Source organism: Struthio camelus, chromosome 3, assembly GCF_040807025.1.
Source record: "Struthio camelus isolate bStrCam1 chromosome 3, bStrCam1.hap1, whole genome shotgun sequence".
In the NCBI taxonomy this organism is placed as follows: Eukaryota; Metazoa; Chordata; class Aves; order Struthioniformes; family Struthionidae; genus Struthio; species Struthio camelus.
In genome coordinates this window covers 48,493,763-48,634,354 of record NC_090944.1, presented here as the reverse complement: position 1 = coordinate 48,634,354, position 140,592 = coordinate 48,493,763, and the positions used below count along the sequence as shown (strand labels likewise).

Below are 140,592 nucleotides of genomic sequence, written 5' to 3'. Positions count from 1 at the left end.
GCAGGGCCTGGAGCAGAGCCCACCTGCCCCCTTCCTGCACTCCAGACAAATGTGGTGCTGTTAGAAATGTAGGTGCAGCCCCGCACATCCATTCGCATGTCCTTTGCAGCCCCACTGCAGATGGGGCCCTAGCCTTTCTCTCTCGCCTAACCCTAACCCTAACCCTAACCCTAACCCTAACCCCAACCCTAACCGGAACCCTAACCCTCACCCTAACCCTAACCCCAGTTTCTGTCAGGGCCTGGAGCAGAGCCCACCTGCCCCCTTCCTGCACTCCAGACAAAAGTGGTGCTGCGAGAAATGTAGGTGCAGCCCCGCACATCCATTCGCATGTCCTTTGCAGCCCCACTGCAGATGGGGCCCTAGCCTTTCTCTCTCGCCTAACCCGAACCCTAACCCGAACCCGAACCCTAACCCTAACCCTAACCCTAACTCCAACCCTAACCCTAACCCTAACCCGAACCCGAACCCTAAGCCGAACCCCAGTTTCTGGCAGGGCCTGGAGCAGAGCCCACCTGCCCCCTTCCTGCACTCCAGACAAAACTGGTGCTGCGAGAAATGTAGGTGCAGCCCCGCACATCCATTCGCATGTCCTTTGCAGCCCCATTGCAGATGGGGCCCTAGGCTTTCTCTCTCGCCTAACCCTAACCCTAACCCGAACCCTAACCCCAGTTTCTGGCAGGGCCTGGAGCAGAGCCCACCTGCCCCCTTCCTGCACTCCAGACAAAACTGGTGCTGCGAGAAATGTAGGTGCAGCCCCGCACATCCTTTCGCATGTCCTTTGCAGCCCCACTGCAGATGGGGCCCTAGCCTTTCTCTCTCGCCTAACCCTAACCCTAACCCTAACCCTAACCCTAACCCCAACCCTAACCCTAACCCTAACCCGAACCCGAACCCTAAGCCGAACCCCAGTTTCTGGCAGGGCCTGGAGCAGAGCCCACCTGCCCCCTTCCTGCACTCCAGACAAAACTGGTGCTGCGAGAAATGTAGGTGCAGCCCCGCACATCCATTCGCATGTCCTTTGCAGCCCCACTGCAGATGGGGCCCTAGCCTTTCTCTCTCGCCTAACCCAAACCCTAACCCGAACCCTAACCCTAACCCCAGTTTCTGGCAGGGCCTGGAGCAGAGCCCACATGCCCCCTTCCTGCACTCCAGACAAAAGTGGTGCTGCGAGAAATGTAGGTGCAGCCCCGCACATCCATTCGCATGTCCTTTGCAGCCCCACTGCAGATGGGGCCCTAGGCTTTCTCTCTCTCCTAACCCGAACCCTAAACCCTAACCCTAACCCTAACCCTAACCCTAACCCTAACCCTAACCCGAACCCTAACCCGAACCCTAACCCTAACCCTAACCCCAGTTTCTGGCAGGGCCTGGAGCAGAGCCCACCTGCCCCCTTCCTGCACTCCAGACAAAACTGGTGCTGCGAGAAATGTAGGTGCAGCCCCGCACATCCATTCGCATGTCCTTTGCAGCCCCACTGCAGATGGGGCCCTAGCCTTTCTCTCTCGCCTAACCCGAACCCTAACCCGAACCCTAACCCCAGTTTCTGGCAGGGCCTGGAGCAGAGCCCACCTGCCCCCTTCCTGCACTCCAGACAAAAGTGGTGCTGCGAGAAATGTAGGTGCAGCCCCGCACATCCATTCGCATGTCCTTTGCAGCCCCACTGCAGATGGGGCCCTAGCCTTTCTCTCTCGCCTAACCCTAACCCTAACCCTAACCCTAACCCGAACCCTAACCCGAACCGTAACCCTAACCCTAACCCCAGTTTCTGGCAGGGCCTGAGCAGAGCCCACCTGCCCCCTTCCTGCACTCCAGACAAAACTGGTGCTGCGAGAAATGTAGGTGCAGCCCCGCACATCTATTCGCATGTCCTTTGCAGCCCCACTGCAGATGGGGCCCTAGCCTTTCTCTCTCACCTAACCCTAACCCTAACCCTAACCCTAACCCTAACCCCAACCCTAACCCTAACCCTAACCCGAACCCTAAGCCGAACCCCAGTTTCTGGCAGGGCCTGGAGCAGAGCCCACCTGCCCCCTTCCTGCACTCCAGACAAAACTGGTGCTGCGAGAAATGTAGGTGCAGCCCCGCACATCCATTCGCATGTCCTTTGCAGCCCCACTGCAGATGGGGCCCTAGCCTTTCTCTCTCTCCTAACCCGAACCCGAACCCGAACCCTAACCCTAACCCTAACTGCAGTTTCTGGCAGGGCCTGGAGCAGAGCCCACCTGCCCCCTTCCTGCACTCCAGACAAAACTGGTGCTGCGAGAAATGTAGGTGCAGCCCCGCACATCCATTCGCATGTCCTTTGCAGCCCCATTGCAGATGGGGCCCTAGGCTTTCTCTCTCGCCTAACCCGAACCCTAACCCGAACCATAACCCCAGTTTCTGGCAGGGCCTGGAGCAGAGCCCACCTGCCCCCTTCCTGCACTCCAGACAAAAGTGGTGCTGCGAGAAATGTAGGTGCAGCCCCGCACATCCATTCGCATGTCCTTTGCAGCCCCACTGCAGATGGGGCCCTAGCCTTTCTCTCTCGCCTAACCCGAACCCTAACCCGAACCCGAACCCTAACCCGAACCCGAACCCTAACCCGAACCCTAACCCTAACCCTAACCCCAGTTTCTGGCAGGGCCTGAGCAGAGCCCACCTGCCCCCTTCCTGCACTCCAGACAAAACTGGTGCTGCGAGAAATGTAGGTGCAGCCCCGCACATCCATTCGCATGTCCTTTGCAGCCCCACTGCAGATGGGGCCCTAGCCTTTCTCTCTCGCCTAACCCTAACCCTAACCCTAACCCTAACCCTAACCCCAACCCTAACCCTAACCCTAACCCGAACCCTAACCCTAACCCTAACCCCAGTTTCTGGCAGGGCCTGGAGCAGAGACCACCTGCCCCCTTCCTGCACTCCAGACAAAACTGGTGCTGCGAGAAATGTAGGTGCAGCCCCGCACATCCATTCGCATGTCCTTTGCAGCCCCACTGCAGATGGGGCCCTAGGCTCTGTCTCTCTACTAACCCGCACCCGAACCACAACCCTAACCCTAACCCTAACCCTAACCCCAGTTTCTGGCAGGGCCTGGAGCAGAGCCCACCTGCCCCCTTCCTGCACTCCAGACAAAAGTGGTGCTGCGAGAAATGTAGGTGCAGCCCCGCACATCCATTCGCATGTCCTTTGCAGCCCCACTGCAGATGGGGCCCTAGCCTTTCTCTCTCGCCTAACCCTAACCCTACCCCTAACGCTAACCCTAACCCCAGTTTCTGGCAGGGCCTGGAGCAGAGCCCACCTGCCCCCTTCCTGCACTCCAGACAAAACTGGTGCTGCGAGAAATGTAGGTGCAGCCCCGCACATCCATTCGCATGTCCTTTGCAGCCCCACTGCAGATGGGGCCCTAGCCTTTCTCTCTCTCCTAACCCGAACCCTAACCCTAACCCTAACCCTAACCCCAACCCTAACCCCAGTTTCTGGCAGGGCCTGGAGCAGAGACCACCTGCCCCCTTCCTGCACTCCAGACAAAACTGGTGCTGCGAGAAATGTAGGTGCAGCCCCGCACATCCATTCGCATGTCCTTTGCAGCCCCACTGCAGATGGGGCCCTAGCCTTTCTATCTCGCCTAACCCTAACCCTAACCCTAACCCTAACCCGAACCCCAGTTTCTGGCAGGGCCTGGAGCAGAGCCCACATGCCCCCTTCCTGCACTCCAGACAAAACTGGTGCTGCGAGAAATGTAGGTGCAGCCCCGCACATCCATTCGCATGTCCTTTGCAGCCCCACTGCAGATGGGGCCCTAGCCTTTCTCTCTCTCCTAACCCGAACCCTAACCCTAACCCGAACCCTAACCCTAACCCTAACCCTAACCCTAACCCTAACTGCAGTTTCTGGCAGGGCCTGGAGCAGAGACCACCTGCCCCCTTCCTGCACTCCAGACAAAACTGGTGCTGCGAGAAATGTAGGTGCAGCCCCGCACATCCATTCGCATGTCCTTTGCAGCCCCACTGCAGATGGGGCCCTAGCCTTTCTCTCTCTCCTAACCCGAACCCTAACCCTAACCCTAACCCTAACCCTAACCCTAACCCTAACCCGAACCCGAACCCTAACCCTAAACCTAACCCTAACCCCAGTTTGTGGCAGCGCCTGGAGCAGAGCCCACCTGCCCCCTTCCTGCACTCCAGACAAAACTGGTGCTGCGAGAAATGTAGGTGCAGCCCCGCACATCCATTCGCATGTCCTTTGCAGCCCCACTGCAGATGGGGCCCTAGCCTTTCTCTCTCGCCTAACCCGAACCCTAACCCGAACCCGAACCCTAACCCTAACCCCAACCCTAACCCTAACCCTAACCCGAACCCGAACCCTAAGCCGAACCCCAGTTTCTGGCAGGGCCTGGAGCAGAGACCACCTGCCCCCTTCCTGCACTCCAGACAAAACTGGTGCTGCGAGAAATGTAGGTGCAGCCCCGCACATCCATTCGCATGTCCTTGCAGCCCCACTGCAGATGGGGCCCTAGCCTTTCTCTCTCTTGCCTAACCCGAACCCGAACCCGAACCCGAACGCTAACCCCAGTTTCTGGCAGGGCCTGGAGCAGAGACCACCTGACCCCTTCCTGCACTCCAGACAAAACTGGTGCTGCGAGAAATGTAGGTGCAGCCCCGCACATCCATTCGCATGTCCTTTGCAGCCCCACTGCAGATGGGGCCCTAGCCTTTCTCTCTCTCCTAACCCGAACCCGAACCCGAACCCGAACCCTAACCCTAACCCGAACCCTAACCCCAGTTTCTGGCAGGGCCTGGAGCAGAGCCCACCTGACCCCTTCCTGCACTCCAGACAAAACTGGTGCTGCGAGAAATATAAGTGCAGCCCCACACATCCATTCGCATGTCCTTTGCAGCCCCACCGTGGATGGGGCCCTAGGCTTTCTCTCTCGCCTAACCCGAACCCTAAACCCTAACCCTAACCCTAACCCTAACCCTAACCCCAGTTTCTGGCAGGGCCTGGAGCAGAGACCACCTGCCCCCTTCCTGCACTCCAGACAAAACTGGTGCTGCGAGAAATGTAGGTGCAGCCCCGCACATCCATTCGCATGTCCTTTGCAGCCCCACTGCAGATGGGGTCCTAGGCTTTCTCTCTCTCCTAACCCGAACCCTAAACCCTAACCCTAACCCTAACCCGAACCCTAACCCCAGTTTCTGGCAGGGCCTGGAGCAGAGCCCACCTGCCCCCTTCCTGCACTCCAGACAAAAGTGGTGCTGCGAGAAATGTAGGTGCAGCCCCGCACATCCTTTCGCATGTCCTTTGCAGCCCCACTGCAGATGGGGCCCTAGCCTTTCTCTCTCGCATAACCCTAACCCTAACCCTAACCCTAACCCTAACCCCAGTTTCTGGCAGGGCCTGGAGCAGAGCCCACCTGCCCCCTTCCTGCACTCCAGACAAAACTGGTGCTGCGAGAAATGTAGGTGCAGCCCCGCACATCCATTCGCATGTCCTTTGCAGCCCCACCGTGGATGGGGCCCTAGGCTTTCTCTCTCTCCTAACCCTAACCCTAACCCTAACCCTAACCCTAACCCTAACCCTAACCCTAACCCTAACCCTAACCCTAACCCCAGTTTCTGGCAGGGCCTGGAGCAGAGCCCACCTGCCCCCTTCCTGCACTCCAGACAAAACTGGTGCTGCGAGAAATGTAGGTGCAGCCCCGCACATCCATTCGCATGTCCTTTGCAGCCCCACTGCAGATGGGGCCCTAGGCTTTCTCTCTCGCCTAACCCGAACCCTAACCCGAACCCGAACCCTAACCCTAACCCCAACCCTAACCCTAACCCTAACCCGAACCCGAACCCTAAGCCGAACCCCAGTTTCTGGCAGGGCCTGGAGCAGAGCCCACCTGCCCCCTTCCTGCACTCCAGACAAAAGTGGTGCTGCGAGAAATGTAGGTGCAGCCCCGCACATCCATTCGCATGTCCTTTGCAGCCCCACTGCAGATGGGGCCCTAGCCTTTCTCTCTCGCCTAACCCGAACCCTAACCCGAACCCGAACCCTAACCCTAACCCTAACCCTAACCCCAACCCTAACCCTAACCCTAACCCGAACCCGAACCCTAAGCCGAACCCCAGTTTCTGGCAGGGCCTGGAGCAGAGCCCACCTGACCCCTTCCTGCACTCCAGACAAAACTGGTGCTGCGAGAAATGTAGGTGCAGCCCCGCACATCCATTCGCATGTCCTTTGCAGCCCCACCGTGGATGGGGCCCTAGGCTTTCTCTCTCTCCTAACCCTAACCCTAACCCTAACCCGAACCCTAACCCTAACCCCAGTTTCTGGCAGGGCCTGGAGCAGAGCCCACCTGCCCCCTTCCTGCACTCCAGACAAAAGTGGTGCTGCGAGAAATGTAGGTGCAGCCCCGCACATCCATTCGCATGTCCTTTGCAGCCCCATTGCAGATGGGGCCCTAGGCTTTCTCTCTCGCCTAACCCTAACCCTAACCCGAACCCTAACCCCAGTTTCTGGCAGGGCCTGGAGCAGAGCCCACCTGCCCCCTTCCTGCACTCCAGACAAAAGTGGTGCTGCGAGAAATGTAGGTGCAGCCCCGCACATCCTTTCGCATGTCCTTTGCAGCCCCACTGCAGATGGGGCCCTAGCCTTTCTCTCTCGCCTAACCCTAACCCTAACCCTAACCCTAACCCTAACCCCAACCCTAACCCTAACCCTAACCCGAACCCGAACCCTAAGCCGAACCCCAGTTTCTGGCAGGGCCTGGAGCAGAGCCCACCTGCCCCCTTCCTGCACTCCAGACAAAACTGGTGCTGCGAGAAATGTAGGTGCAGCCCCGCACATCCATTCGCATGTCCTTTGCAGCCCCACTGCAGATGGGGCCCTAGGCTTTCTCTCTCTCCTAACCCTAACCCTATCCCTAACCCTAACCCTAACCCTAACCCCAGTTTCTGGCAGGGCCTGGAGCAGAGCCCACCTGCCCCCTTCCTGCACTCCAGACAAAACTGGTGCTGCGAGAAATGTAGGTGCAGCCCCGCACATCCATTCGCATGTCCTTTGCAGCCCCACTGCAGATGGGGCCCTAGCCTTTCTCTCTCGCCTAACCCAAACCCTAACCCGAACCCTAACCCTAACCCCAGTTTCTGGCAGGGCCTGGAGCAGAGCCCACATGCCCCCTTCCTGCACTCCAGACAAAAGTGGTGCTGCGAGAAATGTAGGTGCAGCCCCGCACATCCATTCGCATGTCCTTTGCAGCCCCACTGCAGATGGGGCCCTAGGCTTTCTCTCTCTCCTAACCCGAACCCTAAACCCTAACCCTAACCCTAACCCTAACCCTAACCCTAACCCTAACCCCAGTTTCTGGCAGGGCCTGGAGCAGAGCCCACCTGCCCCCTTCCTGCACTCCAGACAAAAGTGGTGCTGCGAGAAATGTAGGTGCAGCCCCGCACATCCATTCGCATGTCCTTTGCAGCCCCATTGCAGATGGGGCCCTAGGCTTTCTCTCACGCCTAACCCGAACCCTAACCCGAACCCTAACCCCAGTTTCTGGCAGGGCCTGGAGCAGAGCCCACCTGCCCCCTTCCTGCACTCCAGACAAAAGTGGTGCTGCGAGAAATGTAGGTGCAGCCCCGCACATCCATTCGCATGTCCTTTGCAGCCCCACTGCAGATGGGGCCCTAGCCTTTCTCTCTCGCCTAACCCTAACCCTAACCCTAACCCTAACCCTAACCCGAACCCTAACCCGAACCCTAACCCTAACCCTAACCCCAGTTTCTGGCAGGGCCTGAGCAGAGCCCACCTGCCCCCTTCCTGCACTCCAGACAAAACTGGTGCTGCGAGAAATGTAGGTGCAGCCCCGCACATCTATTCGCATGTCCTTTGCAGCCCCACTGCAGATGGGGCCCTAGCCTTTCTCTCTCGCCTAACCCTAACCCTAACCCTAACCCTAACCCTAACCCCAACCCTAACCCTAACCCTAACCCGAACCCTAAGCCGAACCCCAGTTTCTGGCAGGGCCTGGAGCAGAGCCCACCTGCCCCCTTCCTGCACTCCAGACAAAACTGGTGCTGCGAGAAATGTAGGTGCAGCCCCGCACATCCATTCGCATGTCCTTTGCAGCCCCATTGCAGATGGGGCCCTAGGCTTTCTCTCTCGCCTAACCCGAACCCTAACCCGAACCATAACCCCAGTTTCTGGCAGGGCCTGGAGCAGAGCCCACCTGCCCCCTTCCTGCACTCCAGACAAAACTGGTGCTGCGAGAAATGTAGGTGCAGCCCCGCACATCCATTCGCATGTCCTTTGCAGCCCCACTGCAGATGGGGCCCTAGCCTTTCTCTCTCGCCTAACCCGAACCCTAACCCGAACCCGAACCCTAACCCGAACGCTAACCCCAGTTTCTGGCAGGGCCTGGAGCAGAGCCCACCTGCCCCCTTCCTGCACTCCAGACAAAACTGGTGCTGCGAGAAATGTAGGTGCAGCCCCGCACATCCATTCGCATGTCCTTTGCAGCCCCACTGCAGATGGGGCCCTAGCCTTTCTCTCTCTCCTAACCCGAACCCGAACCCGAACCCGAACCCTAACCCTAACCCGAACCCTAACCCCAGTTTCTGGCAGGGCCTGGAGCAGAGCCCACCTGACCCCTTCCTGCACTCCAGACAAAACTGGTGCTGCGAGAAATATAAGTGCAGCCCCACACATCCATTCGCATGTCCTTTGCAGCCCCACCGTGGATGGGGCCCTAGGCTTTCTCTCTCGCCTAACCCGAACCCTAAACCCTAACCCTAACCCTAACCCTAACCCTAACCCCAGTTTCTGGCAGGGCCTGGAGCAGAGACCACCTGCCCCCTTCCTGCACTCCAGACAAAAGTGGTGCTGCGAGAAATGTAGGTGCAGCCCCGCACATCCATTCGCATGTCCTTTGCAGCCCCACTGCAGATGGGGTCCTAGGCTTTCTCTCTCTCCTAACCCGAACCCTAAACCCTAACCCTAACCCTAACCCTAACCCTAACCCCAGTTTCTGGCAGGGCCTGGAGCAGAGCCCACCTGCCCCCTTCCTGCACTCCAGACAAAACTGGTGCTGCGAGAAATGTAGGTGCAGCCCCGCACATCCATTCGCATGTCCTTTGCAGCCCCACTGCAGATGGGGCCCTAGGCTTTCTCTCTCGCCTAACCCGAACCCTAACCCGAACCCGAACCCTAACCCTAACCCCAACCCTAACCCTAACCCTAACCCGAACCCGAACCCTAAGCCGAACCCCAGTTTCTGGCAGGGCCTGGAGCAGAGCCCACCTGCCCCCTTCCTGCACTCCAGACAAAAGTGGTGCTGCGAGAAATGTAGGTGCAGCCCCGCACATCCTTTCGCATGTCCTTTGCAGCCCCACTGCAGATGGGGCCCTAGGCTTTCTCTCTCGCCTAACCCGAACCCTAACCCGAACCCGAACCCGAACCCTAACCCTAACCCTAACCCCAACCCTAACCCTAACCCTAACCCGAACCCAAACCCTAAGCCGAACCCCAGTTTCTGGCAGGGCCTGGAGCAGAGCCCACCTGCCCCCTTCCTGCACTCCAGACAAAAGTGGTGCTGCGAGAAATGTAGGTGCAGCCCCGCACATCCATTCGCATGTCCTTTGCAGCCCCACCGTGGATGGGGCCCTAGCCTTTCTCTCTCTCCTAACCCTAACCCTAACCCTAACCCGAACCCTAACCCTAACCCCACTTTCTGGCAGGGCCTGGAGCAGAGCCCACCTGCCCCCTTCCTGCACTCCAGACAAAACTGGTGCTGCGAGAAATGTAGGTGCAGCCCCGCACATCCATTCGCATGTCCTTTGCAGCCCCATTGCAGATGGGGCCCTAGGCTTTCTCTCTCGCCTAACCCTAACCCTAACCCGAACCCTAACCCCAGTTTCTGGCAGGGCCTGGAGCAGAGCCCACCTGCCCCCTTCCTGCACTCCAGACAAAAGTGGTGCTGCGAGAAATGTAGGTGCAGCCCCGCACATCCTTTCGCATGTCCTTTGCAGCCCCACTGCAGATGGGGCCCTAGCCTTTCTCTCTCGCCTAACCCTAACCCTAACCCTAACCCTAACCCTAACCCCAACCCTAACCCTAACCCTAACCCGAACCCGAACCCTAAGCCGAACCCCAGTTTCTGGCAGGGCCTGGAGCAGAGCCCACCTGCCCCCTTCCTGCACTCCAGACAAAACTGGTGCTGCGAGAAATGTAGGTGCAGCCCCGCACATCCATTCGCATGTCCTTTGCAGCCCCACTGCAGATGGGGCCCTAGGCTTTCTCTCTCGCCTAACCCGAACCCTAACCCGAACCCGAACCCTAACCCTAACCCCAACCCTAACCCTAACCCTAACCCGAACCCGAACCCTAAGCCGAACCCCAGTTTCTGGCAGGGCCTGGAGCAGAGCCCACCTGCCCCCTTCCTGCACTCCAGACAAAAGTGGTGCTGCGAGAAATGTAGGTGCAGCCCCGCACATCCATTCGCATGTCCTTTGCAGCCCCACTGCAGATGGGGCCCTAGCCTTTCTCTCTCGCCTAACCCGAACCCTAACCCGAACCCGAACCCTAACCCTAACCCTAACCCTAACCCCAACCCTAACCCTAACCCTAACCCGAACCCGAACCCTAAGCCGAACCCCAGTTTCTGGCAGGGCCTGGAGCAGAGCCCACCTGACCCCTTCCTGCACTCCAGACAAAACTGGTGCTGCGAGAAATGTAGGTGCAGCCCCGCACATCCATTCGCATGTCCTTTGCAGCCCCACCGTGGATGGGGCCCTAGGCTTTCTCTCTCTCCTAACCCTAACCCTAACCCTAACCCGAACCCTAACCCTAACCCCAGTTTCTGGCAGGGCCTGGAGCAGAGCCCACCTGCCCCCTTCCTGCACTCCAGACAAAAGTGGTGCTGCGAGAAATGTAGGTGCAGCCCCGCACATCCATTCGCATGTCCTTTGCAGCCCCATTGCAGATGGGGCCCTAGGCTTTCTCTCTCGCCTAACCCTAACCCTAACCCGAACCCTAACCCCAGTTTCTGGCAGGGCCTGGAGCAGAGCCCACCTGCCCCCTTCCTGCACTCCAGACAAAAGTGGTGCTGCGAGAAATGTAGGTGCAGCCCCGCACATCCTTTCGCATGTCCTTTGCAGCCCCACTGCAGATGGGGCCCTAGCCTTTCTCTCTCGCCTAACCCTAACCCTAACCCTAACCCTAACCCTAACCCCAACCCTAACCCTAACCCTAACCCGAACCCGAACCCTAAGCCGAACCCCAGTTTCTGGCAGGGCCTGGAGCAGAGCCCACCTGCCCCCTTCCTGCACTCCAGACAAAACTGGTGCTGCGAGAAATGTAGGTGCAGCCCCGCACATCCATTCGCATGTCCTTTGCAGCCCCACTGCAGATGGGGCCCTAGCCTTTCTCTCTCGCATAACCCTAACCCTAACCCTAACCCTAACCCTAACCCCAGTTTCTGGCAGGGCCTGGAGCAGAGCCCACCTGCCCCCTTCCTGCACTCCAGACAAAACTGGTGCTGCGAGAAATGTAGGTGCAGCCCCGCACATCCATTCGCATGTCCTTTGCAGCCCCACCGTGGATGGGGCCCTAGGCTTTCTCTCTCTCCTAACCCTAACCCTAACCCTAACCCTAACCCTAACCCTAACCCTAACCCTAACCCTAACCCTAACCCCAGTTTCTGGCAGGGCCTGGAGCAGAGCCCACCTGCCCCCTTCCTGCACTCCAGACAAAACTGGTGCTGCGAGAAATGTAGGTGCAGCCCCGCACATCCATTCGCATGTCCTTTGCAGCCCCACTGCAGATGGGGCCCTAGGCTTTCTCTCTCGCCTAACCCGAACCCTAACCCGAACCCGAACCCTAACCCTAACCCCAACCCTAACCCTAACCCTAACCCGAACCCGAACCCTAAGCCGAACCCCAGTTTCTGGCAGGGCCTGGAGCAGAGCCCACCTGCCCCCTTCCTGCACTCCAGACAAAAGTGGTGCTGCGAGAAATGTAGGTGCAGCCCCGCACATCCATTCGCATGTCCTTTGCAGCCCCACTGCAGATGGGGCCCTAGCCTTTCTCTCTCGCCTAACCCGAACCCTAACCCGAACCCGAACCCTAACCCTAACCCTAACCCTAACCCCAACCCTAACCCTAACCCTAACCCGAACCCGAACCCTAAGCCGAACCCCAGTTTCTGGCAGGGCCTGGAGCAGAGCCCACCTGACCCCTTCCTGCACTCCAGACAAAACTGGTGCTGCGAGAAATGTAGGTGCAGCCCCGCACATCCATTCGCATGTCCTTTGCAGCCCCACCGTGGATGGGGCCCTAGGCTTTCTCTCTCTCCTAACCCTAACCCTAACCCTAACCCGAACCCTAACCCTAACCCCAGTTTCTGGCAGGGCCTGGAGCAGAGCCCACCTGCCCCCTTCCTGCACTCCAGACAAAAGTGGTGCTGCGAGAAATGTAGGTGCAGCCCCGCACATCCATTCGCATGTCCTTTGCAGCCCCATTGCAGATGGGGCCCTAGGCTTTCTCTCTCGCCTAACCCTAACCCTAACCCGAACCCTAACCCCAGTTTCTGGCAGGGCCTGGAGCAGAGCCCACCTGCCCCCTTCCTGCACTCCAGACAAAAGTGGTGCTGCGAGAAATGTAGGTGCAGCCCCGCACATCCTTTCGCATGTCCTTTGCAGCCCCACTGCAGATGGGGCCCTAGCCTTTCTCTCTCGCCTAACCCTAACCCTAACCCTAACCCTAACCCTAACCCCAACCCTAACCCTAACCCTAACCCGAACCCGAACCCTAAGCCGAACCCCAGTTTCTGGCAGGGCCTGGAGCAGAGCCCACCTGCCCCCTTCCTGCACTCCAGACAAAACTGGTGCTGCGAGAAATGTAGGTGCAGCCCCGCACATCCATTCGCATGTCCTTTGCAGCCCCACTGCAGATGGGGCCCTAGGCTTTCTCTCTCTCCTAACCCTAACCCTATCCCTAACCCTAACCCTAACCCTAACCCCAGTTTCTGGCAGGGCCTGGAGCAGAGCCCACCTGCCCCCTTCCTGCACTCCAGACAAAACTGGTGCTGCGAGAAATGTAGGTGCAGCCCCGCACATCCATTCGCATGTCCTTTGCAGCCCCACTGCAGATGGGGCCCTAGCCTTTCTCTCTCGCCTAACCCAAACCCTAACCCGAACCCTAACCCTAACCCCAGTTTCTGGCAGGGCCTGGAGCAGAGCCCACATGCCCCCTTCCTGCACTCCAGACAAAAGTGGTGCTGCGAGAAATGTAGGTGCAGCCCCGCACATCCATTCGCATGTCCTTTGCAGCCCCACTGCAGATGGGGCCCTAGGCTTTCTCTCTCTCCTAACCCGAACCCTAAACCCTAACCCTAACCCTAACCCTAACCCTAACCCTAACCCTAACCCCAGTTTCTGGCAGGGCCTGGAGCAGAGCCCACCTGCCCCCTTCCTGCACTCCAGACAAAAGTGGTGCTGCGAGAAATGTAGGTGCAGCCCCGCACATCCATTCGCATGTCCTTTGCAGCCCCATTGCAGATGGGGCCCTAGGCTTTCTCTCACGCCTAACCCGAACCCTAACCCGAACCCTAACCCCAGTTTCTGGCAGGGCCTGGAGCAGAGCCCACCTGCCCCCTTCCTGCACTCCAGACAAAAGTGGTGCTGCGAGAAATGTAGGTGCAGCCCCGCACATCCATTCGCATGTCCTTTGCAGCCCCACTGCAGATGGGGCCCTAGCCTTTCTCTCTCGCCTAACCCTAACCCTAACCCTAACCCTAACCCTAACCCGAACCCTAACCCGAACCCTAACCCTAACCCTAACCCCAGTTTCTGGCAGGGCCTGAGCAGAGCCCACCTGCCCCCTTCCTGCACTCCAGACAAAACTGGTGCTGCGAGAAATGTAGGTGCAGCCCCGCACATCTATTCGCATGTCCTTTGCAGCCCCACTGCAGATGGGGCCCTAGCCTTTCTCTCTCGCCTAACCCTAACCCTAACCCTAACCCTAACCCTAACCCCAACCCTAACCCTAACCCTAACCCGAACCCTAAGCCGAACCCCAGTTTCTGGCAGGGCCTGGAGCAGAGCCCACCTGCCCCCTTCCTGCACTCCAGACAAAACTGGTGCTGCGAGAAATGTAGGTGCAGCCCCGCACATCCATTCGCATGTCCTTTGCAGCCCCATTGCAGATGGGGCCCTAGGCTTTCTCTCTCGCCTAACCCGAACCCTAACCCGAACCATAACCCCAGTTTCTGGCAGGGCCTGGAGCAGAGCCCACCTGCCCCCTTCCTGCACTCCAGACAAAACTGGTGCTGCGAGAAATGTAGGTGCAGCCCCGCACATCCATTCGCATGTCCTTTGCAGCCCCACTGCAGATGGGGCCCTAGCCTTTCTCTCTCGCCTAACCCGAACCCTAACCCGAACCCGAACCCTAACCCGAACGCTAACCCCAGTTTCTGGCAGGGCCTGGAGCAGAGCCCACCTGCCCCCTTCCTGCACTCCAGACAAAACTGGTGCTGCGAGAAATGTAGGTGCAGCCCCGCACATCCATTCGCATGTCCTTTGCAGCCCCACTGCAGATGGGGCCCTAGCCTTTCTCTCTCTCCTAACCCGAACCCGAACCCGAACCCGAACCCTAACCCTAACCCGAACCCTAACCCCAGTTTCTGGCAGGGCCTGGAGCAGAGCCCACCTGACCCCTTCCTGCACTCCAGACAAAACTGGTGCTGCGAGAAATATAAGTGCAGCCCCACACATCCATTCGCATGTCCTTTGCAGCCCCACCGTGGATGGGGCCCTAGGCTTTCTCTCTCGCCTAACCCGAACCCTAAACCCTAACCCTAACCCTAACCCTAACCCTAACCCCAGTTTCTGGCAGGGCCTGGAGCAGAGACCACCTGCCCCCTTCCTGCACTCCAGACAAAAGTGGTGCTGCGAGAAATGTAGGTGCAGCCCCGCACATCCATTCGCATGTCCTTTGCAGCCCCACTGCAGATGGGGTCCTAGGCTTTCTCTCTCTCCTAACCCGAACCCTAAACCCTAACCCTAACCCTAACCCTAACCCTAACCCCAGTTTCTGGCAGGGCCTGGAGCAGAGCCCACCTGCCCCCTTCCTGCACTCCAGACAAAACTGGTGCTGCGAGAAATGTAGGTGCAGCCCCGCACATCCATTCGCATGTCCTTTGCAGCCCCACTGCAGATGGGGCCCTAGGCTTTCTCTCTCGCCTAACCCGAACCCTAACCCGAACCCGAACCCTAACCCTAACCCCAACCCTAACCCTAACCCTAACCCGAACCCGAACCCTAAGCCGAACCCCAGTTTCTGGCAGGGCCTGGAGCAGAGCCCACCTGCCCCCTTCCTGCACTCCAGACAAAAGTGGTGCTGCGAGAAATGTAGGTGCAGCCCCGCACATCCTTTCGCATGTCCTTTGCAGCCCCACTGCAGATGGGGCCCTAGGCTTTCTCTCTCGCCTAACCCGAACCCTAACCCGAACCCGAACCCGAACCCTAACCCTAACCCTAACCCCAACCCTAACCCTAACCCTAACCCGAACCCAAACCCTAAGCCGAACCCCAGTTTCTGGCAGGGCCTGGAGCAGAGCCCACCTGCCCCCTTCCTGCACTCCAGACAAAAGTGGTGCTGCGAGAAATGTAGGTGCAGCCCCGCACATCCATTCGCATGTCCTTTGCAGCCCCACCGTGGATGGGGCCCTAGCCTTTCTCTCTCTCCTAACCCTAACCCTAACCCTAACCCGAACCCTAACCCTAACCCCACTTTCTGGCAGGGCCTGGAGCAGAGCCCACCTGCCCCCTTCCTGCACTCCAGACAAAACTGGTGCTGCGAGAAATGTAGGTGCAGCCCCGCACATCCATTCGCATGTCCTTTGCAGCCCCATTGCAGATGGGGCCCTAGGCTTTCTCTCTCGCCTAACCCTAACCCTAACCCGAACCCTAACCCCAGTTTCTGGCAGGGCCTGGAGCAGAGCCCACCTGCCCCCTTCCTGCACTCCAGACAAAAGTGGTGCTGCGAGAAATGTAGGTGCAGCCCCGCACATCCTTTCGCATGTCCTTTGCAGCCCCACTGCAGATGGGGCCCTAGCCTTTCTCTCTCGCCTAACCCTAACCCTAACCCTAACCCTAACCCTAACCCCAACCCTAACCCTAACCCTAACCCGAACCCGAACCCTAAGCCGAACCCCAGTTTCTGGCAGGGCCTGGAGCAGAGCCCACCTGCCCCCTTCCTGCACTCCAGACAAAACTGGTGCTGCGAGAAATGTAGGTGCAGCCCCGCACATCCATTCGCATGTCCTTTGCAGCCCCACTGCAGATGGGGCCCTAGGCTTTCTCTCTCGCCTAACCCGAACCCTAACCCGAACCCGAACCCTAACCCTAACCCCAACCCTAACCCTAACCCTAACCCGAACCCGAACCCTAAGCCGAACCCCAGTTTCTGGCAGGGCCTGGAGCAGAGCCCACCTGCCCCCTTCCTGCACTCCAGACAAAACTGGTGCTGCGAGAAATGTAGGTGCAGCCCCGCACATCCATTCGCATGTCCTTTGCAGCCCCACTGCAGATGGGGCCCTAGCCTTTCTCTCTCGCCTAACCCGAACCCTAACCCGAACCCGAACCCTAACCCTAACCCTAACCCTAACCCCAACCCTAACCCTAACCCTAACCCGAACCCGAACCCTAAGCCGAACCCCAGTTTCTGGCAGGGCCTGGAGCAGAGCCCACCTGACCCCTTCCTGCACTCCAGACAAAACTGGTGCTGCGAGAAATGTAGGTGCAGCCCCGCACATCCATTCGCATGTCCTTTGCAGCCCCACCGTGGATGGGGCCCTAGGCTTTCTCTCTCTCCTAACCCTAACCCTAACCCTAACCCGAACCCTAACCCTAACCCCAGTTTCTGGCAGGGCCTGGAGCAGAGCCCACCTGCCCCCTTCCTGCACTCCAGACAAAAGTGGTGCTGCGAGAAATGTAGGTGCAGCCCCGCACATCCATTCGCATGTCCTTTGCAGCCCCATTGCAGATGGGGCCCTAGGCTTTCTCTCTCGCCTAACCCTAACCCTAACCCGAACCCTAACCCCAGTTTCTGGCAGGGCCTGGAGCAGAGCCCACCTGCCCCCTTCCTGCACTCCAGACAAAAGTGGTGCTGCGAGAAATGTAGGTGCAGCCCCGCACATCCTTTCGCATGTCCTTTGCAGCCCCACTGCAGATGGGGCCCTAGCCTTTCTCTCTCGCCTAACCCTAACCCTAACCCTAACCCTAACCCTAACCCCAACCCTAACCCTAACCCTAACCCGAACCCGAACCCTAAGCCGAACCCCAGTTTCTGGCAGGGCCTGGAGCAGAGCCCACCTGCCCCCTTCCTGCACTCCAGACAAAACTGGTGCTGCGAGAAATGTAGGTGCAGCCCCGCACATCCATTCGCATGTCCTTTGCAGCCCCACTGCAGATGGGGCCCTAGGCTTTCTCTCTCTCCTAACCCTAACCCTATCCCTAACCCTAACCCTAACCCTAACCCCAGTTTCTGGCAGGGCCTGGAGCAGAGCCCACCTGCCCCCTTCCTGCACTCCAGACAAAAGTGGTGCTGCGAGAAATGTAGGTGCAGCCCCGCACATCCATTCGCATGTCCTTTGCAGCCCCATTGCAGATGGGGCCCTAGGCTTTCTCTCTCGCCTAACCCGAACCCTAACCCGAACCATAACCCCAGTTTCTGGCAGGGCCTGGAGCAGAGCCCACCTGCCCCCTTCCTGCACTCCAGACAAAACTGGTGCTGCGAGAAATGTAGGTGCAGCCCCGCACATCCATTCGCATGTCCTTTGCAGCCCCACTGCAGATGGGGCCCTAGCCTTTCTCTCTCGCCTAACCCGAACCCTAACCCGAACCCGAACCCTAACCCGAACGCTAACCCCAGTTTCTGGCAGGGCCTGGAGCAGAGCCCACCTGCCCCCTTCCTGCACTCCAGACAAAACTGGTGCTGCGAGAAATGTAGGTGCAGCCCCGCACATCCATTCGCATGTCCTTTGCAGCCCCACTGCAGATGGGGCCCTAGCCTTTCTCTCTCTCCTAACCCGAACCCGAACCCGAACCCGAACCCTAACCCTAACCCGAACCCTAACCCCAGTTTCTGGCAGGGCCTGGAGCAGAGCCCACCTGACCCCTTCCTGCACTCCAGACAAAACTGGTGCTGCGAGAAATATAAGTGCAGCCCCACACATCCATTCGCATGTCCTTTGCAGCCCCACCGTGGATGGGGCCCTAGGCTTTCTCTCTCGCCTAACCCGAACCCTAAACCCTAACCCTAACCCTAACCCTAACCCTAACCCCAGTTTCTGGCAGGGCCTGGAGCAGAGACCACCTGCCCCCTTCCTGCACTCCAGACAAAACTGGTGCTGCGAGAAATGTAGGTGCAGCCCCGCACATCCATTCGCATGTCCTTTGCAGCCCCACTGCAGATGGGGTCCTAGGCTTTCTCTCTCTCCTAACCCGAACCCTAAACCCTAACCCTAACCCTAACCCTAACCCTAACCCCAGTTTCTGGCAGGGCCTGGAGCAGAGCCCACCTGCCCCCTTCCTGCACTCCAGACAAAACTGGTGCTGCGAGAAATGTAGGTGCAGCCCCGCACATCCATTCGCATGTCCTTTGCAGCCCCACCGTGGATGGGGCCCTAGGCTTTCTCTCTCTCCTAACCCTAACCCTAACCCTAACCCTAACCCTAACCCTAACCCTAACCCTAACCCCAGTTTCTGGCAGGGCCTGGAGCAGAGCCCACCTGCCCCCTTCCTGCACTCCAGACAAAACTGGTGCTGCGAGAAATGTAGGTGCAGCCCCGCACATCCATTCGCATGTCCTTTGCAGCCCCACTGCAGATGGGGCCCTAGGCTTTCTCTCTCGCCTAACCCGAACCCTAACCCGAACCCGAACCCTAACCCTAACCCCAACCCTAACCCTAACCCTAACCCGAACCCGAACCCTAAGCCGAACCCCAGTTTCTGGCAGGGCCTGGAGCAGAGCCCACCTGCCCCCTTCCTGCACTCCAGACAAAAGTGGTGCTGCGAGAAATGTAGGTGCAGCCCCGCACATCCTTTCGCATGTCCTTTGCAGCCCCACTGCAGATGGGGCCCTAGCCTTTCTCTCTCGCCTAACCCGAACCCTAACCCGAACCCGAACCCTAACCCTAACCCTAACCCTAACCCCAACCCTAACCCTAACCCTAACCCGAACCCAAACCCTAAGCCGAACCCCAGTTTCTGGCAGGGCCTGGAGCAGAGCCCACCTGCCCCCTTCCTGCACTCCAGACAAAAGTGGTGCTGCGAGAAATGTAGGTGCAGCCCCGCACATCCATTCGCATGTCCTTTGCAGCCCCACCGTGGATGGGGCCCTAGCCTTTCTCTCTCTCCTAACCCTAACCCTAACCCTAACCCGAACCCTAACCCTAACCCCAGTTTCTGGCAGGGCCTGGAGCAGAGCCCACCTGCCCCCTTCCTGCACTCCAGACAAAAGTGGTGCTGCGAGAAATGTAGGTGCAGCCCCGCACATCCATTCGCATGTCCTTTGCAGCCCCATTGCAGATGGGGCCCTAGGCTTTCTCTCTCGCCTAACCCTAACCCTAACCCGAACCCTAACCCCAGTTTCTGGCAGGGCCTGGAGCAGAGCCCACCTGCCCCCTTCCTGCACTCCAGACAAAAGTGGTGCTGCGAGAAATGTAGGTGCAGCCCCGCACATCCTTTCGCATGTCCTTTGCAGCCCCACTGCAGATGGGGCCCTAGCCTTTCTCTCTCGCCTAACCCTAACCCTAACCCTAACCCTAACCCTAACCCCAACCCTAACCCTAACCCTAACCCGAACCCGAACCCTAAGCCGAACCCCAGTTTCTGGCAGGGCCTGGAGCAGAGCCCACCTGCCCCCTTCCTGCACTCCAGACAAAACTGGTGCTGCGAGAAATGTAGGTGCAGCCCCGCACATCCATTCGCATGTCCTTTGCAGCCCCACTGCAGATGGGGCCCTAGCCTTTCTCTCTCGCCTAACCCAAACCCTAACCCGAACCCTAACCCTAACCCCAGTTTCTGGCAGGGCCTGGAGCAGAGCCCACATGCCCCCTTCCTGCACTCCAGACAAAAGTGGTGCTGCGAGAAATGTAGGTGCAGCCCCGCACATCCATTCGCATGTCCTTTGCAGCCCCATTGCAGATGGGGCCCTAGGCTTTCTCTCACGCCTAACCCGAACCCTAACCCGAACCCTAACCCCAGTTTCTGGCAGGGCCTGGAGCAGAGCCCACCTGCCCCCTTCCTGCACTCCAGACAAAAGTGGTGCTGCGAGAAATGTAGGTGCAGCCCCGCACATCCATTCGCATGTCCTTTGCAGCCCCATTGCAGATGGGGCCCTAGGCTTTCTCTCTCGCCTAACCCTAACCCTAACCCTAACCCTAACCCTAACCCGAACCCTAACCCGAACCCTAACCCTAACCCTAACCCCAGTTTCTGGCAGGGCCTGAGCAGAGCCCACCTGCCCCCTTCCTGCACTCCAGACAAAACTGGTGCTGCGAGAAATGTAGGTGCAGCCCCGCACATCTATTCGCATGTCCTTTGCAGCCCCACTGCAGATGGGGCCCTAGCCTTTCTCTCTCGCCTAACCCTAACCCTAACCCTAACCCTAACCCTAACCCCAACCCTAACCCTAACCCTAACCCGAACCCTAAGCCGAACCCCAGTTTCTGGCAGGGCCTGGAGCAGAGCCCACCTGCCCCCTTCCTGCACTCCAGACAAAACTGGTGCTGCGAGAAATGTAGGTGCAGCCCCGCACATCCATTCGCATGTCCTTTGCAGCCCCATTGCAGATGGGGCCCTAGGCTTTCTCTCTCGCCTAACCCGAACCCTAACCCGAACCATAACCCCAGTTTCTGGCAGGGCCTGGAGCAGAGCCCACCTGCCCCCTTCCTGCACTCCAGACAAAAGTGGTGCTGCGAGAAATGTAGGTGCAGCCCCGCACATCCATTCGCATGTCCTTTGCAGCCCCACTGCAGATGGGGCCCTAGCCTTTCTCTCTCGCTTAACCCTAACCCTAACCCTAACCCGAACCCTAACCCGAACCCGAACCCTAACCCTAACCCTAACCCCAGTTTCTGGCAGGGCCTGAGCAGAGCCCACCTGCCCCCTTCCTGCACTCCAGACAAAACTGGTGCTGCGAGAAATGTAGGTGCAGCCCCGCACATCCATTCGCATGTCCTTTGCAGCCCCACTGCAGATGGGGCCCTAGCCTTTCTCTCTCGCCTAACCCTAACCCTAACCCTAACCCTAACCCTAACCCTAACCCCAACCCTAACCCTAACCCTAACCCGAACCCTAACCCTAACCCTAACTGCAGTTTCTGGCAGGGCCTGGAGCAGAGCCCACCTGCCCCCTTCCTGCACTCCAGACAAAACTGGTGCTGCGAGAAATGTAGGTGCAGCCCCGCACATCCATTCGCATGTCCTTTGCAGCCCCACTGCAGATGGGGCCCTAGCCTTTCTCTCTCGCCTAACCCGAACCCTAACCCTAACCCTAACCCTAACCCGAACCCTAACCCCAGTTTCTGGCAGGGCCTGGAGCAGAGACCACCTGCCCCCTTCCTGCACTCCAGACAAAACTGGTGCTGCGAGAAATGTAGGTGCAGCCCCGCACATCTATTCGCATGTCCTTTGCAGCCCCACTGCAGATGGGGCCCTAGCCTTTCTCTCTCGCCTAACCCTAACCCTAACCCTAACCCTAACCCTAACCCCAACCCTAACCCTAACCCTAATCCGAACCCGAACCCTAAGCCGAACCCCAGTTTCTGGCAGGGCCTGGAGCAGAGACCACCTGCCCCCTTCCTGCACTCCAGACAAAAGTGGTGCTGCGAGAAATGTAGGTGCAGCCCCGCACATCCATTCGCATGTCCTTTGCAGCCCCACTGCCGATGGGGCCCTAGCCTTTCTCTCTCGCCTAACCCTAACCCTAACCCTAACCCTAACCCTAACCCCAACCCTAACCCTAACCCTAACCCTAACCCTAACCCGAACGCTAACCCTAACCCCAGTTTCTGGCAGGGCCTGGAGCAGAGCCCACCTGCCCCCTTCCTGCACTCCATACAAAAGTGGTGCTGCGAGAAATGTAGGTGCAGCCCCGCACATCCATTCGCATGTCCTTTGCAGCCCCACTGCAGATGGGGCCCTAGGCTCTCTCTCTCTCCTAACCTGAACCCGAACCCTAACCCGAACCATAACCCTAACCCCAGTTTCTGGCAGGGCCTGGAGCAGAGCCCACCTGCCCCCTTCCTGCACTCCAGACAAAACTGGTGCTGCGAGAAATGTAGGTGCAGCCCCGCACATCCATTCGCATGTCCTTTGCAGCCCCACTGCAGATGGGGCCCTAGCCTTTCTCTCTCGCATAACCCTAACCCTACCCCTAACGCTAACCCTAACCCCAGTTTCTGGCAGGGCCTGGAGCAGAGCCCACCTGCCCCCTTCCTGCACTCCAGACAAAACTGATGCTGCGAGAAATATAGGTGCAGCCCCGCACATCCATTCGCATGTCCTTTGCAGCCCCACTGCAGATGGGGCCCTAGCCTTTCTCTCTTGCCTAACCCTAACCCTAACCCTAACCCTAACCCTAACCCTAACCCTAACCCTAACCCCAGTTTCTGGCAGGGCCTGGAGCAGAGACCACCTGCCCCCTTCCTGCACTCCAGACAAAACTGGTGCTGCGAGAAATGTAGGTGCAGCCCCGCACATCCATTCGCATGTCCTTTGCAGCCCCACTGCAGATGGGGCCCTAGCCTTTCTCTCTCGCCTAACCGTATCCCTAACCCTAACCCGAACCCTAACCCCAGTTTCTGGCAGAGCCTGGAGCAGAGCCCACCTGCCCCCTTCCTGCACTCCAGACAAAACTGGTGCTGCGAGAAATGTAGGTGCAGCCCCGCACATCCATTCGCATGTCCTTTGCAGCCCCACTGCAGATGGGGCCCTAGCCTTTCTATCTCGCCTAACCCTAACCCTAACCCTAACCCTAACCCGAACCCCAGTTTCTGGCAGGGCCTGGAGCAGAGCCCACATGCCCCCTTCCTGCACTCCAGACAAAACTGGTGCTGCGAGAAATGTAGGTGCAGCCCCGCACATCCATTCGCATGTCCTTTGCAGCCCCACTGCAGATGGGGCCCTAGCCTTTCTCTCTCTCCTAACCCTAACCCTAACCCTAACCCGAACCCTAACCCTAACCCTAACCCTAACCCTAACCCTAACTGCAGTTTCTGGCAGGGCCTGGAGCAGAGACCACCTGCCCCCTTCCTGCACTCCAGACAAAAGTGGTGCTGCGAGAAATGTAGGTGCAGCCCCGCACATCCATTCGCATGTCCTTTGCAGCCCCACTGCAGATGGGGCCCTAGGCTTTCTCTCTCGCCTAACCCGAACCCTAACCCTAAACCTAACCCTAACCCTAACCCCAACCCTAACCCTAACCCTAACCCTAACCCGAACCCGAACGCTAACCCCAGTTTCTGGCAGGGCCTGGAGCAGAGCCCACCTGCCCCCTTCCTGCACTCCAGACAAAACTGGTGCTGCGAGAAATGTAGGTGCAGCCCCGCACATCCATTCGCATGTCCTTTGCAGCCCCACTGCAGATGGGGCCCTAGCCTTTCTCTCTCTCCTAACCCGAACCCTAACCCTAACCCTAACCCTAACCCTAACCCTAACCCTAACCCTAACCCTAACCCGAACCCTAACCCTAACCCTAAACCTAACCCTAACCCCAGTTTGTGGCAGCGCCTGGAGCAGAGCCCACCTGCCCCCTTCCTGCACTCCAGACAAAAGTGGTGCTGCGAGAAATGTAGGTGCAGCCCCGCACATCCATTCGCATGTCCTTTGCAGCCCCACTGCAGATGGGGCCCTTGCCTTTCTCTCTCGCATAACCCTAACCCTAACCCTAACCCCAACCCTAACCCTAACCCCAGTTTCTGGCAGGGCCTGGAGCAGAGCCCACCTGCCCCCTTCCTGCACTCCAGACAAAAGTGGTGCTGCGAGAAATGTAGGTGCAGCCCCGCACATCCACTCACATATCCTTTGCAGCCCCACTGCAGATGGGGCCCTAGGCTTTCTCTCTCTCCTAACCCGAACCCGAACTCGAACCCTAACCCTAACCCCAGTTTGTGGCAGGGCCTGGAGCAGAGCCCACCTGCCCCCTTCCTGCACTCCAGACAAAACTGGTGCTGCGAGAAATGTAGGTGCAGCCCCGCACATCCATTCGCATGTCCTTTGCAGCCCCACTGCAGATGGGGCCCTAGGCTCTGTCTCTATACTAACCCGCACCCGAACCACAACCCTAACCCTAACCCTAACCCTAACCCCAGTTTCTGGCAGGGCCTGGAGAAGAGCCCACCTGCCCCCTTCCTGCACTCCAGACAAAACTGGTGCTGCGAGAAATGTAGGTGCAGCCCCACACATCCATTCGCATGTCCTTTGCAGCCCCACTGCAGATGGGGCCCTAGGCTTTCTCTCTCGCCTAACCCTAACCCTAACCCTAACCCTAACCCCAACCCTAACCCTAACCCTACCCCTAACGCTAACCCTAACCCCAGTTTCTGGCAGGGCCTGGAGCAGAGCCCACCTGCCCCCTTCCTGCACTCCAGACAAAACTGGTGCTGCAAGAAATGTAGGTGCAGCCCCGCACATCCATTCGCATGTCCTTTGCAGCCCCACTGCAGATGGGGCCCTAGGCTTTCTCTTTCCTATAACGCTAACTCTAACCCGAACCCGAACCCGAACCCTAACCCTAGTTTCTGGCAGGGCCTGGAGCAGAGCCCACCTGCCCCCTTCCTGCACTCCAGACAAAACTGGTGCTGCGAGAAATGTAGGTGCAGCCCCGCACATCCATTCGCATGTCCTTTGCAGCCCCACTGCAGATGGGGCCCTAGCCTTTCTCTCTCTCCTAACCCGAACCCTAACCCTAACCCGAACCCTAACCCCAGTTTCTGGCAGGGCCTGGAGCAGAGCCCACATGCCCCCTTCCTGCACTCCAGACAAAACTGGTGCTGCGAGAAATGTAGGTGCAGCCCCAAACATCCACTCACATCTCCTTTGCAGCCCCACTGCAGATGGGGCCCTAGGCTTTCTCCTTCCTATAACCCTAACCCTAACCCGAACCCTAACCCTAACCCTAACCCGAACCCGAACCCTAACCCCAGTTTCTGGCAGGGCCTGGAGCAGAGCCCACCTGCCCCCTTCCTGCACTCCAGACAAAACTGGTGCTGCGAGAAATGTAGGTGCAGCCCCGCACATCCATTCGCATGTCCTTTGCAGCCCCACTGCAGATGGGGCCCTAGGCTTTCTCTCTCTCCTAACCCGAACCCTAACCCTAACCCTAACCCGAACACTAACCCTAACCCTAACCCGAACCCTAACCCTAACCCCAGTTTCTGGCAGGGCCTGGAGCAGAGCCCACCTGCCCCCTTCCTGCACTCCAGACAAAACTGGTGCTGCGAGAAATGTAGGTGCAGCCCCGCACATCCATTCGCATGTCCTTTGCAGCCCCACTGCAGATGGGGCCCTAGCCTTTCTCTCTCGCCTAACCCTAACCCTAACGCGAACCCTAACCCTAACCCCAGTTTCTGGCAGGGCCTGGAGAAGAGCCCACCTGCCCCCTTCCTGCACTCCAGACAAAACTGGTGCTGCGAGAAATGTAGGTGCAGCCCCGCACATCCATTCGCATGTCCTTTGCAGCCCCACTGCAGATGGGGCCCTAGCCTTTCTCTCTCTCCTAACCCGAACCCGAACCCGAACCCTAACCCGAACCCCAGTTTCTGGCAGGGCCTGGAGCAGAGACCACCTGCCCCCTTCCTGCACTCCAGACAAAACTGGTGCTGCGAGAAATGTAGGTGCAGCCCCGCACATCCATTCGCATGTCCTTTGCAGCCCCACTGCAGATGGGGCCCTAGCCTTTCTCTCTCGCCTAACCCGAACCCTAACCCTAACCCGAACCCTAACCCCAACCCTAACCCTAACCCTAACCCGAACCCTAACCCCAGTTTCTGGCAGGGCCTGGAGCAGAGCCCACCTGCCCCCTTCCTGCACTCCAGACAAAACTGGTGCTGCGAGAAATGTAGGTGCAGCCCCGCACATCCATTCGCATGTCCTTTGCAGCCCCACCGTAGATGGGGCCCTACGCTTTCTCTCTCTCCTAACCTAACGTCTTAACAATATCTGTTACCCTAACCCTAGCCTTGCCACTAATATCAATGGAGGCCTACAGCGGAGGTCACCTGCCTCCTTCCAGGCCCCAAGAAAAAAGTTGTCCTAGGAACAGGGTTTGTGCCATCCTACACTTCCTTCAGTATAGTCTTTCCATGCCCACTCCATGGAGGGCTCCAGGCTTTCTCTATCTCCTAACCCTAACCCTGACGCTAGCCCCACTCTCAGGCAGGGCCTGGAGCAGAGCCCACCTGCTCCCTTCCTGGGCTCGGGAAAATAGTTGTGCTGAGTCCAGGAAAGGGGACTGTGGCCTCAGCTTCAGTCTCCACCTGTGATTTGGGTTAGGGTTAGGCTTAGGAGAACGACAACGCCTATAGCACCATCTGCAGTGGGGCTGCAAAGGGCATTGCAAGGAAAAAGTGCTGCACTTACATTGCTCCCAGCACAACTGTTTTCTGGAGTCCAAGAATAGGCAGGTGGTGGGCTCAGGTACAGCAGTTCTTCAGGTCTACGTACACTGGGAGGGGATGTAGAAGCCCCTTTTGGCACAGCTGTCTGTTTTGTTACCCCAAGCAGCTCGGGTTGACCTCTTACAAGTAGTTTTCAAGTAGGAATCCGCACAGACAATCGGACTTCCTCTCTTGACTTAAGGGCTCGGCAGTTTGCAGCCCTCGCTAGGGAGCTAAGAGCACTTTCTCCAAGGGAGCGTAGTTCGGTGGGGGGCCTTGCCACCATGTAGAAACAAAGGTAAGAGGCTCATGCTCTCTCAAGTGCACATCTTGTTGCCATAATCCTCATTTACATCCCTCCTCCCCTAGGCCTAGATGGAGCGCCCGTGGGCGTGGAGGCAGGGTGGGTGCCAGAGATGGGCAAGGCAGCTTTTCCTCTTTTAAAGCCTTTATTACTGCCCGAGGTTTGGGTGCGCAGTTGCAGGTGGAGTTTCCCTTCAGCCCCTCATGCCCAGGTCTTGCTAGAAGGCTGACTCCAAGTGGAGTGGGTCATCTCCAAGATCCCAAAGTTCCTCCTCAAGCCGGCCATTCTTCTGGATCAGCAGGTGCGGGAATGTCTGGCATCTCTCCTCATAGACATTGGGGCACAGTTTCGCCTCTTCCTACCCAGCCGGTGCCCAGGAATGCAACCTCTTGACTTGGTCCTCGGTCTCTACACACTCCAATCGTTGCCTTCCTTTGTCCCTTCACTTGCCACCTGGAAATCGATGTACAAAGCCCATTGCTGCGCAGGAGTCTTTTGTGCTACCCCACACGGGAAACCACTTTCCAGTTCCAAGCGGTTTTCCAGTGAGAATCGGCACACGCACCCTGATAATCCCCAGCAACCGTTTCTGGCTATGTGTTGCGTGAAGGGGCGTGAGGGTGGCTGTGCCCCATCCATTTGTAAGTAGAAATGTAAACCTTTTTGAAGCAGTTTGTGCTTCCGGAGGCTTTTGTTCCCACTTCCACGCTGAGTTTCTCTTCAGCAAATCATGCAGAGGTCTTCCGAGACTACCGAGCCCTGCAAAGTGTGACCTCCAAACGCCAACATTCCTTCCCAGCCTTGCAAGTCTTCGGCAAGACCAGAGTTTCTTCCAGCAGGAGCCTTCCTTGGGGGTTGCAGTTGCCACCTCCACATGCTTGAGGGCAGAAACTCGGGCCCTGAGCACATGCCTTGGAGCCGTCTCCGCTGCGTCCTGTGCACGGCTGGTGCACGGGCAGGGCGGCAAAGCATCCTGCTCTGCCTTTGTGGGTCTCCTGGGGGGAACTGTCGGAGGGAGCTTGAGTGGCGAGGCAGTCCTTTGTGGGCTCTTCCTAAGAGAGTGCTCTTGCCGCATTCCTCTGCTCCACCCACCTCTCTAAACACTTCTTCCGCTGCCCTGAAATGCGGCCTTTGCCGATACCCCACAGGCAATGGCTTGTTCTTGTCGGGCCTCCTTGCCTGGACAGTGGTGCAGCAGAACGGATTGTCTTTCCTTGAGGAGCTGGCTCTCGGAAACCTCACGTCTTCCAGGCCTCCAGAACGCCAACATTCCTTCTCAGCCTTGCAAGTCTTCGGCATCCAAAGGCGCTGGAATGTTTGGGACCTCCGCGCATATAGATTCTGGCACAGGTTTTCCCGTTCTGCTTTCCAATGGGTGCTGAGCCTTGGAACCTCTTGACAGGATTGTTCTTGTCCAGCCTCCTTGCCTGGACGGCTGTGCAGCAGAACGGATTGTCTTTCCTTGAGGAGCTGGCTCTCGGAAACCTCACGTCTTCCAGGTCTCCAAAATGTGGGGTGTTTTTGGAGCGCTTTGCTGCGGCTGGCAAAAGACAATGCCCTGGAGCACTATCTGATCTCTCGGCTAGGTGTCCTGCTGTGCTCTCAGCGGGCTTGATGGGAAAAGCCTGGGTCTTCTTTGAGTAGCTTTTCTGGGGCCGAAGGAGTGAAACTAGGCTAGAGCTGGGGAAGAGCGAGCCATCCGAGGAGAGAAGGGGCTCTCCAGGGAGCGGCTGGAGAATATTTTGGGGAGAGAGTGCGATTTGCTAAGTGTGGAGGCAAGCTGGCAAGGCCTTTTTTCCAGCGCCCTCTTCTCCAGCCTTAGCTTTGTCAGCTGCCTGGGAAAAAGCTCCTCCCCTTTGGCTGCCTCCGGCTCCCTTCGGCTGCCTGCCAAGCTGCTGGCCTGGAAGGACAGGTCAGGCTCGGAGAAGCTCCTCTCCATCCTGCTGCTATCCTTCTTCCCAATAACCAGCGAAGGGGCAGAGGCGCAGGCTGGATAGCTGCTGCTCACAGAAGCGCTTCCCCCTTTGGGCTGCTCCATGTCCGAGGGCGGGGGGCTGCCAGCAGCTCCAGCCTCAGGGCTGTCGCAGGCACAAGTGTTCTGCGGAGCAGCACAGGGGCGTTCTGTGGGGAGAAAGAGCCTGTGAGATACTTTCTGGCGGCCACCTGAAGATCCAAGGGGACTTTCCCGGTGGCACCGTGCCCCCCGGCAGATGCAAAGGCGCAACCTTCGTTCCTATGGACATGAGGAGAAGGTAAGGAAACACAGGTACCACCAAGGGCAGTGATGTGCTGCGAGAGGGCAGTTCTAGGCCACGGTTAGCCACTAGGTGACAAGCGGCGGTTTACCCGCGTTTACGGAGGCTTGCCATCTGGAAGGAATGTTTTTGGGCTGTTGTGCTTTTGCACTGCTGCACAGTGTGGCAGGAGAAAAACACTGCCATTCCCTCGGGAAGCCTCTGCACCTCTCTGCCCTTCCACAGATGTCTTCTGCCAGCCAATGAGAGAACGTGACCCGGCAGCCCTGGACCGCCACAATCAGCAGTGCACGCTCCTACCTGTGGAGCTGTCTGTGTGCTCCGGTGACTCGTCGGCCGAGGGCCTGAGCGGCAAGGCAACGTCCTCCCCAAACACTGCTGCGCAGTTGTCGATGAGGAACGCCACCAGCAGTGTCACCTGCACACAGAAAGCCACCGAGTTCAGTGCGAGGGGCTGCAAACGTCTTGCGCAGCCTTCCGTGCTCCTGACGGACGTTTCTGTACCCGCCAGCTGCAGCTGCCTAGCTCAGAGCCTCAGGTGGCCCGAAGCAACCAAGGCCGCCTTAGGCTCAGCTCAGCGGGGAGCAAGCTGCTGAATTCAACCCACCTTGTCAATGCTCTCTTTGTGCACGGCCAGCGGGAGCAAGTTGTCCGTGTCGGGGCTGAGCATGTTTGGCCCCACGCAGATTGCCAGGTTGCTGGCATCCATCCGGTTGCTCTCTGCATTGTCGCTGATATGGTGGAGCACAGAGAGCAAGCGCTGGAGCAAGAGGAGGTTTGCTCGAGGCAGTTTGCCAGCCACCCTGAGGGAACACAAGCAAGGAGGAAGAGGAATGCAGGCTGCAGGGGCTGCTCCTCCTTCGTTTGCGCCCGAGCGGTGGTGGGGCGGGCTGCCAAACTTACTCTCGCAGGGCCTCAATTTTCTCCTGCTGCCCGGGCTTCTCCAGCGCTAGCAGCCACTTGTCATAGAGCTCGGCCACGAGCAGTTTGGAGGGGATGTTTCTCAGGAAGTCCTGCAAGGCCAAGGCACTCAGGTGAGGCTCTCAACGCTAGCAGTGAGCAGCGAGGCAGCGTCTGCGTGCCTTGGCCTCACTAGGAGGCAGGTTGCTTTCAGCTGCCTGCTCTCACAGGTGCTCCTGGCCACTGACAGAGCAGCGCGAGGGCTGCGCGACTCCATGCCAAGGTCCCTGTGCCGAAAGGCTGAAGCTTTGCGTGTGGCTGCAGGAGGGCTTTCGCTTGGAGTCCCACCTAGGTCAGGCTAGGCACTGACATGGGCCCAAGCAGATTTGCCACGTGCTCTCCCAGCTACAAGTCAGCAGACCTCACCTTCAGCACCGCTGCCAACAGGTGCGCGGGCTGGCTTGCCAGATCCACGCTCCTGCCTCTGTCAAGGTCTTCTTTCAGCTCTCGGCGGGCCTTCTCGGTGGCAGCTTTCCGGAAAATCCCCTCAGTGGCCGGCCCTTTCTCATAGAGAAGAGCCAGGAGCTCCTGCAGGCGGAAAGAGACCGGTTGGGACGTGGCCGTGCACTCTGCTTTCCTTGGCTTAGGCTGTCGTTCTCGCTCCACGTAGATTGCCCTGGGAGGAACCTGATTGTGCTGAGAGCCCCAGCAGCAGTGCTGGGCATGCTGCGTGGCGCGAGAAGCCACAAGCGGGAGAGCTCTGGGCCCAGGCTTGCTTACCTGGAGTGGTTGGGGCAGGGCGCCACCTTCACCACAGAGCAGTGCCAGCGGCTGCCCAAAGAGAGCCACCTGGGGGCCAGAGCCCAGCTGCCCTGGGCAGTCCCCGGGGACAGCCGTTCCTCTCCAAGCCAGCGGCCATGAGATCACCACCTTCTTCCCTTCCTTCGCTCCATCTGCTGCAAGCACAAGGAAAGCAGGCCCGCGTTCAGAAAAGCAGGCGCAGCCAGCGCCTGTGGGGAGCCTTTTGTGTGCGTGCAGTGCCACGGGCTGCAGGGGCTGCTGCAGAGCGTTGACAGGCGCAGCGGTTTTGCAGGGGGAGAGAAAAGAAGAGCAGCTGCCGCTGCCGCTGCCGCTGCCGCTGCCGAGCGCCTTTCTCTGCTGCGGCGTGTCACCGCTGGTGGCGGGCCAGGCAGCCTTGCCGAAGGGCCCGTTTGCAAGCAGGACGGGAGGAGGCAGCTCCTCGCTCTCTTTCTGGCACTCACCGGCCGAGTGGCAAAGCCCCTCTTCCCTGGCCGAAGGCTCCGCCCGCGGGGGGCCTCTCTTGGCGTCAGCCTGCAAGCAAGGGGTTGAGGGTAGGGAGGCGCCGCTCAGCAGCCAGGGCCTCGAGCAAGGTGCTGCAGGGAGGCAGGGGGTGGCGGGCTCTGGCGCGGCAGCAGGGCTTTCCTGCCTGCGCCCGGCCCGGGCAGCTGCCGCCACTGTGCTGAGATCCCTGCCGGCCACAGCCGGCAAGGGCCGGGCACAGGCAGCCCCTGCTCACCTCTGCCAAAACCAGCGCCTCCACGGTCTTGGCGGTCAGCGACACCTCCTGGGCGAGAGAAGAGAGAGGCTCCGTGAGAGAGGCGTCGCGCGGTGGGGTGTGGAAAGCCGCGGGGCTCTCGGGGCGGAGCGGAGGCCGTGCGGACACTTACGGGCCCGTAGAAGCCGACCACCTTGGTGAGGAGCCGCAGGGAGGGCAGGCGGGTGACTCTGGCTCCCGGGGCTCCTTGGCTCTGCCTGCGCACAGGGAAGGGCGCACAAAGAGCTCGCTCAGCGCCAGCCCTCGCTGCCCTGCCTCCTGGCCGCCAGCCCAGCGCTGCCAAGGGCCCCGCACCCTGCAGAGCCTGCAGCCGCGCTGGCTGCCAGCACCGCTCTCTCCCGCCCGCGCGCCTGCTCTCCACGGGCCTCCTGCTCAGGCAGGCGCACAGCAGCGCCTCGGGCGCCCCAGGCCTGCCAGCCAGCAGCTGGCCTGACACCTCCCGCCGCTTGCTGCCCCTTTGCAAGCCCGAGGCGAAGCGGCTCCCGCTGCTGTGCCAGGAGCTGCAGGCGGCAGTGGCTGCACCTTTCCCCCACCGAGCGGGGGCTCTTGGTGCCGGCAGCTCCACCGGGAGCACTCCCCGCCCTCCCGCTGGGCGCCACCGGCAGCGGGGATCGGGCGGCAGGGCTCACCTGAGGATGGCGTCCAGCCAGAGCTGCTTCACCTCCGGCGACCTGCGGCACAAAGGAGAAACAGCCTCAGCCCGCGCTGCTGCTCCTCCTGTGGACGCAGGCGGCGCCCCGACAGCTCCTGCCCGCGCCCGGTGGGCAGAGTGCACGGGACGGGGCCGAGCCGCGTGGGGCAGGACGGGGACTCGTGCGGGGCCCCCACACTCACCCAAAAGTCACCACGCAGAGGCTGGAGGGCCAGACGAGGATGAGGGTCTGGCTGCACTTGAGGCCAAAGACCTCCTCGTCGTCCTCAGGCCCGGCCGCCACCGCCGCCTCCTGGCGGCACAGCACCCACAGCTCGCTGAGGCGCACCCGGTGCTTCAGCCGGAAGGTGGAGCCGCATCTGCCGGGAGGAAGAGCAGGGACGGGCTCCTGGGGGTGCGCGGCGGGGGCAAGCGCAGGCGTCCTGCCTGGCAGAGCTGTGGGCTGGGGCAGAGGCGGCCGGGCGGGCGGGATGTCCTTACTTGAAGCTGGCGATGGCGACGGCGTGCGGGAAGAGCAGGAGGTGGCGGTGCTGCGTGCGCTGGTGCCGTGTCACCTGCACCCGCTGGGTGAGGAGGAGCTGGGGGCTCCTGCACGACACGAAGGCGGGGAGCGGCGCCGGGGGCCGGCAGGCCGCCCTGCTCCAGAGCCCCAGGCGGGCGCTGGGAGCCCCGTGGCCGCGGGTGGCGGGCCGTGCCTGCGGGCCGGCAGCGGGAGCGCCCCGGGCGCCGCAGCAGTTCGCCTGTCCCATGGCGCTGTGGCCAGGCAGACCTGCGCGAAGCTGCACGCGTGTCCCTGCGCCAGGCAGTGCCGCCGGGCTGAGAGCCGCCTCTGCCCGAGCTGCCCGACAACGGCGCGCCGCCACAATGGGGACCCGCTGGTGGCCGTGGCCAGGGTCACGGCGATGCCACCGCGGCACATTGTGACACGCCGGCGGGGCCGTGGGGCAGCCCGGGGGTGTGTGCCCGGGGCGCCGGCAGCTCAGGGCAGTCTCCTGGCCTGCGGCACCTCCGCTGCAGCACAATTTCCGTGCCTGAGTTTCAGTTTGTGCCCGTTGCCTCTTCTCCCCTCCCTGCGCACCAGGGAGAAGAGTCGCGCTCTGTCCTCTTGACACCCGCCCGGCACATAATGACATGCACTGAGAAGATCCCCCCTTGCTCCTTCTCTTCTCTCCACAAAACAGCCCCTGCTCTCGCCGCCTTTCCTCACAGCCCAGATGCTCCAGGCCCTTCAGCCCTTCAGGAGCCCTTCACTGGGCACGCTCCTGCAGCTCCATGTCTCTCTTGTGCTGGGCAGCCCAGAGCTGGAGCCAGCACTCCACGTGTGCAAGAGCACACTGATGGCTCCTGGTCAACTGGTTGTCAACCAGCACCTGCAGGGTCTTAACTGCCAAGCGGCTCTCCAGCCTGTCAGCCCCTAGCCTGTCCTGGTGTCTGGCGTTCTTCCTCAGCTCCAGGGCCTGCCGGAGATAGGGCCGAGGGTTCGGGTTAGGGTTCGGGTTCGGGTTAGGGTTAGGAGAGAGAGAAAGCCTGGAGTCCTCCATGGAGTGGGCATGGAAAGACTATGCTGAAGGAAGTGTAGGATGGCACAAACCCTGCTCCTAGGACCACTTTGTCCTTGGGGAACTGGAAGGGGGCAGGTGGCCTCAGCTCCAGGCCCTGCCGGATATTAGTGCCAAGGCTAGGGTTCGGGTTAGAGATATCGCTAGGGTTAGGACTAGGAGAGAGAGAAAGCCTAGAACTCCATGAGCAGTGGGGCTGCAAAGGACATGCGAATGGATGTGCGGGGCTGCACCTACATTTCTCGCAGCACAACTGTTTTCTGGAGTGCAGGAAGGGGGCAGGTGGGCTCTGCTCCAGGCCCTGCCTGAAGTTGTGGCGAGGTTTAAGTTTAGGGTTAGGGTTAGCGTTAGGGGAAAGTGAAAGCCTAGAGCTCCATGAGCAGGAGGACTGCAAAGGACATGCGAATGGCTGTGCGGGGCTGCACCTACGTTGCTCCCAGCACAACTGTTTTCTGGAGTCCAAGAATAGGCAGGTGGTGGGCTCAGGTACAGCAGTTCTTCAGGTCTACGTACACTGGGAGGGGATGTAGAAGCCCCTTTTGGCACAGCTGTCTGTTTTGTTACCCCAAGCAGCTCGGGTTGACCTCTTACAAGTAGTTTTCAAGTAGGAATCCGCACAGACAATCGGACTTCCTCTCTTGACTTAAGGGCTCGGCAGTTTGCAGCCCTCGCTAGGGAGCTAAGAGCACTTTCTCCAAGGGAGCGTAGTACGGTGGGGGGCCTTGCCACCATGTAGAAACAAAGGTAAGAGGCTCATGCTCTCTCAAGTGCACATCTTGTTGCCATAATCCTCATTTACATCCCTCCTCCCCTAGGCCTAGATGGAGCGCCCGTGGGCGTGGAGGCAGGATGGGTGCCAGAGATGGGCAAGGCAGCTTTTCCTCTTTTAAAGCCTTTATTACTGCCCGAGGTTTGGGTGCGCAGTTGCAGGCGGAGTTTCCCTTCAGCCCCTCATGCCCAGGTCTTGCTAGAAGGCTGACTCCAAGTGGAGTGGGTCATCTCCAAGATCCCAAAGTTCCTCCTCAAGCCGGCCATTCTTTTGGATCAGCAGGTGCGGGAATGTCTGGCATCTCTCCTCATAGACATTGGGGCACAGTTTCGCCTCTTCCTACCCAGCCGGTGCCCAGGAATGCAACCTCTTGACTTGGTCCTCGGTCTCTACGCACTCCAATCGTTGCCTTCCTTTGTCCCTTCACTTGCCACCTGGAAATCGATGTACAAAGCCCATTGCTGCGCAGGAGTCTTTTGTGCTACCCCACACGGGAAACCACTTTCCAGTTCCAAGCGGTTTTCCAGTGAGAATCGGCACACGCACCCTGATAATCCCCAGCAACCGTTTCTGGCTATGTGTTGCGTGAAGGGGCGTGAGGGTGGCTGTGCCCCATCCATTTGTAAGTAGAAATGTAAACCTTTTTGAAGCAGTTTGTGCTTCCGGAGGCTTTTGTTCCCACTTCCACGCTGAGTTTCTCTTCAGCAAATCATGCAGAGGTCTTCCGAGACTACCGAGCCCTGCAAAGTGTGACCTCCAAACGCCAACATTCCTTCCCAGCCTTGCAAGTCTTCGGCAAGACCAGAGTTTCTTCCAGCAGGAGCCTTCCTTGGGGGTTGCAGTTGCCACCTCCACATGCTTGAGGGCAGAAACTCGGGCCCTGAGCACATGCCTTGGAGCCGTCTCCGCTGCGTCCTGTGCACGGCTGGTGCACGGGCAGGGCGGCAAAGCATCCTGCTCTGCCTTTGTGGGTCTCCTGGGGGGAACTGTCGGAGGGAGCTTGAGTGGCGAGGCAGTCCTTTGTGGGCTCTTCCTAAGAGAGTGCTCTTGCCGCATTCCTCTGCTCCACCCACCTCTCTAAACACTTCTTCCGCTGCCCTGAAATGCGGCCTTTGCCGATACCCCACAGGCAATGGCTTGTTCTTGTCGGGCCTCCTTGCCTGGACAGTGGTGCAGCAGAACGGATTGTCTTTCCTTGAGGAGCTGGCTCTCGGAAACCTCACGTCTTCCAGGCCTCCAGAACGCCAACATTCCTTCTCAGCCTTGCAAGTCTTCGGCATCCAAAGGCGCTGGAATGTTTGGGACCTCCGCGCATATAGATTCTGGCACAGGTTTTCCCGTTCTGCTTTCCAATGGGTGCTGAGCCTTGGAACCTCTTGACAGGATTGTTCTTGTCCAGCCTCCTTGCCTGGACGGCTGTGCAGCAGAACGGATTGTCTTTCCTTGAGGAGCTGGCTCTCGGAAACCTCACGTCTTCCAGGTCTCCAAAATGTGGGGTGTTTTTGGAGCGCTTTGCTGCGGCTGGCAAAAGACAATGCCCTGGAGCACTATCTGATCTCTCGGCTAGGTGTCCTGCTGTGCTCTCAGCGGGCTTGATGGGAAAAGCCTGGGTCTTCTTTGAGTAGCTTTTCTGGGGCCGAAGGAGTGAAACTAGGCTAGAGCTGGGGAAGAGCGAGCCATCCGAGGAGAGAAGGGGCTCTCCAGGGAGCGGCTGGAGAATATTTTGGGGAGAGAGTGCGATTTGCTAAGTGTGGAGGCAAGCTGGCAAGGCCTTTTTTCCAGCGCCCTCTTCTCCAGCCTTAGCTTTGTCAGCTGCCTGGGAAAAAGCTCCTCCCCTTTGGCTGCCTCCGGCTCCCTTCGGCTGCCTGCCAAGCTGCTGGCCTGGAAGGACAGGTCAGGCTCGGAGAAGCTCCTCTCCATCCTGCTGCTATCCTTCTTCCCAATAACCAGCGAAGGGGCAGAGGCGCAGGCTGGATAGCTGCTGCTCACAGAAGCGCTTCCCCCTTTGGGCTGCTCCATGTCCGAGGGCGGGGGGCTGCCAGCAGCTCCAGCCTCAGGGCTGTCGCAGGCACAAGTGTTCTGCGGAGCAGCACAGGGGCGTTCTGTGGGGAGAAAGAGCCTGTGAGATACTTTCTGGCGGCCACCTGAAGATCCAAGGGGACTTTCCCGGTGGCACCGTGCCCCCCGGCAGATGCAAAGGCGCAACCTTCGTTCCTATGGACATGAGGAGAAGGTAAGGAAACACAGGTACCACCAAGGGCAGTGATGTGCTGCGAGAGGGCAGTTCTAGGCCACGGTTAGCCACTAGGTGACAAGCGGCGGTTTACCCGCGTTTACGGAGGCTTGCCATCTGGAAGGAATGTTTTTGGGCTGTTGTGCTTTTGCACTGCTGCACAGTGTGGCAGGAGAAAAACACTGCCATTCCCTCGGGAAGCCTCTGCACCTCTCTGCCCTTCCACAGATGTCTTCTGCCAGCCAATGAGAGAACGTGACCCGGCAGCCCTGGACCGCCACAATCAGCAGTGCACGCTCCTACCTGTGGAGCTGTCTGTGTGCTCTGGTGACTCGTCGGCCGAGGGCCTGAGCGGCAAGGCAACGTCCTCCCCAAACACTGCTGCGCAGTTGTCGATGAGGAACGCCACCAGCAGTGTCACCTGCACACAGAAAGCCACCGAGTTCAGTGCGAGGGGCTGCAAACGTCTTGCGCAGCCTTCCGTGCTCCTGACGGACGTTTCTGTACCCGCCAGCTGCAGCTGCCTAGCTCAGAGCCTCAGGTGGCCCGAAGCAACCAAGGCCGCCTTAGGCTCAGCTCAGCGGGGAGCAAGCTGCTGAATTCAACCCACCTTGTCAACGCTCTCTTTGTGCACGGCCAGCGGGAGCAAGTTGTCCGTGTCGGGGCTGAGCATGTTTGGCCCCACGCAGATTGCCAGGTTGCTGGCATCCATCCGGTTGCTCTCTGCATTGTCGCTGATATGGTGGAGCACAGAGAGCAAGCGCTGGAGCAAGAGGAGGTTTGCTCGAGGCAGTTTGCCAGCCACCCTGAGGGAACACAAGCAAGGAGGAAGAGGAATGCAGGCTGCAGGGGCTGCTCCTCCTTCGTTTGCGCCCGAGCGGTGGCGGGGCGGGCTGCCAAACTTACTCTCGCAGGGCCTCAATTTTCTCCTGCTGCCCGGGCTTCTCCAGCGCTAGCAGCCACTTGTCATAGAGCTCGGCCACGAGCAGTTTGGAGGGGATGTTTCTCAGGAAGTCCTGCAAGGCCAAGGCACTCAGGTGAGGCTCTCAACGCTAGCAGTGAGCAGCGAGGCAGCGTCTGTGTGCCTTGGCCTCACTAGGAGGCAGGTTGCTTTCAGCTGCCTGCTCTCACAGGTGCTCCTGGCCACTGACAGAGCAGCGCGAGGGCTGCGCGACTCCATGCCAAGGTCCCTGTGCCGAAAGGCTGAAGCTTTGCGTGTGGCTGCAGGAGGGCTTTCGCTTGGAGTCCCACCTAGGTCAGGCTAGGCACTGACATGGGCCCAAGCAGATTTGCCACGTGCTCTCCCAGCTACAAGTCAGCAGACCTCACCTTCAGCACCGCTGCCAACAGGTGCGCGGGCTGGCTTGCCAGATCCACGCTCCTGCCTCTGTCAAGGTCTTCTTTCAGCTCTCGGCGGGCCTTCTCGGTGGCAGCTTTCCGGAAAATCCCCTCAGTGGCCGGCCCTTTCTCATAGAGAAGAGCCAGGAGCTCCTGCAGGCGGAAAGAGACCGGTTGGGACGTGGCCGTGCACTCTGCTTTCCTTGGCTTAGGCTGTCGTTCTCGCTCCACGTAGATTGCCCTGGGAGGAACCTGATTGTGCTGAGAGCCCCAGCAGCAGTGCTGGGCATGCTGCGTGGCGCGAGAAGCCACAAGCGGGAGAGCTCTGGGCCCAGGCTTGCTTACCTGGAGTGGTTGGGGCAGGGCGCCACCTTCACCACAGAGCAGTGCCAGCGGCTGCCCAAAGAGAGCCACCTGGGGGCCAGAGCCCAGCTGCCCTGGGCAGTCCCCGGGGACAGCCGTTCCTCTCCAAGCCAGCGGCCATGAGATCACCACCTTCTTCCCTTCCTTCGCTCCATCTGCTGCAAGCACAAGGAAAGCAGGCCCGCGTTCAGAAAAGCAGGCGCAGCCAGCGCCTGTGGGGAGCCTTTTGTGTGCGTGCAGTGCCACGGGCTGCAGGGGCTGCTGCAGAGCGTTGACAGGCGCAGCGGTTTTGCAGGGGGAGAGAAAAGAAGAGCAGCTGCCGCTGCCGCTGCCGCTGCCGCTGCCGAGCGCCTTTCTCTGCTGCGGCGTGTCACCGCTGGTGGCGGGCCAGGCAGCCTTGCCGAAGGGCCCGTTTGCAAGCAGGACGGGAGGAGGCAGCTCCTCGCTCTCTTTCTGGCACTCACCGGCCGAGTGGCAAAGCCCCTCTTCCCTGGCCGAAGGCTCCGCCCGCGGGGGGCCTCTCTTGGCGTCAGCCTGCAAGCAAGGGGTTGAGGGTAGGGAGGCGCCGCTCAGCAGCCAGGGCCTCGAGCAAGGTGCTGCAGGGAGGCAGGGGGTGGCGGGCTCTGGCGCGGCAGCAGGGCTTTCCTGCCTGCGCCCGGCCCGGGCAGCTGCCGCCACTGTGCTGAGATCCCTGCCGGCCACAGCCGGCAAGGGCCGGGCACAGGCAGCCCCTGCTCACCTCTGCCAAAACCAGCGCCTCCACGGTCTTGGCGGTCAGCGACACCTCCTGGGCGAGAGAAGAGAGAGGCTCCGTGAGAGAGGCGTCGCGCGGTGGGGTGTGGAAAGCCGCGGGGCTCTCGGGGTGCAGCGGAGGCCGTGCGGACACTTACGGGCCCGTAGAAGCCGACCACCTTGGTGAGGAGCCGCAGGGAGGGCAGGCGGGTGACTCTGGCTCCCGGGGCTCCTTGGCTCTGCCTGCGCACAGGGAAGGGCGCACAAAGAGCTCGCTCAGCGCCAGCCCTCGCTGCCCTGCCTCCTGGCCGCCAGCCCAGCGCTGCCAAGGGCCCCGCACCCTGCAGAGCCTGCAGCCGCGCTGGCTGCCAGCACCGCTCTCTCCCGCCCGCGCGCCTGCTCTCCACGGGCCTCCTGCTCAGGCAGGCGCACAGCAGCGCCTCGGGCGCCCCAGGCCTGCCAGCCAGCAGCTGGCCTGACACCTCCCGCCGCTTGCTGCCCCTTTGCAAGCCCGAGGCGAAGCGGCTCCCGCTGCTGTGCCAGGAGCTGCAGGCGGCAGTGGCTGCACCTTTCCCCCACCGAGCGGGGGCTCTTGGTGCCGGCAGCTCCACCGGGAGCACTCCCCGCCCTCCCGCTGGGCGCCACCGGCAGCGGGGATCGGGCGGCAGGGCTCACCTGAGGATGGCGTCCAGCCAGAGCTGCTTCACCTCCGGCGACCTGCGGCACAAAGGAGAAACAGCCTCAGCCCGCGCTGCTGCTCCTCCTGTGGACGCAGGCGGCGCCCCGACAGCTCCTGCCCGCGCCCGGTGGGCAGAGTGCACGGGATGGGGCCGAGCCGCGTGGGGCAGGACGGGGACTCGTGCGGGGCCCCCACACTCACCCAAAAGTCACCACGCAGAGGCTGGAGGGCCAGACGAGGATGAGGGTCTGGCTGCACTTGAGGCCAAAGACCTCCTCGTCGTCCTCAGGCCCGGCCGCCACCGCCGCCTCCTGGCGGCACAGCACCCACAGCTCGCTGAGGCGCACCCGGTGCTTCAGCCGGAAGGTGGAGCCGCATCTGCCGGGAGGAAGAGCAGGGACGGGCTCCTGGGGGTGCGCGGCGGGGGCAAGCGCAGGCGTCCTGCCTGGCAGAGCTGTGGGCTGGGGCAGAGGCGGCCGGGCGGGCGGGATGTCCTTACTTGAAGCTGGCGATGGCGACGGCGTGCGGGAAGAGCAGGAGGTGGCGGTGCTGCGTGCGCTGGTGCCGTGTCACCTGCACCCGCTGGGTGAGGAGGAGCTGGGGGCTCCTGCGCGACACGAAGGCGGGGAGCGGCGCCGGGGGCCGGCAGGCCGCCCTGCTCCAGAGCCCCAGGCGGGCGCCGGGAGCCCTGTGGCCGCGGGTGGCGGGCCGTGCCTGCGGGCCGGCAGCGGGAGCGCCCCGGGCGCCGCAGCAGTTCGCCTGTCCCATGGCGCTGTGGCCAGGCAGACCTGCGCGAAGCTGCACGCGTGTCCCTGCGCCAGGCAGTGCCGCCGGGCTGAGAGCCGCCTCTGCCCGAGCTGCCCGACAACGGCGCGCCGCCACAATGGGGACCCGCTGGTGGCCGTGGCCAGGGTCACGGCGATGCCACCGCGGCACATTGTGACACGCCGGCGGGGCCGTGGGGCAGCCCGGGGGTGTGTGCCTGGGGCGCCGGCAGCTCAGGGCAGTCTCCTGGCCTGTGGCACCTCCGCTGCAGCACAATTTCCGTGCCTGAGTTTCAGTTTGTGCCCGTTGCCTCTTCTCCCCTCCCTGCGCACCAGGGAGAAGAGTCGCGCTCTGTCCTCTTGACACCCGCCCGGCACATAATGACATGCACTGAGAAGATCCCCCCTTGCTCCTTCTCTTCTCTCCACAAAACAGCCCCTGCTCTCGCCGCCTTTCCTCACAGCCCAGATGCTCCAGGCCCTTCAGCCCTTCAGGAGCCCTTCACTGGGCACGCTCCTGCAGCTCCATGTCTCTCTTGTGCTGGGCAGCCCAGAGCTGGAGCCAGCACTCCACGCGTGCAAGAGCACACTGATGGCTCCTGGTCAACTGGTTGTCAACCAGCACCTGCAGGGTCTTAACTGCCAAGCGGCTCTCCAGCCTGTCAGCCCCTAGCCTGTCCTGGTGTCTGGCGTTCTTCCTCAGCTCCAGGGCCTGCCGGAGATAGGGCCGAGGGTTAGGGTTAGGGTTCGGGTAAGGGTTCGGGTTCGGGTTAGGGTTAGGAGAGAGAGAAAGCCTGGAGAAACCCTTCCTGCACTCCAGACAAAACTGGTGCTGCGAGAAATGTAGGTGCAGCCCCGCACATCCATTCGCATGTCCTTTGCAGCCCCACTGCAGATGGGGCCCTAGCCTTTCTCTCTCGCCTAACCCGAACCCTAACCCGAACCCGAACCCTAACCCTAACCCCAGTTTCTGGCAGGGCCTGGAGCAGAGCCCACCTGCCCCCTTCCTGCACTCCAGACAAAAGTGGTGCTGCGAGAAATGTAGGTGCAGCCCCGCACATCCATTCGCATGTCCTTTGCAGCCCCACTGCAGATGGGGCCCTAGCCTTTCTCTCTCTCCTAACCCTAACCCTAACCCTAAATGCAGTTTCTGGCAGGGCCTGGAGCAGAGCCCACCTGCCCCCTTCCTGCACTCCAGACAAAACTGGTGCTGCGAGAAATGTAGGTGCAGCCCCGCACATCCATTCGCATGTCCTTTGCAGCCCCACTGCAGATGGGGCCCTAGCCTTTCTCTCTCTCCTAACCCGAACCCTAACCCTAACCCTAACCCTAACCCCAGTTTCTGGCAGGGCCTGGAGCAGAGCCCACCTGCCTCCTTCCTGCACTCCAGACAAAACTGGTGCTGCGAGAAATGTAGGTGCAGCCCCAAACATCCACTCACATCTCCTTTGCAGCCCCACTGCAGATGGGGCCCTAGGCTTTCTCCTTCCTATAACCCTAACCCTAACCCGAACCCTAACCCTAACCCTAACCCTAACCCTAACCCTAACCCCAGTTTCTGGCAGGGCCTGGAGCAGAGCCCACCTGCCCCCTTCCTGCACTCCAGACAAAAGTGGTGCTGCGAGAAATGTAGGTGCAGCCCCGCACATCCATTCGCATGTCCTTTGCAGCCCCACTGCAGATGGGGCCCTAGCCTTTCTCTCTCTCCTAACCCGAACCCTAACCCTAACCCTAACCCCAGTTTCTGGCAGGGCCTGGAGCAGAGCCCACCTGCCCCCTTCCTGCACTCCAGACAAAACTGGTGCTGCGAGAAATGTAGGTGCAGCCGCAAACATCCACTCACATCTCCTTTGCAGCCCCACTGCAGATGGGGCCCTAGGCTTTCTCCTTCCTATAACCCTAACCCTAACCGGAACCCTAACCCTAACCCTAACCCTAGTTTCTGGCAGGGCCTGGAGCAGAGACCACCTGCCCCCTTCCTGCACTCCAGACAAAACTGGTGCTGCGAGAAATGTAGGTGCAGCCCCGCACATCCATTCGCATGTCCTTTGCAGCCCCACTGCAGATGGGGCCCTAGCCTTTCTCTCTAGCCGAACCCGAACCCTAACCCTAACCCTAACCCTAACCCTAGTTTCTGGCAGGGCCTGGAGCAGAGCCCACCTGCCCCCTTCCTGCACTCCAGACAAAAGTGGTGCTGCGAGAAATGTAGGTGCAGCCCCGCACATCCATTCGCATGTCCTTTGCAGCCCCACTGCAGATGGGGCCCTAGCCTTTCTCTCTCTCCTAACCCTAACCCGAACCCGAACCCGAACCCTAACCCTAACCCGAACCCTAACCCGAACCCTAACCCCAGTTTCTGGCAGGGCCTGGAGCAGAGCCCACCTGCCCCCTTCCTGCACTCCAGACAAAACTGGTGCTGCGAGAAATGTAGGTGCAGCCCCGCACATCCATTCGCATGTCCTTTGCAGCCCCACTGCAGATGGGGCCCTAGGCTTTCTTTCTCTCCTAACCCGAACCCTAACACTAACCCTAACCCTAACCCTAAATGCAGTTTCTGGCAGGGCCTGGAGCAGAGCCCACCTGCCCCCTTCCTGCACTCCAGACAAAACTGGTGCTGCGAGAAATGTAGGTGCAGCCCCGCACATCCATTCGCATGTCCTTTGCAGCCCCACTGCAGATGGGGCCCTACGCTTTCTCTCTCGTCTAACCCTAACCCTAACCCTAACCCTAACCCTAACCCTAACCCTAACCCTAACCCTAACCCTCGTTTCTGGCAGGGTCTGGAGCAGAGCCCACCTGCCCCCTTCCTGCACTCCAGACAAAAGTGGTGCTGCGAGAAATGTAGGTGCAGCCCCGCACATCCATTCGCATGTCCTTTGCAGCCCCACTGCAGATGGGGCCCTAGCCTTTCTCTCTCGCCTAACCCTAACCCTAACCCTAAATGCAGTTTCTGGCAGGGTCTGGAGCAGAGCCCACCTGCCCCCTTCCTGCACTCCAGACAAAAGTGGTGCTGCGAGAAATGTAGGTGCAGCCCCGCACATCCATTCGCATGTCCTTTGCAGCCCCACTGCAGATGGGGCCCTAGCCTTTCTCTCTCTCCTAACCCGAACCCTAACCCTAAATGCAGTTTCTGGCAGGGCCTGGAGCAGAGCCCACCTGCCCCCTTCCTGCACTCCAGACAAAACTGGTGCTGCGAGAAATGTAGGTGCAGCCCCGCACATCCATTCGCATGTCCTTTGCAGCCCCACTGCAGATGGGGCCCTAGCCTTTCTCTCTCTCCTAACCCTAACCCGAACCCGAACCCGAACCCTAACCCTAACCCGAACCCTAACCCGAACCCTAACCCCAGTTTCTGGCAGGGCCTGGAGCAGAGCCCACCTGCCCCCTTCCTGCACTCCAGACAAAACTGGTGCTGCGAGAAATGTAGGTGCAGCCCCGCACATCCATTCGCATGTCCTTTGCAGCCCCACTGCAGATGGGGCCCTAGCCTTTCTCTCTCTCCTAACCCCAACCCTAACCCTAACCCGAACCCGAACCCGAACCCTAAATGCAGTTTCTGGCAGGGCCTGGAGCAGAGCCCACCTGCCCCCTTCCTGCACTCCAGACAAAAGTGGTGCTGCGAGAAATGTAGGTGCAGCCCCGCACATCCATTCGCATGTCCTTTGCAGCCCCACTGCAGATGGGGCCCTACGCTTTCTCTCTCGTCTAACCCTAACCCTAACCCTAACCCTAACCCTAACCGGAACCCTAACCCTAACCCTAACCCTCGTTTCTGGCAGGGTCTGGAGCAGAGCCCACCTGCCCCCTTCCTGCACTCCAGACAAAACTGGTGCTGCGAGAAATGTAGGTGCAGCCCCGCACATCCATTCGCATGTCCTTTGCAGCCCCACTGCAGATGGGGCCCTAACCTTTCTCTCTCTCCTAACCCTAACCCTAACCCTAACCCTAACCCTAACCCCAGTTTCTGGCAGGGCCTGGAGCAGAGCCCACCTGCCCCCTTCCTGCACTCCAGACAAAACTGGTGCTGCGAGAAATGTAGGTGCAGCCCCGCACATCCATTCGCATGTCCTTTGCAGCCCCACTGCAGATGGGGCCCTAGCCTTTCTCTCTCGCCTAACCCTAACCCTAACCCTAACCCTAACCCTAACCCCAACCCTAACCCTAACCCTAACCCGAACCCGAACCCTAACCCCAGTTTCTGGCAGGGCCTGGAGCAGAGCCCACCTGCCCCCTTCCTGCACTCCAGACAAAACTGGTGCGGCGAGAAATGTAGGTGCAGCCCCGCACATCCATTCGCATGTCCTTTGCAGCCCCACCGTAGATGGGGCCCTACGCTTTCTCTCTCTCCTAACCTAACGTCTTAACAATATCTGTTACCCTAACCCTAGCCTTGCCACTAATATCAATGGAGGCCTACAGCGGAGGTCACCTGCCTCCTTCCAGGCCCCAAGAAAAAAGTTGTCCTAGGAACAGGGTTTGTGCCATCCTACACTTCCTTCAGTATAGTCTTTCCATGCCCACTCCATGGAGGGCTCCAGGCTTTCTCTATCTCCTAACCCTAACCCTGACGCTAGCCCCACTCTCAGGCAGGGCCTGGAGCAGAGCCCACCTGCTCCCTTCCTGGGCTCGGGAAAATAGTTGTGCTGAGTCCAGAAAAGGGGACTGTGGCCTCAGCTTCAGTCTCCACCTGTGATTTGGGTTAGGGTTAGGCTTAGGAGAACGACAACGCCTATAGCACCATGAGCAGTGGGGCTGCAAAGGGCATTGCAAGGAAAAAGTGCTGCACTTACATTGCTCCCAGCACAACTGTTTTCTGGAGTCCAAGAATAGGCAGGTGGTGGGCTCAGGTACAGCAGTTCTTCAGGTCTACGTACACTGGGAGGGGATGTAGAAGCCCCTTTTGGCACAGCTGTCTGTTTTGTTACCCCAAGCAGCTCGGGTTGACCTCTTACAAGTAGTTTTCAAGTAGGAATCCGCACAGACAATCGGACTTCCTCTCTTGACTTAAGGGCTCGGCAGTTTGCAGCCCTCGCTAGGGAGCTAAGAGCACTTTCTCCAAGGGAGCGTAGTACGGTGGGGGGCCTTGCCACCATGTAGAAACAAAGGTAAGAGGCTCATGCTCTCTCAAGTGCACATCTTGTTGCCATAATCCTCATTTACATCCCTCCTCCCCTAGGCCTAGATGGAGCGCCCGTGGGCGTGGAGGCAGGATGGGTGCCAGAGATGGGCAAGGCAGCTTTTCCTCTTTTAAAGCCTTTATTACTGCCCGAGGTTTGGGTGCGCAGTTGCAGGCGGAGTTTCCCTTCAGCCCCTCATGCCCAGGTCTTGCTAGAAGGCTGACTCCAAGTGGAGTGGGTCATCTCCAAGATCCCAAAGTTCCTCCTCAAGCCGGCCATTCTTTTGGATCAGCAGGTGCGGGAATGTCTGGCATCTCTCCTCATAGACATTGGGGCACAGTTTCGCCTCTTCCTACCCAGCCGGTGCCCAGGAATGCAACCTCTTGACTTGGTCCTCGGTCTCTACGCACTCCAATCGTTGCCTTCCTTTGTCCCTTCACTTGCCACCTGGAAATCGATGTACAAAGCCCATTGCTGCGCAGGAGTCTTTTGTGCTACCCCACACGGGAAACCACTTTCCAGTTCCAAGCGGTTTTCCAGTGAGAATCGGCACACGCACCCTGATAATCCCCAGCAACCGTTTCTGGCTATGTGTTGCGTGAAGGGGCGTGAGGGTGGCTGTGCCCCATCCATTTGTAAGTAGAAATGTAAACCTTTTTGAAGCAGTTTGTGCTTCCGGAGGCTTTTGTTCCCACTTCCACGCTGAGTTTCTCTTCAGCAAATCATGCAGAGGTCTTCCGAGACTACCGAGCCCTGCAAAGTGTGACCTCCAAACGCCAACATTCCTTCCCAGCCTTGCAAGTCTTCGGCAAGACCAGAGTTTCTTCCAGCAGGAGCCTTCCTTGGGGGTTGCAGTTGCCACCTCCACATGCTTGAGGGCAGAAACTCGGGCCCTGAGCACATGCCTTGGAGCCGTCTCCGCTGCGTCCTGTGCACGGCTGGTGCACGGGCAGGGCGGCAAAGCATCCTGCTCTGCCTTTGTGGGTCTCCTGGGGGGAACTGTCGGAGGGAGCTTGAGTGGCGAGGCAGTCCTTTGTGGGCTCTTCCTAAGAGAGTGCTCTTGCCGCATTCCTCTGCTCCACCCACCTCTCTAAACACTTCTTCCGCTGCCCTGAAATGCGGCCTTTGCCGATACCCCACAGGCAATGGCTTGTTCTTGTCGGGCCTCCTTGCCTGGACAGTGGTGCAGCAGAACGGATTGTCTTTCCTTGAGGAGCTGGCTCTCGGAAACCTCACGTCTTCCAGGCCTCCAGAACGCCAACATTCCTTCTCAGCCTTGCAAGTCTTCGGCATCCAAAGGCGCTGGAATGTTTGGGACCTCCGCGCATATAGATTCTGGCACAGGTTTTCCCGTTCTGCTTTCCAATGGGTGCTGAGCCTTGGAACCTCTTGACAGGATTGTTCTTGTCCAGCCTCCTTGCCTGGACGGCTGTGCAGCAGAACGGATTGTCTTTCCTTGAGGAGCTGGCTCTCGGAAACCTCACGTCTTCCAGGTCTCCAAAATGTGGGGTGTTTTTGGAGCGCTTTGCTGCGGCTGGCAAAAGACAATGCCCTGGAGCACTATCTGATCTCTCGGCTAGGTGTCCTGCTGTGCTCTCAGCGGGCTTGATGGGAAAAGCCTGGGTCTTCTTTGAGTAGCTTTTCTGGGGCCGAAGGAGTGAAACTAGGCTAGAGCTGGGGAAGAGCGAGCCATCCGAGGAGAGAAGGGGCTCTCCAGGGAGCGGCTGGAGAATATTTTGGGGAGAGAGTGCGATTTGCTAAGTGTGGAGGCAAGCTGGCAAGGCCTTTTTTCCAGCGCCCTCTTCTCCAGCCTTAGCTTTGTCAGCTGCCTGGGAAAAAGCTCCTCCCCTTTGGCTGCCTCCGGCTCCCTTCGGCTGCCTGCCAAGCTGCTGGCCTGGAAGGACAGGTCAGGCTCGGAGAAGCTCCTCTCCATCCTGCTGCTATCCTTCTTCCCAATAACCAGCGAAGGGGCAGAGGCGCAGGCTGGATAGCTGCTGCTCACAGAAGCGCTTCCCCCTTTGGGCTGCTCCATGTCCGAGGGCGGGGGGCTGCCAGCAGCTCCAGCCTCAGGGCTGTCGCAGGCACAAGTGTTCTGCGGAGCAGCACAGGGGCGTTCTGTGGGGAGAAAGAGCCTGTGAGATACTTTCTGGCGGCCACCTGAAGATCCAAGGGGACTTTCCCGGTGGCACCGTGCCCCCCGGCAGATGCAAAGGCGCAACCTTCGTTCCTATGGACATGAGGAGAAGGTAAGGAAACACAGGTACCACCAAGGGCAGTGATGTGCTGCGAGAGGGCAGTTCTAGGCCACGGTTAGCCACTAGGTGACAAGCGGCGGTTTACCCGCGTTTACGGAGGCTTGCCATCTGGAAGGAATGTTTTTGGGCTGTTGTGCTTTTGCACTGCTGCACAGTGTGGCAGGAGAAAAACACTGCCATTCCCTCGGGAAGCCTCTGCACCTCTCTGCCCTTCCACAGATGTCTTCTGCCAGCCAATGAGAGAACGTGACCCGGCAGCCCTGGACCGCCACAATCAGCAGTGCACGCTCCTACCTGTGGAGCTGTCTGTGTGCTCTGGTGACTCGTCGGCCGAGGGCCTGAGCGGCAAGGCAACGTCCTCCCCAAACACTGCTGCGCAGTTGTCGATGAGGAACGCCACCAGCAGTGTCACCTGCACACAGAAAGCCACCGAGTTCAGTGCGAGGGGCTGCAAACGTCTTGCGCAGCCTTCCGTGCTCCTGACGGACGTTTCTGTACCCGCCAGCTGCAGCTGCCTAGCTCAGAGCCTCAGGTGGCCCGAAGCAACCAAGGCCGCCTTAGGCTCAGCTCAGCGGGGAGCAAGCTGCTGAATTCAACCCACCTTGTCAACGCTCTCTTTGTGCACGGCCAGCGGGAGCAAGTTGTCCGTGTCGGGGCTGAGCATGTTTGGCCCCACGCAGATTGCCAGGTTGCTGGCATCCATCCGGTTGCTCTCTGCATTGTCGCTGATATGGTGGAGCACAGAGAGCAAGCGCTGGAGCAAGAGGAGGTTTGCTCGAGGCAGTTTGCCAGCCACCCTGAGGGAACACAAGCAAGGAGGAAGAGGAATGCAGGCTGCAGGGGCTGCTCCTCCTTCGTTTGCGCCCGAGCGGTGGCGGGGCGGGCTGCCAAACTTACTCTCGCAGGGCCTCAATTTTCTCCTGCTGCCCGGGCTTCTCCAGCGCTAGCAGCCACTTGTCATAGAGCTCGGCCACGAGCAGTTTGGAGGGGATGTTTCTCAGGAAGTCCTGCAAGGCCAAGGCACTCAGGTGAGGCTCTCAACGCTAGCAGTGAGCAGCGAGGCAGCGTCTGTGTGCCTTGGCCTCACTAGGAGGCAGGTTGCTTTCAGCTGCCTGCTCTCACAGGTGCTCCTGGCCACTGACAGAGCAGCGCGAGGGCTGCGCGACTCCATGCCAAGGTCCCTGTGCCGAAAGGCTGAAGCTTTGCGTGTGGCTGCAGGAGGGCTTTCGCTTGGAGTCCCACCTAGGTCAGGCTAGGCACTGACATGGGCCCAAGCAGATTTGCCACGTGCTCTCCCAGCTACAAGTCAGCAGACCTCACCTTCAGCACCGCTGCCAACAGGTGCGCGGGCTGGCTTGCCAGATCCACGCTCCTGCCTCTGTCAAGGTCTTCTTTCAGCTCTCGGCGGGCCTTCTCGGTGGCAGCTTTCCGGAAAATCCCCTCAGTGGCCGGCCCTTTCTCATAGAGAAGAGCCAGGAGCTCCTGCAGGCGGAAAGAGACCGGTTGGGACGTGGCCGTGCACTCTGCTTTCCTTGGCTTAGGCTGTCGTTCTCGCTCCACGTAGATTGCCCTGGGAGGAACCTGATTGTGCTGAGAGCCCCAGCAGCAGTGCTGGGCATGCTGCGTGGCGCGAGAAGCCACAAGCGGGAGAGCTCTGGGCCCAGGCTTGCTTACCTGGAGTGGTTGGGGCAGGGCGCCACCTTCACCACAGAGCAGTGCCAGCGGCTGCCCAAAGAGAGCCACCTGGGGGCCAGAGCCCAGCTGCCCTGGGCAGTCCCCGGGGACAGCCGTTCCTCTCCAAGCCAGCGGCCATGAGATCACCACCTTCTTCCCTTCCTTCGCTCCATCTGCTGCAAGCACAAGGAAAGCAGGCCCGCGTTCAGAAAAGCAGGCGCAGCCAGCGCCTGTGGGGAGCCTTTTGTGTGCGTGCAGTGCCACGGGCTGCAGGGGCTGCTGCAGAGCGTTGACAGGCGCAGCGGTTTTGCAGGGGGAGAGAAAAGAAGAGCAGCTGCCGCTGCCGCTGCCGCTGCCGCTGCCGCTGCCGAGCGCCTTTCTCTGCTGCGGCGTGTCACCGCTGGTGGCGGGCCAGGCAGCCTTGCCGAAGGGCCCGTTTGCAAGCAGGACGGGAGGAGGCAGCTCCTCGCTCTCTTTCTGGCACTCACCGGCCGAGTGGCAAAGCCCCTCTTCCCTGGCCGAAGGCTCCGCCCGCGGGGGGCCTCTCTTGGCGTCAGCCTGCAAGCAAGGGGTTGAGGGTAGGGAGGCGCCGCTCAGCAGCCAGGGCCTCGAGCAAGGTGCTGCAGGGAGGCAGGGGGTGGCGGGCTCTGGCGCGGCAGCAGGGCTTTCCTGCCTGCGCCCGGCCCGGGCAGCTGCCGCCACTGTGCTGAGATCCCTGCCGGCCACAGCCGGCAAGGGCCGGGCACAGGCAGCCCCTGCTCACCTCTGCCAAAACCAGCGCCTCCACGGTCTTGGCGGTCAGCGACACCTCCTGGGCGAGAGAAGAGAGAGGCTCCGTGAGAGAGGCGTCGCGCGGTGGGGTGTGGAAAGCCGCGGGGCTCTCGGGGCGGAGCGGAGGCCGTGCGGACACTTACGGGCCCGTAGAAGCCGACCACCTTGGTGAGGAGCCGCAGGGAGGGCAGGCGGGTGACTCTGGCTCCCGGGGCTCCTTGGCTCTGCCTGCGCACAGGGAAGGGCGCACAAAGAGCTCGCTCAGCGCCAGCCCTCGCTGCCCTGCCTCCTGGCCGCCAGCCCAGCGCTGCCAAGGGCCCCGCACCCTGCAGAGCCTGCAGCCGCGCTGGCTGCCAGCACCGCTCTCTCCCGCCCGCGCGCCTGCTCTCCACGGGCCTCCTGCTCAGGCAGGCGCACAGCAGCGCCTCGGGCGCCCCAGGCCTGCCAGCCAGCAGCTGGCCTGACACCTCCCGCCGCTTGCTGCCCCTTTGCAAGCCCGAGGCGAAGCGGCTCCCGCTGCTGTGCCAGGAGCTGCAGGCGGCAGTGGCTGCACCTTTCCCCCACCGAGCGGGGGCTCTTGGTGCCGGCAGCTCCACCGGGAGCACTCCCCGCCCTCCCGCTGGGCGCCACCGGCAGCGGGGATCGGGCGGCAGGGCTCACCTGAGGATGGCGTCCAGCCAGAGCTGCTTCACCTCCGGCGACCTGCGGCACAAAGGAGAAACAGCCTCAGCCCGCGCTGCTGCTCCTCCTGTGGACGCAGGCGGCGCCCCGACAGCTCCTGCCCGCGCCCGGTGGGCAGAGTGCACGGGATGGGGCCGAGCCGCGTGGGGCAGGACGGGGACTCGTGCGGGGCCCCCACACTCACCCAAAAGTCACCACGCAGAGGCTGGAGGGCCAGACGAGGATGAGGGTCTGGCTGCACTTGAGGCCAAAGACCTCCTCGTCGTCCTCAGGCCCGGCCGCCACCGCCGCCTCCTGGCGGCACAGCACCCACAGCTCGCTGAGGCGCACCCGGTGCTTCAGCCGGAAGGTGGAGCCGCATCTGCCGGGAGGAAGAGCAGGGACGGGCTCCTGGGGGTGCGCGGCGGGGGCAAGCGCAGGCGTCCTGCCTGGCAGAGCTGTGGGCTGGGGCAGAGGCGGCCGGGCGGGCGGGATGTCCTTACTTGAAGCTGGCGATGGCGACGGCGTGCGGGAAGAGCAGGAGGTGGCGGTGCTGCGTGCGCTGGTGCCGTGTCACCTGCACCCGCTGGGTGAGGAGGAGCTGGGGGCTCCTGCGCGACACGAAGGCGGGGAGCGGCGCCGGGGGCCGGCAGGCCGCCCTGCTCCAGAGCCCCAGGCGGGCGCCGGGAGCCCTGTGGCCGCGGGTGGCGGGCCGTGCCTGCGGGCCGGCAGCGGGAGCGCCCCGGGCGCCGCAGCAGTTCGCCTGTCCCATGGCGCTGTGGCCAGGCAGACCTGCGCGAAGCTGCACGCGTGTCCCTGCGCCAGGCAGTGCCGCCGGGCTGAGAGCCGCCTCTGCCCGAGCTGCCCGACAACGGCGCGCCGCCACAATGGGGACCCGCTGGTGGCCGTGGCCAGGGTCACGGCGATGCCACCGCGGCACATTGTGACACGCCGGCGGGGCCGTGGGGCAGCCCGGGGGTGTGTGCCTGGGGCGCCGGCAGCTCAGGGCAGTCTCCTGGCCTGTGGCACCTCCGCTGCAGCACAATTTCCGTGCCTGAGTTTCAGTTTGTGCCCGTTGCCTCTTCTCCCCTCCCTGCGCACCAGGGAGAAGAGTCGCGCTCTGTCCTCTTGACACCCGCCCGGCACATAATGACATGCACTGAGAAGATCCCCCCTTGCTCCTTCTCTTCTCTCCACAAAACAGCCCCTGCTCTCGCCGCCTTTCCTCACAGCCCAGATGCTCCAGGCCCTTCAGCCCTTCAGGAGCCCTTCACTGGGCACGCTCCTGCAGCTCCATGTCTCTCTTGTGCTGGGCAGCCCAGAGCTGGAGCCAGCACTCCACGCGTGCAAGAGCACACTGATGGCTCCTGGTCAACTGGTTGTCAACCAGCACCTGCAGGGTCTTAACTGCCAAGCGGCTCTCCAGCCTGTCAGCCCCTAGCCTGTCCTGGTGTCTGGCGTTCTTCCTCAGCTCCAGGGCCTGCCGGAGATAGGGCCGAGGGTTAGGGTTAGGGTTCGGGTAAGGGTTCGGGTTCGGGTTAGGGTTAGGAGAGAGAGAAAGCCTGGAGAAACCCTTCCTGCACTCCAGACAAAACTGGTGCTGCGAGAAATGTAGGTGCAGCCCCGCACATCCATTCGCATGTCCTTTGCAGCCCCACTGCAGATGGGGCCCTAGCCTTTCTCTCTCTCCTAACCCGAACCCTAACCCTAAATGCAGTTTCTGGCAGGGCCTGGAGCAGAGCCCACCTGCCCCCTTCCTGCACTCCAGACAAAACTGGTGCTGCGAGAAATGTAGGTGCAGCCCCGCACATCCATTCGCATGTCCTTTGCAGCCCCACTGCAGATGGGGCCCTAGCCTTTCTCTCTCTCCTAACCCGAACCCTAACCCTAACCCTAACCCTAACCCTAGTTTCTGGCAGGGCCTGGAGCAGAGCCCACCTGCCCCCTTCCTGCACTCCAGACAAAAGTGGTGCTGCGAGAAATGTAGGTGCAGCCCCGCACATCCATTCGCATGTCCTTTGCAGCCCCACTGCAGATGGGGCCCTAGCCTTTCTCTCTCTCCTAACCCTAACCCGAACCCGAACCCGAACCCTAACCCTAACCCGAACCCTAACCCGAACCCTAACCCCAGTTTCTGGCAGGGCCTGGAGCAGAGCCCACCTGCCCCCTTCCTGCACTCCAGACAAAACTGGTGCTGCGAGAAATGTAGGTGCAGCCCCGCACATCCATTCGCATGTCCTTTGCAGCCCCACTGCAGATGGGGCCCTAGCCTTTCTCTCTCTCCTAACCCCAACCCTAACCCTAACCCGAACCCGAACCCGAACCCTAAATGCAGTTTCTGGCAGGGCCTGGAGCAGAGCCCACCTGCCCCCTTCCTGCACTCCAGACAAAAGTGGTGCTGCGAGAAATGTAGGTGCAGCCCCGCACATCCATTCGCATGTCCTTTGCAGCCCCACTGCAGATGGGGCCCTACGCTTTCTCTCTCGTCTAACCCTAACCCTAACCCTAACCCTAACCCTAACCGGAACCCTAACCCTAACCCTAACCCTCGTTTCTGGCAGGGTCTGGAGCAGAGCCCACCTGCCCCCTTCCTGCACTCCAGACAAAACTGGTGCTGCGAGAAATGTAGGTGCAGCCCCGCACATCCATTCGCATGTCCTTTGCAGCCCCACTGCAGATGGGGCCCTAACCTTTCTCTCTCTCCTAACCCTAACCCTAACCCTAACCCTAACCCTAACCCCAGTTTCTGGCAGGGCCTGGAGCAGAGCCCACCTGCCCCCTTCCTGCACTCCAGACAAAACTGGTGCTGCGAGAAATGTAGGTGCAGCCCCGCACATCCATTCGCATGTCCTTTGCAGCCCCACTGCAGATGGGGCCCTAGCCTTTCTCTCTCGCCTAACCCTAACCCTAACCCTAACCCTAACCCTAACCCCAACCCTAACCCTAACCCTAACCCGAACCCGAACCCTAACCCCAGTTTCTGGCAGGGCCTGGAGCAGAGCCCACCTGCCCCCTTCCTGCACTCCAGACAAAACTGGTGCGGCGAGAAATGTAGGTGCAGCCCCGCACATCCATTCGCATGTCCTTTGCAGCCCCACCGTAGATGGGGCCCTACGCTTTCTCTCTCTCCTAACCTAACGTCTTAACAATATCTGTTACCCTAACCCTAGCCTTGCCACTAATATCAATGGAGGCCTACAGCGGAGGTCACCTGCCTCCTTCCAGGCCCCAAGAAAAAAGTTGTCCTAGGAACAGGGTTTGTGCCATCCTACACTTCCTTCAGTATAGTCTTTCCATGCCCACTCCATGGAGGGCTCCAGGCTTTCTCTATCTCCTAACCCTAACCCTGACGCTAGCCCCACTCTCAGGCAGGGCCTGGAGCAGAGCCCACCTGCTCCCTTCCTGGGCTCGGGAAAATAGTTGTGCTGAGTCCAGAAAAGGGGACTGTGGCCTCAGCTTCAGTCTCCACCTGTGATTTGGGTTAGGGTTAGGCTTAGGAGAACGACAACGCCTATAGCACCATGAGCAGTGGGGCTGCAAAGGGCATTGCAAGGAAAAAGTGCTGCACTTACATTGCTCCCAGCACAACTGTTTTCTGGAGTCCAAGAATAGGCAGGTGGTGGGCTCAGGTACAGCAGTTCTTCAGGTCTACGTACACTGGGAGGGGATGTAGAAGCCCCTTTTGGCACAGCTGTCTGTTTTGTTACCCCAAGCAGCTCGGGTTGACCTCTTACAAGTAGTTTTCAAGTAGGAATCCGCACAGACAATCGGACTTCCTCTCTTGACTTAAGGGCTCGGCAGTTTGCAGCCCTCGCTAGGGAGCTAAGAGCACTTTCTCCAAGGGAGCGTAGTACGGTGGGGGGCCTTGCCACCATGTAGAAACAAAGGTAAGAGGCTCATGCTCTCTCAAGTGCACATCTTGTTGCCATAATCCTCATTTACATCCCTCCTCCCCTAGGCCTAGATGGAGCGCCCGTGGGCGTGGAGGCAGGATGGGTGCCAGAGATGGGCAAGGCAGCTTTTCCTCTTTTAAAGCCTTTATTACTGCCCGAGGTTTGGGTGCGCAGTTGCAGGCGGAGTTTCCCTTCAGCCCCTCATGCCCAGGTCTTGCTAGAAGGCTGACTCCAAGTGGAGTGGGTCATCTCCAAGATCCCAAAGTTCCTCCTCAAGCCGGCCATTCTTTTGGATCAGCAGGTGCGGGAATGTCTGGCATCTCTCCTCATAGACATTGGGGCACAGTTTCGCCTCTTCCTACCCAGCCGGTGCCCAGGAATGCAACCTCTTGACTTGGTCCTCGGTCTCTACGCACTCCAATCGTTGCCTTCCTTTGTCCCTTCACTTGCCACCTGGAAATCGATGTACAAAGCCCATTGCTGCGCAGGAGTCTTTTGTGCTACCCCACACGGGAAACCACTTTCCAGTTCCAAGCGGTTTTCCAGTGAGAATCGGCACACGCACCCTGATAATCCCCAGCAACCGTTTCTGGCTATGTGTTGCGTGAAGGGGCGTGAGGGTGGCTGTGCCCCATCCATTTGTAAGTAGAAATGTAAACCTTTTTGAAGCAGTTTGTGCTTCCGGAGGCTTTTGTTCCCACTTCCACGCTGAGTTTCTCTTCAGCAAATCATGCAGAGGTCTTCCGAGACTACCGAGCCCTGCAAAGTGTGACCTCCAAACGCCAACATTCCTTCCCAGCCTTGCAAGTCTTCGGCAAGACCAGAGTTTCTTCCAGCAGGAGCCTTCCTTGGGGGTTGCAGTTGCCACCTCCACATGCTTGAGGGCAGAAACTCGGGCCCTGAGCACATGCCTTGGAGCCGTCTCCGCTGCGTCCTGTGCACGGCTGGTGCACGGGCAGGGCGGCAAAGCATCCTGCTCTGCCTTTGTGGGTCTCCTGGGGGGAACTGTCGGAGGGAGCTTGAGTGGCGAGGCAGTCCTTTGTGGGCTCTTCCTAAGAGAGTGCTCTTGCCGCATTCCTCTGCTCCACCCACCTCTCTAAACACTTCTTCCGCTGCCCTGAAATGCGGCCTTTGCCGATACCCCACAGGCAATGGCTTGTTCTTGTCGGGCCTCCTTGCCTGGACAGTGGTGCAGCAGAACGGATTGTCTTTCCTTGAGGAGCTGGCTCTCGGAAACCTCACGTCTTCCAGGCCTCCAGAACGCCAACATTCCTTCTCAGCCTTGCAAGTCTTCGGCATCCAAAGGCGCTGGAATGTTTGGGACCTCCGCGCATATAGATTCTGGCACAGGTTTTCCCGTTCTGCTTTCCAATGGGTGCTGAGCCTTGGAACCTCTTGACAGGATTGTTCTTGTCCAGCCTCCTTGCCTGGACGGCTGTGCAGCAGAACGGATTGTCTTTCCTTGAGGAGCTGGCTCTCGGAAACCTCACGTCTTCCAGGTCTCCAAAATGTGGGGTGTTTTTGGAGCGCTTTGCTGCGGCTGGCAAAAGACAATGCCCTGGAGCACTATCTGATCTCTCGGCTAGGTGTCCTGCTGTGCTCTCAGCGGGCTTGATGGGAAAAGCCTGGGTCTTCTTTGAGTAGCTTTTCTGGGGCCGAAGGAGTGAAACTAGGCTAGAGCTGGGGAAGAGCGAGCCATCCGAGGAGAGAAGGGGCTCTCCAGGGAGCGGCTGGAGAATATTTTGGGGAGAGAGTGCGATTTGCTAAGTGTGGAGGCAAGCTGGCAAGGCCTTTTTTCCAGCGCCCTCTTCTCCAGCCTTAGCTTTGTCAGCTGCCTGGGAAAAAGCTCCTCCCCTTTGGCTGCCTCCGGCTCCCTTCGGCTGCCTGCCAAGCTGCTGGCCTGGAAGGACAGGTCAGGCTCGGAGAAGCTCCTCTCCATCCTGCTGCTATCCTTCTTCCCAATAACCAGCGAAGGGGCAGAGGCGCAGGCTGGATAGCTGCTGCTCACAGAAGCGCTTCCCCCTTTGGGCTGCTCCATGTCCGAGGGCGGGGGGCTGCCAGCAGCTCCAGCCTCAGGGCTGTCGCAGGCACAAGTGTTCTGCGGAGCAGCACAGGGGCGTTCTGTGGGGAGAAAGAGCCTGTGAGATACTTTCTGGCGGCCACCTGAAGATCCAAGGGGACTTTCCCGGTGGCACCGTGCCCCCCGGCAGATGCAAAGGCGCAACCTTCGTTCCTATGGACATGAGGAGAAGGTAAGGAAACACAGGTACCACCAAGGGCAGTGATGTGCTGCGAGAGGGCAGTTCTAGGCCACGGTTAGCCACTAGGTGACAAGCGGCGGTTTACCCGCGTTTACGGAGGCTTGCCATCTGGAAGGAATGTTTTTGGGCTGTTGTGCTTTTGCACTGCTGCACAGTGTGGCAGGAGAAAAACACTGCCATTCCCTCGGGAAGCCTCTGCACCTCTCTGCCCTTCCACAGATGTCTTCTGCCAGCCAATGAGAGAACGTGACCCGGCAGCCCTGGACCGCCACAATCAGCAGTGCACGCTCCTACCTGTGGAGCTGTCTGTGTGCTCTGGTGACTCGTCGGCCGAGGGCCTGAGCGGCAAGGCAACGTCCTCCCCAAACACTGCTGCGCAGTTGTCGATGAGGAACGCCACCAGCAGTGTCACCTGCACACAGAAAGCCACCGAGTTCAGTGCGAGGGGCTGCAAACGTCTTGCGCAGCCTTCCGTGCTCCTGACGGACGTTTCTGTACCCGCCAGCTGCAGCTGCCTAGCTCAGAGCCTCAGGTGGCCCGAAGCAACCAAGGCCGCCTTAGGCTCAGCTCAGCGGGGAGCAAGCTGCTGAATTCAACCCACCTTGTCAACGCTCTCTTTGTGCACGGCCAGCGGGAGCAAGTTGTCCGTGTCGGGGCTGAGCATGTTTGGCCCCACGCAGATTGCCAGGTTGCTGGCATCCATCCGGTTGCTCTCTGCATTGTCGCTGATATGGTGGAGCACAGAGAGCAAGCGCTGGAGCAAGAGGAGGTTTGCTCGAGGCAGTTTGCCAGCCACCCTGAGGGAACACAAGCAAGGAGGAAGAGGAATGCAGGCTGCAGGGGCTGCTCCTCCTTCGTTTGCGCCCGAGCGGTGGCGGGGCGGGCTGCCAAACTTACTCTCGCAGGGCCTCAATTTTCTCCTGCTGCCCGGGCTTCTCCAGCGCTAGCAGCCACTTGTCATAGAGCTCGGCCACGAGCAGTTTGGAGGGGATGTTTCTCAGGAAGTCCTGCAAGGCCAAGGCACTCAGGTGAGGCTCTCAACGCTAGCAGTGAGCAGCGAGGCAGCGTCTGTGTGCCTTGGCCTCACTAGGAGGCAGGTTGCTTTCAGCTGCCTGCTCTCACAGGTGCTCCTGGCCACTGACAGAGCAGCGCGAGGGCTGCGCGACTCCATGCCAAGGTCCCTGTGCCGAAAGGCTGAAGCTTTGCGTGTGGCTGCAGGAGGGCTTTCGCTTGGAGTCCCACCTAGGTCAGGCTAGGCACTGACATGGGCCCAAGCAGATTTGCCACGTGCTCTCCCAGCTACAAGTCAGCAGACCTCACCTTCAGCACCGCTGCCAACAGGTGCGCGGGCTGGCTTGCCAGATCCACGCTCCTGCCTCTGTCAAGGTCTTCTTTCAGCTCTCGGCGGGCCTTCTCGGTGGCAGCTTTCCGGAAAATCCCCTCAGTGGCCGGCCCTTTCTCATAGAGAAGAGCCAGGAGCTCCTGCAGGCGGAAAGAGACCGGTTGGGACGTGGCCGTGCACTCTGCTTTCCTTGGCTTAGGCTGTCGTTCTCGCTCCACGTAGATTGCCCTGGGAGGAACCTGATTGTGCTGAGAGCCCCAGCAGCAGTGCTGGGCATGCTGCGTGGCGCGAGAAGCCACAAGCGGGAGAGCTCTGGGCCCAGGCTTGCTTACCTGGAGTGGTTGGGGCAGGGCGCCACCTTCACCACAGAGCAGTGCCAGCGGCTGCCCAAAGAGAGCCACCTGGGGGCCAGAGCCCAGCTGCCCTGGGCAGTCCCCGGGGACAGCCGTTCCTCTCCAAGCCAGCGGCCATGAGATCACCACCTTCTTCCCTTCCTTCGCTCCATCTGCTGCAAGCACAAGGAAAGCAGGCCCGCGTTCAGAAAAGCAGGCGCAGCCAGCGCCTGTGGGGAGCCTTTTGTGTGCGTGCAGTGCCACGGGCTGCAGGGGCTGCTGCAGAGCGTTGACAGGCGCAGCGGTTTTGCAGGGGGAGAGAAAAGAAGAGCAGCTGCCGCTGCCGCTGCCGCTGCCGCTGCCGCTGCCGAGCGCCTTTCTCTGCTGCGGCGTGTCACCGCTGGTGGCGGGCCAGGCAGCCTTGCCGAAGGGCCCGTTTGCAAGCAGGACGGGAGGAGGCAGCTCCTCGCTCTCTTTCTGGCACTCACCGGCCGAGTGGCAAAGCCCCTCTTCCCTGGCCGAAGGCTCCGCCCGCGGGGGGCCTCTCTTGGCGTCAGCCTGCAAGCAAGGGGTTGAGGGTAGGGAGGCGCCGCTCAGCAGCCAGGGCCTCGAGCAAGGTGCTGCAGGGAGGCAGGGGGTGGCGGGCTCTGGCGCGGCAGCAGGGCTTTCCTGCCTGCGCCCGGCCCGGGCAGCTGCCGCCACTGTGCTGAGATCCCTGCCGGCCACAGCCGGCAAGGGCCGGGCACAGGCAGCCCCTGCTCACCTCTGCCAAAACCAGCGCCTCCACGGTCTTGGCGGTCAGCGACACCTCCTGGGCGAGAGAAGAGAGAGGCTCCGTGAGAGAGGCGTCGCGCGGTGGGGTGTGGAAAGCCGCGGGGCTCTCGGGGCGGAGCGGAGGCCGTGCGGACACTTACGGGCCCGTAGAAGCCGACCACCTTGGTGAGGAGCCGCAGGGAGGGCAGGCGGGTGACTCTGGCTCCCGGGGCTCCTTGGCTCTGCCTGCGCACAGGGAAGGGCGCACAAAGAGCTCGCTCAGCGCCAGCCCTCGCTGCCCTGCCTCCTGGCCGCCAGCCCAGCGCTGCCAAGGGCCCCGCACCCTGCAGAGCCTGCAGCCGCGCTGGCTGCCAGCACCGCTCTCTCCCGCCCGCGCGCCTGCTCTCCACGGGCCTCCTGCTCAGGCAGGCGCACAGCAGCGCCTCGGGCGCCCCAGGCCTGCCAGCCAGCAGCTGGCCTGACACCTCCCGCCGCTTGCTGCCCCTTTGCAAGCCCGAGGCGAAGCGGCTCCCGCTGCTGTGCCAGGAGCTGCAGGCGGCAGTGGCTGCACCTTTCCCCCACCGAGCGGGGGCTCTTGGTGCCGGCAGCTCCACCGGGAGCACTCCCCGCCCTCCCGCTGGGCGCCACCGGCAGCGGGGATCGGGCGGCAGGGCTCACCTGAGGATGGCGTCCAGCCAGAGCTGCTTCACCTCCGGCGACCTGCGGCACAAAGGAGAAACAGCCTCAGCCCGCGCTGCTGCTCCTCCTGTGGACGCAGGCGGCGCCCCGACAGCTCCTGCCCGCGCCCGGTGGGCAGAGTGCACGGGACGGGGCCGAGCCGCGTGGGGCAGGACGGGGACTCGTGCGGGGCCCCCACACTCACCCAAAAGTCACCACGCAGAGGCTGGAGGGCCAGACGAGGATGAGGGTCTGGCTGCACTTGAGGCCAAAGACCTCCTCGTCGTCCTCAGGCCCGGCCGCCACCGCCGCCTCCTGGCGGCACAGCACCCACAGCTCGCTGAGGCGCACCCGGTGCTTCAGCCGGAAGGTGGAGCCGCATCTGCCGGGAGGAAGAGCAGGGACGGGCTCCTGGGGGTGCGCGGCGGGGGCAAGCGCAGGCGTCCTGCCTGGCAGAGCTGTGGGCTGGGGCAGAGGCGGCCGGGCGGGCGGGATGTCCTTACTTGAAGCTGGCGATGGCGACGGCGTGCGGGAAGAGCAGGAGGTGGCGGTGCTGCGTGCGCTGGTGCCGTGTCACCTGCACCCGCTGGGTGAGGAGGAGCTGGGGGCTCCTGCGCGACACGAAGGCGGGGAGCGGCGCCGGGGGCCGGCAGGCCGCCCTGCTCCAGAGCCCCAGGCGGGCGCCGGGAGCCCTGTGGCCGCGGGTGGCGGGCCGTGCCTGCGGGCCGGCAGCGGGAGCGCCCCGGGCGCCGCAGCAGTTCGCCTGTCCCATGGCGCTGTGGCCAGGCAGACCTGCGCGAAGCTGCACGCGTGTCCCTGCGCCAGGCAGTGCCGCCGGGCTGAGAGCCGCCTCTGCCCGAGCTGCCCGACAACGGCGCGCCGCCACAATGGGGACCCGCTGGTGGCCGTGGCCAGGGTCACGGCGATGCCACCGCGGCACATTGTGACACGCCGGCGGGGCCGTGGGGCAGCCCGGGGGTGTGTGCCTGGGGCGCCGGCAGCTCAGGGCAGTCTCCTGGCCTGTGGCACCTCCGCTGCAGCACAATTTCCGTGCCTGAGTTTCAGTTTGTGCCCGTTGCCTCTTCTCCCCTCCCTGCGCACCAGGGAGAAGAGTCGCGCTCTGTCCTCTTGACACCCGCCCGGCACATAATGACATGCACTGAGAAGATCCCCCCTTGCTCCTTCTCTTCTCTCCACAAAACAGCCCCTGCTCTCGCCGCCTTTCCTCACAGCCCAGATGCTCCAGGCCCTTCAGCCCTTCAGGAGCCCTTCACTGGGCACGCTCCTGCAGCTCCATGTCTCTCTTGTGCTGGGCAGCCCAGAGCTGGAGCCAGCACTCCACGCGTGCAAGAGCACACTGATGGCTCCTGGTCAACTGGTTGTCAACCAGCACCTGCAGGGTCTTAACTGCCAAGCGGCTCTCCAGCCTGTCAGCCCCTAGCCTGTCCTGGTGTCTGGCGTTCTTCCTCAGCTCCAGGGCCTGCCGGAGATAGGGCCGAGGGTTAGGGTTAGGGTTCGGGTAAGGGTTCGGGTTCGGGTTAGGGTTAGGAGAGAGAGAAAGCCTGGAGAAACCCTTCCTGCACTCCAGACAAAACTGGTGCTGCGAGAAATGTAGGTGCAGCCCCGCACATCCATTCGCATGTCCTTTGCAGCCCCACTGCAGATGGGGCCCTAGCCTTTCTCTCTCGCCTAACCCGAACCCTAACCCGAACCCGAACCCTAACCCTAACCCCAGTTTCTGGCAGGGCCTGGAGCAGAGCCCACCTGCCCCCTTCCTGCACTCCAGACAAAAGTGGTGCTGCGAGAAATGTAGGTGCAGCCCCGCACATCCATTCGCATGTCCTTTGCAGCCCCACTGCAGATGGGGCCCTAGCCTTTCTCTCTCTCCTAACCCTAACCCTAACCCTAAATGCAGTTTCTGGCAGGGCCTGGAGCAGAGCCCACCTGCCCCCTTCCTGCACTCCAGACAAAACTGGTGCTGCGAGAAATGTAGGTGCAGCCCCGCACATCCATTCGCATGTCCTTTGCAGCCCCACTGCAGATGGGGCCCTAGCCTTTCTCTCTCTCCTAACCCGAACCCTAACCCTAACCCTAACCCTAACCCCAGTTTCTGGCAGGGCCTGGAGCAGAGCCCACCTGCCTCCTTCCTGCACTCCAGACAAAACTGGTGCTGCGAGAAATGTAGGTGCAGCCCCAAACATCCACTCACATCTCCTTTGCAGCCCCACTGCAGATGGGGCCCTAGGCTTTCTCCTTCCTATAACCCTAACCCTAACCCGAACCCTAACCCTAACCCTAACCCTAACCCTAACCCTAACCCCAGTTTCTGGCAGGGCCTGGAGCAGAGCCCACCTGCCCCCTTCCTGCACTCCAGACAAAAGTGGTGCTGCGAGAAATGTAGGTGCAGCCCCGCACATCCATTCGCATGTCCTTTGCAGCCCCACTGCAGATGGGGCCCTAGCCTTTCTCTCTCTCCTAACCCGAACCCTAACCCTAACCCTAACCCCAGTTTCTGGCAGGGCCTGGAGCAGAGCCCACCTGCCCCCTTCCTGCACTCCAGACAAAACTGGTGCTGCGAGAAATGTAGGTGCAGCCGCAAACATCCACTCACATCTCCTTTGCAGCCCCACTGCAGATGGGGCCCTAGGCTTTCTCCTTCCTATAACCCTAACCCTAACCGGAACCCTAACCCTAACCCTAACCCTAGTTTCTGGCAGGGCCTGGAGCAGAGACCACCTGCCCCCTTCCTGCACTCCAGACAAAACTGGTGCTGCGAGAAATGTAGGTGCAGCCCCGCACATCCATTCGCATGTCCTTTGCAGCCCCACTGCAGATGGGGCCCTAGCCTTTCTCTCTAGCCGAACCCGAACCCTAACCCTAACCCTAACCCTAACCCTAGTTTCTGGCAGGGCCTGGAGCAGAGCCCACCTGCCCCCTTCCTGCACTCCAGACAAAAGTGGTGCTGCGAGAAATGTAGGTGCAGCCCCGCACATCCATTCGCATGTCCTTTGCAGCCCCACTGCAGATGGGGCCCTAGCCTTTCTCTCTCTCCTAACCCTAACCCGAACCCGAACCCGAACCCTAACCCTAACCCGAACCCTAACCCGAACCCTAACCCCAGTTTCTGGCAGGGCCTGGAGCAGAGCCCACCTGCCCCCTTCCTGCACTCCAGACAAAACTGGTGCTGCGAGAAATGTAGGTGCAGCCCCGCACATCCATTCGCATGTCCTTTGCAGCCCCACTGCAGATGGGGCCCTAGGCTTTCTTTCTCTCCTAACCCGAACCCTAACACTAACCCTAACCCTAACCCTAAATGCAGTTTCTGGCAGGGCCTGGAGCAGAGCCCACCTGCCCCCTTCCTGCACTCCAGACAAAACTGGTGCTGCGAGAAATGTAGGTGCAGCCCCGCACATCCATTCGCATGTCCTTTGCAGCCCCACTGCAGATGGGGCCCTACGCTTTCTCTCTCGTCTAACCCTAACCCTAACCCTAACCCTAACCCTAACCCTAACCCTAACCCTAACCCTAACCCTCGTTTCTGGCAGGGTCTGGAGCAGAGCCCACCTGCCCCCTTCCTGCACTCCAGACAAAAGTGGTGCTGCGAGAAATGTAGGTGCAGCCCCGCACATCCATTCGCATGTCCTTTGCAGCCCCACTGCAGATGGGGCCCTAGCCTTTCTCTCTCGCCTAACCCTAACCCTAACCCTAAATGCAGTTTCTGGCAGGGTCTGGAGCAGAGCCCACCTGCCCCCTTCCTGCACTCCAGACAAAAGTGGTGCTGCGAGAAATGTAGGTGCAGCCCCGCACATCCATTCGCATGTCCTTTGCAGCCCCACTGCAGATGGGGCCCTAGCCTTTCTCTCTCTCCTAACCCTAACCCGAACCCGAACCCGAACCCTAACCCTAACCCGAACCCTAACCCGAACCCTAACCCCAGTTTCTGGCAGGGCCTGGAGCAGAGCCCACCTGCCCCCTTCCTGCACTCCAGACAAAACTGGTGCTGCGAGAAATGTAGGTGCAGCCCCGCACATCCATTCGCATGTCCTTTGCAGCCCCACTGCAGATGGGGCCCTAGCCTTTCTCTCTCTCCTAACCCCAACCCTAACCCTAACCCGAACCCGAACCCGAACCCTAAATGCAGTTTCTGGCAGGGCCTGGAGCAGAGCCCACCTGCCCCCTTCCTGCACTCCAGACAAAAGTGGTGCTGCGAGAAATGTAGGTGCAGCCCCGCACATCCATTCGCATGTCCTTTGCAGCCCCACTGCAGATGGGGCCCTACGCTTTCTCTCTCGTCTAACCCTAACCCTAACCCTAACCCTAACCCTAACCGGAACCCTAACCCTAACCCTAACCCTCGTTTCTGGCAGGGTCTGGAGCAGAGCCCACCTGCCCCCTTCCTGCACTCCAGACAAAACTGGTGCTGCGAGAAATGTAGGTGCAGCCCCGCACATCCATTCGCATGTCCTTTGCAGCCCCACTGCAGATGGGGCCCTAACCTTTCTCTCTCTCCTAACCCTAACCCTAACCCTAACCCTAACCCTAACCCCAGTTTCTGGCAGGGCCTGGAGCAGAGCCCACCTGCCCCCTTCCTGCACTCCAGACAAAACTGGTGCTGCGAGAAATGTAGGTGCAGCCCCGCACATCCATTCGCATGTCCTTTGCAGCCCCACTGCAGATGGGGCCCTAGCCTTTCTCTCTCGCCTAACCCTAACCCTAACCCTAACCCTAACCCTAACCCCAACCCTAACCCTAACCCTAACCCGAACCCGAACCCTAACCCCAGTTTCTGGCAGGGCCTGGAGCAGAGCCCACCTGCCCCCTTCCTGCACTCCAGACAAAACTGGTGCGGCGAGAAATGTAGGTGCAGCCCCGCACATCCATTCGCATGTCCTTTGCAGCCCCACCGTAGATGGGGCCCTACGCTTTCTCTCTCTCCTAACCTAACGTCTTAACAATATCTGTTACCCTAACCCTAGCCTTGCCACTAATATCAATGGAGGCCTACAGCGGAGGTCACCTGCCTCCTTCCAGGCCCCAAGAAAAAAGTTGTCCTAGGAACAGGGTTTGTGCCATCCTACACTTCCTTCAGTATAGTCTTTCCATGCCCACTCCATGGAGGGCTCCAGGCTTTCTCTATCTCCTAACCCTAACCCTGACGCTAGCCCCACTCTCAGGCAGGGCCTGGAGCAGAGCCCACCTGCTCCCTTCCTGGGCTCGGGAAAATAGTTGTGCTGAGTCCAGAAAAGGGGACTGTGGCCTCAGCTTCAGTCTCCACCTGTGATTTGGGTTAGGGTTAGGCTTAGGAGAACGACAACGCCTATAGCACCATGAGCAGTGGGGCTGCAAAGGGCATTGCAAGGAAAAAGTGCTGCACTTACATTGCTCCCAGCACAACTGTTTTCTGGAGTCCAAGAATAGGCAGGTGGTGGGCTCAGGTACAGCAGTTCTTCAGGTCTACGTACACTGGGAGGGGATGTAGAAGCCCCTTTTGGCACAGCTGTCTGTTTTGTTACCCCAAGCAGCTCGGGTTGACCTCTTACAAGTAGTTTTCAAGTAGGAATCCGCACAGACAATCGGACTTCCTCTCTTGACTTAAGGGCTCGGCAGTTTGCAGCCCTCGCTAGGGAGCTAAGAGCACTTTCTCCAAGGGAGCGTAGTTCGGTGGGGGGCCTTGCCACCATGTAGAAACAAAGGTAAGAGGCTCATGCTCTCTCAAGTGCACATCTTGTTGCCATAATCCTCATTTACATCCCTCTTCCCCTAGGCCTAGATGGAGCGCCCGTGGGCGTGGAGGCAGGGTGGGTGCCAGAGATGGGCAAGGCAGCTTTTCCTCTTTTAAAGCCTTTATTACTGCCCGAGGTTTGGGTGCGCAGTTGCAGGCGGAGTTTCCCTTCAGCCCCTCATGCCCAGGTCTTGCTAGAAGGCTGACTCCAAGTGGAGTGGGTCATCTCCAAGATCCCAAAGTTCCTCCTCAAGCCGGCCATTCTTTTGGATCAGCAGGTGCGGGAATGTCTGGCATCTCTCCTCATAGACATTGGGGCACAGTTTCGCCTCTTCCTACCCAGCCGGTGCCCAGGAATGCAACCTCTTGACTTGGTCCTCGGTCTCTACGCACTCCAATCGTTGCCTTCCTTTGTCCCTTCACTTGCCACCTGGAAATCGATGTACAAAGCCCATTGCTGCGCAGGAGTCTTTTGTGCTACCCCACACGGGAAACCACTTTCCAGTTCCAAGCGGTTTTCCAGTGAGAATCGGCACACGCACCCTGATAATCCCCAGCAACCGTTTCTGGCTATGTGTTGCGTGAAGGGGCGTGAGGGTGGCTGTGCCCCATCCATTTGTAAGTAGAAATGTAAACCTTTTTGAAGCAGTTTGTGCTTCCGGAGGCTTTTGTTCCCACTTCCACGCTGAGTTTCTCTTCAGCAAATCATGCAGAGGTCTTCCGAGACTACCGAGCCCTGCAAAGTGTGACCTCCAAACGCCAACATTCCTTCCCAGCCTTGCAAGTCTTCGGCAAGACCAGAGTTTCTTCCAGCAGGAGCCTTCCTTGGGGGTTGCAGTTGCCACCTCCACATGCTTGAGGGCAGAAACTCGGGCCCTGAGCACATGCCTTGGAGCCGTCTCCGCTGCGTCCTGTGCACGGCTGGTGCACGGGCAGGGCGGCAAAGCATCCTGCTCTGCCTTTGTGGGTCTCCTGGGGGGAACTGTCGGAGGGAGCTTGAGTGGCGAGGCAGTCCTTTGTGGGCTCTTCCTAAGAGAGTGCTCTTGCCGCATTCCTCTGCTCCACCCACCTCTCTAAACACTTCTTCCGCTGCCCTGAAATGCGGCCTTTGCCGACACCCCACAGGCAATGGCTTGTTCTTGTCGGGCCTCCTTGCCTGGACAGTGGTGCAGCAGAACGGATTGTCTTTCCTTGAGGAGCTGGCTCTCGGAAACCTCACGTCTTCCAGGCCTCCAGAACGCCAACATTCCTTCTCAGCCTTGCAAGTCTTCGGCATCCAAAGGCGCTGGAATGTTTGGGACCTCCGCGCATATAGATTCTGGCACAGGTTTTTCCGTTCTGCTTTCCAATGGGTGCTGAGCCTTGGAACCTCTTGACAGGATTGTTCTTGTCCAGCCTCCTTGCCTGGACGGCTGTGCAGCAGAACGGATTGTCTTTCCTTGAGGAGCTGGCTCTCGGAAACCTCACGTCTTCCAGGTCTCCAAAATGTGGGATGTTTTTGGAGCGCTTTGCTGCGGCTGGCAAAAGACAATGCCCTGGAGCACTATCTGATCTCTCGGCTAGGTGTCCTGCTGTGCTCTCAGCGGGCTTGATGGGAAAAGCCTGGGTCTTCTTTGAGTAGCTTTTCTGGGGCCGAAGGAGTGAAACTAGGCTAGAGCTGGGGAAGAGCGAGCCATCCGAGGAGAGAAGGGGCTCTCCAGGGAGCGGCTGGAGAATATTTTGGGGAGAGAGTGCGATTTGCTAAGTGTGGAGGCAAGCTGGCAAGGCCTTTTTTCCAGCGCCCTCTTCTCCAGCCTTAGCTTTGTCAGCTGCCTGGGAAAAAGCTCCTCCCCTTTGGCTGCCTCCGGCTCCCTTCGGCTGCCTGCCAAGCTGCTGGCCTGGAAGGACAGGTCAGGCTCGGAGAAGCTCCTCTCCATCCTGCTGCTATCCTTCTTCCCAATAACCAGCGAAGGGGCAGAGGCGCAGGCTGGATAGCTGCTGCTCACAGAAGCGCTTCCCCCTTTGGGCTGCTCCATGTCCGAGGGCGGGGGGCTGCCAGCAGCTCCAGCCTCAGGGCTGTCGCAGGCACAAGTGTTCTGCGGAGCAGCACAGGGGCGTTCTGTGGGGAGAAAGAGCCTGTGAGATACTTTCTGGCGGCCACCTGAAGATCCAAGGGGACTTTCCCGGTGGCACCGTGCCCCCCGGCAGATGCAAAGGCGCAACCTTCGTTCCTATGGACATGAGGAGAAGGTAAGGAAACACAGGTACCACCAAGGGCAGTGATGTGCTGCGAGAGGGCAGTTCTAGGCCACGGTTAGCCACTAGGTGACAAGCGGCGGTTTACCCGCGTTTACGGAGGCTTGCCATCTGGAAGGAATGTTTTTGGGCTGTTGTGCTTTTGCACTGCTGCACAGTGTGGCAGGAGAAAAACACTGCCATTCCCTCGGGAAGCCTCTGCACCTCTCTGCCCTTCCACAGATGTCTTCTGCCAGCCAATGAGAGAACGTGACCCGGCAGCCCTGGACCGCCACAATCAGCAGTGCACGCTCCTACCTGTGGAGCTGTCTGTGTGCTCCGGTGACTCGTCGGCCGAGGGCCTGAGCGGCAAGGCAACGTCCTCCCCAAACACTGCTGCGCAGTTGTCGATGAGGAACGCCACCAGCAGTGTCACCTGCACACAGAAAGCCACCGAGTTCAGTGCGAGGGGCTGCAAACGTCTTGCGCAGCCTTCCGTGCTCCTGACGGACGTTTCTGTACCCGCCAGCTGCAGCTGCCTAGCTCAGAGCCTCAGGTGGCCCGAAGCAACCAAGGCCGCCTTAGGCTCAGCTCAGCGGGGAGCAAGCTGCTGAATTCAACCCACCTTGTCAATGCTCTCTTTGTGCACGGCCAGCGGGAGCAAGTTGTCCGTGTCGGGGCTGAGCATGTTTGGCCCCACGCAGATTGCCAGGTTGCTGGCATCCATCCGGTTGCTCTCTGCATTGTCGCTGATATGGTGGAGCACAGAGAGCAAGCGCTGGAGCAAGAGGAGGTTTGCTCGAGGCAGTTTGCCAGCCACCCTGAGGGAACACAAGCAAGGAGGAAGAGGAATGCAGGCTGCAGGGGCTGCTCCTCCTTCGTTTGCGCCCGAGCGGTGGCGGGGCGGGCTGCCAAACTTACTCTCGCAGGGCCTCAATTTTCTCCTGCTGCCCGGGCTTCTCCAGCGCTAGCAGCCACTTGTCATAGAGCTCGGCCACGAGCAGTTTGGAGGGGATGTTTCTCAGGAAGTCCTGCAAGGCCAAGGCACTCAGGTGAGGCTCTCAACGCTAGCAGTGAGCAGCGAGGCAGCGTCTGTGTGCCTTGGCCTCACTAGGAGGCAGGTTGCTTTCAGCTGCCTGCTCTCACAGGTGCTCCTGGCCACTGACAGAGCAGCGCGAGGGCTGCGCGACTCCATGCCAAGGTCCCTGTGCCGAAAGGCTGAAGCTTTGCGTGTGGCTGCAGGAGGGCTTTCGCTTGGAGTCCCACCTAGGTCAGGCTAGGCACTGACATGGGCCCAAGCAGATTTGCCACGTGCTCTCCCAGCTACAAGTCAGCAGACCTCACCTTCAGCACCGCTGCCAACAGGTGCGCGGGCTGGCTTGCCAGATCCACGCTCCTGCCTCTGTCAAGGTCTTCTTTCAGCTCTCGGCGGGCCTTCTCGGTGGCAGCTTTCCGGAAAATCCCCTCAGTGGCCGGCCCTTTCTCATAGAGAAGAGCCAGGAGCTCCTGCAGGCGGAAAGAGACCGGTTGGGACGTGGCCGTGCACTCTGCTTTCCTTGGCTTAGGCTGTCGTTCTCGCTCCACGTAGATTGCCCTGGGAGGAACCTGATTGTGCTGAGAGCCCCAGCAGCAGTGCTGGGCATGCTGCGTGGCGCGAGAAGCCACAAGCGGGAGAGCTCTGGGCCCAGGCTTGCTTACCTGGAGTGGTTGGGGCAGGGCGCCACCTTCACCACAGAGCAGTGCCAGCGGCTGCCCAAAGAGAGCCACCTGGGGGCCAGAGCCCAGCTGCCCTGGGCAGTCCCCGGGGACAGCCGTTCCTCTCCAAGCCAGCGGCCATGAGATCACCACCTTCTTCCCTTCCTTCGCTCCATCTGCTGCAAGCACAAGGAAAGCAGGCCCGCGTTCAGAAAAGCAGGCGCAGCCAGCGCCTGTGGGGAGCCTTTTGTGTGCGTGCAGTGCCACGGGCTGCAGGGGCTGCTGCAGAGCGTTGACAGGCGCAGCGGTTTTGCAGGGGGAGAGAAAAGAAGAGCAGCTGCCGCTGCCGAGCGCCTTTCTCTGCTGCGGCGTGTCACCGCTGGTGGCGGGCCAGGCAGCCTTGCCGAAGGGCCCGTTTGCAAGCAGGACGGGAGGAGGCAGCTCCTCGCTCTCTTTCTGGCACTCACCGGCCGAGTGGCAAAGCCCCTCTTCCCTGGCCGAAGGCTCCGCCCGCGGGGGGCCTCTCTTGGCGTCAGCCTGCAAGCAAGGGGTTGAAGGTAGGGAGGCGCCGCTCAGCAGCCAGGGCCTCGAGCAAGGTGCTGCAGGGAGGCAGGGGGTGGCGGGCTCTGGCGCGGCAGCAGGGCTTTCCTGCCTGCGCCCGGCCCGGGCAGCTGCCGCCACTGTGCTGAGATCCCTGCCGGCCACAGCCGGCAAGGGCCGGGCACAGGCAGCCCCTGCTCACCTCTGCCAAAACCAGCGCCTCCACGGTCTTGGCGGTCAGCGACACCTCCTGGGCGAGAGAAGAGAGAGGCTCCGTGAGAGAGGCGTCGCGCGGTGGGGTGTGGAAAGCCGCGGGGCTCTCGGGGCGGAGCGGAGGCCGTGCGGACACTTACGGGCCCGTAGAAGCCGACCACCTTGGTGAGGAGCCGCAGGGAGGGCAGGCGGGTGACTCTGGCTCCCGGGGCTCCTTGGCTCTGCCTGCGCACAGGGAAGGGCGCACAAAGAGCTCGCTCAGCGCCAGCCCTCGCTGCCCTGCCTCCTGGCCGCCAGCCCAGCGCTGCCAAGGGCCCCGCACCCTGCAGAGCCTGCAGCCGCGCTGGCTGCCAGCACCGCTCTCTCCCGCCCGCGCGCCTGCTCTCCACGGGCCTCCTGCTCAGGCAGGCGCACAGCAGCGCCTCGGGCGCCCCAGGCCTGCCAGCCAGCAGCTGGCCTGACACCTCCCGCCGCTTGCTGCCCCTTTGCAAGCCCGAGGCGAAGCGGCTCCCGCTGCTGTGCCAGGAGCTGCAGGCGGCAGTGGCTGCACCTTTCCCCCACCGAGCGGGGGCTCTTGGTGCCGGCAGCTCCACCGGGAGCACTCCCCGCCCTCCCGCTGGGCGCCACCGGCAGCGGGGATCGGGCGGCAGGGCTCACCTGAGGATGGCGTCCAGCCAGAGCTGCTTCACCTCCGGCGACCTGCGGCACAAAGGAGAAACAGCCTCAGCCCGCGCTGCTGCTCCTCCTGTGGACGCAGGCGGCGCCCCGACAGCTCCTGCCCGCGCCCGGTGGGCAGAGTGCACGGGACGGGGCCGAGCCGCGTGGGGCAGGACGGGGACTCGTGCGGGGCCCCCACACTCACCCAAAAGTCACCACGCAGAGGCTGGAGGGCCAGACGAGGATGAGGGTCTGGCTGCACTTGAGGCCAAAGACCTCCTCGTCGTCCTCAGGCCCGGCCGCCACCGCCGCCTCCTGGCGGCACAGCACCCACAGCTCGCTGAGGCGCACCCGGTGCTTCAGCCGGAAGGTGGAGCCGCATCTGCCGGGAGGAAGAGCAGGGACGGGCTCCTGGGGGTGCGCGGCGGGGGCAAGCGCAGGCGTCCTGCCTGGCAGAGCTGTGGGCTGGGGCAGAGGCGGCCGGGCGGGCGGGATGTCCTTACTTGAAGCTGGCGATGGCGACGGCGTGCGGGAAGAGCAGGAGGTGGCGGTGCTGCGTGCGCTGGTGCCGTGTCACCTGCACCCGCTGGGTGAGGAGGAGCTGGGGGCTCCTGCGCGACACGAAGGCGGGGAGCGGCGCCGGGGGCCGGCAGGCCGCCCTGCTCCAGAGCCCCAGGCGGGCGCCGGGAGCCCCGTGGCCGCGGGTGGCGGGCCGTGCCTGCGGGCCGGCAGCGGGAGCGCCCCGGGTGCCGCAGCAGTTCGCCTGTCCCATGGCGCTGTGGCCAGGCAGACCTGCGCGAAGCTGCACGCGTGTCCCTGCGCCAGGCAGTGCCGCCGGGCTGAGAGCCGCCTCTGCCCGAGCTGCCCGACAACGGCGCGCCGCCACAATGGGGACCCGCTGGTGGCCGTGGCCAGGGTCACGGCGATGCCACCGCGGCACATTGTGACACGCCGGCGGGGCCGTGGGGCAGCCCGGGGGTGTGTGCCCGGGGCGCCGGCAGCTCAGGGCAGTCTCCTGGCCTGTGGCACCTCCGCTGCAGCACAATTTCCGTGCCTGAGTTTCAGTTTGTGCCCGTTGCCTCTTCTCCCCTCCCTGCGCACCAGGGAGAAGAGTCGCGCTCTGTCCTCTTGACACCCGCCCGGCACATAATGACATGCACTGAGAAGATCCCCCCTTGCTCCTTCTCTTCTCTCCACAAAACAGCCCCTGCTCTCGCTGCCTTTCCTCACAGCCCAGATGCTCCAGGCCCTTCAGCCCTTCAGGAGCCCTTCACTGGGCACGCTCCTGCAGCTCCATGTCTCTCTTGTGCTGGGCAGCCCAGAGCTGGAGCCAGCACTCCACGCGTGCAAGAGCACACTGATGGCTCCTGGTCAACTGGTTGTCAACCAGCACCTGCAGGGTCTTAACTGCCAAGCGGCTCTCCAGCCCGTCAGCCCCTAGCCTGTCCTGGTGTCTGGCGTTCTTCCTCAGCTCCAGGGCCTGCCGGAGATAGGGCCGAGGGTTAGGGTTAGGGTTCGGGTTAGGGTTCGGGTTCGGGTTAGGGTTAGGAGAGAGAGAAAGCCTGGAGAAACCCTTCCTGCACTCCAGACAAAACTGGTGCTGCGAGAAATGTAGGTGCAGCCCCGCACATCCATTCGCATGTCCTTTGCAGCCCCACTGCAGATGGGGCCCTAGCCTTTCTCTCTCGCCTAACCCTAACCCTAACCCTAACCCTAACCCTAACCCTAACCCCAGTTTCTGGCAGGGCCTGGAGCAGAGCCCACCTGCCCCCTTCCTGCACTCCAGACAAAAGTGGTGCTGCGAGAAATGTAGGTGCAGCCCCGCACATCCATTCGCATGTCCTTTGCAGCCCCACTGCAGATGGGGCCCTAGCCTTTCTCTCTCTCCTAACCCGAACCCGAACCCTAAATGCAGTTTCTGGCAGGTCCTGGAGCAGAGCCCACCTGCCCCCTTCCTGCACTCCAGACAAAACTGGTGCTGCGAGAAATGTAGGTGCAGCCCCGCACATCCATTCGCATGTCCTTTGCAGCCCCACTGCAGATGGGGCCCTAGCCTTTCTCTCTCTCCTAACCCGAACCCTAACCCTAACCCTAACCCTAACCCTAGTTTCTGGCAGGGCCTGGAGCAGAGCCCACCTGCCCCCTTCCTGCACTCCAGACAAAAGTGGTGCTGCGAGAAATGTAGGTGCAGCCCCGCACATCCATTCGCATGTCCTTTGCAGCCCCACTGCAGATGGGGCCCTAGCCTTTCTCTCTCTCCTAACCCTAACCCGAACCCGAACCCGAACCCTAACCCTAACCCGAACCCTAACCCGAACCCTAACCCCAGTTTCTGGCAGGGCCTGGAGCAGAGCCCACCTGCCCCCTTCCTGCACTCCAGACAAAACTGGTGCTGCGAGAAATGTAGGTGCAGCCCCGCACATCCATTCGCATGTCCTTTGCAGCCCCACTGCAGATGGGGCCCTAGCCTTTCTCTCTCTCCTAACCCCAACCCTAACCCTAACCCGAACCCGAACCCGAACCCTAAATGCAGTTTCTGGCAGGGCCTGGAGCAGAGCCCACCTGCCCCCTTCCTGCACTCCAGACAAAAGTGGTGCTGCGAGAAATGTAGGTGCAGCCCCGCACATCCATTCGCATGTCCTTTGCAGCCCCACTGCAGATGGGGCCCTACGCTTTCTCTCTCGTCTAACCCTAACCCTAACCCTAACCCTAACCGGAACCCTAACCCTAACCCTAACCCTCGTTTCTGGCAGGGTCTGGAGCAGAGCCCACCTGCCCCCTTCCTGCACTCCAGACAAAACTGGTGCTGCGAGAAATGTAGGTGCAGCCCCGCACATCCATTCGCATGTCCTTTGCAGCCCCACTGCAGATGGGGCCCTAACCTTTCTCTCTCTCCTAACCCTAACCCTAACCCTAACCCTAACCCTAACCCCAGTTTCTGGCAGGGCCTGGAGCAGAGCCCACCTGCCCCCTTCCTGCACTCCAGACAAAAGTGGTGCTGCGAGAAATGTAGGTGCAGCCCCGCACATCCATTCGCATGTCCTTTGCAGCCCCACTGCAGATGGGGCCCTAGCCTTTCTCTCTCGCCTAACCCTAACCCTAACCCTAACCCTAACCCTAACCCCAACCCTAACCCTAACCCTAACCCGAACCCGAACCCTAACCCCAGTTTCTGGCAGGGCCTGGAGCAGAGCCCACCTGCCCCCTTCCTGCACTCCAGACAAAACTGGTGCGGCGAGAAATGTAGGTGCAGCCCCGCACATCCATTCGCATGTCCTTTGCAGCCCCACCGTAGATGGGGCCCTACGCTTTCTCTCTCTCCTAACCTAACGTCTTAACAATATCTGTTACCCTAACCCTAGCCTTGCCACTAATATCAATGGAGGCCTACAGCGGAGGTCACCTGCCTCCTTCCAGGCCCCAAGAAAAAAGTTGTCCTAGGAACAGGGTTTGTGCCATCCTACACTTCCTTCAGTATAGTCTTTCCATGCCCACTCCATGGAGGGCTCCAGGCTTTCTCTATCTCCTAACCCTAACCCTGACGCTAGCCCCACTCTCAGGCAGGGCCTGGAGCAGAGCCCACCTGCTCCCTTCCTGGGCTCGGGAAAATAGTTGTGCTGAGTCCAGGAAAGGGGACTGTGGCCTCAGCTTCAGTCTCCACCTGTGATTTGGGTTAGGGTTAGGCTTAGGAGAACGACAACGCCTATAGCACCATGAGCAGTGGGGCTGCAAAGGGCATTGCAAGGAAAAAGTGCTGCACTTACATTGCTCCCAGCACAACTGTTTTCTGGAGTCCAAGAATAGGCAGGTGGTGGGCTCAGGTACAGCAGTTCTTCAGGTCTACGTACACTGGGAGGGGATGTAGAAGCCCCTTTTGGCACAGCTGTCTGTTTTGTTACCCCAAGCAGCTCGGGTTGACCTCTTACAAGTAGTTTTCAAGTAGGAATCCGCACAGACAATCGGACTTCCTCTCTTGACTTAAGGGCTCGGCAGTTTGCAGCCCTCGCTAGGGAGCTAAGAGCACTTTCTCCAAGGGAGCGTAGTTCGGTGGGGGGCCTTGCCACCATGTAGAAACAAAGGTAAGAGGCTCATGCTCTCTCAAGTGCACATCTTGTTGCCATAATCCTCATTTACATCCCTCCTCCCCTAGGCCTAGATGGAGCGCCCGTGGGCGTGGAGGCAGGGTGGGTGCCAGAGATGGGCAAGGCAGCTTTTCCTCTTTTAAAGCCTTTATTACTGCCCGAGGTTTGGGTGCGCAGTTGCAGGCGGAGTTTCCCTTCAGCCCCTCATGCCCAGGTCTTGCTAGAAGGCTGACTCCAAGTGGAGTGGGTCATCTCCAAGATCCCAAAGTTCCTCCTCAAGCCGGCCATTCTTTTGGATCAGCAGGTGCGGGAATGTCTGGCATCTCTCCTCATAGACATTGGGGCACAGTTTCGCCTCTTCCTACCCAGCCGGTGCCCAGGAATGCAACCTCTTGACTTGGTCCTCGGTCTCTACGCACTCCAATCGTTGCCTTCCTTTGTCCCTTCACTTGCCACCTGGAAATCGATGTACAAAGCCCATTGCTGCGCAGGAGTCTTTTGTGCTACCCCACACGGGAAACCACTTTCCAGTTCCAAGCGGTTTTCCAGTGAGAATCGGCACACGCACCCTGATAATCCCCAGCAACCGTTTCTGGCTATGTGTTGCGTGAAGGGGCGTGAGGGTGGCTGTGCCCCATCCATTTGTAAGTAGAAATGTAAACCTTTTTGAAGCAGTTTGTGCTTCCGGAGGCTTTTGTTCCCACTTCCACGCTGAGTTTCTCTTCAGCAAATCATGCAGAGGTCTTCCGAGACTACCGAGCCCTGCAAAGTGTGACCTCCAAACGCCAACATTCCTTCCCAGCCTTGCAAGTCTTCGGCAAGACCAGAGTTTCTTCCAGCAGGAGCCTTCCTTGGGGGTTGCAGTTGCCACCTCCACATGCTTGAGGGCAGAAACTCGGGCCCTGAGCACATGCCTTGGAGCCGTCTCCGCTGCGTCCTGTGCACGGCTGGTGCACGGGCAGGGCGGCAAAGCATCCTGCTCTGCCTTTGTGGGTCTCCTGGGGGGAACTGTCGGAGGGAGCTTGAGTGGCGAGGCAGTCCTTTGTGGGCTCTTCCTAAGAGAGTGCTCTTGCCGCATTCCTCTGCTCCACCCACCTCTCTAAACACTTCTTCCGCTGCCCTGAAATGCGGCCTTTGCCGATACCCCACAGGCAATGGCTTGTTCTTGTCGGGCCTCCTTGCCTGGACAGTGGTGCAGCAGAACGGATTGTCTTTCCTTGAGGAGCTGGCTCTCGGAAACCTCACGTCTTCCAGGCCTCCAGAACGCCAACATTCCTTCTCAGCCTTGCAAGTCTTCGGCATCCAAAGGCGCTGGAATGTTTGGGACCTCCGCGCATATAGATTCTGGCACAGGTTTTTCCGTTCTGCTTTCCAATGGGTGCTGAGCCTTGGAACCTCTTGACAGGATTGTTCTTGTCCAGCCTCCTTGCCTGGACGGCTGTGCAGCAGAACGGATTGTCTTTCCTTGAGGAGCTGGCTCTCGGAAACCTCACGTCTTCCAGGTCTCCAAAATGTGGGGTGTTTTTGGAGCGCTTTGCTGCGGCTGGCAAAAGACAATGCCCTGGAGCACTATCTGATCTCTCGGCTAGGTGTCCTGCTGTGCTCTCAGCGGGCTTGATGGGAAAAGCCTGGGTCTTCTTTGAGTAGCTTTTCTGGGGCCGAAGGAGTGAAACTAGGCTAGAGCTGGGGAAGAGCGAGCCATCCGAGGAGAGAAGGGGCTCTCCAGGGAGCGGCTGGAGAATATTTTGGGGAGAGAGTGCGATTTGCTAAGTGTGGAGGCAAGCTGGCAAGGCCTTTTTTCCAGCGCCCTCTTCTCCAGCCTTAGCTTTGTCAGCTGCCTGGGAAAAAGCTCCTCCCCTTTGGCTGCCTCCGGCTCCCTTCGGCTGCCTGCCAAGCTGCTGGCCTGGAAGGACAGGTCAGGCTCGGAGAAGCTCCTCTCCATCCTGCTGCTATCCTTCTTCCCAATAACCAGCGAAGGGGCAGAGGCGCAGGCTGGATAGCTGCTGCTCACAGAAGCGCTTCCCCCTTTGGGCTGCTCCATGTCCGAGGGCGGGGGGCTGCCAGCAGCTCCAGCCTCAGGGCTGTCGCAGGCACAAGTGTTCTGCGGAGCAGCACAGGGGCGTTCTGTGGGGAGAAAGAGCCTGTGAGATACTTTCTGGCGGCCACCTGAAGATCCAAGGGGACTTTCCCGGTGGCACCGTGCCCCCCGGCAGATGCAAAGGCGCAACCTTCGTTCCTATGGACATGAGGAGAAGGTAAGGAAACACAGGTACCACCAAGGGCAGTGATGTGCTGCGAGAGGGCAGTTCTAGGCCACGGTTAGCCACTAGGTGACAAGCGGCGGTTTACCCGCGTTTACGGAGGCTTGCCATCTGGAAGGAATGTTTTTGGGCTGTTGTGCTTTTGCACTGCTGCACAGTGTGGCAGGAGAAAAACACTGCCATTCCCTCGGGAAGCCTCTGCACCTCTCTGCCCTTCCACAGATGTCTTCTGCCAGCCAATGAGAGAACGTGACCCGGCAGCCCTGGACCGCCACAATCAGCAGTGCACGCTCCTACCTGTGGAGCTGTCTGTGTGCTCCGGTGACTCGTCGGCCGAGGGCCTGAGCGGCAAGGCAACGTCCTCCCCAAACACTGCTGCGCAGTTGTCGATGAGGAACGCCACCAGCAGTGTCACCTGCACACAGAAAGCCACCGAGTTCAGTGCGAGGGGCTGCAAACGTCTTGCGCAGCCTTCCGTGCTCCTGACGGACGTTTCTGTACCCGCCAGCTGCAGCTGCCTAGCTCAGAGCCTCAGGTGGCCCGAAGCAACCAAGGCCGCCTTAGGCTCAGCTCAGCGGGGAGCAAGCTGCTGAATTCAACCCACCTTGTCAATGCTCTCTTTGTGCACGGCCAGCGGGAGCAAGTTGTCCGTGTCGGGGCTGAGCATGTTTGGCCCCACGCAGATTGCCAGGTTGCTGGCATCCATCCGGTTGCTCTCTGCATTGTCGCTGATATGGTGGAGCACAGAGAGCAAGCGCTGGAGCAAGAGGAGGTTTGCTCGAGGCAGTTTGCCAGCCACCCTGAGGGAACACAAGCAAGGAGGAAGAGGAATGCAGGCTGCAGGGGCTGCTCCTCCTTCGTTTGCGCCCGAGCGGTGGCGGGGCGGGCTGCCAAACTTACTCTCGCAGGGCCTCAATTTTCTCCTGCTGCCCGGGCTTCTCCAGCGCTAGCAGCCACTTGTCATAGAGCTCGGCCACGAGCAGTTTGGAGGGGATGTTTCTCAGGAAGTCCTGCAAGGCCAAGGCACTCAGGTGAGGCTCTCAACGCTAGCAGTGAGCAGCGAGGCAGCGTCTGTGTGCCTTGGCCTCACTAGGAGGCAGGTTGCTTTCAGCTGCCTGCTCTCACAGGTGCTCCTGGCCACTGACAGAGCAGCGCGAGGGCTGCGCGACTCCATGCCAAGGTCCCTGTGCCGAAAGGCTGAAGCTTTGCGTGTGGCTGCAGGAGGGCTTTCGCTTGGAGTCCCACCTAGGTCAGGCTAGGCACTGACATGGGCCCAAGCAGATTTGCCACGTGCTCTCCCAGCTACAAGTCAGCAGACCTCACCTTCAGCACCGCTGCCAACAGGTGCGCGGGCTGGCTTGCCAGATCCACGCTCCTGCCTCTGTCAAGGTCTTCTTTCAGCTCTCGGCGGGCCTTCTCGGTGGCAGCTTTCCGGAAAATCCCCTCAGTGGCCGGCCCTTTCTCATAGAGAAGAGCCAGGAGCTCCTGCAGGCGGAAAGAGACCGGTTGGGACGTGGCCGTGCACTCTGCTTTCCTTGGCTTAGGCTGTCGTTCTCGCTCCACGTAGATTGCCCTGGGAGGAACCTGATTGTGCTGAGAGCCCCAGCAGCAGTGCTGGGCATGCTGCGTGGCGCGAGAAGCCACAAGCGGGAGAGCTCTGGGCCCAGGCTTGCTTACCTGGAGTGGTTGGGGCAGGGCGCCACCTTCACCACAGAGCAGTGCCAGCGGCTGCCCAAAGAGAGCCACCTGGGGGCCAGAGCCCAGCTGCCCTGGGCAGTCCCCGGGGACAGCCGTTCCTCTCCAAGCCAGCGGCCATGAGATCACCACCTTCTTCCCTTCCTTCGCTCCATCTGCTGCAAGCACAAGGAAAGCAGGCCCGCGTTCAGAAAAGCAGGCGCAGCCAGCGCCTGTGGGGAGCCTTTTGTGTGCGTGCAGTGCCACGGGCTGCAGGGGCTGCTGCAGAGCGTTGACAGGCGCAGCGGTTTTGCAGGGGGAGAGAAAAGAAGAGCAGCTGCCGCTGCCGAGCGCCTTTCTCTGCTGCGGCGTGTCACCGCTGGTGGCGGGCCAGGCAGCCTTGCCGAAGGGCCCGTTTGCAAGCAGGACGGGAGGAGGCAGCTCCTCGCTCTCTTTCTGGCACTCACCGGCCGAGTGGCAAAGCCCCTCTTCCCTGGCCGAAGGCTCCGCCCGCGGGGGGCCTCTCTTGGCGTCAGCCTGCAAGCAAGGGGTTGAAGGTAGGGAGGCGCCGCTCAGCAGCCAGGGCCTCGAGCAAGGTGCTGCAGGGAGGCAGGGGGTGGCGGGCTCTGGCGCGGCAGCAGGGCTTTCCTGCCTGCGCCCGGCCCGGGCAGCTGCCGCCACTGTGCTGAGATCCCTGCCGGCCACAGCCGGCAAGGGCCGGGCACAGGCAGCCCCTGCTCACCTCTGCCAAAACCAGCGCCTCCACGGTCTTGGCGGTCAGCGACACCTCCTGGGCGAGAGAAGAGAGAGGCTCCGTGAGAGAGGCGTCGCGCGGTGGGGTGTGGAAAGCCGCGGGGCTCTCGGGGCGGAGCGGAGGCCGTGCGGACACTTACGGGCCCGTAGAAGCCGACCACCTTGGTGAGGAGCCGCAGGGAGGGCAGGCGGGTGACTCTGGCTCCCGGGGCTCCTTGGCTCTGCCTGCGCACAGGGAAGGGCGCACAAAGAGCTCGCTCAGCGCCAGCCCTCGCTGCCCTGCCTCCTGGCCGCCAGCCCAGCGCTGCCAAGGGCCCCGCACCCTGCAGAGCCTGCAGCCGCGCTGGCTGCCAGCACCGCTCTCTCCCGCCCGCGCGCCTGCTCTCCACGGGCCTCCTGCTCAGGCAGGCGCACAGCAGCGCCTCGGGCGCCCCAGGCCTGCCAGCCAGCAGCTGGCCTGACACCTCCCGCCGCTTGCTGCCCCTTTGCAAGCCCGAGGCGAAGCGGCTCCCGCTGCTGTGCCAGGAGCTGCAGGCGGCAGTGGCTGCACCTTTCCCCCACCGAGCGGGGGCTCTTGGTGCCGGCAGCTCCACCGGGAGCACTCCCCGCCCTCCCGCTGGGCGCCACCGGCAGCGGGGATCGGGCGGCAGGGCTCACCTGAGGATGGCGTCCAGCCAGAGCTGCTTCACCTCCGGCGACCTGCGGCACAAAGGAGAAACAGCCTCAGCCCGCGCTGCTGCTCCTCCTGTGGACGCAGGCGGCGCCCCGACAGCTCCTGCCCGCGCCCGGTGGGCAGAGTGCACGGGACGGGGCCGAGCCGCGTGGGGCAGGACGGGGACTCGTGCGGGGCCCCCACACTCACCCAAAAGTCACCACGCAGAGGCTGGAGGGCCAGACGAGGATGAGGGTCTGGCTGCACTTGAGGCCAAAGACCTCCTCGTCGTCCTCAGGCCCGGCCGCCACCGCCGCCTCCTGGCGGCACAGCACCCACAGCTCGCTGAGGCGCACCCGGTGCTTCAGCCGGAAGGTGGAGCCGCATCTGCCGGGAGGAAGAGCAGGGACGGGCTCCTGGGGGTGCGCGGCGGGGGCAAGCGCAGGCGTCCTGCCTGGCAGAGCTGTGGGCTGGGGCAGAGGCGGCCGGGCGGGCGGGATGTCCTTACTTGAAGCTGGCGATGGCGACGGCGTGCGGGAAGAGCAGGAGGTGGCGGTGCTGCGTGCGCTGGTGCCGTGTCACCTGCACCCGCTGGGTGAGGAGGAGCTGGGGGCTCCTGCGCGACACGAAGGCGGGGAGCGGCGCCGGGGGCCGGCAGGCCGCCCTGCTCCAGAGCCCCAGGCGGGCGCCGGGAGCCCCGTGGCCGCGGGTGGCGGGCCGTGCCTGCGGGCCGGCAGCGGGAGCGCCCCGGGTGCCGCAGCAGTTCGCCTGTCCCATGGCGCTGTGGCCAGGCAGACCTGCGCGAAGCTGCACGCGTGTCCCTGCGCCAGGCAGTGCCGCCGGGCTGAGAGCCGCCTCTGCCCGAGCTGCCCGACAACGGCGCGCCGCCACAATGGGGACCCGCTGGTGGCCGTGGCCAGGGTCACGGCGATGCCACCGCGGCACATTGTGACACGCCGGCGGGGCCGTGGGGCAGCCCGGGGGTGTGTGCCCGGGGCGCCGGCAGCTCAGGGCAGTCTCCTGGTCTCCGGCACCTCTAATGATGTGCCATTGCAGTGACTACTGTCTGGGACTGCAGCGGAGTGCCTGAAGCACTGATGGTTGCTCCTGCAAGGACCCCTATTGCTCACTGGTCTTGTCCTCACTCACTCAACACCTGTTCCTGCCCTTGGGAAGGTCTCGAAGTTTTTCTCTGGCTCTAAAAGCTGCTTTCCCATGTCCTGGTTGTTTTGGTGGGAGGCTATAGCTTCTGGGGACACAAGAGGAGTTGGGCTGGTGCTTGAGGTCCTTCCAGCTTCAGCAGCAGTGTCTATACCAGTGAAAACCCCCAAATACACAGCCCCCTGCCCCACCACTGCCACTTTCCCAATTGCCTTGGGGGACCTGGATGCCTTTGCTTTGGAGTGTGAAGTGGCATCTATCAAAAAGGCCAGGAAAGACCTCTCCAGATCCCAGTGCTGACACCACTGGCCACTTTGAAGAGCGTAGGCTAAGTTATATTTGAAGTCTGTGCAGTGGAATGTCTTCTGTAAAGTAAATTAATGAAACTCCAGCTGACAAGGCACTTCACATTTCTTTGTAGGCCCTCTGATCCAATTTCTGCTGCCCTTCTGGAAAGTGACTCCTGAAAGGGCATTTCCCCCACAGGTTTCAGAACCACGCAATGGTTGAGGTTGGAAAGGACCTTTGGAGATCCCGTAGTCCAACCCCCTTGCTCAGGAGGGCCAGCTGGAGCAGATTGCTCATCAGCAATTAATGCCATTAATTCTAGGTGAATGTTATTCTCTGCTTTGGCCACATTTTCCCCCATTTATTAGTTCTCTTAGTGTACATAAATCATAACTGTTCTTGGAGCAGCTCAGCAAATCCATTGCACTTCAGCTTTTGGTCTCCTGGCTTTGCGCCTGCCACTTCTTTGCAAATACTTTTCCCATCTGGTTAGAGAAGACCTCCTATTCCAGTTTCCTTCTGGGGCCATGTCTCCCAAGGAGCTTCTCTTTGTCTCTTTTCCCTAACTTTGACTCTTCCTCCTAAGTTGCTACTACTTTAAATCTTGAAGGTATTTCTGAGTAGAAACTAAGCTTTGCTCTTTTGGCCTTTTCCATACAGAGTTTACCTGTTTTATAAACTCTTAACTTTGCTATATGAATTCTTTAAACCCATAAGTAATAATGTTTAAATTGTAATATTATTCTGCATTCAAATTCTGATAATTGTCTTTCCGTGTTAGTTTCATATCTCACAACTTGCGAGGATTTTTTTTACCTTTTACCTATTTCAGGGAGAGATCCAAGTGGGACCTGGGTGCGAAAATATGCAGCACTAGTAGGTGCTACTATTGAAGAGGTAATGAGAAAGACAGACATACATCCTTGTGGCAAGTCTGCCCTAACTGTACTAACCTCTAGCACATATCATTTCTTTGTAAAAAAATTATTCATGTGCTTCTATTTCCAAAAAAATATTTTTATCCTCTCTTCTTAAGAACCATACTCTCAACCTGGATTTTGTTGCAAAGACAGGGTACCATTTTTTTCTTTATATATTATAGCAAATTTACCAAAGTCTCATCCTCAGAAAAGTTTGTTGCCTCCCTTTCTGTTCAAATACAAAATCTCACTCTGACTGTTAGGTTCATTAGATTACCTATCATCTCTCACCATTTTTGCAGAAATTAGTGTTTTCAGTTCTTCAGCTTTTCCTATGATTTTTTTCTGAGCTGAATATATGAGACCTTATCAGGAAATAAAGGCTTCATGTGCAAGGTAATGTCTATCTTTTCATGTGTTAAAACATTGCAAACTCTTTTACGTTATGAATCCAAATGCCATAGCTCAGCTAATTAGCTCACAGTGCAACCCTGTACAGGACAAGCAGAGTGCAGCAGCTCTTAATAAGGCCAATACCCTGGTCCCAAGGAATCAAATGAGCAAAGACCTTTTTGCCCCAACCTTCTTCCATCTCATCCCTAGAAATCACATCTTTTCGTATACGTATGTGTAGTATAAATAGTATTTCCACTTGGTCTATAAGCTCTTCATGGTGGATATTTTTTCTACAGGAAGAATCGCAGAAAACTTCCCGGGAGTCTGCAGAGCAAGCTGCTGCCCTCAGCTCTGGCAGCCTCCAGCATCTCTGCCTGGCCCTTGGCTGGAGCTTGTTTCTCCTCTGTGGATCTGCCTGTGCTGCCTACAGATACACTAGCTACTCCTAGGGAACTTAGAAAAAAATTATGTTCAAATTTTTCTTCTGGCTATCTTTGTCCTAAAACATCCTATAGACTTACTGTGGGAGGGGTAATGACCGTCTTATTTGTGATGCACAGTTCATTAGCAATCACTAGTGAGAAACCTTTCTCTCTTTTTTCAGTCAAACCAACAAAACCTCTTTGTGTTAATTATCACAGAATCACAGAATGGTTTAGGTTGGAAGGGACCTCTGGAGATCATCTAGTCCAACCTCCCTGCTCAAGCAGGGCCCTCTAGAGCATATTGCCCAGGATCACATCCAGACGGGTTTTGAAGTTCTCCAGGGAAGGAGACTCCACTACCTCTCTGGGCAACCTGGTCCAATGCTCTGTCACCCTCACAGTAAAGAAGTTTTTTCTCAGGTTCAGATGGAACTTCCTGTGTTTCAGTTTCTGCCCGTTGCCTCTTGTCCTGTTGCTGGGCACCACGGAGAAGAGGCTGGCCTCATCCTCTTGACACTCCCCCTTCAGATACTTGTACACGTTGATGAGATCGCCTCTCAATCTTCTCTTCTCCAGGCTGAACAGGCCCAGCTCTTGCAGTCTTTCTTCAGAGGAGAGGTGCTCCAGCCCTCTCATCATCTTGGTAGCCCTCCGCTGGACTCTCTCCAGGAGTGCCATGTCTCTCTTGTACTGGGGAGCCCAGAACTGGACCCAGTAGTCCAGGTGAGGCCTCCCCAGGGCTGAGGAGAGGGGCAGGATCACCTCCCTCGACCTGCTGGCAACACTCTGCCTCATGCACTCCAGGATACCATTGGCCTTCTTGGCCACAAGGGCACATTGCTGCCTCATGCTTGACTTGTTGTCCAATAAACCCTGCACTCCAATGCTAGCTCAGCCTGAGCGTGGTTCTGCTTAACATGCTTGAGGTAAAATTATCTCACAGTCCGTTTGGTAAATTACTGTAAATTTTCTGCAAACAACATCTGACAGTGTACACAGAGCAATTAGTAACTCTCTCTTACCAGAAGGGTTACGTATAAAAAACTCGGACCATAACTGCTTGTGACACCCTCATAAACATGTATAGGACACAGAACTCGATTAAGGCTGTAATTTAATCCTGGGAATGCTGCTTCCTCTGAAGCTGTTTCCCTGTTGTTTTACAATGCCATAGACCCTTCTCCTGGGACCAAATTGGGAATTATGACATGCTGCAAGTAACAAATGACGTTTGTATTGCCTAATAATTTTTACTTTTTATGATCTTGTGATGAGGCTATTAGTTTTTAGACCGTATGTCTTGTAGGGTTGCACCATTTTGGTATGAAAACTATTTATTCTGGATTGGTAAATCACGTTCTGCTTGCACCTGCTGCATTTAGATAATCAAGTTTTGTACTCGATAACTACTGAAAATTATCAGGGTTAGACTATACTTAAAGACTCACTGAAGTCACAGGACAAACCAGTTAAGTGAGGATAAGAGTTTTTCTTGCTTTATTTCTTCAGCAGTGGTGTGCTGCTGTGCATTGGGTTTACAACTCCAGAAAGAGCAACCTCATGTTCATGAAGTGTTTGATGTGCTTCAGATGACAGAAAATAAAAAGGAATAGCAGTTAGTTTACCACCAGAAAGGTGTCATCTTTGGTGACATTCTTCACTGATTTTGCTTCAGAAGACAGCAAAAGCCTCATAGCCTCCTTAGCAGCAATCAAAGATGCTATCTGGGGAAAATAATTTATAGTGTTTGCCCCTTCTTCTGAGAGATTAAGTGTCCTTAGGTCCCTGAGGGGCAAAGCAGGGTACTTACCGCATCAGGTCACCAGGGCAGTGAAGTTAAACTGTAAGGAAGGGTTTTCCAAAAGTGCTAGCTGCTGGCCCCATGTCATCCCACTGAGCACTGAGCCAAACACACTTCTCTGAAGCAGGATTAGACCTGTAACCCCCATCCCTGCTGTTTGTCCTTGCTCATGTGGCACCTCAAGAACTTGCATACAGTGACAAAGTATACAAATTTGCCCTTTTTCTACTGTCAGAAAATACCAAAGAGTATCACCCAGCAGAACATCACCAAAGCTGCTGTGTTGTCCCAGCTCTCATCTTGCAGACATGGTGGAGGATGCACTTCAGAGGAGGTGGAGGGACTGCAACCAATCCAGCAGCTTACGGATGCTTTTCTCATAAACTGGGGAGGGCCAGCTAGCGAAAGGCTGCAGGCCCCCTGCATGCCCAAGGACGAGCCCACCATGCTATATCTCCTACTTACGATGCCACGGCTTCCCATTATGGCAATAGCTACAGAGTAGTTTGCAGTCTATAACATATTCCTTTCTAAAGGCATCACATTTTTGTTTCAGTAGTGTCATCAGTTTTTCTTAACTGATTCTTCTAATGCCACTCTTGGCTCACAATTTCTGCCTGGATTTTGGGAGGATCTGTAGATTCAGTTGCAAATTTCCTATGGAGCGTGTTTCCATTGGAAAAAGTTATTGGCTAGAATGAACAGCTCTCCACAATAGCAAGCTAATTTTATTACATATTTCAGAAAAACATGAAATACAAAGTTTTTCATAGTGAGTAATGTTTTCATTTCAGTTGTCTGAACACTTCCGTTCAGTTTTTATTTCAAAATTAATTTTACTTTGTGTTATAAAATCTTAAATGAAAATGTCTACAGTTGAAACAACAGCTGAATATTTTCCATGTTTTGAAAATTATTATGGTAATTTTATTTCATAAGAAATTTAGAAAGTCTTTTTATTTTATATTGTTCAGAATTACTTCCCCCAAAATTTGTGAATTCCTCATGAAAGAGACTTTCCAGCTCTCTTACAGCTTTTGAATTAGTGTTGACAGTCCTTATTCTTCATGAGCAAGGAAGAACAGAATGAAAAAGTAACACATCTTTCAGCTAAAACATTCAGTTAGCAAATCACAGAAAAGGAGAAAAAAGAAATGACATTTCTCTTACCGTTGTAAGTCCAAAGACATTTTTAATTTGTTTTCTTTTTAGGGTTAGGAAAAGAAAAAAGGCAAACGGGAAGATATAAAGTTCATACAAAGATCAAAACCGCTTTCAAAAATGATTTGGTTTTTTATGTTAAGCCAATATGAATTACAAACCAGGACTGACATATCTATCTGTCAAGACTCACTGACATACTGTGAGAAACAATCTTCCTTCATCTGTTGAGTGAAAAAGAGGTTGTGATTGGAAATCAAATAGAAATAAAGAGCATGAATGATGTGGTGTTGAACTGTGGAGGCTAAGCAAGGTCCCACCACAATGAGCATTAGTGCAAGCGGTAGCTGCTGAACATAGTAGCTGCAACCATGTGCTCTCGCAGCTGGGAGCTCTCACCAGCAGGGAAATTGTGGGATATATTTGTGTTTTCATTCTCATTAGACTTCAAAATTTACCTGCTATCAGATTATCTGAAAGCCTAAAGCGGGCATAACTGCATCAGCTTACACTCTGCTCAGATTCTGGAGGTTTTTAGCAGAAACAATTATATCTATATGTATATCAAATAAAAGCTTAGCTTTTGGACTAATCGTTCTAGAGGAAAATGAAAAGTTGTTCTTGTAGTTAAGCCTAAACATCCGAGTCCCATATCAGCCTTTAATAATGGTTCTTAAGCAAAAAAATCAGTGATCAGCTTTTGAGTTTTCTTTTCATATTTAAACTGACAGATGAAAGTGATTCTTCTATGTTTAGCTCTTCTTTTGTGATGTGACTTGATGGTTTACAAATGCTTTTGATTGTGATTTTGTTACTTGAAAGCAAATATACCAGAAATTGTTCGGTGCATATGTGATAGGAATGAAGGATTTTTCTATTTAATATGCCTATACCACAAAGATAAACTAAGAAAAGGAGTAAATCATCTGAGTATATGTGTCTTTTTAAGGGTGAAACCTTAATTCTATCTGCCTGTGGACAAATTCTATTCTGTGAAGCTGTCATTTATACCTCTTTGTAAGGGTGAAGCAGGATAAAGCTTCTCCTGGCCCCCAAACCTTCAGCTTAAGATGTCCTAGTAGTGGGTTGCACTTTCATGGTGCTCCAGTGTAGTGAGACCTCTGATATGGTACAAAAGTTGACTCATATGTTGCAAAATGCCAGAACTGATTTGATTTTTTACATCCTGCATGCACATATAGCAGCCTACTATGTGTTCAATGCCACATCCCTGAAGTTGTTAGTATTGGTAGGTGTTCAAAAATTCTCCCACAGCAAAGCATATTGGTGCCTAGGAAGCTGGCTGTATCATTTGTTTTTCTGGTGTGTTTTGGATGAAGGTGTTTTTTTAGGGGAACTATGCTGGTCTGTGGCTGTTCTGCATGCAGTAGTTGGTAGGTTGCCATTTTTGCACTGCCTGTGGTTCACAGAGGGATAACGTTAGCATTAGAGTGTTCCACAGGCAGTCTTAAGAACAGGTGAAAAGGGGTAAAAGTGCAGGAGTTCACATTTTAAATCCAACTATGTAGCTAAGGTAGGACGTAGTCCACTTAACATCCCTTACTTGACATTGTTCATAAAGAGATGAGCAAACAGTAGGGCCAGCTGGGTGCCAAAAGGTGTGTTCACGTTAAGGCCAATGTGTTGTGTTTGAAGGTGAGTTCACTGAAGATGTGTGAAAATGTTTTAGATCATTTTAGTGAATTGACTGATCTGCAGATCTTAATGTTGGTCTTAATGGATTAATGCTGTCACGGTGACTTCTGAGGCAGCCACTTCATGTTTTGGAGTGACTATTGTTGTTATGATCATGCTGTCTCTTTCTTAGGTTAATCTTACTGGTCTACTTTAGAAGTAGTAGAGGTTAACTAATACAGTAGTGAAGTATGTTTAAGACTATTTTGTTATAGCCACATGGGAGCATGTGACAATCTGTTGTTGGATTTAATCTCTAGCAAACTAATTTTAGTGAAGGTGATGGTGTCTTACTTATTCTGGTGTTTTTCACAGAGCTGCAAGTCAGCTTTGGAATTATGCATGGTAGCCACAGAGTCGTATGTGGTAACTCCTTTGGGAACAATGTGTTTCTCACATAACCTTAGGCAGCTGCTGTTGCTGATGTTCTTTTTCTTTATGTTACAGCATCTCCCTATCATAAACGTAGCGGCTACCCTGCTGAAAATGGGAAGAACCCCCACATCTTTTAAATCATGATTAATTTAGATAGCTTCAGCTGAAACTTGAAACTTATATTTTACAATGCACTATAAGGAAATCAAGGCTCCTTTATGTTTGAAATCCATCAAAACAAATTCTGAAAGGTAAAAATGGGATAAATCAACAAAATAGATGTCTTTTCATTTTCGTTATACATATAACTCTATATGTCTCCCATGTTTCTTATAAAAGATTAGAATTTTTCCCAATACATAAAACCCAGAACTTAATGATTTTCCATAAATATGGTGGGTTTTCCCATCATATGAAGCTGAATTAAAGTGAGTTCTGACTGTGCAGAGGAGAGGAATCGATAGTTTGCTTCCAACTACAAACTATTTGGATTGCCCGGATTAGAACTATAGGGCAGGAAATCTCTCCAGATGGATATTACTTCTACAAATCTCCGATATAAATTAAAAAATAGAAAGCCAACACCTGGGGAAGGGTGATAAGTTGCACATTATTAAATGTTTCAAAAAAAGTTGTGGGAAAAGTTTCATTGCCTGCAGGGCATGACCAAACTGCATGGTTCAGAGGTATACAGAGAGCTACGGAGAGCCCCTGGGCTGTGTGAGGATACAAGGCTGGGCTGTACCTTGTTTGTTGCTGGAGGGAAGGTATCTTCTGCCCCCTTTTAGTCAGGTCTATGTCCATGCACAGAGGGGTTCTCCCTACTCTGGCCCCAGACCTGACACTCTCTCCCTTGGGTCAGACACTCAACCTGCAAAGCAATCTTTTGCCCAGAAGACCTGAAAAGTGTCTCACGTCCCTCCTCTGGGCTATATGCTGGACACCTAAATCCACGACGATACCCAGCACTCTTGCTGCCTTACTGAGCTGGCTATCCAAATGCCATGGCTGTCTCTGCTTTTGACATTAAAGCTCTACTAACACCTCAAATCCCATCTCTCAATAGTTCCTGCTTCTTGACAGGATAAATAGCATTATAGGTGGCCTAGCACCTTCTCGTTTGCACTATACGTCTCCCTCACCCTGCTCTGTCCAGGATCAGTGTTTAGCAAGTGCCTTCAGTGTGGGCTGCGCATAAAAGGCAGTGGCAACCCATAGTTTTCCTTACCAAAAGCAGGGAAAAAAGTGGTGGGAGCTGATCCTAGTTAGGAGCTGTGAGGGATCAGCACTCAGCCGCTGCTCTACTTGGGCGGATTTAAAGCCAACACATCAGGACAAACAGGCTTTGAGCCCACTTGGGCATCAGGACTCAGATGGCTCCCAGGTAACTCCGACACCTTGCAGAAGGCACTGCTTCCTGTTAATGCTATTTTTCTACTGGCTAAAAAGGCATTAGTGGAAATTTTGTCATAGTGAGAGTGTCATGGGGAGAGGGGATAGAAGTGTCAGAGCGTGTGTTGGCAGCAAGAGACGAACATGAGACCACAGACTGCTCTGCTTGCATTTCTTCCCACTCCTGTCACACACCTCCGCGCTCTACAGCAGCAGCCAAGCAGTGTGGAGACGTTTGCAGTCTGGGCTGTGTCCGCTGGGCACATCATCTGTGGCAGCACCCATCCTCCTTCACAGTCCTCCCATGAATCCTGTGGGGCAAAGCAGACTGGAAACCCTTCTCCTGGTACAACCTCATCTTCTGTGTGGTGACCCTTGGGCAGGATGATGGGAAAACAGGCCCTTTCTGCCCAAGCAGCTCTGCCATTCACTTTCCTTTGCAAAATGCTATGGAATGAGAACAGGAAGATAAAACTTGATGAAAAAACTGTATTTTAACTCTACAATTCTAAAAGCCTGTTTGCATCAACCCTGCAGGGACTCAGCGTGGTATCTTGCAGAGGAATCTACACTGACAAACAGTGGGGTGGCAATTTTATGCAATTTTTTTTTTTAAGGCGGAGAACTATTTTTCATAACAGCTTATGCAGTTTAGTTTTGGAGCATGGAAGGAAACGTTTGTGGATGTCATGGGAAGAGGATGGACATGATGAGACAAAGATGTAGCTTTCTGAGTAGTAACAGCACGCCAAGGCAATAAGAAGAGAGTTTCGTTTTCATAAATTTATATTGCATTTTTAGCCATTTAGACTGTTCTATAAGGCAGACACAGGCCACATTTCCTCAGATCCCTGAGGAAAAAAGGCACATTGAAACAGATGAAGATGCAGCCTTTTGAATGCTACAACAGTAGGATAAGATAAGATAAATATTACTAAAAAAGGATATTACAGTGTCTCCTCTCACCAAAGTTTCCAAACGGCACCCTGGTGGAGAACACCACAGTCCAGTTTGAACTGCAAACTCCTGAAGGGAGTGAGGGCCTGCGCAGACTCTAATGGAGAAGAAAGGTGATCCATGAGCACTGAGGTGAGAGAGATGGAGATAAGACAAGGACAGCCCAGAGCCTGTGAGGACTCAGGACCGATGAGGTCATGGTTGTGCATTTGGGATAGCAAGCGAAAGGTTGGAGCATGGAAATTGGTCACTTCAAGGCTGCAGAGAGCATCTTCCCAAGTTCAGCCTGAGCTTTGGCCACACTTTGGTTCAGCTACCCTTGGCTCTGAGTGTGTCATCGCCTAATAATAGTCCTTAGGGAGCACCTAAACTGCCGAGCCTGCTTTTTGGGAGGGTTGACAGTTTGATGCTCTAGTGCCACACACAGACAGACACAGACATCAGCCAAGGACTTGGTTGATGTTTTTAGGCTGGAGTGAATTTCTATTTGGGAAGTAGAAAGGCTTTGCTACTTAGGAAATAGCTAATGGAGCAGGTTGGATAAATGATAGATGCAACATAAATGTTTTCTCAGGACATAATAGTCAGTTTTATAAAGTGATACATCAGCATAACAATACCATACAAGGTGCCTTCTTCTGTGGTAGCAACCCCAAGAATTGTGAAGCAAGGCATCTGCCACAGTGCTAGCTAAAATCACTTCCTTTTGGCGGGTAAGTGCAAATCACACTTTATAATCTTGTAAGCATGCACCCCGTGCAAACTTGGAAAGATGTTTGCCTTTGAGTGAGAAAAGCAGAACAGCTTTTCCCACTGTAACCAGATAACTAAGGCAGTGCAATAATAATGAAAAGTAGAAAAGTAATGGTAAGAAACATGAATAATTCTACTCTTCTTGCAGAGAAATTACTTAGGCAATTAGTGACTGTATGTATATTTCTTCTGCTGAGCAACATCCCACTGAGCATCTGCTGTTCAGCATGGGAGCACTGCATCTGGATGAGGAGCAATTTGGCCATATTACGGTACTGTAAAATGCAACGTAAGGGACCATCCTTTCTACTTAGGCTGATTAATAGCATTAAATTCTGTGGAAGAAAAAAAGATTTCTGGGATGGCAGAGTATGGGAAGAAGAATAGAATGTCAGTTAGGGAGCTTCATATCATGTCTTAAACTGAATACTTCTACTTAAATCATGTGCCACTGGCTTTTTAAAGATTAACTCCACAGAGCCTCCGATGACAAAGATACCATTTTCAGAGACAGATGGGCTGAATACTTAAGTTCCAAGAAAATATTTTGCCAGCATCAGAGACTATGTGAAAGGAGTATTGTCTTTGGAAAGCTGTGTTCCTTTAATGTACACCCTTTCCTTATCTGGTCGATCAGCTTCCAATCTCTATCTTTTAAGAGTGATTTTTCGTGTTATATTTCTATTGTTTCTGTCATCACAGGTAGTCATTTCAATTACTCTGTCTTCAGTTTAGGAAGAAAGCAAAGGAGAGACTTAGGGCAAAAATGGACAGAAAGGAGCAGAGGGAGTAAAGGCTAGAATGGAAAAGTAGGGAACAGAAGGGAATACAATTGAAAAGGAGCAGAGGGAGTATAAAGTTGGTGGAAATAAGAGATGAACATTAGACAAGCACTCAAATAAAATGTCAGATTGCTACATAGCATGCTGAACTTCTTGGTCTGGAATTTTTGCCACAAACTATCCCAAAAACAACTCTCTTTCTGCCTTTTCAAAAATTCCTTCTCTCACTGAGGAAAAATACCATAGCAAGTGGTCTGTGGTATCTCAGATGGTACATTGATGCTTTCTTTTCTAGACTCGGACAGGGGAAGAAATTACACATACTGAAAATGATCAGTGGAGGGAAAGCAAATTTACAAATTTCAGATTTGTGGACATTACGTATTGATTCTTATTTTATTATTCTTTAATGAACAGAACTTTAGTGTAAAGCAGAAGAGAAGAAAAATGGAGGATTTTACTGAAATTTTACAACTTTACTGGAACCCAGCATGCTACACTTAGCAGTCTTGTTGAGCTCGAAAATCTGTTTTTGTCAAATGGAGGAAGGGCATGAGGAAAGCAAAGATGGGAGCGCCGTGACTGACATATGTGTGCATGACACTTTTGTATGAGTGCAGCATTAAAATAAATGTTAAAGAACCCTCTACCTAATGAAGATGCAATCCCCCAGCAAACGCTACTAAGGAAGCTGAGTCTTCAAGAAGACTTCAAGGATAGCTCTGTAGGAAGACCGATCTGGAGAAAGAAATATGTGGGTAACTGTAATGAGCTCTACCTAGGAAAGAGATAGTTGCACTCTCCTGGAAGGGATTTTTGGCTGCTGAGTCTGCTTGAAACAGTGGGTGAGCCAGACAAACAGGTTGGGTACCTCCCTCATCAGTGGTGAGAAAATTGTCCCAGCACCTGGGCAGCTTCCTCTGCTGACTCGTACTGCCCAGCCTTCCAGGTCCAACTTCCCCATGTTGCCTCCATCTTGCAGAGACTGAGCCTGGCCAGGCCTTTTTCACCCATGTGCTCATCTCAATGAGGCATTTGTTTCTAATGTGTTTTTTATCCTTTGGAACATGGTAATTTTCTATCAGTGCGTGGCCACTGAAATGAACTTCCAGATCCAAAGCATTGATTGCAGAAATATTCTTCCAAAGAGAGAAGCTAGTACATCATATTCCTCAGGAAATCCAAACTGAGCCTGTTTAATGAATAAGACCATCTGTAATATGAGGTAACCTTGTTTTGCTCGTACCCTGGTGAGTGTTCCCCCTGTCATGGATGCAGTGATCAAAGTAGGCCTAATTTCAACTTAAATACAGAAATGTTTGCTAATTGCATTGATAGTCATTCCTTTCCTGAAAAAAAGATAATTTATGACCAGTTTCACTGTTGTACCAAAAGCTTGTGAAAACATATCCTGCACTTAAATCAAAACTTCTTGCTTTATATTGTATTTTTTCACTGCTTTTTTCTCCTAGTGCTTATACTGAAACATTTTCTTTGGGAATTGGCAGTATTGCTAAAGCCATCACTCCCCTTTGTATGTGTTCCTCTCTCACCTGCAAACTTGGTTCAGATAGTGACAGGTTAGAGTTCTGATCCTAAGTTGCATTAGTGATGTCCAAAAATCTGGCTCAGATCTGACTGCTACAGCCAAAATGTTTATTGGTAGTTATGATTTATTTCACTGCTAACACCATTAATATTTTTTGCTTTTTGGGAACATTAAGAATTATCAGAACCCTTGGGACATGAGTTGGATCACCCCATCCTCTACTTTCTCAGAAGTAACCGAGATACTATTCTGGTCATGGCCTGATGGAGAGTGCCCCTTCCTTACTCACCTTCAGATTTCCAATCCTGCCTGGCTCCTACTAGTCAGGGGAGTGCCTGGCATAGTTAATACAGTCCATTCCAGAGCATGGACAAAGGTGAGCACCTGACTCAAGGACAGGCAAACTTGTCATTTGCAAATCTCTTTGACTTTACACTCCATGGTAGAGTTACCATGACCATGACTGGTCATGGTAACTATATATAAAAATTGACTAGTTAAAATCAAATGCAAACAATACAACCCAGCATTGTAAAGGCAAGTGAACAGAAGTAAAAGAAAACTATGCTTACACACACAGTTTCAGTGTTAGGTTAAAGAGGCCTCTGTCGCTGTCTTTCATTGAGCTGTGAGGATACTCATCTACCTTTCTAACCATAAGATTGGCATTACCATAAGATGGCACCTCCATCATCAGGTGATATTTCCTGAAATGAATATGGTTTAGGGCAGTCTATTCCCTGAGATCTTCCTGAGGATTCATTCAGCTTCAGATGTCCTCCCTGTTAAGGTGTATGCTTTAGGGTGAACTGAATTTTCCCAGGCTCTATTTACTGTATTGATTACATTTCCACCAATTATAGTGGGAACCTAGATGCATACTGTGCTGGGAAATACTGTTTAGGTGTCTTAGTGTCCAGTTGAATCCTTCCCCTTCTGTCCTAAAGATAAATCAGTTAATATCAAGGTTGGGTTAAGACTGAATATAGTGATAACTACATTTTTTATCAGCCACTTTTTAACATCATGTTTCCTTTCTTTGTAGTGGTAACACATTAGAACGCTTTATAGAAATAATGGCATTAAAGAGAAAAATCATGGCAAAAGGAGTTTGAATTCACCCGCTGATAAATAGTACAGGTGAGGGTATTCCACATTTGCTATCTTATTCTAAGAGAAGACAAGTCAGGTGTAACCATGACTCTGCAATAGGCAGATGGTTACTATCTTGTTGAAACTATTCATATATACATCTTTCTATTAACAGATCATGAACAAACAAGTAAAATCTTCAACTTTACTAATGTACTGCAGTCTCCTACCTTGGGGAAAAAATGTTTCCATGGTTCCACCAAAACATTTGCATCTGCATGTTGCCTATTTATTAAACTCATGCCAACTTTAAATGGATGTGGCATTCTAGACAAAAAAAATTTCAGCTATAAACAACAACAAAACAAAATCACAATCAGTTTTCAGTTATTACAGCATTTAATCTAGCCTCAGTATTAGCATCATAAGTCCGCGATAGCTTATCTCCTATGCTGGATGTTAGCAAAGGGTGGGGTTTATCATGCCCAACTGTGCTATCTGAAAGTGAGGTATTTAAACAAGGCTAATTGCCTTGATTCCTCTGTAGTCAATGGAGAGAGAAAGAAATCTCTACATGGTGATTTGTTTCATCCCAGGGAAGATTTGTAGGAAAAGTGGGAGGACTCATTCTCTGGGTGTACTTTTCTATCTTTATTCACTATCGAAGGAGCCTAGATGATTACTTTACACAAGATGTCCTGCCTTCAGACACCTGGACTACATGAGACGAATCCCACTCAAAGTGCCCATGGCAAACCAGGTTATTACAGGAGAAGTTTGGTCTTGCAGTAGCTGTGGTCGAAAGGTTTAGCAGTGTGGAACTGCAATTTCACCAGCAGCACCTGAAGGCCACGGCCAGTGCTTGGCTTCCCTGACTGGAGTTCAAGGCAGGATGGAGTTCAAGGCTAGCACCAGGCTCCTTGAAAAAAAATTCTCTCTCAAACTGTGTGTTTGGTTTAACCAAAGGGAATTATTTGACAGCCTGTAGCTCATTTAACCTTAAGACTCTGTTCTCTTAATGTTTACCTTGTAAGGACATCTTGTTAATGGCTAATCAGCATAAAAGACAAAGATTAGAAGTAGGAAAATCAATAAATTGAACACACAGATATACAGACCTGAAGAAGATGACCAACAAGCCATCAAATGCAACCACCCAAACGAACCTTGAAGAGGCTCAGCCACAACTTTGTAATGATAAGAAGAAGGAATAAGACAATATTATCATGCGTCTCATGGGAAAGAGCAAGTTTATTATGAGATGTTTCAGAGGGATTGTGGCACTGTGTAGAACTTATTATGGGATGTTTAAAGAGAATTGTGGGAATGTATGAAGCTTATTATGCAGTGTTTAGGGGAAGAACCACAGGGAGAGATCAAGATGGACTGGGAAGGAATAAGCGTGGGAATATAGAGGGATAAGGGGATAAAAAAGGACCGGTTATATGTAAGCAGGTGCTAGTCAGTACACTTGCCTGGCCAAGCCCTGTGCCTCGTCAGTGTGGTCTGTCCTACCTTACTGGTAACTATTTGCTCTGTGAGTGCGCTCTCCATCCTGTGTGTGTGCCCACCAAAACGAACTGGGAACTGCAGACTTGACTGCATGATACAGACAGGAACCTGCAGGTCCAAGATGCAGGATTTCACAGAATCACAGAATGGTTTAGGTTGGAAGGGACCTCTGGAGATCATCTAGTCCAACCTCCCTGCTCAAGCAGGGCCCTCTAGAGCATATTGCCCAGGATCACATCCAGACGGGTTTTGAAGTTCTCCAGGGAAGGAGACTCCACTACCTCTCTGGGCAACCTGGTCCAATGCTCTGTCACCCTCACAGTGAAGAAGTTTTTTCCTCAGGTTTAGGTGGAACTTCCTGTGTTTCAGTTTCTGCCCGTTGCCTCTTGTCCTGTTGCTGGGCACCACGGAGAAGAGGCTGGCCTCATCCTCTTGACACTCCCCCTTCAGATACTTGTACACGTTGATGAGATCGCCTCTCAATCTTCTCTTCTCCAGGCTGAACAGGCCCAGCTCTTGCAGTCTTTCTTCAGAGGAGAGGTGCTCCAGCCCTCTCATCATCTTGGTAGCCCTCCGCTGGACTCTCTCCAGGAGTGCCATGTCTCTCTTGTACTGGGGAGCCCAGAACTGGACCCAGTAGTCCAGGTGAGGCCTCCCCAGGGCTGAGGAGAGGGGCAGGATCACCTCCCTCGACCTGCTGGCAACACTCTGCCTCATGCACCCCAGGATCCCATTGGCCTTCTTGGCCACAAGGGCACACTGCTGGCTCATGTTTAACTTGTTGTTCACCAGCACTCCCAGGTCCTTCTCGGCAGAGCTACTTTCCAACAGGTCAACCCCCAGCCTGGACTGGTGCGTGGGATTATTCCTGCCTAGGTGCAGGACCTTGCACTTGCCTTTGTTGAACTTCATGAGATTCCTCTCTGCCCACCTCTCCAGCCTGTCCAGGTCCCTCTGAATGGCAGCACAGTCTTCTGGTGTGTCAGCCACTCCCCCCACTTTAGTATCATCAGCAAACTTGCTGAGGGTGCACTCTGTCCCTTCCTCAAGGTCATTGATGAATATATTGAACAAGACTGGACCCAGGACTGACCCCTGGGGGACACCACTAGCCACAGGCCTCCAACTAGACTCTGCGCCGTTCACCACAACCCTCTGAGCTCGGCCATCCAGCCAGTTCTCAAGCCACCTCACCGTCCACTCATCTAGCCCACACTTCCTGAGTTTCCCTAGGAGGATGTGATGGGAGACAGTGTCCAAAGCCTTGCTGAAGTCCAGGGAGACAACATCCACTGCTCTGCCCTCATCTACCCAGCCAGTCCTTCCATCATAGAAGGCTATCAGGTTGGTCAAGCATGATTTCCCTTTGGTGAATCCATGCTGACTACTCCTGATCACCTTCTTGTCCTCCACGTGCTTAGTGATGACCTCCAGGATGAGCTGTTCCATCCCCTTTCCCAGGATGGAGGTGAGGCTGACAGGCCTGTAGTTTCCTGGCTCCTCCTTCTTGCCCTTTTTGAAGACTGGCGTGACATTGGCTTTCTTCCAGTCCTCAGGGCACCTCTCCTGATCTCCAGGACCTTTCCAAGATGATGGAGAGTGGCCTAGCGATAACATCCGCCAGCTCCCTCAGCACTCGTGGGTGCATCCCATCGGGGCCCATGGATTTATGGATGTCAAGTTTGGACAAAAGATCTCTAACCTGATCCTCCTCCACCAAGGGAGAGTCTTCCTTTCTCCAGCCTTCCTCTCTTGTCTCCAAGGTCTGGAATTCCTGAGGACTGGCCTTAGCAATTAAGACTGAAGCAAAGGCAGCATTCAATAACTCTGCCTTCTCTATATCCTTTGTTACCAGGGCACCCGCCCCATTCAGCAGCGGACCCACCTTTTCCCTAGTCTTCCTTTTGCTATTGATGTATTGGAAGAAGGCCTTCTTGTTGTCCTTGACATCCCTTGCCAGATTTAATTCCAACTGGGCCTTAGCCTTCCTTGTCGCATCCCTGCACACTCTGGCAACGTCCCTGTATTCCTCCCCAGTGGCCTGTCCCCTTTTCCACATTCTGTACACTTCCTTCTGCTGGAGTTTTGCCAGGAGTTCCTTGCTCGTCCATGCAGGTCTCCTGCCCACTTTGCTGGACTTCTTCCTCACAGGGATGCACTGCTCTTGAGCCTGGAGGAGGTGATGCTTGAATATTAACCAGCTTTCTTGGACCCCTCTTCCTTCTAGGGCCCTACCCCAGGAGATTCCCCTAAGTAGGTCCCTGAAGAGGCCAAAGTCAGCTCTCCTGAAGTCCAGGGTTGCAATCCTACTCATTGCCCTGCTCCCTCCTCGGAGGATCCTGAACTCCACCATCTCATGGTCACTGCAGCCAAGGCTGCCCCCAACCTTCACCTCTCCAACTAGACCTTCTTTGTTCGTTAGTACAAGGTCTAGCATTGCACCTCTCCTCGTTGGCGTCTCCACCACCTGAGTCAAGAAATGATCATCAATGCTTTGCAGGAACCTCTTTGACTGTTTGTGCCTCGCTGTGCTGTCTTCCCAGCAGATGTCAGGGTGGTTGAAGTCTCCCATGAGAACCAGGGCCTGTGATCGTGAGGCTACTTCCAGCTATCGGTAGAAGGCCTCATCGACGACTTCCTCCTGGTCAGGTGGCCTGTAGTAGACCCCCACAACAGTGTCACCCATGTTACCCTGCCCTTTAATCCTTACCCATAGGCTCTCAACTTGCTCTTCATCCACCCCGAGGCAGAGCTCCATACATTCTAGTTGCTCCCTCACATAAAGAGCAACTCCACCACCTCGCCTTCCTGGCCTGTCTTTCCTAAAAAGCACATAGCCATCCATGACAGCATCCCAGTCATGTGAGCTATCCCACCATGTCTCTGTCACTGCAATGAGATCATGGCCCTGCGACCGCACACAGATCTCTGAAATTTCTCTTACTCTTCCTGCTTATTCCCCATGCTGCGTGCATTGGTATACAGGCATTTCAGAGCGCCAGTCAAGCACACAGGCTTCCCAGGAGAGGTGCAAGAGGATCCTCCATAGCCATGTCCCATGCTGTCTCCCCTGGCTGTATGCACCCACTGGAGGCATCCTGACTTGAGCGGTGTTTTACTGATTCCCCTGCCACTATACCACTCCCCTTCCCCCATCTTGCCTAGTTTAAAGCCCTCCGTACCTGGCTGGCCAATCTGTTGGCAAAGACACGCGTGCCCCGCTTGGTAAGGTGGATCCCATCGCTCCCCATCAGCTGTCGATCTTCAAACAGGGTTCCACGGTTGTAGAAACCAAAGCCCTGTTGCCAACACCAGTGGCGCAGCCAGCTGTTAACTTGGAAAACTCGTCTACTCCTCCTCCCGTCCTTTCCCCTCACAGGCAAGATTGAGGAGAAAACAACCTGGGCTCCCAGACCCTTCACCACCATTCCCAGAGCTCTGAAGTCCTGTTTGATGGTTTCCAATTTGCCTTTCGTGTCATTAGCACCCACATGGAAGATCAGCAGAGGGTAGTAGTCCGACGTGTGGACAAGCCTTGGCAGTCTTTCCACGACATCTCTTATTCGAGCCCCTGGCAGGCAGCAAACCTCTCTGGACAAGAGGTCAGGTCGGCAGAGAGGTGCCTCTGTCCCCTGCAGCAGGGAGTCACCCACAACAATCACTCGCCGTTTCTTCCAGATTTGTCCCCCTTTGAATGGTTAAGATTTCAATTAACTTCTCCAGTCCTTTTCTCTGACAAGATAACCTACAATAAGTGTATTTCTCACTAGAGCAGAATGCTAATTTTTTCCCAAGTATTAGTTCTTAAGTCTCTCTCTATTGCCAGTTTGAGTTTGCCTTTTCTCCTATGAAGCTGGTAGATACAGTGTTCCCAGTTTTGAAGAACAAGACTAACTGGTCCGTGGTTGCAGCACGGACACTGCAGTTTGGGGTGATGGGATTAGACCTATTTCAGGCTCCTTCTTCTCAGCCAGATATCTGACTGCTTCCAGCAGATCCCCTTCCTCCTCTGAGCTCTTCACTTCCATATAAGCACACTGACATCACACTCGGGAAATTTCATCCTTTTAAGTAAAGTATTGGACATGCACCCCATTGAAAAGTGAGATACCTTGGAAAAAAACTAGAAGAAATGACTCTTAATGTACAGCAGGTTTAAAGTACTGGCAAAAAAATCAATTGTCCCAGATGAGTCCTCTTTCATGCAATTCCAGTTTGTCCATGCAGCATTTGTAAGCAGTAACAACTGTTTTCATGAAAGAGTCCAAGCTGTGAAATTCAGATTTTTAATTTCCATTTTGAAAGTTAGGCAACACTTTCATACAAACGGATATTTTAATTAATTACAGCTTCAGATAAGCTATTTTGATTTTCTCCATGATGAACAGGGCTGCACTCAATTAGTACCACAAGCAGTGTAGTCTATGGCAATTATAAAACATCAAAAGAGATTATTATCAGTTTTTGAATCATGCAAGGAACAAATAGTCTTTCCTTAATTTTCCATTTGGTTCCATAAGAATTGCCACAGATCTTTAAAAGCTGCTAGAAAGATTTATCGAACACAAGTAAAGTTCATGTTGTCTTTCTTGGGTTCATTCAGTTTTTTCTTTCAGTGTATTTCGCTCATTCACCATTCTGACTCCTGACTACAATTAATATTAATGATCTCACCTTGTAATGGATTCTGTAACTGTTTTCTTCTGTATTCATTTGTTCCGCAGCCATAGCAGAGGTTCTGTCAGTGGTCCCATCGTCTCAGGAAAAAGGCTTTTTCTTCTACATAAGCCATTTTTCTCCCCTACTTTAAGCTAAAGAATGACTGCCCTGGAGTTGCCTTTCAAAGTATTATTTTCCAGGTGACTTCTCAAGCCTTTGTCCATCCAGGAACCTCTAAATAATAATGAAATTTTTCCGTAAAATTTCATATCAAGTGTCTTGTTCCCATTCCCATTTATCACTATCCAATGTGTTTATCTTCCAGTTTCAATTCATCAATAGCGTGTTCAGGAAAGAGGTATTACTGATAACAATATCTAGGTGAGAACACAGAGTATACTACTTCCTCTTGTCATGTATTTTGTGTAAATAATAGTTCTTGACTTGATAGTCTTCTTGTGAAAATGGGCAACTGCATAAAAAAAAAAAAAACCCTAAAGGGTAATTTCAAATAACATCATGTAAATTCCCGGAGCTTGCATTTGTGCAAGGACAAAGAGAGAACAGTAAAACATGTCTCCCAAAGAATAGAATTGCAACTACAGCTATTATTTTTTTTTACTTGTCAATAATCTTTCATGACTAAATTGAGCAAAGAAATCAATGAATTTCTTCTCATGTTTTTATTAATTTATTTTAAAAGATTTATCCATGAGCAATATTTGAGTTGGAGATAGACAGCAGAACATAAAATACTTCAGGTTGGAAGGGCCACTTGGGGTCATTTAGTCCAAGCCCCTCCTCAGACCAGAGCTGACTTCAAAGCTAGACTGGGCTACTCATAGCCTGAGATGTGAATCTCCAAAGATGGGGATCTCACAGCCCTGCTGGGCAGCCCCAATCCTGTGCTTCACCATCCTCACTGGGGCACTTTCTTTTTTTTGAATGTGTATTTGGAATTTCCCTTGCTATAGCTTGAAAACATTACCTCTTGGCTTTCTGCTGGCCATCCTGAGAAGAGCCTGGCTCTGTTTTCTTTCTAACCTCACTGTTGGTAGTCAATGATAGCAATTAGATCCCCCCTACACCATCATTTCTCAAGGCTAAATGAACCCAGGTCCCTCATTGATTAACCTATTCAAACAATCTGCGTACAGCCTATGGGGGGTGTTATTATAAATAAGGAGTAAGAAAGAAAAATGCTTCTGTTGTAATACTGCTGTTGATCTTATCATCCTAAATAAAACATTTTGCTCCCCTCGTTAGAAAGCAGGCTAAAGTTTTGCAAATAGTTTAAAAAAATGTGATTTTGGATCCCAAACTGGTTTGAGAAATAAAAAGTTACTATCATAACTGAAACAGTGCAGTCTCTGTCTTTTTTATATGTTATGAGTTTTTTTATTTGTTTTATATTTTTATTTTATAATTTATATAAATTATACCGAGGAGAATGGATATCATTTCTACAATGCCTCAATGGCAGTAGTTTGAGGAATTCTTCTTTTCCGGTTGAAGAAGGACAGACAGTTTCCAGGACAGCTCTTTCCAAATGTACCTCTCCTGCAATATGCTTTGTTACTAATGAAGTTTGTTTCATCTCTTTGCTGTCATATACAGACATTAGCAGCCATTCAAAAAGTTGAGTAGGTAGGGAACAATTAAAAAGCTTTATCCCCACATAAAAAACTCCTACTGCCGAACTGTCATTTAATTTTGAATAGTGACCATGTAGAGATAAACAAGACCATGTTTGTGGGTATCAGTAATACCTTTTATGAGGTCAGCTAATACATTTGCAATCTGCAGTGTTGTTTTATACCTCATTCACGGAAGTTAGTATTTCACATAGACTAGCACACAGGGTCCAGCAACACTGTAACTTTAAACAAGACAATTTACTCTCTGCATTCAAATCAAATTGTATTGTTTTCCAAAGCTCACCACATAGTAGGGCAAAATGATTCACAGCATTGTTGAGGTGGGAAGGCACCTCCGCAGATCACCTAGTCCAACCCTTCTGCTGAAAGCTAGAGCAGGTTGCCCAGGACTGTGTCCAGTCTGGTTTTGAATATCTCCAAGGACAGAGACTCCACAGCCTCTCTGGGCAACCTGCTCCATTGCTTGATCACTCACTGTAAAAAAGGTTTTTTTGACGTTCACACGGAATATTCTGTATTTCAGTTTTTCAGGCCGTTGTCTCTTGTGCTAACAAGGCACCACTGAGAAGAGTCCGGCTCCATCTTCTTTACACCCTCCTGTCAGGTATTTGTACACGTTATTCAGATCCCCCCTGGAGCCACCTTCTCTTCTCTCTGCAAACAGTCCCAGCTCTCTTGGCCTCTCCTATACCAAGCCAGAAATTTAACTATTCAGGCTATTAAACAGAAAGGGACTTGAGAGTATCTCCCCAGATGTTTTTAACCATCCTCTGCACCATCTGTTCTTGGCACCCCATGCACTATGTTCCTGTCTCAATAAGCTCTTACCTCTGCACCTCCCAGTAAGGACAAGTTTGTTTCATAGGGGGTTATCTTTCTGCTTGCACTCAGATCCATTGGAGAGAGGTTCCTTTCCATAATTAATGCACCAGAAGAGAGCTACCAAGCCCTCACAAATGAAATTATTCAATTTTTTCAGTTTAAAGCAGTACTACAAAATTATGCTCTCTAAAGTACTTGTAGCTACTAATTTTCAGGTCTAATTAATGAAGCGAGCTTGGATCTAATTGGGCAGAGAATAAGGTCACAGTGCCCGCACTGTGCATTTAAGTAGTTTCAGTCAAGATTTCTTTCCCCTGTGTGTTTTCTGACTATTGAATTGCTTTCTCTGCTGCCTACCTTACATTGTTAGGTCTAGAGGAAAGCATATGCCAAAGTAGAAATAGTTAACTTCATGAATAAGTACAAAGTGGAAAAATTTCATGTTTAGTTTATAAATTAGTCCAGAAATGTGTTTCTAGAAAAGCAATTTTTCTTCATCACTTGAGTTAGTGGCGTTGGGGAATTATTCATATTGTTTACTTAGTCGCTTCAATTAGTTCTTTGGGAGTATTCACTTGTCTCTACTGACTAGATGGGAACCTTAGGCTCTTAGCATTTGATAATTTAAATCATACATTTAATCAGATACCAAAAGTATATTTTTCTCAGTATGGTGAGAACACTTTGTGCATTCAGACCTCCTGACATTAATAGAAAGTAGACATTTACAACATTCTAGCATTACTCACGTTATTGACAGAGAACAGGTATCAGCATAAAAATGACAGATATACAAAAAAACAGTAGAACTTTTACTAAATATCTACCTAAGTGCTGGGTTTTACACAATTCCCACATAAACACAGTCCATAGAAGTAAAGATTTTTGTTTCAGTATTCACATGCTTATGAATCTAGATGTGAAGTTTTAGTTATCAGCAAGTTATATTTATTTATTATCACTGACTTGATACCTATGCATTTCTGAGCTGAATGAATGGTAATGTAGTTCTCTTCTGAAGAGAAAATAGGAAAATAAATATAAAGATGGAAATTTTTATGAAATAGACAACAGAACCCTAAGATTTTGGAAATACAAAAATGGAAGCCAGCTATCAGGCAATATTTTCCCAATAGCCAGAGACAGGTTGTTTTCTAAATGAACAGGATAGTGAAACTGCAGTTGTTATCAGTGAATCCTAGTTGCAGTTCTTCACCGCATCTTTTAATGTTCCCAGTTCTTCTAAATTTTTTAACAACTGAACTTTCCTGAGTAATTCATCCTGGAGCTTGTTCATGTGCACAGTGTATAGTCACAGTGTATAGTGCATGCATAAATGGCAGCTCACTGGCAAACTCCATGGTTGGGGGAAGCTCCTTGCCCCTCATTATTAAATAAAAATCCCTATTTTTTTTTCCTTGATAAAGAAAAAGCTTTTTGCTCTTCAGATGTAACCTTACCACAGTACTGGAGGTGCAAGTGAATCTCACCTAAGTGTATTTTCTTAGCTACCTTTCCAGTTCTGTTTGCCAGGTACCTCCATCCCTGCTATTCTGTGTGATACAAGATAATGTTCCAAAATGCTCTGCACATTAAATTACATTTTTTAGCCTAAAAATGTTATGAACTGTCTTCAGCCTAGATGGAAAATTGCTGGAAAACAGCTTAGCTTAGTCAGTACCACAGAGGGATAGAACAGAATAGAAAGACACTGTGGGCTTCCACTTTCTAAAGATACTTTCCAGCCACCAGAGCATGCTCTGTTTCATACGACACTATAAGAAAAGGAATCCTAATTATCAACATACCAGTCTGTCTCAGGGACCCTTAGACATCCCCAGATTCAGAAAAGTCATTATCCTCACTTTAGCTGTTGCCCTAAGTATCAGCCCCATCTCAGTTATGGTAAGAAGACTCTAAACAGGTATTTCTAAGTAAAAAAACTTCTACTAGAATTTATTTTCTAGTCAGCTCTCCTTTCCAGAGCAGGCAAGTAAGAGTTGATCCCCTCAAACTTGTGAAGGAGAACCTATCTCCCTTTACACCTGCCCTAGGGAATCCTGTCTCCACATAGCATGTCTCTCATGGTGCTCTCAGTCCCTTTCCCCAGTGAAAAAGCAGAGGTGTGGAGCTTGTGCATGTTTTGGATGGAGGGTGGAGGGATGAAGCTGTAAAAATAAGCTTGACAATTTTTCACTATTGAAAGTAGACCCACTCTGCTTGAACAGCTTTTGCTAGAATAATTCCATGTCGACTACATCTCCAGGGAGACCTATTTCTTTCTTTCTTTTTAGAAAACAGTAATAAATAATCCTGAAAGTATTGCTTCAGTCAGCTTTCATATGTACTTTCACTCCACATATTTCATCACAAGACAGTAGCAGATCTAGCTTTTCCTATGCTGTCACAGGGCTCATTCCTGTAGCTTAGAGATAACTAGAAGGAGGTAAAGTCCTGCAAGAACACTTACCTGAATTTGTGTACACGTTGATTATTTGGGAACTGTAAAGTTAAGGAGAGAGGAGAAGAGGAGGAGGCCAAAATTAATATTAAAATGAAAACAACAAGCTAATCTGTGTGGGCTCTTCACTGGTAGTTAAATTGTGTCTCACAAGAACCAGAGAGAGAAAAATAATATCTTGTACTGCAGTAATGTTTTCTATCTGAAACCTCTGTTTAGGTTTTCTAACCTAAACAAAGTTTCACAAACTTGAAGTAATAGAAGTGCTCAAAATCTCTGCCTTTGGGCAACCCAAAAGGGTACAATTTTCCGTTTTCGGACCTAGCGTTATGACTCTGTTGGAAGCACTAACAATAGGTCATGGAGCTCTTCTAGTTGCAAGAAGTTATAGCAATATGCCTGTGGCATGGAGCCTGTAGCTCCGCTCAGGAACCCTCCTCCTTTTCACCAGGGCCAGGATAGGCATTTGGGATGCCCTTGGCCGTGGCAATGCTGTCACCCACTGTTGTACTGCCCATGCTGCTAAGAAGGAGGTGGTAAAAATACTGCAGAGTGGCCACAGCCAGTAACATGTAAATGAAGGGCAAATGCAAACCTGGATGAGATCCAGCACCTTCTCACAAGTGTGCGTGGTGAGGCTGTCCTGATATATCTCAGGTTGTAGATGTTATCAGAGTTGTCACCCCACTGGGAACAGCTATTTACATCTAGCCTGATGCACTTCTTTGTTGTCCCTGGATATGTGGAATAGATTCTCCCTTCCTTTTGCATGGGTCATTTCTTGGGGCATTTTTCTTGGTGCCTGCCATTTCAGGCTACTTCATGTGGCTGAAGCACATTGCACGGTTCCTTGACAAATCAAATGGAATACTATCTGCTAGAAAGGAGCATAAGAGAGATATCAAATGAAGTAAACAAACCAATTCTCAGTAGAGCAAAGACACTGCCGGAGTAGCAATGCCTCAGAGAGAGGAATTTTATAGGGAGCGGGAAAATACTGTCTGAGGAAGGAAATATTTACAATTATTAATGATTAATAAGCATGGCAGTTTTATATCTCATAACTCTCACAAACTCCTCCAGAGACAGCTTCTCCTCCAGCAGGTTCCTCGCAGCAGATAGGAAAGCCAGGTTTGTCCCACTGTGGCTGAAGTACTAGCAAGTTTCTGGTAGGTGCCCTTACTAGCTCATATTTTTCTCACAAGAGAGATCAGAGATCTGGTGTTTAGCAACTGCCATTTGGTTGCTATTTATCACGCAGGTGTTACACCTGAAAACACAGTAGTTTTCTCACTGGAAAGAGGGCAGGGACATTTACACAGATGGTGTTCTGAGCTGGGGAAAAAACAACAGAGGAGTGAGGCCAGGGTCTCTGAGCAGGTTTGGAGAGTGCCGGCGTTGGGGGAAGATGCACCCTGAACTGTAGAGGAGGTCTCTCTCTCTCCCCTTCCCAGCTTCAGAAGGATTTTCTCTTCCTGATGGCCCCAGAAGGAACATCTTTTGGGGTAGCTTTATTCCTGTTTGTGACTCTGACCATGCTTAGACCAGGGTAAAAGAACTTTGTAGCCTTGCAGCCTTTCTGCGGGGTCCCCAGAAGCCCTTGGACACCTGCAAAGTGACTTTTGATCGCCTGAGGGGTCTCCAAAGCTCTCGATTTTACAAAGCACAGAGAAACCCAGCACTGGTGAGGAGCCTGCAGACAGCACACATCAGTCTCCACCTAGCCACGAGCCAGCCGGCACCCTGGGGCATCTGCCATGACTCTTAAACAAACCCAGATTAAATGAATCCTTGCTCTGCCCCCAAGGGAAAATGTAGAAACATCAGTGATCTTCAGAGAGGAACCATCTTACCTGGAGTTTGCTAGCTCCTGTACCAGCGAGGCAATTCTCCATGCTCTGCTACTGAAAGATAAATAAATAGCAAAAATACTAAGCAAAACCAGGCTAGGGGTGAAGAGTCAGATAAAGATGAATTTACTGACTCATGAGCCAAACTCAACTTAATTTTGTTGATCAAAATGCAAGTGAGGGAGAATTTTTAAGGTGCTTTGGTGCCTACCTTATGAAACCCTCTGATGTTAAAGGGAATTATACATGTAAATATTTTTAAAAGCCTGGCCCAGAAGCAAAGGACTTGGGGATCTGGAACACTGTGTTGGACTTCTGAAGGAGAAAACACTGTCTCCTATCAGCCCAAGGTGAGGGGTGGCGATAAGATACAGCTTGATGCACTGTGTGTGCTCTGGATGGCTCAAGGCAGCAGCAGCCTCAAGTCTGGTTTTTATCTGTTTGGATTAGCCAGCAAGATCCAACCTGCAGAGCTGAAATCTTGAATTACTTCCATATTAGATTCTGGACGTTATTTTGGTTTTGTATACAGTATATATGTGGGTGTACTCTGCTAGATTCATTTTCCCATCTGAAGGTTGGTTGATAGACAGATAAATAGATACATACAGATCCTGGTATATAGTTAGGTGATGCATAATGAATATTAAACAGCCATTATTTATGATAAACTCCAGTTCTTCTCTCCTGAGTAAAGAGCACCTGTTCTGTATTTCTCTTTATAAATAAAATAACAAGACAATGGTTAACTGTGATCTGTGATCTGACTTATGGAAATATCACACACAATTTTTCCAGTCAATTCAGATGGTTACAAATTTATTCATGCCTTCATTTTCACACAAATAGAAGGAGAAAACATGCATTGGCATTATGCATTAATAGAAAATAAATTTTACCTTACACAATTGAATTTATCAGTTTATAGAAAAAAAAAACTTGTTTAGTTTTTTCTGAAAAATAAAGTTGTACTCAGATGTTTCATCTGAGTTCAAGTATACTTAGTGTATTGCAATAAACATAAGGATGTTACTAGAGCAGGTTAAAAACTTCTTCAGCTATTCCGAAAATATTTTCGAAAAATGCAGTTCATCAGTTTTTGCAATTGAATTAACAACTTGTAATAAAAAGACTGATTAATTCATTTGACATCTTGGAGAATATAACAGAATAATCAGATGCTTGGCCTGACCTTTCATACACCGTCTGAGAGCTGTCTGTAACATTTTATGATATTGTATGCTCCACCTGCTTCTTGACATGATGCTTGCTTTAGGACTGTGAGGAGATAATTCAAGCAGAAGTTTGGTACACTATAAGAAAGTAATAAAATCCAGACACTATTTTCATGACCTTCCTCAGTACAGTAGGAGATATTGCCTGGAATTTCATGACAATTTTAGTTTTCTTAAATACAGTACTGTTCCAGAACTCTGTTATAACAGGAAGTGCTACAACAAGGAGACGACAAGAGCTGCAACAGCTCTGCAAGGCACTGACGATAGCTGCTAAAGAACCAAAGGTACCAGCTCTAACTCAACAAACAAATTCAAGACAAATAATGACAATACGTTCTCTATTCATTTCGTTCTTAGTGTTCTTTTACTGGAGTATCCATGCTCCTGGGAATCACAGGTTGATATTGTGACGTGGTGACTCAGGAACAACTTCTCTGAAGTCAAAGACTTAACATATTGTTCGCTGCATTGTGACTTTGTCATCTGAATCTTTTAATCTAACCCACAAACATGTTTAAGATGAAGTGAGATTTTTAACAAAGCAAAGGTTATTTCTGTGTCCTTGGCTAAATAGCAAAACACGTTTGCTGCTGCTGTACAATATGTTCTCTGCAGCCTGAATGAGGGTCTCTGTCACAGGACGAGATGTACTTCAGTAGCTTTATCTTTTTTTATAGTACATTACACATAGTAATTTGCCCAAAGGTTTAAGAAAATGTATTGCATAAACTTTTTATAAATCCTATTCCATAGATTTGGGGCTTTCTGCTTGTTGATAATGATGTCAACTTATTGGCAGGTATGGAGAAGAAACCATATCAGGAGCTGACACTGTAAGCTGGTGAAGGAAATCTGGTTTTGAATATAAAGCCTGTGCCCTGTCTGTTCTATAAATAGAATAAAACTCTTCAGTGAGCACATTCCAGGCAATTTGAAAATGTATATTTTTGTTCCCTGTTGTGTAAATGAAGTGAGAAATGTCTCTGGCAGCTTGAATATGGAAAAAAGGTACTTTTACATGTATTTCATACTGAAGATGTTTTTTTAGATGATTCTGAGGCATGTACTTTGATTACCCTGAATTACCTCCTTGTCTAGCCTCACTCCTCTTCTCCTATATCTCTTTCTTGGAAGTTTTCTCTCTCTGCCTCCAGGCTTTAGCCCTTTCAATTGCATATCCATCAGTCACTCATGAAGTAGCCTAAGAATACCAAAACCAGCACCCCCAGTCAGATGAAAGGGCCAAAGGTCTATTCCAGTCTAAAATAGGAATTTAGGTCAAGTGAGATGAATTGTCTTCTGGATATTTCTCCACTGTGATGAGGCAATGACTGTCTCATGGTGGTTGTCTGCTGCTGAGTGACTGAAGTTAGACAAGTTGACTCCCATCTCTAACTGGCCACTATGCTGAGATTACCCCCTCTCTGATGTTCGATTGTTCCTGTCTCTCCTCCAGACATCTCCACCCAGTTGTTTTACTGACATCTCATCTATTTCTTGGAAAAGGGTGTAACTTTTTTCCTTGTGGAATTACCCAGTGCACAGCGGGATTTGTGTCCCTGATCAGGGCTGCCTGGTGCTGTTGCAAAGATTGAACCTCTTTGCTCTAATGCAGATGACTAAGGGACTCAGAGAAGGAGAGTAATGAGCTGGAAGATTTTCAAGATCTTTACCAACATGGAGGATGGGATGTGTTCCCCTGCATTTAAATACTAAATCAAAAAAAATTTTTTTGACTGAGCAGAAGCTAGATAGCCAAGATCTTTTAGCATCCAAACCAAACTGTGAGGCAGAATCACTTACCATTTTTGTCAATAAATTTGTTAGGCTTCTAAACGTTTCACTGGTAAAAAGCAATAGAAGAAACAAAGTCTGTTTCTGACTCTTCCCATCCTTCAAATCATACTGACCTTTAAAATCTGTAAAAAGCAAAAATCTGAAAATAAAAATGTAGGCTCACTGACATAGGTCACAGGCTCATCACTCAACCCTTTAAAGGAATTCATATGAGAGTCTCAATAAATGATTCATTAGTCTCTTCTTTCAGACATTTGCAAACTTTCAATAAAAGCAAGTAGATACACCATAAAATAGAGCTGTCTGTAACAACATTAATCTTTCATTAATTTGATTTCTTTTTCTGTGGATATTATATTTTGACAATACATTACAGGGTACCATGAGTAATTAGTCTTCACTTTAGATCTGCTAGGCTTTCAGGTGAAATTCTATACTAAGGATTTAACTGAAAATAATTAAAAATTGAAAAATGGTTTGAAGAGATTACCCAAACCAAAATGACTGGGAAAGAAGTTTGCCCCTTTAGGTTTGTGCTTGATGTTTTCCAACCACTTCCAAACACGCTTTTGCAATGGTGAAGGCTGCAGACCGTGCTCCTGCTCCAGATACCCAAGTTCATTAGCTGTGGTCTCACCTGGACAAAGCTACTGCAGAGCTGATCCAGCAGTTTTGCTCTAGCTCTAATCTAGTCTTTCTTGTAAGAAAAATGCCGTAACTCTACTATGTGTAAGAGGTTTCCACCTGTCTCAGTAAAAGCATGGACCCACAGAAAGGTTGTGTACTGCTACAGTGCTTCTTACAGTTTTACTGTTTTTTGGCAGGAAAGGTTCCCTTCCTGTGTGACCCTAATTGAATCAGCTATTTCTTTGTGCATAACTGCCTAGCTGAAAAATGGGCGTAAGAAGCCTGTACGCTCTCAAGGGACTGTTTCACACCTCACGAGCAGCACTGAGTGCAAAGCGGCCCTGATCTCAACGAGAGATCCTGTGTGCCCTCCCCTGCTTTCTAGATGCTACGCGGCTGGCATGGCTGATAGGCAGACAGGTAAGACAGCCAATGCTTGTACGGGCACAAAGCCCTTGCAACATGCTGATTTCTATAAAAATGGAGCTATTATTGTTGCTATTATCATGCAAGTTGTTGATCTATGTTGTAATATTTTTGTATCCAAAAATTGCACCCATTTCAATTCCTTTAAAAACACCGAGAAGAGAAGGCAAATGAAACAGGGAAAACAATATTCTGTAACATGTGGTGTAGTTCTTATCCGAGCAAATGGCACGTTACTCCTGGAAACCTCCCACACAGTGGCACGTCACTGCTGAAAAGCCAGCTTCCAGCTCGCTTTTCACAGAGTGGAACACCACCAAGCACTTCCATGTGATGCAAGCACAAGCCAAAATGATCCAAAGGGGGCTCTGACTTAGAAAGCTGCTCCCAACCCACATAGCCGTGAAGAACAGTACTGATCATCTTTCAGGGAGAAAACTCCTCTTCAGGTTTTTTTCCTCCTTAGAGGGAAGGGAAATTCTTCTTCCCATTTTCCTCACAATATTTTAGGAACTTGATTAGTCCTAGAAATATTGGAGGATTTTAAATGTGAAAAAATAAGCAAAAACAATTCAGCCAAACCAAAAGTAAGGATGGAAAAAATGCATTCCCTTCTAATAAGCTAAGAAAAATGCAGGCAATCTTTTAATCAAAATGCTTGACCAGAGCTTTGAAATTTTGCAAGGATGGTTTTTAAGATTTTGGCTTTCCTGGGAAAATGAATTCAAAATAAGACCAAGCCTGGGGAAAATACCAATTTACATGCCTTCCAAAAAAATTACTTAGATTTTCAGTCCCTGAAGGATCTATCCTTTCCTAGCAGGCTCACAGCTGTCAGCGCTGTGCATGTCCCATCCTCACAGACCTCACATATGAACAAGTTCCTTTTTGAGTTCAGACCTAGGAGAGCAATATTAGACTTGTAGTTGTGGTTTCCAGCTGTTCAAGGCAGGGGTAGAGCGCGTCTGTTGCAACTCCCTTGTTAACATCCAGGCTGGGCAGAAGAAGAAGCTGACTGATTTTTACACAGAAGGAAGAAAAAAATAGACTAGGAAGGAAGAAACAAACTTTGAGAAGGAGTCAGATGAAACTATAGCATCTGAAGAAAAGCTAAAATCAGTATAAGGATATCTGACATGTAGGGTTTATGCCAAAATGTGACAGCTTAGTTCTATAGAAGTGATTGTTCCTAGAGGATGTATTCGGTTGAAAAAGACTGGAATCAGCTAGATAGGAAGACTAATTAGGAAGGAGAGCAGGGCAAAAAGGAAAGGAGAGGGATCTGAGCATGGAATGCAAAGGTGGAATTTTATATACCTAATGTCTAGGAGGAGTGATAAATGCAGAGACTGAAAAACTGATCCACAGCAAGAAGTCAGAGAGTGAGGGAATGCGTGAGGAGCCGGAAAGTAAGATGGCAGTGCCAGGACACCAGGAGTGGACAATACAGCATCAGTTATGCAGTATATACATTTATTCAGAATAAGTGTATTTACATAATGCAGTTATATTTTGAGAGCATAGCAGTGATAATGTTTACCAGGTGTTGATTCTGATTTTTTTTTCGATCAAGTCAAATCAGGATTACTTTTTATCATTCCCAAAGACGACAAGAATTTAGAGCTTTCTGAAGAGTTTCTATGAATTTGACCGGATTTTGTTCTTGCTGCGCAAACTGAGGTTTTCTTCAGTTTTTTCTTTGGGGAGTTTATTGATTTTTTTTATTTTGTTCACATGCTGTAGACATTCAGTATTTGAAATATGAACTGCCTCCCCTGCCTGTAGCTCACACGATAAATTTTGTTGCAGCTTCCTCCTGCTGGATTTGGCAAAGCCTAGCTTTGGTAGTTTTAGAAAGAAAGTTTTGAGCTGCTCCTGTAGTTTTATATCTCTCAAGGAAAGCTAGAAAATATTAATTAAACATTTTATTGTTGTGGATTTTATTTGTAAAGAACACGTACTTATTTTTCGGTATCATTCCAAGGGAAATAAAGTTCCATTTGTAGAAGAGGAAGCAAATGTGATCTTTGCAGATTACTTTCATACCAGGTTTTGCCTGTGCACTTCTCATGGCTAAAGCTGCTTGCTACCCCGTTGCTGAGAGACCCTTTGAGAGCTCTTATCACCTGCTTTCAAAAAGGCTTGTACTCTGTTCACTGTGCTGAGCATTGTCCTACTTTATACAAAATCTACCAGAGAACACTGAGGATATTCAGCTCCAATTTCTGTCAGAGCTGCAGACACCGACACAATGCAATTATGCTTGCAGACACCCTCCTGCAGAAGGTGTACATATCTTGTCTCATCTCATTGCTGTTCTACAGGAGCCTTGGTTGAGGATTTCGGGAATTCAGCCTTTTTACTGTCGAATACTATTCCATCTTACGTCAAATGCACCACTGCTGACAGGATAGCTTCTGTGCCTGAGCTTAAAACTGACTCTACAAATGTTTCTGTAAGTTAAATTTGACAGTCCAAGTGCCCATGGCAATGAGCACTCCCAAAGCAGAGGTTCAGGGATAAGGAATTCATCAAATTCAGGATTCTTCTTCCTTTGAAGAAAATACTAAGTGCTGCTTATTTCTTCTTTAAATATTAAGGTGCTCCTTAAGACTTGCACTAAAACTTAGAGTGTGAGTCTCGGATTTCATGGATGCCATCAGTCACTTGGGTAGGCTTCCTCTCAAAGCCAGGGAAGCCCCAGACATGCAGCTTGCTCTGACAAATATCGTTAAAGGGGAGTCTTGGGAAGCTCTCATGACAGGCCCCCTCATGTTCCAATCCTTTTATTACTACAAATTCTGTCATTAAATACCCCTGAATGGAGTTGCTGATTATTACCCTTATTATAAGGAGGTGGTTGAAGCTTTATGGTATGTGTGATGAGCCTGTTAAACTCTGACTTGTTGCTTGAGATGACATCTACATACCCATCTGTAGGCAGCACCATGTCTGCAAAGCCAATCTGAGATAAGCTTTTCATATCCCTGAGAAATAAAGCACTTACTTTGGCTTAGCCTAGCATTGAAATGCTGCAGAGCATCATAGACTGTGCAGGCTCTGTGAACATTCATTTTGGGGCTACACTGCTTAACCTCCATTATTACAGCGACAATTCATTTTTTTCACAAAGTATTTCTCAGTTAGTCAGTGCCCAGTGATATGTCATGTCCTTCCACAACACTGAGCTCAGCAACACTCAGAATATTGGAAAATAATAAATATAGCACTACAATGCAGCCACACTACCTTAACTCTGCTTCCTTCCTATCCCATTAAGGCTGGCCACAACCAGTGAGAATTATTTGAAAGCACTCCATGGATTTTCGGATGGGAAATATAGTTATGGTGTGGCATAACTTGTACAAGATGGAAGGGGTCAAGGGCTCACGCAGCTTAGCAGAGGCAGACTGCCTGTTTTCTCATTCATCTATCTACTTAGACTTCCATTTTCCCGACAGAACAATCTCTTCCTTCTTCTTTCCCACATAACTTGCATCCTGTAAAATTCTTCTCATTCTTGGTAATCTCCTCCGGACTCATTCCCGTTTCTCTATCACCTTACCAGATGCCACCCGCCAAATGTCATATATTACGTGTGACTCCAAGCACTCCACCTGACACTTCTTCAGCTATGAGTCTAATCTAATCTTACTAATAATTTTTGTTAATATATCCTGAATAAAATTTTCCCTTTTTATCATTTCATCCTATACGAATGCATGATTCCTTCCTGCAATATTGACACTTAGCCAGATAATGTCCCATTATACATAAAAGTATTCTGTCTAAATTTAGCACTTTGCACTTGACTTTATTGAGTTTCATCTTGCTGCTTTCAAAGCCGCTTTACGTTCTTGCCCTTCCTCACAGTTTCTCTTTCCTCAAGTTTGTGTCATTCTCAAATCTGGTGATCATGCTCTCTGTTCCATCATCTAAGTTATTAAGTACAGTCTTGAAACTGTTAACGGCTCTGACCCCTGTGAGACCACACTTAAATGTCCTTGAAGTGTGACACCGAATTCTTGATAAACCCTCTTGAAGAGAGCTTCATCAATCAGTTGTGCACCTACGTTTAGTGATTGCATCTGCAGGATATTTCCCTACTTTTGTTATAAGAACCTCAAACGAAATAGCACCGAGAGCCTCACTAAAATCAAAATAAATCATATGAACTCCATTCAACCATATGGCCAGCTATCCTGCCAAAGGGAAGAACTGGCTTATTCGATGGGATGTATTATTTACAAGTCTGTGTTGGCTGTTTTTATTCCCTATTATCCTCTAGATCCATTCTTTCAGCAGATCGAAATTGAGCTGATGGATAAGTAATTTCCTGGGTTCATCTTTTTTCTTCTTTTTCAAGGTAAATCTGCTGTTTGCCCTCTTCCACTCTTCTTCATCGGACAGCTTAAATATATGTCCTGTCAAAATACTTTAAACTAGCTCTCTCTCTCTTTTTTCCTGTGCTTGTATCCCCTTCTTAGATGAATGTTAGTAATTATGTGATTGCTATTAACTCTTTTTCACAAGTTGAAAAAGGCTTTTTTGCATTAATTTGTTCTTTTTCTCTTTTTGGTGGTAGACTTACACTTTCATTTGTCTTTCTCTTACTTTTAATGTAGTTAGTACATCTCTTTCTTTCCCTTTATTTCCCTGCAATCCATACCTCACTTTGAACCTTATCCTCTTTGACATCAGCCCTACCCACTGTGCCTATATTTTGTGCTTTTTTCCATGTTAGTCTTCTGCCCATAGCCCTTCCCATAAAAGCCCTTTGTTCTTTTTTTCAGATTGTGCAAGGTATCTTTTTGATTTTCAAGTCCTTGAAGAGCTTCTGAGATAACTACATTGATCTGTTTCTAATTCTCCTGTTTTTCCTTTGCAGTGGGATAACTTGCCACTCTGTTTTTGGCATAGTCTCTTTTAATAGAGCGTTTAAAGTTGCTGGTGTTGGAGATTTTTTTTTCTTTCATTAAAAGTTCTTCCTATCAGTTTCTAACTTTCTTGGTTTGCTTTTTGGAGTACATAACTGTTATTCTGTTGCTTTCCCTGAACCCATTCCTTAGATCAATGAATTTTGTCATTTATAATCACTTTCACAAAGATTATCTTCCACCCTTATACTTCTCACCTAATTCTTCCATCTCAGAACCAAACTGAACCAACCAACACACTGAAATCCTCCCTGCCAGCAGATTCTGCCTAGCGGCCACTGTTTACTCATTACCTAGCACAGTACCACCTTTGCCCAATTTGTTGATTTATGATAGAAACACACAGTGCCGTGGTTCCCACTTCCTCCTGTTTTATCTTCAGTCAGAGATGGTCAACAAGCCTGAAGGCATCCTCGCCATGGCTGGCAGGGCAGCTCTGGGTGATGCTGTCGGTGAGACAGACTTTTTCTCTTCTGACCTTTTCTTTCTCAGGGAACGTCACCTCGGGCAGGGATGCCTGCTTGAACCTCCATCTGAACCTGAGAGGAACAAGTAAAACAGTAACAGCCTCTGCCCCTTCCTTTCAGCCTCAGTCCCCAAGGTGCTGATCAATGTGCTCTAGGTGACCCTGCCTGAGCAGGGAGGTTGGACTAGATGATCTCCAGAGGTCCCTTCCAACCTCAGCAATTCTGTGATTCTGTGATTTGGCTGCACTTGCACATGCGAGGAGAGCTGGGCCTCTAAAGGAAATGTTATTTTATATCTTAGAGAAAATAGCTCTACTTCTTTCAATCCTAAGGCCAATTGCCATGCATCTGTGTATCCAACTGTGCGTGAATGTAAGATGCTATTTTTTTTCCTGTATTCTAAGCAAATTATAGTTGTTTCAACTTTGCATTTAGTTTGAAATGTAATTTGCTCAGCAAAGAGTATTTACTGAGGTAGAAATTGTTAAGACCTACCTGCTGGCTTTGGAGAAGGCCTAAAATGACTGGACAAATTGTTGCTTTTTAAGAAACTTATGTGCAAGGCCAAGGTCCAGTATTTCTGAGAGCTTCAACATGGAGTGGAATAGCAGTTAAATGTTCTCCCTGTGATCAGTGGCAGGTGTCTGTACATGTGTTTAGTCTGAGGCAAATGTCAGGTGAATTAAATTTGCAGAACTAATTGCTTGTCATTGACATCATTGTGCAATAGCTTACTCAGCACCCTGAGCCCACATAGCTGGCTTGAGCCATTTCACGTAACATCCAAGCAGGTCAGAGTACAAACAAGAGGCTTCAATTTCGGCACCTGCTTTGCACAATCTGAAAGACTAGATAGAGTGTTATATGTATGTTAGAATTTATGGAGTTTTATGTCACTTTCTAAGGCCAGTATAAGGAACACATTGTTTAGGACTGGAAGGAGCATTCTGGGAGAGTGCCAGGCTGACTGCTGTTTAATACTGTACCTAAACTGATCTGTCTCCACCCTAAAACAATTTTAATTAATAAGTTGTTCCAAAGCCTCATTGCTCATTTCCACATTATATTAAATTCCTATCTTTTCAAAATACTTAATATTTATTTTTGCCATTCAGAAGAGAGTATTCTAGATGGGATGATGACACAAATTGGCTGACTTTCATAATCACATGTTCATTCTTTCAACTAATCACATAGGATGAAAAAGCGTCTATATGGCCTGATTGCAGCCGGTTTCCTTTTGAGAGCAGTGAGATTTTCTTTTTGTTAAAAACAAATGTACACACATAGATCGAAACTGTGCGAACACCTGCAAATTCAATACCTTTGAAAAATAATCAAGTCATTAAGTTTCTCTTTTGTTTAGAACAAAAATAGCTCATTGCTTTCTAAAAAACATTTTGATAACTGCTTCTAAAGGTAAGTACTAACATTTAACCACTTCATCCTAAATTTATGCTCTCATACCAACTTGCTCTACTTTCAGCTTTTACTGAGACACAATGGCCTCTGCTAAGCCTCTGTGGCTAATGAGTGACTTACTGGTTACAGACTGCTTCCAGTTCTCAGCGATTTCACACATCCTGCAGCTACAAGATTTGATCCCAGAATTTCTGAAAATGCAGCACAAAACAATGGTGCAGCTCTGCAAGGACCGCAGGCCATTGCTATTGCCTCTCCTGGCTCCAGCTTTCTCAGAGAGTTCTTCAAAGTTTCAGAAAGCGCATGGACAGAAGTCCAATGCTTTTTTAGCCAGTAGCATCTTTCATTGCCCACTGCCTATTAAATAGCCTTTTTGGGGAGTCATATTTCTTTAGGAAGAGGACCGTACTCCCCAGAATGTCATTCAAGTTGGTCTTCACCACCAGTATGGACTTAAATGGGCTTGCCATTCTCAGACCAGTATGTGTCTGTTCATAAGGATATATGATATGAGGAAAAAAGGAGAAATAATAAAATATTAAGGCATGCGCCTCTTTAGTTTTTATATACACATCATATGTACTAATTGTTAAGCAAAAGTGTAGACATTACATACATTAACTATGTTAAACATGGCACATATCAGGAAATGAAGCACTTCATGCTTAATGCCTGTTGTAGTTTCGACCCTGAATGAATTTTTGTTTGGGTTTTTTGTGTGTATGCTTTAAGATACAGTTATATTCAGGCATCATTGTGCTCCTACTACTCCTGCCCTAGAATGTGGGGGGTTACAGTCAGTACTCTCTTTTCTTCTTTTGTGAGATCTAAGAAATGGCCTTTAGGCTTATTTGCTGCACCAGCCTTTGAACTCTGCTTTCAAGACAGAATTATTTATATCCTTTAAGCTTTCCATACATGCTTACTACTAGAAAATTGAAATACTTCGCTGTCATATTATTCACAAATCTATTAACCATCACATTTTAACAATATGCATCCCTATTACAGACAACAAAGCAATAGAAGCAGTTCTAAAGGCTGAAACCATCTAATCTCAAGGGTCTGGTCTGAGACACTTTGCACCCACTGCAACGTGTGTCCTTGCAAGAGCCAAAGAGAACTCCCTTGGCTGCAGTGCCTCTGCATCTACCTCTGACCTGACAGACAACATCTAGTCCTGATGCTTCAGATGGAGCTGCGTTTCCTCCCTCCAGCACAAGGGCAGGTGAAGGCAGTTTTGGAGCTGGCGCCCTAAGGAAATATCCTTGCATGGAGCAGAATGGTCCTGCCTAACCACCAGGCCCTTATCTCTTTTGCCAGGCTGGGTGTCTACCCCTGCCAGGAGGGGGTGTTGTCTCCCCTCCGTTGCCCTGCCGGAAAAAGCAGTCTTGCCCAGGGGCTGCCATCCGACTCTTCCTCTCACTGGGCTGCAGGGAGAAGGGAGCAATTCCTTCCCCTTGGGCTCAGCACGAGGCCAGAGCCCACGAAGCAGTGTGGGACACCCTCCCTCAGCCGTTGCATGACATGGGGAGCCGCTGGTGCTGCCTTGTCTGATGTCCAAAGGCCACGTGTCTCATAAGTTTGCTGAGATTTTGCAGTGCTCTGGGCCGAGTTCGTGCCCACCGCTGGTAGGCATTGCCCTGGGGGACAGCCAGCGGCACAGGGGCTGGCAGGCCATACCTCCCTCCACACCCAACTCTTACCTGTAAGTCAGGCATGGCCAACACGGTGACCAAGGCCGCGGATTCAGGCCCTTTCTCAGCAACAGGATCTTTTTTTCCCATTCCAGTTTTTCCCCTGCATCACCCCATCAGTAGCTACTAGACCCACTCCTGCCTCACTTTGACTCTCTGTTGCAGCCCCCACTCCTCAGTTAGAGTTGTTACCTTTCTTATGGGCCAGTCCCCTTGTAGCTCCTTTTCCAAAGAAAACAGTTGGTAGTAGTTTTACAACACATGGATCAGTGCTTCTCTGTCAGCATTTGAGTCTGCATCATCCAGGGCCTGTAGGTAACCTTTTCCAGCATAAACAGAACAACCTAGGCAAATCTGGACCATGAGGCTGAAGTTTCTCAAACCTTCAGCAGGAAGGCTCTGTTTGACACCTCCAGGGAAGGGCATTCTTGAGATATGTATCACAGAAATGCCTTTTTTCTGTTTCTGCGTTAAACTAAGGTCAGTCAAATGCAGCTGTAGATCTTTTTGTAAAATGTTTTCATATCTATGTAATTTCCAAGTCTCTGATTCAGCATCTATTATTTCAGGAGTAAATACTAGACTAGGAACAATTAATCAATTCTGCTTTAAAGTTGCCAAAAGCATTAGGCATGTGTGGTGAGGTCAGAAGGCATTTAGTAGTTTTACCTTGTGTAAAGCCTCCTCTAGTTTTATGGATTCTGCTCTGACCAGCCCAGTAAACCAGTCACTTATGAGTGGGAAACTTGTCTTTCTAAGAGTTTTCCAAATATTGTTTTCCAAATATCTACAGCAAATTCTAAAAATCGATGTTTTTTCTACACTTAGGTGTAGGCTATTGAGCAAATCAGATCGCGAACTATTTATTCAGAAAAATAGCTCTGTTTTTGTTTCTATCGATCTCTGTGTCATCACCTGCCTTCAGGAAAAGATCAAATTTTTCCATGAACCTCTAGAGTGTTCTGCTGCATCTCTGCTTTGGAGTTCTCCTTTATGTTGCTTTCTCTGAACACTGTCTTTTTTTCCTACTTTTGTCCATGCCTCCACTTCTGATAATTCGTGCGAGAAGTGCAATGTTACTTCATTTCAAAGAATGAAATATTCTTTGAGGGTGAGAAGCCATGGGTCTGAACTGGTGTTTATAACTAAAACACTCTTTATGTTTGTTGTCTCATGCTGAGCTAAATTAAAAATTACTAGAAGAAAAAGCATAAAAGAAGCAGAAAGCTATATATCTAATTATGGCAGAACCCTGACAGTAACTCTCAAACAACTAGCCTCCTAGGCAGAATGTTTCATGCTAGCATCAGCTTGTTAAAAGCTAGTCATCCTTGCTCATCCTCCCTGCCTGCCTCCCTATTTTACCTACCCTATTTCTTTCTCAAGCGCCAGTCATCTCTCACCTTGCTGCCTCATCTCCCCTGGCTCCTGACCTGAACCACTAATCCTCATGTTCCCTCCTGGTTGGTCTTGGTGTGTCCCCATTTCTCTCCTTTCTTTCCTTGCTAAGCCACTCCTCTGCTGAGCTCTTTTTCAGATATATATTCCCATTCCAGCTTCGCAGCTGGCCTTACACCGAAATACCCAGCTGCCAAGTCTTTCCTCCCAACAGTTGCTCCTTCTACACAAAAAGACTCTTATATCAGAGGTTGAGGGTCATCTGTCCCTCTGAAGTATTCCTTACTTTATTTGGGGTCTGTGAGGGAGCTGAAGCTATGTATAATTTTTGGAGCATTGTATTTTAATAGTTTCTCATTCTTGATGCTTTCTAGTGTTCCTAGACACAACTATAAAGAAAGAGAAAGAAACAACAGCCAGGAACATGTTAATTGTATCCACTGCTCCGCATCCGGTAAAGGAGCCGGTGTGTGAAATATGCTAATAAAAATCCTAATTGGAGTGTGCAGTTATCTTTTTCCAAAAGAAACTGGCAGAAAGTATATTCTGCTAAGACTCATGATAAAGGTATTAGAGGTTCCCTATAATCCCTCATTCCCCAGGCTTCCATTTTTTGCTAAGGCTCTCCTCATCCTTCCTGGCATCAAGGTCTCATGGAGGTAGTTACTGTTGTTCCCCCTCTGTACGTTACTGTAAGTTATGAAACAAGAACTCCTGTTCTTGCTGTGAAAGGGCCGTTTTGAAAAGCCTGTGGAAAAAGCAGAAAGAAACAAAGAACCTACTCCTGTTCCTGCAGCCCTGATAAGTTTTCATTCTGAAGGAGAACTGAGCTGTTTTGCTTGGTTATGCTGAATACAAATAGTTGTCAGGGTTCTTCTGTGTCTTTTCTAGATACGAAATTTGTTGTCCTGAAGAAGCAAAGAAACATACTTCAGAAAATCACAACTAGCTCGTATTAATTCTGGTAAAGCATTACCAACACTCAGGCACTGTTAAAATTGTGGCTTCATATGAGGGGAGCATTTCTCGCAAGTAGAAACACATTGACCTCAGAGAATTTGCTGCAGTCACTGTCGACCTCCCCTCTGTGGCACAAGTGGCTCTGCTGCAAGCAAGTGCCCGCAGCACCACATCTAATCAACAGCAGAAGTGTTTGCAGCCCAGTGCAAAGGGCTTTCTGAGGCTAGCAAGAGAGCCCCAGCTCCCACAGTCTTATGTGGGACGGGGAATTCATGGGGGTACCTGACTGGGAAAACCTCTCTCCCGCAGGCTGGAGCGAGCTGTCAGCTTGCAAGGGGAGTGGAGGACACCTGCAAGGGTGCTGGCAGCTGGGAGAAGGTGGGACGAGGTGTCCACTGGAGCTAGGGCATGAAGAGGGTGACAACTGGTGGAAATCAAGACAAGTTTACAAAAGTCAGGGCTGTATTTTTTGCAAGCAATCTCTATTGCCTTTTCAAAAGGTAAAACTCATCAAAAATGGGCAGGGGACACTGAAGAGAGAAGTTTGCCCCCTCCCCCAGGTCATCTTCTGTTTTTAATTCTATTTTTAAGGTCAGCCTATGACATGTCAATTTCTGATCTGTGGTTTTTGAAGTTGTGAGAGCTGATGCTCTGCAACTGTTGCTGGGTAAACTAGATACTGGGGTGCCAGGTAAACATAGCTGTACACCCTACTGATTAGGCATCATAGATGGAGAATATTTAGTCCATTAATTAAACTTTTCTACAAGAAAGTTAGAATTACCAGAGAAACCTAAGTGTTTTTGGTGACCAGATGAAATATGAAAAGAAAGTTTATTCTCTTCATTGTCTTTGAAAAATTCAGCCAATAGGAAGATGCTGCAGATAGCCCAGCATCTTGCCATTAAAGACAGATGGTTTGAAGAACCTGTATCCTGTTAACAATGTCATCATCTTCTGTATAAGACAGCCAGTCCAACTGGAACAGTTGCCTCCAATTAAAGCAAGATAGAAAAGTATCATGTCAAAATCAGAAAATGTCTTGTGCAATGAGACTCAGATCGGAGTTTATTACTGTGAAGAACATATATGTGTTTATGTTTAGCCATTTGAAAATGACCTACACCTTGTCAATGCACCATAAGTAAACCAGTGTAAAACATCTAGGATTTAAGAAAAAAAAATTTATATAGGTGGTCATGTTGTTTAATTATAAACAACCTGATCTTCCCCGTTAAATCTGTGGGCTTCATTTGGAAAGAAAATAGATACTCGTGATAACAAGGTGAAAAATGGACCAAAGTTACCTTAGCAAATAATTAACTGGATTCTGTTATGAATACATTTACCAGGATAACCAGATTACAAAACCACTGCAATAAAAGTTAAAGCACATATGCTGAAGTATAATTGAGACACCTGCATGTCATGTTAATGTCATTTTTTGCTTTCAGATAAGTAATTTGTACTAACTGTTGGATTATTATTTTGCTAGATCACAAAGTCATACTCAAAGCCTAAATGGACCTTGGGCAGAATTTCAACAGAAATGACATTATGATAGCATAATTACTGCCCTTAAGACGCAATATTTTACAGTTTTGACATATGAGCTACTATTATAAACAGAAACACTGATTTAGCATGATAAATTTTGTTCTAGTGGGCAAAAGAAATTTAGACTTCCATAAATTTGAATTTCCCTCTCAAAAAAGGGTGAAATGCTGGATTTATTTAATTCTCTAAAGACTGTTAAATATATACAGAACTGCAGTCTGTGAAATATACATTACAAAATTGTCAAGACAGCTCTTGGATGTGTAAATGGGAGGAAAGGAGGAATTACAGTTGTGTGGATTTCTCTAGGAAGAAGTTACACTGACAGATTTATGCAGAAGCCTTGATTTGAACAACTGCTTCACTGCAGTGGTATTAGTGAAGCAGTGCATAAGTTTTAGTTAGCTGGCTTACATGAATCCTAGATCCTAATGATTATGTACAGCTAGGTATTCTTAAAACCCTGCTTGCTGCTTCCTCCTTCCCCTGAAAGGTGGGTAATAAAATACTAGACTTGATAAATTCCTTTTCATCATTCTTGAACAGTCAGACAGAGACATTATATTATGAAACTTTTCTTAGTTAACTATTGCACACAGCATATGAGATAGTGGGAACTGAGGAAAAGTAAAGGGAATATTAAGAACCACAAAATGCCTAAAGTAAGAATAGCATATGTTGTTTCTAGTCAATTCTTTCAGCTTTTGCCTCAGACAATATTAACTTGTTCCCTACACTGACATTATCCCAGGGATTTTTCTTTTTTTTTTAGTTCTAAACAGTTAAAAGAGGGTATGTTTCTAATAGGATAGCAAAGGGAATCTTAGAATTTTTATATGCACCAGAGCAAATCCTTCTTCTTGTATGCACATACAAAATCCTACTAGGTAAGGTGAACAGGGGTTACTTTAATTCATTAAAGCTGGGGTGGGATCATGTTGCACTCTCTCGTCATTTATATTTTTCAATACAAATCATGAATATGACATCAGAAGGTATTGCATACAACATATAGCAACTGTATATAAAGAGGGTGTCTTATTCCTCAGCAATCTCACCGAAGTCATGCAGCACTTGTCTCCTGGAGAATTTTGCAGTGTGTACTTGGGCATAGTATTAGAGGGAAGGGTGACAAGAGCCAGCAGAGGGTGGTGTGGGATGGCCCTGGCCAAGCATCAGCCCAAACCAGTGAGTCTAGGCAACCCAGGGCTTGGTGGGCACGCTGCTCTGGTCCAGAGGCAGTGCGGCAGACCCCGCAGGGCAGTTAATCCCAACGCAGTTTACCTCAATCAGAGCTGTCTCGGCTCAAGGCTCTCAGGGCTGTGTTTCTCAGCACTCTTGGTGCCCAAGTCAGCAGTCAGACAGGCAGTTCAGCTTCTTGGTGCTCGTGGGATTTCCTGGCAACACTACAGTGGTCGAAGCTCTTGGAGGACCTCTAGGGAGTCTCTGGCTGTTCTTACCAGCTTTAAGTAACACTGCTTTGGTCATGATGGGAGGATCTAGGAGCAGGAAAAACAGACGGCAAAGTAAGAAGATAAATCAGGTGATAAGCTAGGAAGAAAGGACAGCACTTGCCTGAAAATTCAGGGCAAACAGATGGATCAGAAGGAAAGGGGGACAGCTAGGACACCGTGCCTGAGCTTTGTACTGGAGAGCACTAACTGAAGTGGTCCAACCAAAAGCAACAGAGCAAGCTAACAAGGACAGGGAGCAGGTGGTCAGGGGTTCAGTCCCTGAGCTCAATCCCTCGTGCATATGTATATTGTGGGATTATAAACTATCTTTCTTCAAGGCTGAATGGGAAATTCAAGCTTCTGAGAGCTGGAGCCTCATGAAGGAGACCTAGAGTTTTTCTCCTTGGAATCAGTTCTTTTGCTCTCACTTCCTAGAGAGCTATAACCAGCTGAGGTAGTAAATATGTTCGAGGCATGCATTTCCTTCCCATTCCTAGTCAGATCATGTTTAACAGGAAAGATTGCTTTGAGGTCTGCCATCCTCCATCTAGACCTCTGGGCCTGCCTCTCCTTTCCCCACACCACTCCATAGAAAACAAATTTCAGGGTCTGTTGCCTGTTGTACACTGGACAATTACTGCTGAAGGGATGCAGTACCATTCATTGCAATATTTGGGCAGCTTGTGACATATAAAGGCCCACTAACTGCTCAGATCATTTACAGAAGCAATCATATAGATCTGAAGAGCTACCATTTATTTGACTGCTGGAAGACTTTCCCTCTAAACTCTTTAACTTATACCCCATGGACTCAGTGCAAAAGCAGTCGTGCTATACAATAGTAACTGGCAACAGCATAGAATAGTAATAGGCAATAGTCTATTACTAGTTTCAATTGGGTAACAGATTCCCTTATATTTTCAGCTCTGCTACTTGATTTGCTAGCTTTTAATGAATTGATTTGGGAGAAATCAGCAGGATCTTAATTTATTATTTGTCAACGAATGTATTTTCTAGCCTCTGCTAGAATGACTGGTGCTGAAGTCCTGGCTATAGGTCAGGCTGTTAGGGACACCCTTCCTGGAGTCATCGGCATGCAAATCAAGAGCAAACTGTGGCCTTTAACATTGATGATGTTTTCCTCCCTCCTCTCTAACAAATGATCTTGAACAAGAGCTGTAGGCAAAATAGGTTCCAGAGCTGCTCTTGTGCAAAACCACATGATTCTCTTCCACACAAATATATGTACCACTTGCAAATATTTTCAGCCACTTATTTATCAACCAAAATACATCTTCCTCAGCTGAGTTTAACATCAGCTTCCCCTACATCATTTTCTTTGGTGAGAAGGAAAGGCATGAGTTCGAAGAGCTCATTATGTCTTGCTGTCAGTCTTTTGTAGAGGAATAAATGGAAGTGAGCAGACGCCTACCTTTCTGATTTGGTGGAGAAGAAAAAAAAAAATACCACAGTAGGTAGCAATACCAGAGTGTGTTCAGATAGACTCCCAAGATGCTGTCTTCTGAATCAGAGCTCCACATGCTGCAAGGCTTAGTCGCTCTTGACCCTGCAGGAAGTTTGGGGAGTTCTACAAGCACCAGAGAAAGAAGTCACAGTTTCTGTGCTCTCCAGGAGAAAGTGATCCCAGATGTGCTGATAGGGTTGACCAAAGGGGAAGGATGGACTCATTATAGATCACATTTCCACATCCGCTGCAATGTGAATGCTCCTGGCTGTGATCTGACTTGTCCCTCCGCTCTCTGGAGAAAGGCACATATCAAATTAGGTTTCATCCTCCTGGCCTCAGTAAGAGTCGTTCTGGCTCATGATTTTCTGTCATTTACTGGGCAGAGGAAAGTCCCGCTTCACACTGGAAAAGGGGAGATGAGAACTATTTCTTACCGCAAACCATGCAGCAGCAAGTGGGACTGTTTTTTATTATGCTGAGGACTCCTACCTGGAGATCACCTACTTCTAACTGGCAAGGGGATAGCTTAGTTTGAGGGATCCTCAGCTGGTATATTTTAGTGTGGAGCATAAGCAGGCTTTTTACTGCAGGAAGGTTTTTTCCCACCTGCTCCCCAACACAATTACTTTGTTGCCTGTATGGCTGGCACTCAAAAGCCCCTATCTATCAAATAGTCAAAATTTTTCTTTCCCCTCTAGTTTCTTACGTGAAACTAGAGAGAGGAGGAGCTGTCCTCCAGAGGCAACTACTGCCTCCTCAGGAAGGAGCATGGTCTTCCCAAAGAAGTAGGAGGCACAGTGGAGTCCTCAGCTTCTCTCCTCATGGCTTGCTCTGTGTGTGCCCTGGGAGCTTGAGGACGTGGAGCCAATGCACCAGCCTGTCCCTGGGTAATACAAGCGCTCCCAAGAGTAGACAGCCTTGCTCTCTGCCGGAGTGGCGCATGGGAGATATGAAGTGATTTCAGGAGTTACTTGGTTAGACGCCTCATCTAGTTCTCCAGAGCCAAAGTCTTCTGCAGAGGAACTGCTGGGAAGTCCCAGCACATCCTCTGCAGAACAGCAGAGGAATAGCACCAAAGCAGAGGCAGTGTGACTTCAGAAACTCATCACAGACTTGCTTAGCAGAAGTCAGCTAGGCAGCTGTATTATACCACTGCTGTAAATTGGGATGAAATGATCATCTAAAACTAGTTTCAGATTAGTTCATTCAAAGAGTTTCTACTTTTGATCATTTACTTCTTTTGAGTATAAACTACCCGCATTTTGAAAGTTAAAAAAAATAGAGCTTATTAAAACAAAGCATGCAGAAACTTTTCTTCCAAAATGTTCTAAAATTGGTATATTTATCAAAGAAAGACCCTCTCCTATTCCCACTTTCAGTCTCAACAAACTGGCATTTTCAATGGAGAACATTTAATCAGAAAATTCTAGATAAAGAAAGAGCCTTTTCAAGTGCAGTGAACACCTGACTGACAGGAGCTGATGAGTTAATAGGAGGACATATGGGGGGTCACTGTTGCAATTTTGCTATTGATGCATGCTTGATTATGGTGGGTTGGAAGAAACAAGCAGGTGCTAATATGGTTTTGCACAAATTTTTGCCACCATCCTTTGGAAAAGAAATGAAAGCCTTGTGGACTGTTGGAGGGGTACTTATGATGCTGCAGGCAATAGGATGGATGTATGGAATACAGAAATCTTTCCTTTTAACATCCTCACTGTAGGCTTTCAAGTTTATAGGTGGATAGAGCATGTCCCTTGACAAGCTGAACTGCCAATAAATGGTTTTGTTTTGTTCATTACTATTTAGCTGCATTAGAATCCAAACAGCTGGATGCTTTCCAGAGGAGACATATTATTTACCCTGAAGATCATCACAATGTTGTTGCAATCTCAGATATTTTTGTCCACTAGAAAATGGGTTAAGATCCCCAATTTAAATACTGCCATATAATGCGTGTCACTGAACAGATGTCAGACGATAATTATCCACCTGAACCAGATGGCCACCTAAAAGAGAGAGTCCTATTTATTAGTTCCTTGAATTTTTTTTTCCTTAATGTTTAATGAGCACAGTAGGAGGAGAAGTGGTAAAATTAAAAGCTCCAGAGAATCGAGGCTATCTGATTATGGGAAGTTCTCTGGCTTGATTCCATAATGAGGCTATTCTCTCCCAGAGAAAGACATTATGATTACTTCTGTCGGACTAGGCTGATGAATAAGCAGATGTTTTTGTTTTGCAGGGAGCTTTGAATTAATCTCATGTACAATGCAAAGAGCTGCTAGAGTTTCCACAGTTAAGAGCTACTTCCAGCATGGTTTAGGCAAACACAAGCTTACGTTGCTAGAGCAAAAACATGACTCTACAATGCTTATCATATGCTGCGATGTAAGTGTCCATTTTGCCCCATACAATACAAATCCCAAATGGCTCAGAATACCAGTGTTGTTCTGACCAGCAGCATCCTTTCCCAGTACCATCTGAAACCGTGTTTTCATTTGTCAATTTAAGCAATTACTATAAAATCTGGCTGTGTTTCTCCCTCTTCTCTGTTCAAAACAGGCACGACTTTTACTGGAAGTTTTTGTGCTTCTGGATCTGAGAAGCACTATCAGTCAAAACTTTATGGAAATAATACAGTTCCGCCATGGAGAGCCCAAATTTCTTTCCAAACAAGAGTAAATTATTCACCATGTGTACCCGGGAAGGACAATATTTTGGAACTGAACGAAAGAGGGGATATTTAGCTAAGATTAAGAGCCCCGAGGAAATAGTTGCGAATGCAAGAATAGAGAGAATAACAGGGCATTTTCATTATACTTTTTATACTTTTTTTGTTTGCATAAATGATAAAGCAGAGTATCTAGGCTTGAAATACGACAAGTTTAGGAAATGAAAATTAAGACAATATTCAATATATGTATGTTGGTTCAAAATACATGCAAGCCACTGACCTAAAAGTAATTAGTAGGTTACAGCCACTGGATAGTGGAATCATCAGCTAGTTGCACAGCCTGCCCAAACGCCAGAAGAAACAGCATGTGATATTATTGAACAGGCTTACAGAAGCTAATCGTGTTATTCACATTGGGAAGAACAGCTGTAGAATTATAACAAGAGTATCTAAGAGCATATCGAATAACACTAAGGTATCTCAGCTGAATTTTATTCCTTAAAATGTCAAGCAGAAGCAACCAGCTCTGTTGTCATCATTAGCAAAGGAGACCCCACATCTGAACATGCTGTTGAAAACCTGAAATTCTCAAATTTGGAAAGCCTATTTGCAAAGGATATGATCACACAACATGAAGAGAGTTGTCAGTCACTGACCACATCATCCGTCACGCTGACTATCTGCTCTTAGTCCTTCTCATATTTTTGATGATTTTTTTATACCCGCTTGCACTGAGACTATAACAAAGTTCTTATTTTTCCAGTCCAGAAAAAAACAGTTAGAACTTATGTGTTAAGCATCACTTCAAAGAACAGGGAGAACTCAGGCTAATTGCTCAGGCTCAGGATGGTTGTCTCAGGCTTCAAATGACCAGTTTTCCCTTTCTTTCACTCAGTTGAGTAATGAAGAGCTTTTATAATGCAGAAAATTAATGTTATCTCAGTATCAAAGTTGTTAAACTCTAACATACTTTATTTGGTCCAAGAACAAGAGCATTCAGAAGCTATGTGATCCAAAGACAGTAGGCATCTTCTGACCCAATTTTCTGGTAGGGTCTGATATTTGTTCCCTGAAAAAGGGAGCCTAAAATCAAGGTGCACTTCAGCAACCTGCTGTTGCTCCTATGGCTGCTTGCCCATGCCCCATAACCACTCTACCTCACTGGTGGGAGCAGAAAGGTTCTGGTGGGAGCAGTAATAATGTGCTAATAATAAAGGAATCTTATTAACTTACCTTTCCTTAGAAATGAGGTGTGTCTTGTGCACAGCCACACTGCATGCCATTGAAGATACAGGGAAGATAGTTGAGTTGCTTATGGGCTCAAAGCATTCAAGCTCTGAGAGCCATCTGGAAGTTGGGATCTGTCAACTGAGTTTGTGCAGTCCTTCACCAGGCCCACGTCTTCCTTCTCCAACTTACCCTGTTTTCTCCTTTAACTGGATGCTGAGACCAGCAGATCACTGTCACCCACAGCAGGACCCCTCAGTGCAACCTTCTTCTAGAGAGAGCTGAGCTTGCTGAGGCTGCTCTGGTGCTACTGCCTTCTGCCACTTCTGTTCTCCCTACAGCTCTGCTTATGCAGCTATGCCTCATCTTTACCCTCCTTCCTCAGGTTGACATATAGAAAAATCTTTGGGTTTTACAGATGTCTAAAGAAGGAACTGCCACTGGATCTGAAGGGAAGGTGATCACTTAACCAAACATACTGAGTGACTTCACTATCAGAGATAGAGAATTGCTGTTATAGGAGCCAGTTCCCCCATTTTCGGCCTTGTTTTCTCTGTTGTCATAAAAATTGGAACTTGGTCTTGAGTAGAACTGTTTTCTGTAAGCAGTGAACACATTTCCCCTAGTCTGGAAGTCCACCTTTGGGTTAGTTTTAGCAAATCATATCAAATTAAAGACATTAAAACACCTAATAAAATAGCCATTAATCTTTAGCAAAGCAAAATCTTTTCCCTGCCTAATATCATATATGTCAGGTAATCTATATCAATTCAAAATAAAGTCTTGAGCACCAGCAGCTCCCTCTGATTACACGTAGAAGAGTACTAGGACCTAATTCTGACCAGCCCCTTAGATCACTCTCTCTTGCTCACCACAATAGGTTTGAGCAAGAACAATTGTTCCGGAATAGCTAAAGGGGTTCAGGTGACAAAAAGATAACTTTTTTAGTTTCCTCAGCTGCAATTAAATATGAAGGAAATAAAGTTTTCCAACAAGGGGAGAAATCACAGGGGACATTGATGATAGGAAGTATTATTTTGGGAACAAAAGAATTAGAAAACATGGTAAGATCTAAGACCATTTATCAGTTGACAGTAAATGGATTGCAAGTCTTAGCAAACAGAGACAAATCCTTTTATCTTCTACATATAAAAAGACAACTATAGAAAAATCATCCATTGAGAAATTCTTTGGAGATGGTAAACCCTTACTGAAAAAGTAGTTTCTGAAGTGCTAAATTCCCGCCATGGTATGGCGCCATTCCCGCCTAATGGTGTGGATGCCTGAAGATCTAATATTTTTAGATCTCAAGATGCTATATGTGAGCTATAGAAAAAAAAATGTCTATTTGTCTTTCTTTACTGTTGTGAGTGTATGATAGAATAAAATGTAGTATATTCTTACTGAATAATTTTTGCTCCCCATACTTAAAACTTTATATCACAGCATCATTACATGTAGAAGAAGAATTAAATCTTTATGATAAACTCATACTTCATACCTCATCATTGTATAGATATCTTTGTTTAAAGAAATTAATATATCGGACTGGGATCTTCATCTGTAGCATCCCGTGCTGATACACTCAGCCATATCTACATGAATTGCAGAATGTCTTCACTGATCCTCCGGTTTATTTACTTCATCCAACTCATTTTCTCTACCTGAATGTAAGTTTTTCTGAGGTAGCTAACAACCCAGCAGCCTTATACCACTTGTCAGTGGATATAGGGACAAAGACTTTTCAGTATCTTCCCGATTTCTAATTAAGCATTTGCAACTCATCCAATTATCATGGACCTAATTCTGTTCTCACCACCAAAGACAGAAAAATTCCAATTGGCTTGAATGGGAATGCAATGAGAGCAGTAAACAAGTCCTATCTGGAACAGGATTTGCCTTGTGGAGAAGGAGAGAGCTGCACCGTGGCTAATGCCTTCTCAGATAATAATCCAAAACATTCTGGAAGGACAAGCTGAGTAGCACTTTACGGTGCCTATCTGTTCTCTCATACAATGTGACGAGAAGAATTATCTGCCTGCAGCTGTGCCTATTCTTCATGCTGAAATGATTTCATTCACAAGGCATTCTTTACAGGCCCCACAACAACAACAAAATGCCATGCATTTGAGATATGTAAATTAAATTACTTGGTTTTGCACACAGAATTTCAGTCATTGGAGGGAGAGATAATGATTTGCAATATGCTTTTGAGAAGAAATGCACAACCGTAATCTTATTTACTTTACACTTTAATTTCCTAATGTGCACATGCACATGGAGTATTTGCCTGTGCAAATGTCAGTTATCAAAGAAATGTCAGACTATGGTTAATTTAATAGCACTGCCCCTTAGGCTCAAGCAGATGGCCAAAGTTCAGGAAGTACCCGGGCTGTTGCTTCCATTAAGCGAAATTTTAAGAAAAATTAGCAATGTGCACAGGTTGGATTCTTGCTGTAATCTTGATCAAATGCACACACACACACACACACACAGACACACACACACACACAGACACGCAGACACACACACACACAGAGACACACACACACACACACACACACACAGAAATAGAAAACAGAGGCAATAAGGAAAATGAGTTGTTAAGAATTTTTTACCCAAATGATTATTTTCTTTCCAGAAGAAAATATTTTGTTTGCAACAAGCTGGAGCTGAATCAGATTGTCTGACTGACCTGAAACATTTCACTCTAGGTCAGTGAAATGATAAATTACATTTCTCCTCTGCGGTGGTCTGGTGGGAGCTGCGCTTTTGGAGCTCTGCTTCTTTAAAGAAAGAGCTTTAACTCCCATGGCAAATATAGCCTTTCTCTGACTAGGCTATTTGTCCTAGGAGGCACAAATTGTAGCTGCAAGGAGTTATCCTTTGTGCCACACGGGGATTAAAGTAAATGCACTAATACAGGAATTCCCTTGGGAACAAGAAATTTAATTTTTCTGTGCTATAAGGAAAAGTGTACATAACATCTTTTGTCTCCTCTCCACCCCTTGAAAAAGGGGCCTCTCTGCCGCTGTGAGGCTCACCGCTGGCAGTGCACAAAGCCACACCACTACCACCTCTCTGCAGCCTGGGGCCAAGTGCTTGGCACCCGGCTGGCTTTAACAAAGGCAATAGCTGCTATTTTCTTTTAAGTTGTGGCTGAGAGGTGTCGTTCTCCCTGCCTTCTCCATAGTGCAGGGATTAGAGCAGTCACTCAGCAAATCCAGGCTCGGTTCATCCTGCTGCTTCAGGGGCCTCCGGCTTGCAGAGCTCATCTCCCTGACAAGTCAGCTGCCGCTGTTTTGAAGTTAGATGACATTTTGAAGCCAGGTGGCATTTTGCTAGGCAGCATTTGGGCCCTTTTGTAGGTCTAGTGTTTGAATTTTCTCACATGTACTGAAAGAGCAAATTGTCTTGCCCTCCCTAGGACCTATTCTCACGCCAGCTGCCCTGTTATTTAGGATGAGGTAAGAATGCATCATTTTTCCTATAGCGAAGGCCAGTCACAATATTGTGCTGAAAGTAGCAGAAAATGTCCTTCAGAACAACAACACAAAATTGTATTAATGGCATCTAAAATATTCTGCTGCAGCCTGCCCTGGTTCCCTCTTCTGTGACTGCTGCAACCCTCTGTCCAGCTCTGTAGCAGAGCAATCATAGAAGCTAAGCTATTCCTTCAAAACGGAGTAAAAACTTAGTCTTATTTAGATTCAGAATCAGGGTTTAAACTTTATTTGAGTGATATGATTTGTGACTTTTCCTTACAACTGGTTGCTCGTGTACTAAAATGATCATGTATACCACCTGATCCACAAAGTGTCCATGATCACAAACAGTACAGAGGCACAAGGGATGGACTAACGCAAAAAAAAACCCTGCTCCAGCCAATCATCTAGCCCCAGCAGCCTGCCCTTCCAGCTGATGTCCTAAATAGACGGCATTTTTCTTGCAATGATGAATAAAGCAAAAAGTACAGTCTTAGGAGCAGAGAGCTTCCTCAGGAGCTACCACTGAATGATATTTTAGACTAATGTCCTCAGCAGAAGTGTGTGTCCTAACTCTTTGTGTATGTGATACACATACAAGATGAGGTCACTTTTAATTGCGAAGATGTTAAACCAGAGGTAACCTCAATGGATCTGATGCAGTGTCTCCGGAGGTGTACCATGGTGGGTGAAGACAGAGCGTCTTGCTCCGGGTTTGTACGTCCCCTCCCTGGCCTGGTCCTAACAGTGGTCTGGTGCTCTAGAGCCAGTCAGACCAAAACGGCAAAACCAGCCTAAGCCTGTAGGATAAAAACTCATGTCTTCCAAGACACATATGAGAAAAAGAACAGACTGTTTGTTCAATTTGGTCTCTTCCGTAAAACTGTGCTCCAGAATGTAGAGTCTGGAAAATTGGCTGAGGTAAAAGAAATCTGCGTCAGCCAACAGCTGATGAACTCATTGTTCAGAAACACGGGGCCAAAATCTACTGGGGCTTACACTGCGGAGCAAGTCAGATGGAAGCAAACCCACTGGTGGCAGAGCTGAGCTTGGGCATTTGGGCACAGATAAGCTAGAGCAAGGGTGGCGGAGGCTGTTTTATTTCACTTTCTGCTGTGAGTGCCACGATGAGAAACGCAGCATTAGTAACTACACAAGTGCATTTTTCTCTGGGACCCTCAGGATTTAAGTTCTCGTCTCCTGGAGGTCTGCTGCTTGCTGGGTGGGTGCAGGTCATTGCTCTCAGGCCACCTCCCTCTGCTGATGTCTCGTGAGCGAGTTAACTGAGACGACCAACACAAGCTGGCTTGCAACACTGCATCCTGTCCCCACACGTCTCTATCAAGTGCAAGTGCTCGCTCTGAGGTTAGCCGAGGGGCAATTTGAAGGGGCAGGCTGCAGTCCAAAGGTCTCCATACTGAGGTTTATGCTTACTTCTCACCTGCAAGAGTCACTAGGGCTGGTGCCGTTCTTGCTGTTGAGACTCATATGCCTTGTGGCTGTTTAAGACATTTGCAAATTATAAACCAATCTTTGACTTGAAAATGAAATTTAAATTAAATAAAAAAGATACTATATCCTGATTCTGTCTTCTTTCATCCCAATGTGTAGCACATTGGTATGCAAGCACACAAAGATAGCTCATTTGGTAGCATAAAATCAGGGGAAAACTAACTTGACAAGCCTCTGGAGGGGCAGTTCTTCATACGTGCTAATTAATAATAAAGATTAATGGAATAGCTACATAATAATCCCAAAAGATGTAGAAAATGAACTTTTTCTCAATTCTTCTGTAATTCATGCACATATTTGATTTTATACAGCAGTAGCCCTGTTTGACTCACTCAAATTATTCTTGGGCCTTGGGTTAAGAACATGCCAATTAGAATAAAAGTCCTACCCATGACATCATCAATAGCTGTTTATACCACTTCATCAAGGAAAACAGGCTGGATTTGAAGCTTGTTTGTCTGTTTTAGTTTGTTTGCTTTGTCTGATCTCGTAACAAAAATATTCACCATCTTTTTATTTTAATAAATCAACAATTAGTCCAAATTCTGTATATTTAGAACTTTATCAGATTATAAAATTGCTTCCTTTAATTGCCACAGGAGGAAAAACACATGTTTTAGCCCACACTTCTCCCTCAGTTTATAATTAAGGATTTTTTGCACAGGTAAGGTAATCTTAAGTCAGAAGAAAAACAATATTATATGGTTAAAGGGATGAATGAAGTGGAGATCTTCCTCTTCCATGGGCCTCAAAGCAAAAGAAAATGCTGGCTTTTGTGACAGTTCCCCAGTGAGCCCTCCGACAAGAGGTGAAGGAGGAAGTATAAAGAAAAGGCTAATTTTCTTCCCTGCAAGTCCATTAACAGATTGCAGATGTCTAAGAGAGAAATATTCCCTTGCCTCTTCACACACGGGTGAGTTAAGAAAACCCCAACTCCAGACAGCGACCTTCTTCCCGCTCTCTTCACTGCACAAAGAGGGTTCTCCTAACTCACGTTAAACAGCTAAAAACAAGATCCTAATGGAGACAAGGTAATTTGTAACCCTTTCTCTAAGTGGAAGTTTGATTTAAATCTTTGGGCAGGAGTGGGAAGAGAGTAGGTCTTCATGACTGCTCTGTGAGGTTAATGTTGACTCATTGTCTTGGGTAGCAAATCGGAGAAATTTGTTATTTTACCCTTTGAAGGGATATTTGCAGAATTTCACAAGGCAGTGTTTGTTTACAGATTTCCCATGATTTTCTTAAAATCTGTAATTCTTTCCAGCTTTTTACAAACTGCTTTTTTCATATTTTGTTTACTGAAATTCTTCTCCAGAAATGCCGTTCAACACCATGATCATATTAAATAGTTTGGCTAAAATTTTGGCAAGAAGAATACCAGGAAAAAAATAAACATTAAAAAAAAGTAACAAGGTAAAAATTTTTGTAAATAAATCACCTTTGAAAATTACTGATTTTTACAGCAGCAGGATCAGGATCCTGCCTATTCACAAGCAATCAAATTTAAAATGCATTTGAAACAGAATTAACCAAATTGCATGAGGCTGAAGAACAGTAACCAGAAGGCTACATGAATTAAGTAACTAAAATGGATTTTTATTATAACGCTCAGCTAAAGCAATTGTATTGTTTATTATTCAAGCAGTTCAAGAAGTCAGGAAAGAATTCCACATCAATTGTAAATATTTTCTCCCTTTTTTCTTTCCCACAAAAAGAAGATAAATTTTTTAAACACCGACAGCAGTACCAGGATTGTCATTAAATCAGTCAAGATATGAAGAGACCATGTCCCAGCCCTGTGTGTTTAGGTACGTATAAGCAGATGGGCTGGATCTAGACAAACTGAGCCAGACACGTTAGCAACCACTTTGCTAAATTTTAATTGAAACCTCAGCATTTTATTTCTTACCAAAAAATGAGACCTCTCGGAAGGCAGTGCTTGCTGTGCCAGAGCTGTGGTCTACTCTGATAGCTCTCACAGGCTGGCATGAAGGTCCTTGCCATTAGCATACAAAGTGGAAAAGGTGGAGAGTATCTAAAGAAGGGAGTTCTGGGAGGAAAAGCTAGTCCTTTTTTCTAAAACCCAAATCCATATTGCAGTCCTGCACAGGTTGGAGGGTAAGAATTATTGCAGAGCGGGTCCAGGGAGGCCTTTTCAGCCCTATGACTTGAGGAGCCAGTCGAGGATGTTAGCACATCTACACCACAAAAGAAGCGGAGTTGCAGCAAAAATGAGCGGTGAAAGTAAAAGCACCAGGTGTATAAAAGAGCAGCCGTACTGAGTCAGACTGGACATCTATGCAGCCTAGTGCACAGCACCATGCATATGTAGGAAGGATCGTTTTTCTTCTCGGTGCAACTTTATATTGGATTTCCTCCGCATTTTATCACTCAAACACTTGGCCTGACAAGGTCCTGCTGCAATGTGTAAAGGCTATCTGTATATTTTGTTCTTAATGTACCTCTGAAGCTGAGCTCTAGGCTGCTCGTCTGCTAGCTTTTGGACAGAGGAAGTGGCATTGAATTAATCAAGTTGTGCTTTGATAAATGTTTTAAGCCAGCAAAGTCTGCCACTGTGGTCGATAACCGTGTCTCGCCCTCCATATCTCTCTTAAACTCCCTGCTCTGCAGGCCTAGCATGGAGGCTGGCTCATTAACACATGAGCAGAAAGGTGCTATGTATCATTATGCCCATGCACAAGATCTTACCTCAAAATTGAACTCCAACTGATTTTGGGAGAAAAGGTGCTACTCATATTAGCTTGTGATCACCACAGTTACCTTTCTGCAGTAATAAGCAGTAGCCTATCTGGTCGTGTGACTCATCTAGTAGGAGACCACAGAGATCTTTATCAACTCTGGTTTTATTTAATTTCTATATTAAAATGAATAAAAGCCACATCGATGCAACCTGCAGCTGACAGCGAATTAGCAGTTGTTTTTTCCTGGAAGGCGACCACAGTGCTTGGACAGACAGATCTGCAGTGCCCTGCTTACGTCCTTCCTTGCAAGCTCCAACCCTGCTCAGGGCCAGGAAGCCACACAACTGCGTAAGTGTGTTGCTGCGCTTGCATTAATAAACTTCAGTTGCCCACAGCAACATCATTATAGTGCTTTTCCTGGGGTAAGAACAGGAGAGAGATGCTGAGGTACAGATCTCCTGAAATAAGGGCTTATGTTCCGTGGAGTGCTTATATTTAACGGAGGGATAGCTGCTTTCATGGCTCCTAGCAGCGGCACCACCTGCCTGGAATTTGCTGCTTTGAGTGCTCTCTTCAGTAGAGCAGAGCTATTTTCTGGGAACAAGACAATGCTGTCGAGACCAGGAGTAGGAGAAAGAAAATTGTCTGCATGCTTTTGGCATTTGAGGTAAACTTCCTCCCCAGATTCTGCATTTAATTTGATGCTATGTTGGGGAGTCTGCGTGCTTGCCCACGTGGAGTGGTGGGTTGGATGTGTCATGCAACATTGTCCAATTTGTACCTCTTTGCTTTGGTATCTATTCTTTTCTCTCTTAATTTAAGTCAAGTCTCCTTGTTCTCCTTCACAGAAAGTATTAGCTCTGTGTGCACTTGCGTTTTAAAGATAAAGA

General features: G+C 52.8%; 6 protein-coding genes across 6 annotated transcripts; all 6 read right to left on the bottom strand.

The window, feature by feature from the left end:
* Positions 1–28,164: 28,164 nt before the first annotated feature.
* Positions 28,165–33,228, bottom strand: LOC104139954 (rho GTPase-activating protein 20-like). Its single transcript, XM_068936479.1, is given in 12 exon segments — positions 28,165–28,641; positions 28,644–29,047; positions 29,482–29,599; positions 29,789–29,984; positions 30,085–30,194; positions 30,508–30,669; positions 30,862–31,413; positions 31,619–31,666; positions 32,019–32,157; positions 32,287–32,328; positions 32,492–32,668; positions 33,173–33,228. Coding segments are annotated over 12 exon segments (2,481 nt in total).
* Positions 33,229–33,556: 328 nt separating this feature from the next.
* LOC138066601 (rho GTPase-activating protein 20-like) lies at positions 33,557–40,920 on the bottom strand. Its single transcript, XM_068936478.1, is given in 14 exon segments — positions 33,557–33,766; positions 34,981–35,071; positions 35,861–36,333; positions 36,336–36,739; positions 37,174–37,291; positions 37,481–37,676; positions 37,777–37,886; positions 38,200–38,361; positions 38,554–39,105; positions 39,311–39,358; positions 39,711–39,849; positions 39,979–40,020; positions 40,184–40,360; positions 40,865–40,920. Coding segments are annotated over 14 exon segments (2,778 nt in total).
* A 6,175-nt stretch (positions 40,921–47,095) lies between these two features.
* LOC138066600 (rho GTPase-activating protein 20-like) lies at positions 47,096–52,165 on the bottom strand. Its single transcript, XM_068936477.1, is given in 12 exon segments — positions 47,096–47,572; positions 47,575–47,978; positions 48,413–48,530; positions 48,720–48,915; positions 49,016–49,125; positions 49,439–49,600; positions 49,793–50,350; positions 50,556–50,603; positions 50,956–51,094; positions 51,224–51,265; positions 51,429–51,605; positions 52,110–52,165. Coding segments are annotated over 12 exon segments (2,487 nt in total).
* A 4,189-nt stretch (positions 52,166–56,354) lies between these two features.
* LOC138066599 (rho GTPase-activating protein 20-like) lies at positions 56,355–61,424 on the bottom strand. The gene is given in 12 exon segments (XM_068936476.1): positions 56,355–56,831; positions 56,834–57,237; positions 57,672–57,789; positions 57,979–58,174; positions 58,275–58,384; positions 58,698–58,859; positions 59,052–59,609; positions 59,815–59,862; positions 60,215–60,353; positions 60,483–60,524; positions 60,688–60,864; positions 61,369–61,424. Coding segments are annotated over 12 exon segments (2,487 nt in total).
* A 5,995-nt stretch (positions 61,425–67,419) lies between these two features.
* On the bottom strand, positions 67,420–72,465 carry LOC138066598 (rho GTPase-activating protein 20-like). Its single transcript, XM_068936475.1, is given in 12 exon segments — positions 67,420–67,896; positions 67,899–68,302; positions 68,737–68,854; positions 69,044–69,239; positions 69,340–69,449; positions 69,763–69,924; positions 70,117–70,650; positions 70,856–70,903; positions 71,256–71,394; positions 71,524–71,565; positions 71,729–71,905; positions 72,410–72,465. Coding segments are annotated over 12 exon segments (2,463 nt in total).
* A 4,381-nt stretch (positions 72,466–76,846) lies between these two features.
* Positions 76,847–82,162, bottom strand: LOC138066597 (rho GTPase-activating protein 20-like). The gene is given in 12 exon segments (XM_068936474.1): positions 76,847–77,323; positions 77,326–77,729; positions 78,164–78,281; positions 78,471–78,666; positions 78,767–78,876; positions 79,190–79,351; positions 79,544–80,077; positions 80,283–80,330; positions 80,683–80,821; positions 80,951–80,992; positions 81,156–81,332; positions 82,095–82,162. Coding segments are annotated over 12 exon segments (2,475 nt in total).
* Positions 82,163–140,592: the final 58,430 nt, after the last annotated feature.